At 39.8% G+C, this 143,592-nt stretch overlaps 8 protein-coding genes and 1 pseudogene across 13 annotated transcripts; 7 read left to right on the top strand and 2 right to left on the bottom strand.

Moving 5' to 3' along the window:
* Window positions 1-38,240: 38,240 nt before the first annotated feature.
* Window positions 38,241-40,333, bottom strand: fam43a (family with sequence similarity 43 member A). Of its 2 annotated transcripts, none has more exons than XM_042482165.2 (2): window positions 40,224-40,333; window positions 38,241-40,100 (listed from the first exon to the last, which is right to left on the bottom strand). In XM_042482165.2, coding segments are annotated over exons 1-2 (1,074 nt in total). In that variant the 5' UTR covers window positions 40,225-40,333; the 3' UTR covers window positions 38,241-39,027. The 2 variants fall into 2 exon arrangements, with proteins under 2 accessions (XP_042338099.1, XP_042338092.1); XM_042482158.2 differs by having other exon boundaries at window positions 40,272-40,290.
* A 1,528-nt stretch (window positions 40,334-41,861) lies between these two features.
* lsg1 (large 60S subunit nuclear export GTPase 1) lies at window positions 41,862-50,844 on the top strand. Its single transcript, XM_088077679.1, has 14 exons — window positions 41,862-41,996; window positions 43,177-43,303; window positions 44,401-44,521; window positions 44,611-44,697; window positions 44,883-44,969; window positions 45,465-45,525; window positions 45,869-46,045; window positions 47,140-47,508; window positions 47,598-47,699; window positions 48,220-48,354; window positions 48,863-48,995; window positions 49,133-49,212; window positions 49,708-49,881; window positions 50,186-50,844. The coding sequence occupies exons 1-14, from the start codon at window positions 41,901-41,903 to the stop codon at window positions 50,363-50,365; spliced, it is 1,929 nt and encodes a 642-aa protein (XP_087933805.1). The 5' UTR covers window positions 41,862-41,900; the 3' UTR covers window positions 50,366-50,844.
* Window positions 50,845-51,867: 1,023 nt separating this feature from the next.
* On the top strand, window positions 51,868-56,773 carry LOC121941112 (hydroxylysine kinase-like). Its single transcript, XM_042483833.2, has 5 exons — window positions 51,868-52,023; window positions 52,974-53,297; window positions 54,694-54,836; window positions 55,597-55,777; window positions 55,952-56,773. Exons 2-5 carry the CDS (start codon window positions 52,994-52,996, stop codon window positions 56,389-56,391), a joined length of 1,068 nt encoding a protein of 355 aa, XP_042339767.2. The 5' UTR covers window positions 51,868-52,023; window positions 52,974-52,993; the 3' UTR covers window positions 56,392-56,773.
* Window positions 56,774-60,056: 3,283 nt separating this feature from the next.
* LOC121941293 (hydroxylysine kinase pseudogene) lies at window positions 60,057-61,287 on the top strand (annotated as a pseudogene).
* LOC121938406 (hydroxylysine kinase-like) lies at window positions 60,884-73,306 on the top strand. Of its 2 annotated transcripts, none has more exons than XM_088077678.1 (5): window positions 60,884-61,008; window positions 69,035-69,343; window positions 70,497-70,639; window positions 71,716-71,896; window positions 72,036-73,306. In XM_088077678.1, exons 2-5 carry the CDS (start codon window positions 69,037-69,039, stop codon window positions 72,482-72,484), a joined length of 1,080 nt encoding a protein of 359 aa, XP_087933804.1. In that variant the 5' UTR covers window positions 60,884-61,008; window positions 69,035-69,036; the 3' UTR covers window positions 72,485-73,306. The 2 variants fall into 2 exon arrangements, with proteins under 2 accessions (XP_087933804.1, XP_087933803.1); XM_088077677.1 differs by lacking the exon at window positions 60,884-61,008 and adding an exon at window positions 67,689-68,731.
* A 1,506-nt stretch (window positions 73,307-74,812) lies between these two features.
* Window positions 74,813-78,840, top strand: LOC148189554 (hydroxylysine kinase-like). The gene is made up of 5 exons (XM_088077326.1): window positions 74,813-74,928; window positions 75,369-75,677; window positions 76,832-76,974; window positions 78,051-78,231; window positions 78,371-78,840. The coding sequence occupies exons 2-5, from the start codon at window positions 75,374-75,376 to the stop codon at window positions 78,838-78,840; spliced, it is 1,098 nt and encodes a 365-aa protein (XP_087933452.1). The 5' UTR covers window positions 74,813-74,928; window positions 75,369-75,373.
* A 1,185-nt stretch (window positions 78,841-80,025) lies between these two features.
* Window positions 80,026-90,222, bottom strand: LOC121962146 (hydroxylysine kinase-like). 2 transcript variants are annotated; one of them, XM_088077676.1, is made up of 5 exons: window positions 90,036-90,222; window positions 85,311-85,610; window positions 84,711-84,853; window positions 83,884-84,064; window positions 80,026-83,745 (listed from the first exon to the last, which is right to left on the bottom strand). In XM_088077676.1, exons 2-5 carry the CDS (start codon window positions 85,606-85,608, stop codon window positions 83,306-83,308), a joined length of 1,062 nt encoding a protein of 353 aa, XP_087933802.1. In that variant the 5' UTR covers window positions 85,609-85,610; window positions 90,036-90,222; the 3' UTR covers window positions 80,026-83,305. The 2 variants fall into 2 exon arrangements, with proteins under 2 accessions (XP_087933802.1, XP_087933801.1); XM_088077675.1 differs by having other exon boundaries at window positions 85,311-85,613; window positions 90,036-90,221.
* A 2,253-nt stretch (window positions 90,223-92,475) lies between these two features.
* On the top strand, window positions 92,476-100,855 carry tmem44 (transmembrane protein 44). 2 transcript variants are annotated; one of them, XM_088077674.1, is made up of 10 exons: window positions 92,476-92,837; window positions 92,922-93,048; window positions 93,130-93,220; window positions 93,465-93,622; window positions 94,139-94,225; window positions 94,327-94,497; window positions 95,403-95,540; window positions 95,876-95,944; window positions 96,034-96,171; window positions 100,573-100,855. In XM_088077674.1, the coding sequence occupies exons 1-10, from the start codon at window positions 92,659-92,661 to the stop codon at window positions 100,771-100,773; spliced, it is 1,359 nt and encodes a 452-aa protein (XP_087933800.1). In that variant the 5' UTR covers window positions 92,476-92,658; the 3' UTR covers window positions 100,774-100,855. The 2 variants fall into 2 exon arrangements, with proteins under 2 accessions (XP_087933800.1, XP_042339966.2); XM_042484032.2 differs by having other exon boundaries at window positions 92,478-92,837; window positions 95,403-95,567.
* Window positions 100,856-105,060: 4,205 nt separating this feature from the next.
* On the top strand, window positions 105,061-141,895 carry atp13a3 (ATPase 13A3). 2 transcript variants are annotated; one of them, XM_042516049.2, is made up of 34 exons: window positions 105,063-105,280; window positions 116,771-116,851; window positions 122,665-122,751; window positions 122,854-123,027; window positions 124,738-124,962; window positions 125,167-125,237; window positions 125,507-125,590; window positions 126,027-126,096; window positions 126,966-127,100; window positions 127,281-127,353; window positions 128,172-128,303; window positions 129,073-129,258; window positions 129,912-130,069; window positions 130,873-131,061; window positions 131,313-131,374; window positions 132,003-132,153; window positions 132,434-132,553; window positions 132,904-132,921; window positions 133,360-133,513; window positions 133,801-133,921; window positions 134,209-134,333; window positions 135,151-135,311; window positions 135,816-135,944; window positions 136,097-136,176; window positions 136,297-136,339; window positions 136,452-136,561; window positions 136,913-137,009; window positions 137,099-137,171; window positions 137,323-137,500; window positions 138,081-138,259; window positions 138,363-138,451; window positions 138,681-138,761; window positions 140,292-140,384; window positions 141,465-141,895. In XM_042516049.2, the coding sequence occupies exons 3-34, from the start codon at window positions 122,701-122,703 to the stop codon at window positions 141,660-141,662; spliced, it is 3,810 nt and encodes a 1,269-aa protein (XP_042371983.2). In that variant the 5' UTR covers window positions 105,063-105,280; window positions 116,771-116,851; window positions 122,665-122,700; the 3' UTR covers window positions 141,663-141,895. The 2 variants fall into 2 exon arrangements, with proteins under 2 accessions (XP_087933799.1, XP_042371983.2); XM_088077673.1 differs by lacking the exon at window positions 140,292-140,384 and having other exon boundaries at window positions 105,061-105,280.
* Window positions 141,896-143,592: the final 1,697 nt, after the last annotated feature.

Raw genomic sequence — 143,592 nt, 5'->3', positions numbered from 1 at the left:
CAGATAATTTCCGTTTTAATCATACTAGTTTATTTACAAGCTTTGAACAAATTGCATTTTGAGTTTATCTAATCTTTTTTCTGTACACTTATCTGTTTCGGCAGAATGATATTAAGTGATCACTGCATTATGTACTAAGGTGTACCTTGAGTCTCTGCTCTTTGGCTCTTGGCCAAACCTTTTCAAAATTTATTTTCACTGTCATAGATCATTCTTAGCATTAAACAATTTTTGTGTGTCGGTCTTTTCTTTTAGCATAAGGTTAGATTAGTTGAATCAGACTAACAATAATACAACTATGCCTATCTTATGTCTCTGTACCTGTTTTAATGTGAGATATTAGATGTTGAATCATGTCCATGTATGTCTGGCCAAATATTTTGAAGTATTTCAAAGAACATAATCTATACCAGATTTTTGTGCACATTACATTTGTGATGACTTTTATCTCCTCATGTTCATCTCAGGGTTTCATTTGGTTGTTACATATTTACACCTTGTCATTCACACCTTAAAGACACTTTTTCCTTCTTACTTTGAGAAGTTGGTCTGCGCTCTCCTCTTCAAAGGGAGTGCCAGCTGCGTCATGTACTATTAGAACATTTAATACTATTAAAACTTTGTCTGAGTTTAAATGTCACTGATAAGATAATTAAAGATCACCACACCCTTCACTTATAATTATGCTGCTTCACCAATTACTTTTACACACGCCAACAAATTATAAATGGAAAAAAGTGTGCTTGGATACACCCTGTATTTGACTGGCTGCCTTAATGTTGAAATAGTGGCCTTGGTTGACATGTGTGGATGTAAACATACCTGCCTACATCCATTTGTATTTAGTGATGTTTGGCAGCACACATTATGGTGGGGGGGGGGGGTACTACAGCTGAGGATATAAGCACAGAAACTTCCATCTGCCTCCTCTTGCTTCCTCTCACTAGTTATTTATCACTTGTCGTGATAACCCTCACAGTTTACTCACGGTGTATTTTTAGCCACAGACCATATGTACCGGTGATGATATGTGAAGGTTTTTTCTTCTCTCATTTTTATCCCAGGGTTTAGCACATACAGTGCACAGTCAAAACCTTTTTTTTTTTTTTTTAAATCTTCAATTTTTCTTGGGTTGACGTTTCTCTCCCATGGGCAACATAACAGACAATCATCTGCTGACTGTTCATCAACTCAGTGAGCTTTGGCTGTAGATGGATCTCTACTTGACATCATAAAGATATGGGTGATAAAACCTGCCTAGACAGAGATTATGAGGACTTAAAACTGTAGCTGCCTGTTCCACACACTATGCTGGAATATGAGCTCTCCAGTGAATGGCTCATCGGACAGAGCAGCGGAGCAGACACTCGTGTGAGTAGCTTTCATAATGTGACCCTTTTCTTACAGTCTGAAGCGCTCACGGTCACTGTATACTCCAAACAAACTCAACTGTTATGTGTTTTCAAAGGCTTTTGAACAGAGTGCTGCAAGCAGCCCTCTTTATTGAGCAACAACTACTCATTCCCCTGTCGCCCTGAGAGGTCTAGCTTACAGAGGACAGCAGCTGCAGTCAGCTTGGTTCTAGTTACCATGTACGGTGACCCACTTTCATTCATTCATCATGTGATGGCCCCATCCAAGAAAACATCTCAAAACATCTCCTCACGCACACAATCCACTTTCTTCACTGGACATCCATGTGCTCAGTATGTTCCAAGTATTATTAAATGAACAATAAACTGTTTATGTTTCGCTCTTATCACACAATCCTCTCAGAAAAATGCATGTTCATCCTATGTTATCAAACACCATGCTTTCTCATGCTTTCAGCATGTGATAGAGATGCCAAAGGCACCATTTCATGTTTCTTGGGCCCTGTTTACACCTGATATTAAAATGTATTTTGGGTGTTTAAGTCAGAAGTGGGCAGCACTAAACAGAAGTGTAAACAACCACCAACATGCATAGTGATCCGATCACTCAAACAACTTGCTAAGGTGGTGGTGGCAGTCCATACTCATTCCAAACTTGTCTCAAATATCTCTGCGCTGTCAGTGCTTTTGGTGTAAGTGCACAATGCCAAAAGGCACCTTTCAAATGCACATGAAATGCCAACGGATGGCATCAGGTGAGAACGCAGGCAGACAGAATTGGTTGGTGTGTTATTATACACCTCCTGACAGCAGGACAGCACCTGCCATGTCCCCCTGATACATGCATAGGCAGCGTCACTTGAGAACATGGCCAGACAGAACCTGCAAGTGTGCAGCAGAGCAGCAAGAAAAAGTGTGGACGTAAATAACTGTGCATGGGGCTGAATGAAATCTGCCACTGTAACACATGGTCAAACAGGTGCGGTTATGTTAAGGCTGCAAAACTTTTGTATGTGGTTAGGTTTATGTAACATGATGTAAATGCCTAGGTGAAGTCAGTATGTGACAGTGAGATGTAAGTTAAGTAACGTTCTGTGATGATAGCATTGGCTTGATGTTAAAACAGCACTGACTTTTGGTTTCACATGAGACACAAACAACGGTGTCCTGGGTGAAAGTCTGTGTTTGTTTGACCCATCCACCACTGATAATTGCGTGTGCTTGATGATCGAGGAATGACAGCAGACTGGAAAACACTGTCATAGTCGTCTGTGTCCTGATTCCTTCAGACTTTTGGGAAGACTGGACTATGTCTTTGTTTATGACTAATTTAAGTTGTCTTCATTGATTAGTCTGTCATTGTTTTAACTTTGTCAGCTTATAGTTGGGAATATTGTGTTTTCTTGGTGTTTGGGTTACTGTTTACTGTGTTTTTATCTTCCTGTGTTCCAGTGGTGCCTTTCCCCCACCTACACACCTGCCCTGCATCAGCCTCTTTAGACATCCCTGCTCTGAGTTTCTACCAGCCAATCAGCTCCCCATCTGATTCTCTGCCTCATCAACTTATTCCCCTCACCTGAGCCTCTCTGCCCTATTTCGCCACCTGCAGTTCATCTCCCTGTCAGACTAGTTTGTATTTAAGTCTTGGTTTTCATTTCCGTCTTTTTGGATCCTTGGAAAGAAAGATCTTTTTAATTCCCATTGCCTGCTGTCTTCTGCATTTGGGTCCACTGCTTTGCAGTATATAGCATGCATGCCTGCTAAATACAATGCCTTCATTTAGATGTTATTCTGGATTTTGTGGTACATTTGACTCAATGATTACAAAAAGGATATTTTGGTAACAAAAGCCAATAAAAATAAAAAGAATCCATGATGCTGAACTTAAATTTAGATTGATCAAATGTAAAGATTTTGTAGAAGTAGTAGTAGTAGTCGAAGATTACATCAGAGTTACTAGTGTTTTATATCTACAATCATTATTTTTTTAAAGGGATATTATATTTAAAATGCATTTTTAATCATTTACAAATATGAATTTTACATTATAATTATTAATTATTTTTAATCTTATTGTGAGTACTTTTATGTAGGCTTAATAAAAGATAAGGAATTATTTAGTCATTTTCTATTCTTTATTTATTTGACTTTGAACCAGGTTTGCTCATTATAAACACACAAGCTGATGGACACACATAACAAATCAGTTATAGACAGGTCTTCACTTCCACAGAGCAATGACACCCCATTGTGCAATTCTCATTATATGGCTCATCTTCACCTGTAAAAGACACTAGCTCTTTGTCAAGCCTGAGGATAAACAGTAGCAAAGCATCATTAAATCCCTCTTCCAACAATTAAAGCAAGTAAGAATATCATGTATTTCTTTGTGAAGATATGGGTCACTTCCTGTTTGTCACTTTGCTGCCAACTTTATCAAATTGTCACATTGTAATAGCTCATTATTCACTCGCTGCTGCCAGGAACTAGTTGAACCATTCAGCTGTTTGGAAATATGACTCAATATGTCACAATTTATCACTCACAATATGGTGAACTCAATTACTAAAAATCATTTGTACACTGATTTTGATATACAGATATAAAGTTATCCTACCTGTGTGTGTGAGTCTGTGGTCCCTTGATAATAAGTCATTGAGTGTTATTAACCAGCAAACCATGAACTGTGAAAACTTGTGTGAGGGCACTTTTTTACTTCATCTGGTTGAGGATTAAGACTTTTAACATTATGGTTTATGGTTTTCTTCATATTAAAGCTTTATATTTGTTTTTTTAAGGAAAAGGACAACCAACCTATTTGAAGAGCAATGACCCACCTAACATGTATAGGTACATAACAAATTAAAATGGATTATTTGAACTAAAACTGTTAATTGTACTGGTGTTAGTCTATACACATCAGATAATTAGTAACAATAACTGCAAAATAAGAAAACAGTGTCTTAACTTTTAGTCTTCAACTAGCCTATATAATTCAACTGTGTATATATATATATAGCATATTCATGAAATTCAGTTATATAGATAAGAACAATATTTACTTTATGAGTCAAAACCATTCAAAATGTAAACAAATCTTTGTTATATTTAGTGGTTTCAGGCCAGTATCAAAACTCTGGTGCAACTGCTCTGGTATGAATACAAATAATTAGAAATACTCATAAGGCTGCTTCTTCAAGACTTAAAACAGGAAGAGTGGCTCCGCTCGAGGCAAAGAGGAAACAAAGAGACCATGTCAACATCAAAAAGCAGCAAGAGGTCAACTAAAGGTCCAAGTCAGGGTAAAGGGTGGAGAAACATGGCATTACATGAACAAGCGTTAAGGATCAGAGGTTACAAAGTGCTAAAGGCTTGACCATCTCAGAAAAATGTGAGTGTTCAGAGTCAATAACTCTCTCTGAACTAAATGTGACGAGTGGTTTTATGAGAAGTGCAGTGCAAGACCGGATATGATGTGAGAAAATGTATTTCCTGTAGTTGTCAAACTGACATTACTATACATCCTAGAATAGACACAGCTCAGAAGTTATTACACATCGATTTTACTGGAAAATCATGTCTTCTAGTGGAGAGCACGCTGGAATTCACAGAAGGGACCTGCTTATCATCACGTGTCAGTGACTCAAGGATTTACACAGAAAAAGAAGTCACTGGGGCAGTCAAATCTTGAAAATTGGTTGTTTAAAAAACAAACAAAAAAATTCTGAAAGCGGAATATATAATGTAATCCAGTCTTGGTTTTGTTCTGAATCAAAACGTCACTATGTGCTGGTCAAACATTTCAGTAGGATTTGGACACTGATAACACACACAAAAAAAAAAAAATCATCAGGATTATACTGATCCCAGCATAGCAGTGAATTTAGAGTGTATTCAGGGCACAAAGTGCGATATAACTTAACTAACTAAATGGAAAAATTAATATAAATGTATTAATATTTTGCACGGAAATTATTGATCAGATACTGGGACAAAGTAGATAAAGTAGTCATCGGGCTACTAATTAAACATTTGAACAACTGGGCCCAGTCTACTATAAATTGTGTATCAGTCTGTTTTACTGCCATGCTGTCAGAAACTGTGTAATGAATGTGTTCTGAGGAGAGCAATGTTAACAATACAGCCTTCGCTGTCATTGTACTGAACCAAGTGTGTTGCTATGCAGCAAACACGCAGCACCCTGCAAGTTGGCTGGCACCGAATCAAGACGGTCACACTGATTATAGACTCCAAAAGTTTTCTTACAGTTAGCAGAAAGTCCTGGTAGCAAGCAGGAAGTGATCCCAGAAAACCTTTTTTTCAGTGGTGCCATAAATTCAAATTTGTATACATTCTCAGCAGCCAGAGCACAATAATAGTATTGTTCACTATGCACACGAGAAGCAATGTGGTATGACTGTCCCATCCTTCTCTGTAAGAGCAACACAAATGAGCAGGAATTTTATAATTTAAACCTCACACAAGTCATATTCTCTGTTTGTCTTATTGTCAACAAACCACGTGAAAAGTCAATTAATTACTATGTAGGCAAATCCTGATATAAGTTATTACAACACGTTCTCACTCCGCAGTCATAACATGGTGCCAAAATGTCAGGACCTTCAACCTATGACGTTTTAGGTACTCTTATGTGTCAGCTGTTCATGTTACAGGATGGGGTTACGGCAATGTCACAAATGGATGTGGTGGGATGACATCATGGTGGGATGACGCAGCCCGTTACTGTGATGCCAACAAGTGCACATGTGGTGGGATGACGCATGACGAAAATTATGTGAACACAACAGCGCAGACTGTCACAGTGGTTGGGATTAGGCACCAAAGTCATGAATGGTTAGGTTTAGGTTCAAAGAGGCACATTGTAAGGTGTAGAGAAACACAAAAAACATCCACGTGGGAAGGGAACTCTTGTACGAAAGTTGATTGTGTGTGGGGCCCATCAACCTCTCCACCTGAGCGCAGTTGCACTCCTTATATCACAAGGTTACTGGTAGCGTTATAACCTGATATTGACTGGTTTGTCTGGCTGCTTTGTCAAGTGATGCCACCTTTACGCTTTGCATGTGGAGGTGCCGCTGCCATCCCACTGTCCACCAGCGTATTATAACAACACCACCAGGTCTGTCCAACTGTGTTATGTGATGCATACATGCACATTATATGTGGACGCGAAAGGTGGCTTTTGGTGTAACACTTGAACGCCAATAGCAGTGACAAAACGCCACTATTTGATCAGTTTGGAATGTGGACGTGTTGCTTCTTCCTCTGTGCTGCAAACTTTCACAAAAATGGTTCAAAGCTTATCACTGAACCACACTGTTGCACAGGATGATATGTTCCTTCAGCACAATGAACATGCTTACTGTGTTTATATTTAAGCCAATCCCACACACACTGTCCTACTGCTGTAAATACACTTGTGAGTAATGAGAAGTAAGCTAAAAACTACATTGCCCAGGTTGATGGAGACTCAGGGGCTCATTTTCTCCCCCAGAGGCGCCTAAGCAGGTTAATCCGGCCGTGTTAACAAGAACAGGCTGTATAGATGATGGCAACAGTGGCAGATGTCTGGTGATAATATCAGAGCCAATCATCTGTATTCACATTCAGTACACCGTGTGCTCTCAGACAGCAGGTATAATTAACCACAACAAAATGACCTTCACAACACTACAGCATCTTTTTGTACAGTAAATATGTTGATATATCTACCACTGTAATGTTTCTTTTGTGAAATGTTCCACACCTTGAAGAAACCTTGAGTGAAGAAAAAATATTGAATTTAATTTGTATTTTGTAACATTTTTATTACTCTTGTGTAATGACAACGTAGCGTGGCATGCAAGCATTTGTCGCAGACTATGTTATGTATGTGACATTCATTGGCATTGACTGGGGTTAAACATTTAGAGGGCAAAAATATGTTTGTAGAACGTGTTAAAACCTATTGCTAAAGTAATACACCTTTATACTGTGATGTTGTGCTAACAACAACAAGCACTTCAGGTAAAAAACTGACTTTTTTTTTTTTGAAATCCGGATATATGTGAAATTAGCAAACTTGTTTGTTTCTGTTGCCATTATCAGTTTAATGTTTACAGATATATAGAATCACATGATGGTCTGTTATGTACTGTGTTGCTTTGTTCCCGTCGACTGGGCAACAACAAAGTGTATGTTAGTCACCGAGAAATATCTACCTAATAAAATCAATATCAGTTTAAGCGTACACGATATTTGAAATATTTGCACTGCTTTACCTTACACAGTGACTTCCTCGTTCTGCCGGGTAAAACTTCCACAGACTTCAAAACATTCCAACAAGAGATACAGAGTGACTCATTTCCGTCTTCCCCCCCAAAAAATTCCAAATGCAAAGAATTGTTTTTGTTTTTTTATTAGATTGGACAGAAGAAGAATTGGCACATGTAAGTTAACGTATTAGCAGGGGCAGCTACTGACACTAAATAAACAAGTACAGCAAGTTGATAACAGTATCAGCTCCTTTCCTTAAGTATGTGTTACAGAATTCATGTTTTAAAGGATCAGAAAAAAATCCAGACAGCTCTTTTTTTCCCTTTTTTTATTGTGAGTAAAGGCCATCCATTAAAGTGCACTCTAAAAACTCTCAGGTTCAAAAGAGGTCTTCAGGGGGCTTGACTGCTCTAAAGGTTTATTCCTGGAGTTGTGGGTTATACTAAGAGAAGTCAGGACTCCTGTGATTATCTTTGACTCTAAGTCCTCTACTTAAACCTTGCTGCTGATAAAAATACCAACTTTAAACTCCACACACGCTACCTAAAGACACAAAGCTACTTGACCACACACATATATTTCCTTGGAGTAAGAGGTTCTGGTAAACTTGTTTGTTACTGTGAATGCAGCCACTAATGACAGCAGCTAGAAAGATGTCTGAATGACACAGCCATGATGTAATCCGCCAGTGGCAAGGGCTGGTCAGGGCAACTGGAGGGTTGCCAGTTCTGTTCCTCAGAAAGTGGAGGACGGTGACGAAGAAACACTCCTCTGCCAGGGCGACACCTGCTGAGGTGTCCTTTTGACTCTGTGTGTGTGTGAATGTTAAACCGACTTACAAAGAAAAATAATGCCAGGTAAGTAAAATTTAAAGTAAAATAGGAAAATAAAGGGAAATATAGGAAAATTAGTGAAAAGATTATACAAAGACCTTCTTGTTAGTGCAACGAAAAAAGGTGCTGAGTTAGCTGTACAACAGCATCACAATGCTCTACATCCCGTTACATCAATGGCCCTTTGTGTTGAATTGGATCAAAAAGAAAGATCTGTTACTCTTTGGTTTTAAACAAAAGCTCTAGGGTTCACGACCAAGTTGTTTTCAGAGGCTGCGCTGATTTAAACACTTCAGGAGGACTTTTTCCGGCGTCACAGAGGACACAAGCCAGAGCCAGGAGGAGATGGGACTCAGGATCCTCTGCTTTCTTTATTGCTCTGGGCTACATCCTGAGGCCACACAGGCGGCGGCTGGAAATAGCCCAGACATGCAGGCCAAGTTGGAGCAGAGTGCTGTTGGTGTCGTCTCCTCCTCCTTCCCCAGCCGTGCCGCTAATCAGCAGAGACACAGGAGGATGCAGGACAAGAGCCAGACACAGATCAGGCGCTGCTGGGCGGGGAACTTGACAGGAGTGTGCATGTGTGTGTGGGTGTATCTTGGGTGTGCCTGCATGCTTACCTGTATGCAAATGGGTATGAGTAACTTTGAGCATGTCCATACATGTCAACAGCAGACAAGGGAGTGGCACAATTCAACTCTGATTTTCCCATCTTCCACATATCTTAGTCCAGTGGTGGAAAGAACCAAGTACATTAAATTATTAAGTACAATTAAATTAAGTACAATTTATGTCCAGTCTTTTATGGTGAGGACACCCATCATTTTAGAAGTACAACAAATTTAATTAGACCACTTCAGAACATTGGACACAGATTAATGTACTGAGTAACTGTTGTAGCTGTTTAACTTTACAAACTATAAAGTTTCACAAATGCTGTCAAGCTTGCCAGGCTCTTCCTCACCCGATGGTGAAGCTGTGAGATGCACTGAGTTCCCTCTCTTATTTCTATAATGTAACCTACTCTTCCTGTCTTCCTGTCTTAATCTGGTCTGCCTGCTTTATCCTTGTTGACCTTGCTGTTTTTAAGTCTTCCTTACTGGCTTTGAGTTATATGACAAAGAAAACTTAGGACCCACAAGGATTTGTTAAAATACTTGTTTATATGTATTTTATGACAATATTGGCTGTGAAAATGCATCATATAATGTTGTGCATCTCGCCCAGGAGAGTAATGTAAAGTCGACATTCACTTCTTTTAATGACAACGTAGCGTGGCATGCAAGCATTTGTCGCAGACTATGTTATGTATGTGACATTCATTGGCGGTGACTGGGGTTAAACATTTAGAGGGCAAAAATATGTTTGTAGAACGTGTTAAAACTTGTGGAAATCAACCTGCTCCGTAATTTAGGTTTGAAAGCCTGTTCTGGCTTATTGCTTCAATGTAATATATCAGTCACTACATAATCAGTATGTTAACTTTTGATACTTTAAGTGCAGTTAGCTGAGAAGTCTTCCGCACATCCTTTTACTTATAACAGAATATTTTTATTTTGTTGTTTTGTTTTTTTTAATTTCGGCAGAGGATCCGCAGGACTTATGAAGTCATCACCAAGTGATAAAACCTACTGAATTAACTGACGTAACCCACAAACACTGCAAACACTCACACTACGTACTTTTTTCCTGATGCTTACTAATTGGAATAATTGTTTAATTAGACCTGACTGTGAGTTTCCCCACCCATACATATATAACATTTTCATTTACAACCAAACTGTTTAATTGAAGTTTGAATCATGTTTTATCACCTGTAGTCACTCACCAAATGAATCAAAAAAGTTTAAAGCACTCACAGCCAATTACAGCGCAGAGCTCAACAGCCAAACCATGTAGTCTGACCTTTTTCCTGCAACCTCCTTTCTTTTCCTCACAATGAAATCTCAGGGTATTGAACATGTACTCTTCAGCGTTAATTTATAAGTGAGGCTATTTTTAGAAACTTCACCAGATGACTGCACTGTGTGCTCTGTATCTTCACTTGTGGTTTTTCCCCGAAGAGAAACACTCGCAGTGATATCAGGTTCCCATCCTGTGACAGTTCTATCAACACTTCCAGAGGACATAACATGCTTTTGTCTTAGCTCTCTGGTTTCTGATTTCAGGAGATATTTGTTAATGTTGAAGAATTTCTGGCAAACAGACTTTGTCATGCAAACAGTTTGACACTTTTATGACATGCAATTTCCAGACACACATCTACTTTTGAAGCCTTGTTGTACATGGTAGCACTCACAATGATTTATCTTTCATTTCACTTTTCAAACACTGTCATTGCATATAAAGGTGAATAATTTTAAAGGATTCCATTACTGAAATGAAAGAATTATAATGGAGCGGATATCAAAAACCTTGTTTTCAGGTTGATCTTGAGAAGTGAGAGCATAATCGTGGAGTGCTTTTTGTAATTCTTTATGAAATGGTTTACATATGCATACTGAGTAAGAGGTGCAACATACAATCTGCTAGTTAAACTGATGAGAATCTTAAAGGTATCCTGTGGAGTTTGTGACCTCAGTCAGATGGCAAAAAGAGAGTAATATTTTGTACCATGCATGCTGCTCAGAGTAATTGCAGTCCATGGTTGTTTCACCATCAGCACCAAGTATCTCTCCCTCTCTGCTCTTGTTCTGTGTAGTCGGTGTGTGACAGGCAGGAGGAGAGGAGATGCCACCCACAGTGGAAGTTCAATTGTATTGAGCTGCTATGGTTAAAGTGAAGCTCTTGCTCTCTGTACTGAAGTGCAAGTAAATAGTGGACTATAGTGTAACCAACATAGTACTCATGCCATTTAAAAGTTTTGTTGGGGATTTTTCTGTTGAATCTATTTTGGCAAAGTCTTAAGGCTGCCATTAATGCTTGATTACATTACCAATATGCAAAAGAGTTTGCTACGTCATCTAGCGGCTTTTAGCCATTTTTGGATCTAGTGCTAGCTGCTTTCAATGGAAAAGAAATGGCCACACTGCTTGAGCTTTGAACTTTGATGAGCTTTGACCTGCAAAGTTGCAGCAGCAAATAATGCCAAAGAAAATACATATGAGGGATACAGTTATTGTTGCCGCATTTATCCAGCCAATGTTGCATGATTTTGGCTATGAAAAATGCACTCTCCCTCATGAGTGCTGCTGTCTATCTGATAGTGGGCTGATAGACAGATGTGTGACATAAAAAAAATGGAAAATGCACGAAAAACACTCACTCGCCTACATTTGCTCATGTGTGATTGTAGCGGTTTCCACCAGTTTCCTGTATTTGTGCCAAGCGAACTTACAGCTGGTGGCAGCTTCATATTTATCGTCCCAAAATGCTGAACTGTTGAATTGATAAAGTGTTGAACTTTGAATGGAACTTTTTGTTGTTGTAACTTTTATTTGCTTATAAGAAAACTTTACAGGACACTTAAGATAAAAAAAAAAAGTTTTCACCAAGGTGACAAAATCTGTTTCCTGTGTTTTGAGTTTGATAGGACGACTGTGGATCAGTCTCACTTACTTTGTTCATGTTTCTTCATATCTCAGACAAGACACTCTAAATTTGATGGATTGTGGCATTTCAGCATTGTATTACTAATAAGCCCAAGCTTTCAGAGGGCACACTGCATCATCTGCTCATTTGTTTGTCTGCACGTCAGATATGATAACAGAACTGGAGCGTATAGCACAGAAGCACTCTTTGTAAATCACTGTGGATAAGACTGTCAGCCGAGTGATTAAAAGTAAACAGGGTGAGGCCAGTGTTCAGAGCTCCCTCACTACTTCCCTCCTGGCTGCTCTCCAGAATTCTCCAGTTTTTGCATTTGTGCAAATATTTTCAGAGGTGTTCCTTGTAATAATCCTGAAAATCAGTCAATAATGTCTTTGGAGCCATTGTCTGAGGTTGTTGATTCTAACAAGTCTGTGCAGCACAATATGCAAGTCGAAGTTCATGTTTTAAATTTCCGAAGAGCATGGCGCCACCTCTAGCTGACGCTGCAGCCCAGAGTGTGTGTGAGGTCAGCTGAGCCTTTTGGAGGTAGCTTGAGACATGCACTCAACACAGAGTCTGATGGGGCGTTGTTGTCCACACTGAGTGAGTGCAGTGAGGGTGTGAGAGATGACGAATGAACTCAGACAAAGAGTGACAAAGAAAAAGAGAGATGGCGGATGACAGAGCAGGGGAAGTTAAAACACATACACACACTCGCAAAACACACATGGTTGAAACCTCTGTCCTGTTTCCTGTTTACAGCGATGTGATGGCTATTTTTAGCCACTAAATGTATGAAGCAAGGCCTTCAACTTGAACAATAGAACACTGTGTTAAGAGAGCTCACATTAGACAGTCAAAAAGTTCTTGTGTTTGTCCTGATTGTTAGCTGAAGTGAATGAAAGTCAGATTTACTTTATTTATCCTCAAATTTCCCCCCTTGTCCAGTCACTGAAATTCAATTTATTTTAAGTTTAGATCGCCTGAATATAAGAATAGCTTACACTCTTTGAAACCTTAGCAAATTGACTTGATTTCTTAAAAAAAAAAAAAAAAAAACATTGCAGGAAGGGAAAATAAACAAAAATTAGCACGAAATTAGTAAAAAAAAAAAAAAAAGTACAAGAAAATTACCAAAATGTCAGTAAAATCTAAATCAAAGAAAAAAACCCCAAAGAATATAAAATAAAAATGTAAGCAAAAAAAATATTAATAAAGAAATTATCTGGGAAAAGTGCCTAATTTTTTTACTTAATTTTTTAACATAATTTTAAATATGTAATTATGATCATTATAAATATAGTTTTCCCCTCATTTTTCCCCCTAGACATTCTTCCCTACATTTATTTTTTTAAATAATGTCCTAAATCTACCAATTACTTGAAATCTGTGGAACATTTTTTATCAAGTTGCTCATTGTCTCTGTTCCCATGTTTAAAAAAAACAAATCTCATCAACTTGCTCAGGGTTCAAAAGATTAAATACTTGTGAAAAGCATCTGAAAGCAGCACAAGAAAAGGGATGTTGTTTCAGGTTTCAAAGGGTTTAATATGATCTGTTGATACCAACGGACGAAGTGGGTCCTCTTCTACAAAGTCTGCCAGGTTGTTTATACAGAAGCCCAGACCGGACAAACCAAACTCTGGCTCTGGAATGCCATTCACATCTTTCTTTTACGTGCTCGGCACACAGGAGGATTTTCTGAGCCTTCATGCAGGCTGAGATTCATAGTTTTATTGTCTCCATTTCATAAAAAGAGGGGCGGCAAATGTTGGAAAATTTCTCTATATTTGGCGGTGGGTCAAAGGTGACATGTGAAGTTGAAAAGTGCAGGTCAGTAAATCAAGGAAAACAATTTCAGTGCAGCGGTCTGCTTTGGCCCCACCGCCATCCGCCAAGACGCCTGTTTATCCATCATGCTTCCTCTATGCTGGACAGCTTTTGTGTGTGTGTCTGTGTGTGCGTGTTTGTCTGTGTGTGTGTGTGTGTGTGTGTGTGTGTGTGTGTGTGTGTGTGTGTGTGTGTGTGTGTGTCTGTGTGTGTGTGTGTCTGTTTGTCTGTGTGACTGTACGTGTTTATTTTATCCAAATCTTTGTGTTTGTGAACATGCTTTTCTGTCTCTGCTCCCCACACCCGAACTGGTACAGCTTTGTGAATGTGTCAGTGCAGATCCAGGAGACTGCAGTGTTTGAACATTTCTGCTGTGTAGAGAGAAGAACTAAGAGGACAAACAGCCAGGGATGACACACACACACACACACACACACACACACACACACACACACACACACACACACACACACACACACACACACACACACACATTAGGACTGAGTTGTACTTTTAAACACACCTGAGAAAGACCAGAACTGCTGCTATCAGCTACTAAAGGAATACAAAACCAGGCATACAAATACAAATACATAACTGTACAGCCGTAAAGATATTTACTGTCTTATTCAGTCATTTGTATGTTTCTATTTAAAGATATTCTCCTTTAAAATTCAATTTGGATGATGCAACATATGATTATTGTTTTTCTTACTATGTGGTCAGTTCCAATAGTCTTGCATTATTCACTATATTACAATAGATTCATACAGATGGCTATTTAATATAAACATGTATCGTTTATGTTTAGTTTGTTGTTTAGTTTGTAACATATTTATTTCTTTAGTTTATTTAACAGGGATAAGGGGCAGCCATAGACTGTCTAAGAGTTACCTCAATAGCTAGTTCCTGGGAAATCAATAAAAGTATTCTGGCATCATCATGTTGTAATTTAAACAGATAAAGAAAAAAAACTAACTAACGGCAATTTATTCTTTGTTGCATAACAAATTTGGGTCTATTGCTGATTTTGAGTAAATAGTACATGACAACTTTCACAAGTTAAAGAAATAATTTCCACCTGAAATTATCATTTGTATATCAATTTCTCATACTGTGTTACACTAAATTCTTGATGAAAGCTTTGTTTTTTCTCATGCCTCCAAGGTAAACAAAGAATCTGAAAACGGGAAAAAATAATCTTAATGAATGGGGGTCCACATTTAACAACTGCAAAACTACTGTTTAAAACATCTGTTCACAAACTATCCTACAACTAGTGCAGTGTAATTTAAGTCTAAATATTAAAATATTTTCACGTAAATAGTCTTAGGCATGGGCAAGTAGTGCACCTGAACAAGTGCATGCGCTTGAACTCTGTTTAATAAATGCATACACAGAGTTTGCCAGATGCACAACTCATATGCGGAAGTTTTAGAAATTGTAAGGTTTTGGTTTAAAAAAATGCATGTGTTTGGGAAGTACTGAGCATACAACTGGATAACTGAGACTTGGATTCTACTGCATTAGTTGTGTGAGAGTTTGTAAATCAATGTTTTAATATTATTTGCTGTTACTAAACACTGCCTCATTTGACTCCAATTTCCCTTGTTTTGGCGATTCTTTGTTTACCTACCCACACATTATCACTTCAACAAACAGCAAAATTCTGCATTTTACTGTAGTTACTGTAACTCTGCACCAGCCAGTTATCATACAGTGGAAGCTCTGGGTGGCTGTGTGGGGTTTTTTTCTAATGGAGGCTCCGACCTGATCAGATGTCATATGTATGATATCTGTACAATGTGTCCAACCTAATGTCTTCTGAGTGACAGGTTTTCCAGCTCCATCTAGCTTTCTCACATGGAGAGTTTGCATTCTGACAGCTTCATGTGAAAGCTCAAGTCACAGTAATTGCTAGAATTTTGGAAAGTCTGGGAGAATTTTTTAAAATCCATATATTAAATCCATATTATACAATATGGGATGTATATGTGTGTGCAAACATTGAGGGATATAAAATGAAAGTGATACTCCCCTTTCAGGCTAATAAAGATGTGGGATCCTGCTTCACAGTCATCCAAAACACAGCTGCTTAAAGAGATTACATACTTTAATATAGTAACTACAGGGATGTATTTACAATACAAATATTATACGAGCACTATAACCTTATACAGTAGTAGCTCTCTCAACCATAAATCCTAATGTAATAAAACTCACAGACAAGAAATATGCAGGTTGTTGCTTCTACTTAATAATGTTACAAAATGGAGAAAAATGATTGTATAAACTTGCACTCTGTTTCACCCCGACTGTCTGCTGCGTTCACTCCTTTTTGGAAACATTGCAGCAACCTCTTTGGGTTGATTTTTATGTAAAAAAAAAACAAAAAAACAACACAAATTGTTGTCAAATTGTTAAATTTACGTAAAATTTAGTTATTTTTACTTAAATTTGTGAAGTTGTTGCAACTTCAAAATGAGAAATTTAATGAAGTCAATCTTTCTATGTTTTACCATCTTCATTAAATCAAGTACACTGTGAAATACATCTGTATTCTGTGTGTGCATTCTACTTTCTACAATCATATTGTTATATTATTAAATGTAGTGGTATGGATTTTGTCTGTTTTTTTCATATTTTTCCTGGATTTTTTTTGGCTGTGTTTTCTGCTGCTGTGTTTGTGTGCTTTAAGAGGCGTGGCCTCCTGGTGCTGGAGCTCTGCATGCACACCTGCTGCTCATTTGACTCATCAACTGCAGCAGAAAAACCCTGGACTCACACCTCCGTGCTGTTAGATTGTTTCTGCTCCTGTCTGTCTGTTCTGCTCCCCATGGTGGTACTATCGGCTCTTCTCCAGTGTAGTTTTCAGTGAACAAACTGCCAGTATCATTCCCCGATGTTTTTGGTTTATGACAGTTTGCTTATTTTTCCATTTCCAGTGCTTCATTCTTCCAAGCTCCAGCGCCTCAGCCACATGCTGCCCAGCCTCTCACCACCTGTGCCTCCAACTACTCCAACTCCTGCCTGCTTTATCCACCTGTAAAACTCAGCAATGAACTCCTTTCCCTCCCTTTTTTCCCCTTTTCTAGTGGTCTTGCTCTTTGGTCCACTTTAAAACCACAGTAAACTGTTACATTAAACATGTTAAGAAAAGAGAACTCATAGTTCTCCTATCGTCATCACCGGAAAAATCCTCTTTAATGGTCAAATTAAGTCAGACTAATTTACAGAAGTTGCTTACACTTGGAAAGAGCAAGGTAATTTCACTTGTCATTTAAACTGCAACATCACAAAATTCAATAAAACTACCACAGTTTCAAACACTTAGATACAAAGTATACATAAATGAAGATTAAAAGTTCCTTTTTCAAGGCAAGCAGTTTCCAAGATCATTTTAGTGAAGATCAACTTGTCAGATTTAAAGTGTGGTAGCTCCGTCATTGTCGGCCTGAAAGACCTGGGTCTCCTGTTTATGGCAGTAACCACAGATCAGGGATGAGTCAGTGTGTGTCTTGTACCCCGTGTCAAACTCTGAGGTTTTTGATTGTGAGTGGAGTAACAGCCAGAGGAAACACCAGAGGGATCACCCTCACGCCCACATGATCTTTATTAAGCTCCACCAACCACAGCCCCCACCGCCTTGATCTTTTCCACACACAGCAGCCAAAAAGGCAGAAGCTAAGATACCCTGTGTCAGGTGTCTATTTTTAACCTCATGCTTGTGTATTGGGCAGAGTCAGCTTCGTGTGTTTCTTAGCACTGAGCTCTGGCTTTTGCAACACAAATGCTGTAAACCTGTTTCCCATCAAGCAGCAAAGATAAGACAGATTCTGTTATTCAGGGCAGACAGGCAGCCTCTGCACAACAACAACAATGAGCCCGGCTGAAGACACATGCTAAATAAACACACACATTCTCACACACATTCTTTCGCTCTCTCTCTGTAGACATGTGTGTATGTGAGCACGTGTTTTCTCTCCCACACAAACATAAACAAAGGGACACTCTTAGCAATGTGCATGCAGAGCTTCAGTTATTATTTTTAGACTGAAGCTGCTAATATCAAGTACTTTCACATTTGTCCACTCTGAAAAAACAAGAGCGTAGTTTTCGTTTCAACATTTTGAGGATTAACAAAATCTTTCCTGCATTCTGATTATTGTTTATGCATTTTCTGCATCAATTTATGGTGTAAAGGTCTTCTGCTATGTTTAATGTTTTTATTGGGGGGGACAAATGCACATTATAAATATTAAGACGAATGTGTTCCCTGCATACCACCTGCAATCTACACCTGTTCATGACAATGTGAGAGTAAGCTGCAAATCTACACCAGTGACTTTGATGCTGAATTTTCCACAGAATATTGTTTTTGTCAGAGTGTCAAATCATCTGAAATGACCTTTTACGCAACTTTGTTTAATAGTAATGCTACTGGACTAAATTATCAGGCAAACAGTTTAGGAATCTATGAAAATAAACAAAGTATAGAGAGGTAAAAGAGAAGTGATAATACATTTATACAGTCAAACACATGCCTGCAGACACACATAAGCATATTCACACATACTTGTACTTGCACACAGCACATATCTCTTTGCTGTTACATTCTTCAGACTCCACGGTGCTTATTAGTCGTGTGAAAAGTGACACAAAACCAGAGACAGCAGCCAAAACCTTCGTTCTCATGGGAGGACACCCTCGTAGCTGTGTTAGATCTTATCCCACCAGTTGTTGTTGTTGTCGTGTTGCTGCAGCTGTTTAATTGTCTTAATGGATTTGGAAGACTTGACTTAGGAAGGCTTTTCTGACCTACTTTCACCTCCTGTATTTTCTCATTTCATATGTCTGTGACTCTCATTGATCTGCCTCTCTCTTTCATGTCAGACTGAGGGAGAAAGGTGGAGACAACAGAATGTGAGGAATTTGGCAAGCGTATTAAGTCATGAATAATAATTAAGGACATTCCTTGAAAACCTAATCAAAGTCATGCCGTGTCTTTGTTTCAGCAGGTTAAATCTCAAGGGAGTCGCCCCGATAGCGTGTGTTCTAATGTGTCAACCAGCCGCAGATGTTCTCATTTGGAAAAGTCAAAACAGCGTAGCATCACTGTCGTGCAGCACACATTGAGAATTTATGGTACAATCTGTTGTCACTTGTTTGATGCTCTGCCACACTTTTCAGATAAATGCCAGTTTTTCTAATGTAGGTTTTCTTGCACAGTGTCTGTTTTTGCCTTCACATGTCAATTTGAAACTCACATGCTGGTGCATATTTTTTTTCCAATTGCCTTGTTAATTATAATTATCAGACACATCACTGGAGAGATGGTTTAAGAAGAAACAACAAAAATGATTTCCAATGCAATCCTCTTATCTCTGTATGTACAGATTATATAGGCAGAGGATTACTTCCGATGAACCCATTTTTTTCATTGATTTGATCTAAAGCCTCTTGTCCACCATCTTTCCTGTCTGTCTGTAACAAAAGCAATGAATATTTATCTGCAGCTTGCAAATCCAACACCTTAGAGAAGCTCAGGTGTTGCATGTCAAGAGTCTCATTTTAACTGAAGAGGCCTTTCACTTTTCTCCTGGTCTGCTTCACAGAGGTCAGAGGTCACCGCACAGGAACAGAACAGAGATACCAGAAGAAAATGTTTGCATTGTATGTTTAGGCAAACCACAAATTTGTTACATTGGCACGTTTCCGAAGTATAATATCTATGTTTGTAAAATGACAGATATAGGCTGACTTTGTCATGAGAAGGTGGAGAAGATGATGGATGTGCAAAAAAAACACTCTTGGGTGTTTTTAGTGGCACATTAGAACATTTTCAGCTGTGTTTGAGGCTTCAAGCTTTGTTTTCCACCAACTTGTCCCTACTTTACCAGCAGCTTTTGTGCCATGAAACATGTTTTTAGGTCAAAACATGATTTTTACTCACCATAACCAAGTGGTTTTTGTGCCTAAAGGTAACCATATCTTCATTGCATGATTGTTAAAAAACTTTAAGTTTCAACGTATCTGCTACATGAACAAACGTACACTGTATGCTGTTGAAAGGTACAATGTGGATATTTTTTCTGGCAATTGGATTAAGGATATATTGAACACAAATCAGAAGGTTGAAGATTTCTTCCAGCTACTGTATATCAAACTTGACAGGCTCAAAGACAACTGTATGTAAATACAGTACACTCACAAACGAGGACAAATGTATCCTAAAACTAGTGTAACTTTGTGCAAGTAAACTGAAAATGAATGTGTCATTGAAAACCAATAGTTTAATAGTAGTTATGTGGAGCAACTTTGACTCAAGTGTGGACAGAAGCCAACTGCAACAAAGCCAGCAAATGCAAACCTAAGAAATGACATTACATTTTTCCCTTTATGCCCCCAGTGTTGTGGGTACATGCAGCTGTTAAACTTTCTAGTAAAAGGTGAGGTCACAAAGATATTTGGGGATAATCTACATAACCAGTGCAATATTTCTAGAATGCAAGAGGCTGTGCTGTGTTTCAAAGGTTTTTCAATGTCTAAAGCACAACAAATTAAATTGTAGTCATCTGACTGCATTTTATTGAGGTGGCAGCAGGTATTACTGACACTATTTATTTAGCCAGATGCCATTGTGCCTGACTGTTAATCTGGATAACTAGCTCTTTAAATTTGCTGTCGGACTGGTGGAGCAATATAAAACACACAAACAGGCATACTTTGTTGGAGGCATTCTCTGTTTTCACAGCTTGTTGGGTCACACGTTTCCATGTTAACAAAGCCAATCAGGTCATGGCAGAGAAAGTGACGCATTTCACACAACGTTTATAGTTTTCCCATGTTGAAATCAAGCTTGAAGCCCACTTGCATCACACATTGACCTGCTGCTGCACTTTCAGGTTTGTCTTTGTGAATTTATATAAACTTCAGCCATCTTTCTGTCACTTACTGTTGCTAAGGGTGACAACATGTAGGAAGCTGCAGTGTAAAGTATATTAAGAAACCTCACAGCTTCACACATATACTGCACTACTTTGACTTTCCTATGAATCCTGGCAGTATGTATGGATATTTTTTTCAATGTTCAATATGTAGCAACCCATTTATTTTTGTTTTTTACATGAATCTGTGGCTCCAGTTTTTTATCGCCTGACTTAGATTTTCGTAAACCTTTGGAATAAATTGTTACAGCCATCTATCATTCGTGATAATGACAGCATATACATTCAGTGTTTCACGTCCTTCCTACAGTAAACTGTGTACTCACTTTCTGCCCGTGTGGATTTCTGTGATGTACAGTAAGTAAACAGAGACACACACAGAGGAAGAGATAAAGCCGTCTGATCCTTTAACTTGTATCTCTCTGTGGATCGCTCTCCAACTGTCTTTTGCTCCTCTCCCCCTCTCGTCTCAGCCTCTCTCTCCTCCCCCCTCTTTGAACTTTGAAACTTTTTTTTTCATCTTTCATCTCCCTTTCTCTCAAGCGATTGGAGGCATGCCAAAGTGTTCAGAGAGGCCAAATATGAGCGGCATTGCATTCCTGTCTGCTCTGCTGTGTCGAGGTGGACAGGTTAGACAGGCGGGTGGAGGCACGTGACTCCTCTGGTGACAGATGGGAACAAGACCCAGAGGAATCCACCTCTGGTCCCCATAACCTCCAACCCCAGCCTCACCTCATCACACTGGGAGGATTTCACTTTCTCAGGCTCTTAGTTTCTTATGCACCCTGTGCAAGTCATGTTGTAGTTTAATTTTAAGCCTTTAGATAGAAGAGAAATGACAAGAGATGAAGGAGAGAAAGATGCGATAAAGGTTCCATGGTTGGACTCAAACTAGGGATGCTGCAGTTCATGATTGCTATCTTATCCAAAATCCTGGTTTGTTTGCTAGCAAATCAGTTTTAGATATTCTTGCAAAGTCTTCTGTTTTTCCTTAGTTTTAGTGTTAGTATTAAGCTAGTGTTATTTTTTCTAAAATCAACATATAATTTAGAATCATCAGTCGGATACCCCTCAGTCAGATAAAATTCTTCAAGTCGAGGAGCAGCTATTTTTTTGGTCATTAAGTATGCTGTTTACTTCTGGGGATGTATCGGTCTCCAGATTTAGCTACAGAGTGAGCGCTCCCTGCTTTCACGCTGCTCTCCGGTACTAGGGTATTAGGGTGAGTCTGAATGAGATGGAGGTGGCTGCCCAGAGGAAGGTTTTGCTCGGTCAGGCTCTAAGATAACATTATCTTCTGTCTTCTTAGACGTGGTTAATTTACAGGTCAAAACAACTTGCAACTTCAATACAGTCTTCAATACAGGCTTTTGTTTTATATCTACTGTCAAAAAAATGCTGTTGCACATTTACGATCCCTCGCTGGCTTAGTTAGCGCACCTTAGGGTTAACTTCACTTGTTTACTACATTATGTGAACATAACCGCAACCTTAAACATTCTGCTCTTAAAGTCTATAAAAAAAGAAATAAAGAAATCTTTGGGTATTTGTATTAAACAGTCAAATCTGATTCAACTGACACAATCCTGAGTTGGGTACAGTCCTGCTTTCCTTGACCAAGTGCTTTGAGTTGCCTAAACATCGCCTTAAAAACATTAATCATGGCAAATTTACCTTAAAAACATTAATCATGGCAAACTTACCACAAGGCTAAATTTGAACATTTGCAATACATTGAGATATTTTGCAAAAACATTCAGCATGAACATTTTGCTACTGGATACAGGGTTGACAAACATCATAAATGGCTGTAAAAGTTTAGGTTTTTGGGTAATTGTGCTTTTGAATTGTAAGAAAGACAAAGGTAACACTTTATTTGGATAGCACAATAATCTGTAACATTTCAACAGTTTATTAGCCAAGATTCAGCAATTCAGCTATATTGCTTTTTCCTGCAGATGTTAAACAGATTATCTGTAGAGTATATGTGGCAGTTCTTTTCATCTATAGACAGAGCAAAGCAGTTGAACTGCTAAATCTCAACTAGTAAGCTGTTGAATTGTTACAAATAGTCTCTAGGTGGACTATCCAAAATAAAGTGTTACCAACAAGTAAAATCACCCAAAAACAGAGCATTGCAGTTCCACATTTGGTTTTAAAGGGTTAATGCAGGCTGTCAAAAAATTTAGTCTGTGCGAGATTCCTTTGACAAAGCAAAGCTCTGAAACACACACACACACACACACACACACACACACACACACACAGAAACACAAAGCTGTGTCCCTCTCACCCTAGGGTTGTGAACTACACACACACACACACGCACGCACACACACACACACACACACAGTGTACAATCCCATTTAATCACAAGAATCCCGACTGGGTGCATTCCTGTCGCACAGAGTAAGTACGATTTGCTTATTAGAGCAAACAATGGTATCTGTCAATTTCATTTTCATAAGCTGAAAGATTACAGCGATGTGCTTATCCTCTGTATCCAGTCCAGCGCACTGCAATTCCTCTACTTTCCCACGTCTGACGGGCACCATGTTGTATGTGATTGTCAGGTGGATTCAGATCCTGCTGATCCATTACGCAGCACTGGACTTTTTCATACAGTTTCCCCACACGTGCAGCGGAAACGCTCATGAGCCTATTATAACAGTTTAGTATAAAACCACAGAGGAGGGTTCTGGTCATTGTGTCAAGGCAATGACTGATTCTGACAGCGTCCCTCAGCTGGCCCTGTGTCTCCATGGTGCTAATATGCACATTAAATTGCAACACCTTCTCAGGTATTATTGCTATAGTATTACAGAGAAGCCTCTGTTCAGACCTGCTGACTCCCATTTTAATAAGCTGCTGCTCCTGAAAGTCTGCATTGCTGTGTCATTGACACTCTGCTGAGTCAGTCGTGAACCCGATGCCGACGTCTGAGAAACGATTAGTGACACCCAAATGTTCAGAAAAGTTCAGTGATTTAAGCTGTTCTACACACACTATGTAACTGCTTAAATATTGCGACATGATGCAAACATGGACCCACATATGCCCAAAATATCGTACAGTGACAGTCACAAATATTTATGCAATAAACATTTTAACACATTAGAATAGTGTTTTAAACTAAGATATTTAAAAAAAAGAAAAATGCATTCGTGAATACATACACACACAAAAATATTTCAGCAAATCTATACACAAATCGCATTCACAAATACATCGAATAATACAAATAAACACACAAATACATCCCAAATATATATACATTAATATATCCACACAAAGTACAATGCAGGTGTGTCTACTATTGTGTTAAGTGTGATAATGATGTTTCTCTTTTAGCTATGATTAACACCTCTATCAAAAATATTAAAATTGTGTTGCATTTTCAATTCTTTTGGTAGACACACATAGTTTTGCTCCTTTAACAGAGGAAACTGTTTGTCCAAATGAGGTTTTTCGTAATGCAATGCAACAATTACTGTTTGTTGAGGCCGCTGTGTTAACTCTACTGGTGTGCTGGTGTCTTGTGACAAATTCATTAAGCAGAGAGGGAGCATGACCATGTAAGCATTTAACAGTAAGCTCTGAGTTAGAATTAACATGGTCCCACTCAGAACTCGACACATTATGAAGCTTTCAGAGCTTAACATATTGAGTTTTTTCTTTCTCCTCATTTTTATTGTCTATTTTAACAGTGATACGATGGATTTTATAGTTTATCATGAGGCTTGTGACCAGGCACTGATGCAGTATGATAAGTGAGAGAATAATATGCATATAGAGCCCGGATGTGGTGAGTGGTAAATACTGTTGGATAAGTCTAAGTAGACACATGCACACTCATCAGCCAAAAACCCATCCATTATTTGCATGCAGAAGTACATTCATGAATATGAATGAACATAAGCCATATTCACGAGTGGACGTGTTGCTGCAGGGCTAGCTTACTGTTGCTTTGTTTTTGCGAAAATCCTGTACATGCACCTGCATTATATTTGCTTGCTTTTGTGTGCCTTCAAAGGTATGTGCATGTGCATGAAAACGATTTTGTGAGCTTGTTTGTGCAGCGTGTCACATTCTTTGTGTGCGCGTGTGTGTTTGCAGGTGGAGGAAAGAAGGGGCAACGTGCAGCAGGGGACTGGAGAATTAAATGAAGGAAACGGGAAGGAAATGACGAAGGCTTGCTCTACTGCCACTCTCCCTTTGTTGTCCTGTATGGAAACTCGGATAAACCCACACACACACACACACACACACACAGCCTGTTGTTGTTGTGACTGTGATGAAAACTCTGGTACACAGGATCTGAGACACAGGATGGTAAACACTGGACTTGGTGAACAGAAGGAGAGAGGCTGAGGGGAAAAAAGTCAAAGGTGAGGTAGACAGGCTATGAGAAAAAAAATATTTTAGGAGAAAAACATTTAAAACAGGAAAATCTGACTTGACTGCACAGGAAAAGTTAAATGGCACCTGTTTAATACTTATATAACACAATCTAACTTTGCATTCACAAGCAGAAAGTGAACAGAAAACAGCTGATAATATTTTTCCCTTTCATTCAGCACTCATTTTGTCAAAGTCAGCGTTCCATTTTTCAAACGGCTGTCGTTTGTTTTTGACAGTAAGCTCTTGAAAGAGATGTTTGTGAGTGGGAGCAGGTAAATCATGCACAAATAAAATGATTACTGCACATTTGTCTGCTGAGTGGCGACCAAATAAAGCTATTATGCACATTAACTTGAGAGCAAGGCAGCATAGGAAGCCAGTTCTTCCACACTGATCGCTGATAACCCACAGGGGCAACGAGTGGCGACAGAAACATGGATGTTGCCGCCACAGCATGACAGGGCTGGACCCTATTGTTTGTTTTAACCAACTTCAAGTGCCACATCAGCAGCATTAGCAGCTAAAATGTGAATCACAAAGAAGATACATTGATTTAAGGATATTTCTCTTTGACCTGAACATTCAGGAGCTCGGCGACAAACATGATTCATCTGCAGGAGCCCGACACAAAAACAAGAAAGGACCATCAGAGGAAGGTCAGAGGTCGCTGCAAGAATGTCATTGGCATGTCCGTTATCACAGTTTCACACAAATGCTCATAACTTAGTGTATGCGTGAGCGCACTTTTAAGGTTCTGAGTAAATCTGTGTCTCATCTTTCAGGTGAACAATGTTGTATTGATTTAGTTTGTCTGTTCTGTGTAAAATGGTCTGCAGAATGACTCTCATTCCTGTAACAGAGAAATACTAAATCCCCTCCTGAGCTTATGAGCATTTTATTTGTGATACAGAAATTACATCTTGTTTTAGTTTGTTTCCATTTCAGTGTATTGTATGTTTCGCTGCCTGTGCTCTAAAAACATACACTCACTTGTCCTCCGAATACAATTGACTGTGCAGGCATTTCTGAAGTCATCAAATTCCACCACTTTGTCAGTGATTTTTGCATATTTTTTGGTATGTTGTCAGCCAGCCTCAGTTTGTAACACAGCCAGACAGATCCTTAACTGGTGTTATGATGTGCAGCCGGTTGGCCCAACACATTCTTAGCCCAACTTGCTTTTCCTGATGTCCCCACTGGTGGTGGCATCCCAGAACGTCAACAGCAGACTCAGGAGGACACCTAAAGCGAAAAAGAAAACTGACAAAGCGGAGATATGTGACGACTTAGGATGAGATCATGTTGGCTGTACTGAAGCTCTTAGTCAGAATTTTGAAAAGTACTAAGGAATTACAATGTTAAAGGAATCTCTATAAACCCTATCAAGGAGAGATTGAAAAATATTTTTCATTGTTTTTTTTTTAACTACCCATTCTATGTTTTGGTGTTCATTTTGTTGGAATAACGTTGTCTCTTTGTTGATTCCTCCTAAATGGAAAACACAAAAGTGATATAACAGAGAGTGATCAAACAAATCATCATCACATTTTGTGGATCTACCATAAAGATATATCTGTTTGGGGGAAATATCGAGGGAATCATGCGAATCATGCGAATCATCGAGTGTATGCCGCAGATCCCGCTGGCATATGTGTCACTTTGTTTGGACAACTGCCATATGGAATAACAGGAAATGACACCTATTGGAAATATTTACAATTGCAGCGAAAGCAGCAATAACTTGTAATTGGCTACAAGCAGATTCAGCTAGGCCTACTGCAGATAACTGGCTTGAAATCATTAAAGATATTCATGAGATGGAAAGACTGACTTTCCTATAGACTGAGAAATAATTTTTATGTTGCAAGATGGACAAAATGGACAATATCTTTGTTGGAATAAGGAACGTATTTGTTGGTTGGCCCCGTCTATCCTCATCACTTGTAATTTACCTTCCTTTTGCTGCCTGCTTGGATTATTGTGGTGAATTATCCCTCTCCCTGTTACCCATGACATAGTGGGTCTGTTATCTGGACAGGATGAATGTTATTATGCTGGGCAATGTTCTTGTTTTCTGTTTTATTGCCCTAAAAAAGACCTAATAAAAATTAGTTAAAAAGAAAAAACATTCACTTGTTCACTATGAAGGATTGCTTTTATGCATCTTGGAGTCAGACCGCGCGCACGCGTGTGTGTGTGTGTGTGTGTGTGTGTGTGTGTGTGTGTGTGTGGTTTAGGACACATTTATGCTTTTAATCATCTGGGTGTAGCATCAGTCAAATACAGAACATTACATTCTATGATAATAGCATTTCATTTTGTGCCCACTGGCTATTTGGCACCAAAATAAAAAACCGAGACAGATAAACTAGAGGAATTTTGAATGAGCACACAGATATAAACTGACACAGAGATTTTCAATGATAACTGCTGAGTGAAACTTCTAATAAAGCAGCATGCTTAATCTCTAAATCATGATTGTTTTTATACAGTGAAATCTGTTCTCTGTGAATGGTTAATACAACCCAAAGTCTGCTCATTGCATGAAAACTTGCTGGTCTAAGCACACAGTGTAAGGTAGCTCTTTCACAGGAAAACTCCCCTGTTGAACAGGAAGTGATGTGTTTTATGTTCTTGGCAGCAGTGACAGCAGGATAAAATAGAGAGAAAAACTTGCGGTTGGCATGGAATGCAATAACAACTCTGACTGAACTCAAACACCATTAAAGAAATTGAAGAAGAAATATAAAATGTATGCTTAGCAGCAATAAAAAAAAAAAAGATCAAAGATAACACTAATATACTGTCACTTTAAGATTTGGCTTCAGGTAAGCCAGGCAACACAGCGGACATAGCAACAGCCGATGGCACTGTGCATTTCCTAGACGGTGTGTGGCTCATGAGACCTGATGACATGCTAATTCCATGGAGACAGCGTGATGGGGGGGTGAGATTACAGTCTGGCAGTGGAAGTCCAGCAAGGTTGCTCTGTTGTTTCTTGGAGCTCATGGCCTGTGTCTTAAGAGGCTTTTAGGGGCTTGGAAGAGATGAGCTGCCATCTGGCTAAATCCCAAATAGGCAGCCACACATGGCTGGGAAAATGTTGACACCGTTGATGTGGTGTGATGCAGTGCAGGGGTGCTTGTGACCGAAAACACGGCTTCTCTTACCTGAGAAAAGGTTGTGTAGGGATGATGCACAATGTTTTAAAAAATAAAGAATGTGAAGTTATTTTTATCTAAAACATTTTAAAATCTGAAATATGTCTATTTGTCATTTAAATTATATTTGTCTTTGAGAGAGATTAAGCCAATTTGCTCTGGTTTCAAATGGTTAAGTATCAATTGTAAATAAATATTGAGCAGGAGCAGGAGTCCACTTGAGATGTCACCATGTTGCATAGTCTGTTTCATGGACCTCGGCAGTGATTTGGTTTTGCAGCAGGGTTGTGGGTGTCCACAGTTTCACACACCACATCAGTGTCAAGTACAGTACGAACCTGCAGGGAGGGAACATGCTGGCACACAGCCGTCACCCTACCAGTCTGCTCAGATCTGTCAGTGGCCTACATGCTTTACCAACTGTTTACTTAGACTTCTGTTTCAGCTGCCAAAGTTACAGCTCTCCTCTGTTTAAAAATATTTATGTCTAAGCCACCACCGCACTGTCAGTCATTGTCCTGTCAGTCAGTCATGCAGAGTATCAGCTAATCAAGCCGACTCCTTCAGTGACTCAAGGAAAAATAATTTGATTGTCAACATCAGAGACTGCAGTGAAGTTGAGTTTAAACACTGTCAGCAAAGATTCAAACACACTTCTGTTGTTTAATTTTAGGGCGATGCTACAGAATGGCTCTTAGACAAAGCAACAACAGATAAACATTACTGGGATTTCTGCAAACAAAAGACCCAGTTTTGTTTACATTCCCCTCGAGGGGAGACGTGTGCTTTGGACTGTCTGCCTGCAGAGATGCACAGCACAGAATGCTGCTCTTCTTCTGAAGTTCAGCTTAAGGACTATCTTATGGAGGAAAAGAGGTCAAACATTACCTCAGTCATATGAGCTTGTGATGTGAAACTGAAGGCAAGCATCTAGAAAGTACACATTAGCAAGACACGGAAGAGGAATGCTCTTTGGCCAACAAAAAATGACTGTTGATAAGCTGCAAAGATGAATCTACAGAGAGATCTTCTTTCAAACACTCAAGGTAATAGTTTAAAGGTCCACTGTGTAGGATTTAGGGGGATATATTGTCAGAAATTGGATATAATGTAATAAGTACGTTTTCTTCTGTGTATAAATACTGAAAATAAGAATGTTTGTGTTTTCATTACCTTAGAGCTGAGCTGTTTGTATCTACATAGGAAGGTGGTCCTCCTCCAGGTGTGCACATAAGGACTCATATTTCTGTTACTGTTGAGTTTGAGTTACTGTTATACTGCCCAAAGAAGAGCACCAAGCTTGAAACACATCCAGAGTAGCTGTCAGTCCTAGCTTTAGTGCATCTTTGTGCCATTTGTGCTCATATTAAGTACCCTCAATTTTCTAAAATCAGTGTCTCCACACACTTATATGTAGTTATTTTTATTCTAGGCCAAGAACACTTTCACATTTCTCGTCAAATTATTGTTCAGTTGTTTGTTTGGGGTTTTTTTTCAAAATTTTAAAATATCTCGGAAAATTCAAATAAACAATTAATTTGCAGTACACAACACTGACGATAGACTATTAACCATGAATCCTTGTGCAGTTATGTTAGCTAGCAAACGCTAAATCACTGTTTGGCGAGGGTACATAACAGTGAGGCAAGCTAGTTACCTAACAGGTATGAGCTATAGCAACATATTGGGTAATTTATTTGTTCCTTCCCCCATCAAACTTTTAAACAATGCTGCTAAAGGCTACAGAAATTGCAAACTGCATTCTGTGTCTTAACAGCGAGGTGTTTGCAATATGTGTTATGTGCTTTGTTAGATTGTGTAAATCTGCCAGTAATATATACATATATATATATATATATATATATATATATATATATATATATATATAGTAACTGGCACTTTACAGGCTGCCCTACACATTACTGTAAGACCAGTTTAATATGCATCTCTGTTTTACACTTTATATGTAGTAGAGGGTCCCTGCTCCATCTCTCTTTGAGCAAAGGGGTCCTTGGCCCTGAAATACATTGAAGACTCTTGCACTAGACCAAAGTACTATGAGATGTGTGAATGGGTGGGTAAATTGTATCTTCTAAGTGCAAAGGTGACTGCACTCAGCCTACCAGGCCGTCTATTGATTAGGTCTGAGCTGGGCCGTTAGTGGGACATCTCTTCATGGATGTCAAGGGGTGACATGCTGGCAAAATGCTATGAATCGAACACTGGCGCAGATTTGCAAAGCTAACACAATGCACTGCACATTCATCTCAATGCAGTGGTCAGGATGTATCTGTCAGTGACAAGGTCTGTCTGTTATAGGTCATTTGGCTCAATGGAAAATTGGGATTTGATTAGTCTAATCAATGCCTCTAAGCTCTTGGAGTCTCTCAGTAAATATGCCACTGTGTTCCACACAGAGGACCTTCACTGATGCATAAAGTATTGACAAGTCTCAAAACACAAACACCCTCAGCACAAAGTGCAGCTTTCACAGCTCGGAAAGTAAAAGGTCATGTGTTGAGATAACAGCTGACCATAAAACCACCGCGAGCTGCAGAGGAGATAAACACAAATAAGACATTTTAACAGTAGTGTGAACCTTTGCACTGCTTGGTTAAGGTCCTCTCAGATTGTGGAGGTATTTTGTGTTTTTCTCCTCAGATCCAGCCCCGGTGCCTCAAGCCTTCCTGTTAGCAGACAAAAGCACCTACAAACACACATGCATACACACACAAGCACAAACAGAAACATGTGTATCCTATGGGACATGCCTAAGAACTGAGGTGTTGGACATTGCATCTGTTTCCTGTCTGTATTTGAAACAGGACAAATTGCACGTGGATTTCACCAAAGTTTCCTCAGATGTGGATGGATCAGAAAAGTAGGCCAAAGTGTCTATTGAACCTGTTCTCACTTTGCTCTTGCCACTGAACAATAAGAAGCAAAAGTTGTTTTGGGGACACGGATGTATCTCAAGTCTCCCCCTACACAAAACACACTGATGGGTATCTTGTTAAAAACACAAAAAGGCCCCACAAATCTCATTCTTAGCTCTGCGTTCTGCTCAGACAGTAAGTCTGTCCGAGGGTCACCCCGTGATTTTCTCTCTCCCCTCTGTTATTATTCCATTTCCTTGCCGTGAACGGAAAGACCGAAATAACCCTGCTGAAATCTATGGCTCTCCAGGGGCAAAGCTTTTGTGTCGGAGCAAGTGGAAAACAAGAGCAGTGGTGGCTGAATGGGACACTGGGAGATCTAGAGTTTCAAGGCCTCATGGGGCTCGGTCCATAGACACAGACATGGCTCATTACATGACCAGACTGTATGGAGACCAGCCGAGAAGTGTCTTGTGAGATGCCCAGCATGTATGATTCACGGGGGAAATTGTAGGTCGGACTCTTGTCTGAAGCTGAATGATGGCTGAGTGCACAGTGATGAAATATTCTGTAAGTACCTGTAACTGTGTATGAGGTGAACTGAGAGAGGAGAGGTTGAGATCCGAACTGAGGGAAACTAACACTGAGTCCCATAAAACCTTTTTATCTCATACATTTGTTATGCTTCTTGCTTTTAAGCCATGCTAGCTGTGTGGCTCTAAAGATGTTGCTTGGTCCACCACAATATATTGAATAAACACAATATAATAAAAAACAAACACAATACATTGAATAAACTGCCATGAAATGTTGTACAGACATTAATAGTGCCCAGAGGATGAATTTTATGATGTTGGTGATCACCTAACTTTTCATTTAGCACCACCGACAGTTCACAGTTTTCCCGTATCGTGTGAAATATCTCAATATCTTCAAAATGGATTGGCACAGCATTTTGAACACACATCAGTGATGCTTGTTGATCATGAAGAAAGCCAAATGAACTTTCGGTATTTTAAGGTTTGTCATCAGCATATATCTTCTCCTAAGCCAAACTTTACTTGCTAAATTCTATTTAATTTTGCGTCAATTGCATAACTTTACATAAAGTACGAAATGTGGGTTATTTTAAGGAAAAGTAACAGGGTTGTTTCTTTTCCTTAAAATAACCTACAAAACTAATTACATAAACCTAACTTCATTCAGTGATGACGTGATGATGACCGCTATCGTTTCTTTTCCAAAAATTAACCTACCTAACTTTACTTTCCTAAACCTTACTTACACACATTTAGATACAGTAAAGTGCATAACAAGATGATGCCATTTGCGGGGCGCTAATTTTTTAGATGTCACATAAACTGTTCTATGAGAATACATGGACCTCCACTTATCAGCACCTCACTACAACCTTTAGTGCTTTTCTTTATTATGCAACATTTCATACAGACGTTCATGGTGCCCCGAAGATGAATCCTTTTGACTATGGTGATGCCCTTACATTTGCTCCAGCACCACCATGATGTTGACATTTCTGGTTTTCTGTCAAATGTCTCAACAAATATCTGATGGATTGTCATGAAGTTAGGTCCACACATTCAGGTCCCACCTTTGGATGAATTGTAATAACTCTGCTTATCTCCTGACTTTTCATCTTGCAAAAATCATCAGGTAAAAAATGTATTTGTCCAAGACTCTGGTTTATGACAAAACATTTGCAAAATGAATCACATGTCCATCAGTCTTGTTACACATTATCTGTGAAACATCAGCACATTGGAACTATTGCTGTTATTATGGTTTGGCTCAAAGCATGGCTGTGTCTGTGTAGACCCTCACAGAGCTTCCAGCATAGCTGTAGACTCCTCGTCTACAAATTTATTTTTTCATCCAAGCTGTTCATTTTAGATTACATAACCAAACTTGCCAGCCACTGTTGCATAAAACTTGTGATATCAATCTGAATGTTTTACAGTCACAGTGGCTTTTAAAAAGATAAACTTTCTCAATAATTTATTACAGCATGTCTGTCTTTTCCCATCGGTGCCTCTGTTCTCCACTTCAGCCAGAGCAGCACCTTTGGGGATGAGCACATGAAATGTTTTGTGACATGTACCTAAACACAAAGTGGACTTGCATGCAAAGACACACACACACACACACACACACACGCACACACACACACACACACACACACACACACACACAAATCCTAGAGGACAGCTGTCAGATTCAACCTAATGAGAGCTGAGGCTGGCACATTAATAGTTTTTCTTCTCTGTTTCTGTCTCTCACTGTCTGTCTGTCTCACACTCATAGCGTCCTGGTAAAGTCACAGGCTGACACTGACACTGTCTGTCTGTGAAACAGGGGCTCAAAATATATCATCCATCTCCAAAGTTCACCGTGACTTTGCCTATAAAGTCAGCTCCAACTATAATTCTATGTTGTGTGTAAACCACCCTTAATTGTTATTTCTGCAGTGAACATCGTGTTAATCACACACCTTCATGCTGCAAATAGTAGTGTCGCATCCAGCTGCTTCTCAGCTGTCCCAAAGTGCTGATGAGTTGTCTACATACAGCATCTAATTATGATCTGAGGGCATGCTGGGACATGTTGCTCTCTGCTACTATTCCTAGAGATTTGTTTTTTAAGTTTCCACAGTCAAGAAAAGGTCACAATTCCTCTCTGTGCTCTGATTCAACCCCTCTGACATCTTAGTGCTGCTGTTGTAATGAGATCTGGGCACACTAACTAAGAGCTCTGGTGCTTTCCTCATGTATTATAGACGAACAGATTTTCTGGTGTGTGTCAAAATGAGGCTGTGTGTGTCTGCCTGGCACTGGTGATGGTCGGGTACAGCGATGGCCTGCAGCTGCGTTCCACCAGCAGATAATTAGGAAACTCTGCTCTTCAGTTTCTGTGTCAGAACAGGCAATGACCAACGCGTTCATTTATATCTGTGTTAGAGGATGGTTAAATGAAATTAAAATTGAAATAAGATCGATTTTCTCATTTAATTCTGATATGATTTGTCTTGATGAAGAGTTTCTATGTGTTCACGGGACATCACTGCAAAATTTTGAGGTACTTGTACTTTACTTGAGTATTTTTATTTTCTGCTTTATACTCCACTACACCTTAGAGGAAAATATTGTGCTATGACTCTACTACATTTATTTTAAAATGTTGGCTACTTCTTTGCAGATTTAGATTTTTAAAAAATATGTCATTAACTAATAAATTACTATTATACATTAAGTTACTCAGCAGTACATGTAGTAATTAAATTAACTCCATTCTTACCAGTTGCAACATTAAAGTGATGAATGCATTAATTTGCACATTATAGTCCAATAAAATAATATATATGATTCTAAAATGGGACATTCTACCTAATGAGTGATTTTACTTTTGGTACCTCCTTCCCCACCAGGTATACCTATATGTACAGCAGTAGAAAGTACATTTACTGAAGTACTATACAGTTTTAAAGTACTTGTGCTTCACTTGAGTATACTATTACTTCATTCACAAGGAAAATGATGTACTTACCAAGTATAAGTAGTTATTTTGCAGATTAAGTTTTTATTTAAAACAAAAATATTTCATTTGAAAATATTATGTGTTTCACCACTTATACAATATGAAGCAACTTGCTGCTGTCATAGCGTAGAGTGCTGCAGGGATGAGGTGTTTTTGTAGGCCAACACAGACATTCGTGTCGCCCTGGATTCCTCGTCAAAAAGCCAATGGGATTTTTCCATTGGCTTTTGGGTCACTTCAGAAAATAAGCCCTGTGGCGACAAAAGTTTATGATACTTCCTTGTTTTATTCAGCAAGATACATTTCACAAATGTACACCACTTTTAGGATTTTTGAAGCCTAAATGCAATCACCAAAGGTATAAAGCTTAAATTAGGCCATAAGCAAACTACACCCCGGCTGCATGAATTAATGTCACCACGATGGGGCTGTAAAGCCGTGTTTGGTGCAGTTCGGAGTGATGATGTTCTGTAGGTTCATTTAGTCTCTTGTTAGCAGCCACCTTTTTGAAGACATTTAAATGTTTCAAAATTAATGAATGTGGTGATTACTGACTTATTTTATGTCATAGAACGAAACATGAAAGTCTCGTAAGTTTATGTGAGCCACAGACTTCTTACCAAAAACCCATTCAAAAAAACCCACTGATTGATCTTATTGATCTGTATTTATTTTGATAGCTGATTATTTAAATGCCAAACAGATTTAAAGTGCCAATACTGACATCTTTCTTGTTTTTCTTGTCTCATGTGGTAGCTAACTGAAGATCTTTGGGTTTGCAGCTGTTGTGTGGAAAAACCAAACAATTTGAAGGCATTGTGATCCAAAATTTTATAGACACAATAATCAGGAGAATAATCAACAGATTATTTACTAAGAAAATAATCATTTGGTGTATTAAAACAGTAGTTTTGCTTCATTTTTCATTTATGATATAAGTCAAAACATGTATGTGTTATTACTTCTAAATTTTTAAAAGAATTTTTAAAAGATTTTTAAAAGAATAAACATTATTTTGTCCCTTCCTCAATAGCATGCTTAATATCTAAAATGAATAAATATGGGCAGGATTTAAAAAATAACTGCAACACACTTGGCTTCTGTGACTGCCAGACAACTTTCTTGTTGAATATGTCGCCTCTTTCCCTGTCCCACACATGCCTGATAGTAGACCAAGCAAACACCTGACTATTTGTTCAAGGGAAAAGTGAATGTGACACGTGAATGTGAAAAGATGTTTTATTCTCTCTTATCAGCTACCACCTCAGCTCTCTCGCTTGGCTGCTTGAAATGTGTTCTACAACCACTCTGTTGTCAACAAACACTTTCTATCATTTAATTGTGCGAGTGGGCTGGCTGCAATTTATGCTTTTACCCAGGTAACCTTGGAAAATTGCGAGACCACAATTGCTTTTGCAGAGGTGAGACACTCAAGACAGGCTGCATGAAAATGTAGGTCAGGGAGAAATATTGAACTATAAATGCATCGAGCAGCTGTTAAAGAGCTGGAACTGCCAACAAATGACCCCTTTCTCTCTATATACATTTATGTGGTAAGGGCGCTGGCTGTCTACTAATTACATTGCTGATGATGTCATGCTATCTTTGCAGCATGAGGGCGACTTCTGTGAGGCTGCAGCTGACGTAGACAGGGCATCAAACCACATGTGGAGGAGAAACTGTGTGGGTTTTGGCGTTATGTTGTTGCTATTTCAACTCACATGCACGATTTGACAATTACAGCAATGGTTTAGAGCGTGTGTGTGTGTGTGTGTGTGTGTGTGTGTGTGTGTGTGTGTGTGTGTGTGTGTGTGTGTGTGTGTGTCCTGAAAGCACATCAATTCATAATGAGCTGCTGTGAAGCTTTTTATAGTCCTCACCAACCACTGGCTGGTAACCTTCTGTCTCTGGATCTCATTCTAAATCCACGGTGGGAGTGTTTTTGTTTTCAGTGAATACCTCAGCATGGCCAATAGGATTGTGTCAGTCGGTGAAAGACTGTCTGTGCAGATAACAATCCCCATATCCACCTCCTCCGGGCAGATGGAAGCCTGCTTTCTCCCTCCTCATGTCTTATTCAGCCCTGTTAGTGTGCAGCGTCAGTGCCGGTGGTGTTATTGGGAACATGCCTGACAGTGGGGGAGCATCCCCTGCACACTGCAGGCTTTGGGGTGCGGCCCTGGACATCCAGGCACATAACACTGATGGCAACATCAATATGTGTGGTGGTTGAGACTTTTTAATGTGAATGACTGGCAAGACCTGTGTGGTGAGTTGAGGTGTGTGAAAAGGAAGAGACAGTGAGAGGTTTTCCACATTCAAAGCAGCAAGAAAAGTGAGTGTCACTGCTGCTAAGTCACATCTCTCGCTCACCACAGGTCACATGTGCTGCCATGACACTGCTGGCTTTGTCTCTTTGGTATCATATATTAAGCTGGCTTTTAACTGAAGGAAGTAACCTGGGCTTTTCAGTTCACTTCCACTGACCCTTTCAAACCCAAGAGCGACATCACTTTTCTTGAGCTGCTTTCACATGCTTTTCACAAGTATTTAAACCTTTTAACCCAAATACCTATGTAGCACAAATTGCAAGAAATTAGTAGATTTAGCGAATTATTTTTAAAAAGCTAGGTTAAAAAAAGAAAAAAAATCATCTTTCAAAATTCTTACATTTTTAAGCACTTTTTCTAGGTCATATTGGTTTGGGGTTTTTTTTAACTTTGTTTTTTCTTGCTTTTTTGTGGATAATTTCCTTCTTCCCATATTTTTGAAAGAAATCAAGCCAATTTGCTCAGGTTTCAAAGGGTAAATTAACTCTATTTTAGTGTACTAACATGTGACACTACTAATACAGCTGTTCTGATTCCAGTAAACAAATATGAGCAAAATGTTTTCCGCTGGCTCTGAATGTATGATTCTATACATACAACATTAAAAGTATGTAGATTTTCATGTTTTGTCCTTCAAGAGATTCTCTGCGGAGCCTCACTAAAGAAGAACTGACGTAACAGCAAATAAAAAAGTAGTCAGTATGTTGTTATGGGACCTCTGGAGCTTCAGCCGTCTTGTCATTAAAGGGCCCTTGTGATTTTCTAGCAGCCTGTGCTTGTGGTGACGTCCTCCTGTGTGGCCAGGCTTCCCTGAGGCCACTCAGAATGAATGGGCCTTCAGTGACTTAATTAAATAACTTTTACAGCCTGTTCTCTGAAAGTAACTTGGCGGAAAAAGGACAAACAAGCAACCAAGACAAATAAATGAAAAATATAACTACAACGTCACAGATTCAGCGATGACGCTGACCCAAACAGCTAAGACATGTCTATGTGCCAGCTCCACATGACTTTTGTTCAGCACTGAAAATCTGACCTTAATTTGAGCCTCTCAAGGTAAATCCCCACTTCCATTGAAGAGCACCAGAGGAGATCATGGCCTACTTGTTTCCCAACACAAATCTGCACATAACGACTTTATATGTTTTTTTTATTGATAATTCTATGAGGTTCACATAACAAACCACATTTCTCTTTTAAAAAATAACATATTTATACTTTAAACATCTTACTTTACATCTTAATACAAATACATAAAATGTGTTTTTTTTTCTTTTGCACAGCAAAGATATGACATTTATGTTTCAGACAACATACCAACAAACATTGTGTACATGTGGTCAGCGTAATACTCGAATGAATTCCACAACAGTGCAAAATAAAGTAGATGAACAGGCTGTTACAAAAAGCGCCCTGCCCTGGAAAATTAAGGATGCCTGTTCAGACCCACTGAACCACTTAAGGATAGAACAAAACGTGCTTTAAAACGGAATGTTTTTTTGGAGCATAATGAGCATATTTCAACAGAAAAATGCAATTTTCAAGGGAGAAAAATAGAAGAAAAAAGTCAGGTAAACAAGCTTGAGGATACAACAAATCCTCTTAAATAAAAGAGATGGAATTAGTGCCGTGCGTCCTAAGGCGCACAGGGATTTTGTCGGTTCAACCAGTCTTCTCTCAAACGGGCATGCACTTGTTTTTCCATTTCTCTGCCTTTACACAATCTTAAAATACCAATCAGTAGCCTGATTGTGGGTCCATGTGTGGTAACTGTCCCAGAACCTTCTTTTTTTCTGGATGCTCTCAGTTAGTCGCGGAGGCGCCAGGTTAGACTCTCCAACACAACAACAGAGGGGATGTTTTAGTGTGAAGACATCATGGCTCAACAAAACAGAGGCACCTAGAAATGCCTAAAATTATTCAGGCTATTTCCTGCTGCACCTTTACCTCCTCAAACCCGTTAGTGAGCGGAGGGGGCTCCTGGTTGCTCTCGATGGAGGATTCGCTCCCCGTGCTCTCTCCAGAGAGGAGTCTGGTGACTCTGAGGTCAGCTTTCAGTGTCTGCACGTCGTTTCCTATGCTCATCTCTCCCAAATCATTTATAATCTGAGTTAACTCCTGTTTACCGTTGGCAACACAATCATCGTCCGTGTCCAGAATGTCCTCACACTCAAAGTGCATCGCTTTCTCCTCCTCCTCCTCCCCGACCAGGTCCTCTGTGATGGAGCCCAGCTTAGGCGCGCTCCGGCTGCGCTCCACCGGGGGTTTGTAGTAACACTGTCCGTTCAGCAGCTTCCTGATGGGGACCAACGGGATGGTTTGCTCCCCTATGAGCTGCTGCTGCTGGTGCCTGGCATCGTCCCTCCGTTTTAGTCTCTTAAACTCAGCCAGGGCCGTGGCAGAGGTCTGATACAGCAGCAGCGCCATCGCCTTCGCCTTCTCCGGTTTGGACACCAGCACTGCGTGGCAGCGCAGCATCACGGCCTTGTGCTTCATCTCGTGCCTGTAAACCCAGGCGAAAATCTTGGGGAGCCTGGGATCCGCGACGCAGTAGGTTACCCGGTGCAGCAAGTACAAGTGTCCCGGCCTCCTGGCCTTGTCGTCCACATGCACCATCCGGATGCCCTGCGAGCTGATGGTCAGCCGCATTTTGGTGCCGTTTTTGCCCATTTCGCTTTTGCCCCAGATCTTGCTCACCGCCACGTCCGTGCAGCCGTCCCCTTTGGACTGGATGGTAGTGGCATTGCCCAGGTAGAGCACCGTGTACGTGGGGTCCTCGCTGGTGATCTTCACCTTTTTCCTCTTTGACTTAAACATGCTGCCCACCCTGTTGAGCGCGCTCTCGGGGCAGGACTTGGCGAAGGAGGTGAGCGCAGAGTAGTTGAGGCTCACCGCATAGCCCTTCTGCTTGGACTGCTTGTCTTCCTCAATCAGGTCGAACTTATTCTTCTTCCAAGGTAGCATTTTAATGCTGTTTCCAGTCAACAGCAACACTGGGAGAGAAAGAAAAAAAAACAAACTTTGTATTAGGCTACTACTATATCCAAGAGGTGTTTGTTTCCCTGTCAGGTCATTTATGAGCTACTCTATGAGAACTGAACGAAAAGACTCCGTACTTCATGTGTTTATCCTCTAAAGTGCTCTTGTCCATTTTGGTGTCTCACCTCCTTGTCTCATCGCAGCTCTGAACTCACACTGCTAGTTTCTGACTGGCTACGCGTATTATATACAGGGAGAAACCATCTGCGTGAGACTGTAGGGGGGGCTGAACCAAATCAGAATAAAACTGTGTTGGTTTGAACTGATTGTGTTCATTGATACAAAAACCCCGTCTGCTGTTTGCAAACAGCTGCTGCATGATCTTGTATGCAGTTTATATTCATAACTAAAAACATATCTGTCTTTCTTTGTAACATTTTTCAGAATAATAGGCCTGTCACCTTCCGTTTCACTTTATTTACTTTCTTTCTTTCTTTTTCATTATTATAGCTGTTAGTGGGTTTTTTTGTTGGTAAAAATGAAGATGGGGTGATTACACTTTTTGTACTTTTGCACTTTATCCGTTCTTTATTCATTTGATTGTGTATGGTTGATTGCCTCTATGTATGAAGATTTAATTTACGTTTACATTTGAAAATCATAAAAAATATGTAATGGGCTTGAAGTAATGATGTGTACAAAATATTTATAAGACGCTGAAAGAAACATTGCAATAAAGTATTCAAAAAATTCCTTTTGCAAGAAGTAACTGGGATTGTAAATACATATCTATTGGCTGTTACTATACAGAACATTTTAGCCAAATAAACATATTACAGTACCAAAATCTCTTTAAATTTCTATTGGATGAAAATAGTGATATGTAAGCGCTAGAAACACAATCGATGTTTTTTGGAGTTTTTGAAAATAAATACATAAATAACCTCCCCCTCGAGAGCTAATTAAACTCCTATATATTTTAGAACAATTTCTGTAATTGAATGTAACACACAAAGTGAACAGAAACAAACGCATTAATCATTTGTGAAATCGATAAATATGGATGTATTGTTATTATTATTAGTAGTAGTAGGCTAGAAGTAGTAGTATCAGTAGTAGTAGGAATGATAGTAGTACGAGTAGTACCAACTTTATCAATCAGCTCCTCATTTTGGTGAATGTGAAAATAGTGTAGTCACTGACAGTCATGGATGAAGGTCTATGAGAAGGATTGACTGCTGTTTTATGCTGCCATCTATTGGTTGACATAAGAAGTGCGTTTGTTATTCTTGTGTGTTTTTGTGATGATGGAAAATGATTTACTTATTACTTTGTGCAATTATAACATTTATTTTTTTTAATTTTTAAATCTACTTTAGTATTATATTTATGGGGACGGTGGGCTATATATTTTTGTTTTATTGTAAAACTAACGGCGGTTAGGCATGCGGAACGGATGTTGGCTTGTCCCATTTTCTCCTGGGCAACTTTTATAGCTGGACAATTAGTGGACTGTACCATAGCTACGACACTATAGCTGCTTACAATAAAGCAGAGTTCTGGTTTCTAGGGGTTAATTGTATGCAGATGCGTCATGGGAATTCGCATATATTTCAATAAAATATACCGAGGAATACCTCGAAGCAACTGATTCATTTGCACGTGAGCCTCGATTGGTTTTGCCTATTTCCGGTTCTTACGACAACAACGCAGTGCACATGGGACACCGCAGTTAGTGACAGATAGCGTTTTTAGCATCCTTGTGAAGTGTATTATACATTATATTATTATTAGTGACAACATTAGAAGTTATTATGGGTAAGAAAAAGGCGGGAGGATGCGGACTGGGCCGAGCTCTGATGAAGGAGAGACTCCAGGCAGGCCGAGGAAACAAGAGGGGCGACTCCTGGGTATGGCATGGCAATAAGTAGCTTTTATTGAACTTGTTTTCACTAATTGTACAGAATAGTTATTTCATTGTTCGTGAGATATTATAAAGTATAAGTCCATTGACGGCTGTGTTTGAAGTGTGTGGGGCGCGGGAGAGCTTTCAGCAGGTCTTAAAACTACGGTTTGTTGCTTGCGCCAAACTCCTTTGAGAAAATGACATTTTATCGCTGCTTTGGATATCGACAACGTGAAGTACTCACATCCATGCCTGTTCTTAACAAATATGTTCGTGTGGTAAATTCGGCATGTAGAGAAATTATTCAGAAGCATTATTTTGGCCATGTAATCACAATTTTTAGAATTGCTTCAAAGGCCTTGCTACTATTACCCATGTTTTTGTATGTAAGACAATAATGGACAAACAAACTGTCACGGGAACTATTTTCGGTAGTACTTATTGTAACCCTAGTGTGTGTGGTTTGTTCTTAAACCTTTGAAACTAGAGCAAATTGGCTTGATCATTTCAAAAACCATGCAAAAAGGCAACAAGCAACTTCACAATCAATTACCCCAGATTTGCAAGACATTAAAAAGTGTTAAAGAAAGTCCCTTTTTTAATATAATTTTCTAAAAAAGAAAAAAAAAATCTTTGATTTTCTCGCCTTCTCTCTTTGTCTCCTTTAAACTAATTTTCAAGTCACTTTCTTGTCACATTTTCCTAAGTTATTGCAATTTTTGTAACATTTCTTGCCAAGTTTCTCATTGCATTTCCCCATGATTTTGAAAGAATTTAAACCAAGTTGCTCAGTTTTCAAATGTTGGGCAGCAGTAGCTCTGTCCACAGGAACTTAGCCTGAGAACCAGAGGGTTCAAGTCCTTGTCTGGACCAATTATGGAACATGGACTGGTAGCTGGAGAGGTGCTAGTTTGCCTCCTGGGCACCTGTCTAGCCCCCTCGCTCTGACATCTCTCCATTTGATGCGTGTGTATAGGTCCTGTTTGTGCATATGTGTGTATTGGGACTTGCGTGACAAATTGACAACACTGAAAAGATTTAATTTCCCCCCCGGACTTTATAAAATATGTCTACTTCTTCTTCTTTAAATGCTTGTGAAAGATGTGTGCACAAATGAAAAGAAAACTGTCAAGTTTTCAAAGGGTTAATGCAGATCTTACTTGAGCCTTGTTTCCCCTTTGCAGCTCCACACCAGTGAGCTGAATGATGGCTATGACTGGGGACGGCTGAACCTGCAGTCAGTGACAGAACAAAGCTCCATGGATGACTTTTTGGCCACTGCCGAACTGGCAGGAACAGAATTTGTCGCAGGTACGAAATACCTCATCTAATCAGTCAATCAATCAATCAATCAATCAATGGTGTTCTTGGGCTGAATGCTGTATGTGTATGTTGTGGCCAAAGATTGTCAGTAATTTCTACTTACTAAGCATGGCAAAGTGAACTTATGGTCCATACAACATCATATCAAACAGAATGCAAATAAAGTAGCTAATTGTTGACCAGCTTCACAGTGGTCGCCGCACAGCAAATGTTTTGGTTGTACTTGTTGGTACTGTGCGCCGTGTCTGTGCTCTCTGCTCTGAGGTATAAAATGAACTCACTGACTGTTCCTAATAGTTGCATCATTGAGCACATGGACAGGATGGGTCACAGTGTTCCTCAACCTCACTGCTTAGAGGATCACAGATAAATTGTTTCTGTGTTCTGGAGGAAGCTGAGATTTGAGCAGCGTTAAGGGTGCTCAAACATATTTCACTTTCACTTTTCTTTGTTCATGGAAACGGATAGTTCAAAATCAAACCACAGGATATTTGCCACATTACATTCCATGATTTAATGGAGTCAGGGAGATAAATCTTATTAAACCAATTCCTTTCTCAAAAATAAATCAACAGATGAAAATAGATGGTCCGTCCGCCAGTTACTTAGCAGTCAATACTTACAGAAAAATGAGAGAGAAAGAAAAGAAATCAAAAGCTATACACAGCATCGCCATCAATCAAAAAAACATCTGGCAACCTCATATTGTCTAATTATTTTCTCCTGATACATGTTTTTGAACTAAAAGATCTTAAAACTAACCTTTAAGTTATTCTCCAAAGAATTGCAGTTTGACACCACACACTGAAATACACATTAGTTTTTGTAGTTTGTGTAGTTTGTGCATACTGATGCTTAAAATTAAATTTTTGTTCATGATCCTTGTACTCTTAACTAAAAACAAACAGTTTTTGTATGTTTTCTGGTAATCCTGAACATAACTAACAAAGTGTGTAATTCAACCAGATCTTTACGTTTCAGTAATCCTGACTTGATATTTTGTCCTAAATGTGACTGTGTTATCCACTGCACCTCTATCCTTGGATTCCACTGTTGTCTGAGTGCTTCTTGCTTTTTTTTCTCAGAGAAACTCAACATCAGGTTTGTGCCAGCGGAAGCTAGAGCAGGCTTACTAACAGCTGAGGAGAAAACCAGGCTGAAGAAGCTGCATGAAGACAACAAGCATTTCCTCAGAATCCCTCGGCGGTAAGCAGAGTGGATTTTAATATGACACAATTCCTGTTCTGTATGTTTTGCATTTCATAATGTTCTGATATCTCTTTCCCAATTTTAAGCCCTCACTGGGATGAAAGCACAAGCCCAGATGCTCTTCAGCAAGCGGAGAAAGACAGCTTCTTGCTCTGGAGACGAGAGCTTGCACAGTGTGTAATGTTCTGTAAACTCAGTCACCTTTGCTCTTACAAGGATTGTTTTCTTATAAGCAGCAGTGCGATTGTTGCATGTTTACTGTTTAAGAAGTTATGTAAAAAGTCAAGAACATCATTTGTGATCTCTCAGTGGAGGATTCTCAATGTCAGCAATATAACTGCAAGTGTTACCTCTGAAGGCTAGAAGAGGAACAGAAGTTGATTCTCACCCCGTTTGAGAGAAACCTGGAGTTTTGGAGACAACTGTGGAGAGTGATCGAGAGGAGGTAAAAAACAAAAGTCAGGGTTCCTACCGTTTAAATGTTTTGGAAAAGCTTTGAATATACATTTTTGACTATTGTTAATTGTTTTTTCATAAAAATCTCAAACACTTTTAACAATATGCAAAATATGTTCCATGTGATTTTAATTTTAAATCTAGTGCTACAGTGACTGTGCGGCTCTTTTAGAGGCAGGAATGTCCAATGAATGAGTAACGTTTGCAAGCACTGGCAGTTTGCTAATCCACAACTGTCTGGGAAATGTGTGTCTAATAACTTTTGGCTTTCAAATGCCAAATATTCAAATTCAATATATGTTTGATAAATTCATGGAAAAGGGGGTAACATATGGAAATGTTTTTTTTTTTTTAAATCATTGGTGAAAATTTGTGGGGACACTGAAAAGTGGCATACAGCTGTCAGATTAGGCCTGTGTTTGATAAGGAATGCATTCTCTGTATGTATTTCTTACAGCAAAACTGTTTTCCTGTTTTTCTGTAGTGACGTCGTCGTTCAAATTGTAGATGCCAGAAATCCTCTGCTGTTTAGATGTCCTGACCTGGTAAGTGCACGAGACAGTTGCTTGGGAGGAAAGTGAACTTGCTAGTGGATGTAACTAAACTATGACTACACCGTTCAGTTTTTTTGTTAGTCACACCCTCTATTAGGGTACACATAGATATTCTAAATGCTTGTTTTCTGTCACCTTTATACTGTTTGTTGTCTTGTAGAATTTAGATTTATTTTATGTTGTTATCTTTAATTTTGAGAGTTTTTTTCCCTCAGAGATGTGATCCAACGTTTGTTCTCATCACGTTCATTTTAAATATGTAAAGAAATTAGAGATATACATATTGTACAATGTTGTACAAAACATTTTGCACTTCTCCTTTGTGTGCTGACAGGAGGCGTATGTAAAGGAAGTGTCAGAGCATAAGGTGAACATGCTGCTGGTGAATAAGGCAGACCTGCTGTCCAGAGAGCAGAGGCGAGCCTGGGCCAGACACTTCCAGAAAGAGGGGCTGAGGGCAGTTTTCTGGTCGGCCCTGGCTGAGAGCGACAGACTGGACGCGGAAGAAAAGGTGAGAAGATCGAGGCCTGAGAAGCTGTACTCTGAATATAATGCATTTGTAAATACATTTATTCCAGTTTAACTTTTTAATATTACCACAAGGGCGTTTTCAGTCAGACTCCTTTCTTCAGTGTGTATTATGGCAATATTTGATTGTTGATCACAACCAGCATAACCAGTAAAACAAGTAGATTCCAGCAGGGGGCGCTGCAACCTCTCAAAGCAAAGAATCTCATAGTATAAAGTTCTGAACACATGAAATAACAAAGAAACAAAACAAATATATTCACTTCATCAGAGAACAAGCAGTTGTCTTTTCATTCGTCCCTCTGGGGTTGAGGATATCAAGGAAATGTATCCATTATGCCACAGAGAGGCAGAATCTTTCTCCAAAGGGAGGTGAAATGGATTTTGTTGATACCCTCATCCACTACAGGATGGATGAGGAGATTTCATTTGCTTTTTTTATGAAATGAATGTATTTGTGTACAGATTACCCTCTTGTCATCCGTTTGCTGTACTGGCTCTGCTGGTTGTGGTTGCCTTTAAATAACCCCATCTGTTTTTTGTTGTTTGTTACATAACCAGAATACACGCCGAAGAAAGGCATCATGCATGAAACAGCCATGTGGCGATTTTAAAAGGAACATATTTAACTGAAGTTCTGTTCTAGTCTTTACATTTTTGGTTATCTACATTAAGGATCCACGACCCGTTGTCTTCTTTTCTCTTTCTTTTTCCTATTTATTTTCAGTTTTATTGTTATTATATTATTATTAATAATAATAATATATTATTATTATTTTATATTTTTTCAGGAAACAAGCCATAACATTACAAGACTGGTTTGTGAAAAAAAGTGATTAAAAATAAAATAAATAAATGACAAAAAGGCACTGCACATACATAAGAGACACCATATAGTGAAGTGTAATAATAGTTATTGTGTACATCGATCCGCTTCATAACCAATGTCCCCAATTCAGACATTTTTGTAGATGTCTGTAGATCCACATTTTCTCAGGGAGTGGATGCTGCCAGCTTTTAATTTCAGATTTTATTGGAGAAATGCTTGTGAATAATGTTGCTTGTCTCTTCTCACAGGGGATGCAGGTGGAGGATCCAGAGTGTGATGAGAGTGACCCCGAAGAGGAAGAACAGCCAAACAATGAAGACTTGACCCAAGAAGGGGCAGCTGGAGAGATGGAAAAGAAGATGATGGAAGAGGAGGAAGAGGATGAGGAGGGAGAAGAGAGTGGTACAGAGGAAGAGCAACGGGAAAAGATAAGTGTAGAAGAGGAGGACTGGTTCACCTGCTCAGAAGATGAAGCAGAGGAAGAGGCTCTAGGTTCATCCAGTAAATCCTCCTTCCACAACTCCAGCCGTCTGCTGCATAAAGATGAGCTGCTGGACATGTTTAAGTCTGTCCACAGCGGGCCCAGGTGTAAAGACGGACAACTGACAGTTGGACTGGTGAGTGAAAAGTAAACACTTACACTTTACATGTGCCTTATCTATTGTTGTAAAGCATTTACAATTTTTATCGTGCATAAATTCAACAGGTCGGGTATCCTAATGTGGGAAAGAGTTCCACCATCAACACTATCTTCAGAAACAAGAAGGTGTCTGTTTCAGCCACTCCTGGACACACGAAGCACTTTCAGGTACACGACTACTCTTTAAACCTCTCACTATGAAGCCAGTCGAAACAGCTCCGTACATGTTTCTAGGATTGTAGGACATTTCTGGGATTGCAGGACGTTTCTTGGATTTTAGGATGTTTCTCTGGTTTTAGGATGTTTCTCAGATTTTAGGATATTTCTAGGGTTTTAGGGAATGTTTTGAATTTTAGGGCATTTCTAGGATTTTAGGACAGTAGGGGCTTAGATAGGACCTCTGATGGGGGGTGTAGGGGATCCTCCATTGGCACTTGTTATGACAGACAAGCTCTAGTTTGATGCTGTGTATTCACTCTAGTACCTTATGAATATTATCATTTTAAAAATATATATTAAAAAAAACCTTTCGGTTTCAATTGCTTTATTGTCATTGTAAATTAGAAAATAGCAAAGGGGGCTGATTTGACTGTAAGTTGAATATCAATGAATTAGAGCAATTTTCTCGATCAGAAAGACAACCTAAAGTGTGATTGTTTTTGTTGCCTTTTCCTGACGTGCATCACAGACTCTGTATGTGGAGCCAGGCCTGTGCCTCTGTGACTGCCCTGGTCTGGTCATGCCTTCCTTTGTATCCACCAAAGCTGAGATGATCTGCTCCGGGATCCTGCCCATTGACCAGATGAGAGATCACGTACCTGCAGTCTCCCTTATATCCTTTGTATGTGTATATTCCTGAAGCAGCTTTTATTTATTAGCAGGGTTCCTGCAGTTCCTTAAGAAGTTTTGCAAGCCATTGATTTAATCCATTTAAATTTATACCTTAATTAGTATTAAAATGTTTTAAATCAATCTTTAAAAACTCAAAAAAATGTTTGGGACTTATAAAGTACAATTATATGAATCCTTTTTTTCTGACAAAGCATTTAAAAATTCAAAATAATTAGTAACATTTATCTCTATAAATCTCTAATATCTGTTGATGTTAATGCCTCTCACATTAACATCAGATGGATCAGGGTAGCAGAACCAAGAAAAATCATAAATAAAATTACAATATATACATGTACATAAAAAGTACATGCATATATAAATACAAAACATATAGTACAAACCTGCATTCACAGGCTGAGATTCTCGCGGAGCTTGCAGAAGCTGATCCTCAACTTGGAGAATTTCTTGGCTGCTGATCGTAGTTAGGTCCTTAACAGATTGGTCACGTATGTCAGCTGATCCCTCGGCATGTGTTAGAGGGCACGTATGGTGTCAACATCATCCGACCACGAGAAGATGAAGACCCCGACAGGCCCCCCACTTCTGAGGAGCTGCTTATGGCTTATGGATGTGAGACTTCTGACATTTTTTGTGTTTCTATAGAGAATAAATGAAAATTAGGCTTAATAACATTCCTGTCACTATGCAGGTCTGTATGAAGCTGTGATTGTGATCCAGCTACCTTACTGTGTTTCCCTTTGTTTCAGACATGAGGGGCTTTATGACATCACATGGCCAGCCTGACGAGTCCAGATCAGCCCGGTACATCCTGAAAGATTATGTCTGTGTAAGTGCCAGACCTGAGTCAGAACTCAAAAACTAGTTGCTAGTCCATTTTGTTGTTTGTTTTGCCTACTTGCGTCTTAGGCAAGGATTGATAGGGCACCAAGAACCATCCATTGAGTACCAAAATGTGTAAACTGCCTGTTTAAAGTCTACAGGCAACAACTTTTTAAGTACTTTTAACTTTTAATGTAATGATGAATCAAATTAAGTTATTTTAATCTATTGATTGCCACTGGTCTGTTAAGTTTACCTGCAGTGTCAGCCACAATAATTTTGGGGTCATTTCTTCTTAAGTTGCTAAAAGCCTTCCTCCCATGCTTTTCTCAGATTTCAGAGGGTTAAAAGGATATCGGTTACCTTTGGCCCTTTAGCTACATAATGAAGTAGCTGTTCTATGCAATTATTATGTATCATTTACTAAAGATAAGTTAATATATGTGCATCCTGAATAGAGCATCCTCTTTCTAACACTCCTAAAAATGTTGACTCCTTACAGGGAAAGCTTCTGTACTGCCATCCTCCTCCACACATTCACGCTGACGACTTCCAGCCGCAGCACAGCAAGTTCCTGAAAAGAGACGCAGACTGCTGCGACCTCTCCACAACAACACACAAACAACAGAAAATCAAGAGAATTGAAAATGTGGTCGACAAGAACTTCTTCCATCAGGTACAATACACGTACTATTTAGATTCAAAAAACAGTTAAAAACCTTATTCAGACAGGCATTAGAGCATACAGTCTTTTAATCCTGTGCTTTACCCACTTTCACTTTATCTTGGATTTATTTTGACTTATTTGCTTTTGCGTGTGTCTTTGTGAAGCACTTTTTGACTGGTGTCTGTGAAAGGTGCTATATAAATAAAATTTGCTTCGCTTGCTTGCCAGATAAATGCCCAAATCGTATTATAGGTATACGTCTGCAGCAGATGGCTCTTTACTGTGATTTTAAATGTGTGATCTCTGTCTTCAGGAGAATGTGCGGGCGCTCACCAAGGGGGTTCAGTCTTTCATGGGCTACAAGCCAGGCAGCGGACCTGTTGGCCCAGGAAAAGCTGGATCAGAGACAGTGGTGGGGAAACCCTGGAAAAAACATGGCAACAGGAACAAGAAAGAGAAAGTACGCCGTCTTACCAAGCATCTGGATGCCTGATGATGATCTGAAATCAACGCACGTTTAATTTCAGGTGATTTCAGCAGGAGTAGAAGAACCCTGGACTACAGCTCATCCGTGATTCCAAAGGAATTAATGCTGAGTAGTGTCTGTAGATGGATGAAAGCCCCTAAATCCTGTGTGAATGGAAAGGTCAGGCTATCTCGATATTAATAAATGAGGTGCATAATCTGTCATCTACAGCTCTGGTTAGAAAATCATATTGGTGCAAAGCATTCCATCAACTGGATCACCAGTTGTACACCAGATCCAAACATGTTTGGAAATGGACCTAACATCCACAGGGTTTGAATTTTATATGACATTGAACAGGACAGTTTGTATTTTAAGGAATTTTAAAGACACATCATCTGAATAAACAATTAATTACTGTATGTTTGATAATGACTTTAACCGTACATACACGTGATTAATGTAACTAAGATGGAATATAAAAACAATTGAATATTTTCATGTTAGTTGATCACTTCTTCACTTGATTTCTGTGAGGTTGTCATTAGTTAATGCTACACAGTGCAGCTGTGGAAACAAAAATGTTATTTGTATTTATAAATGTTTGGAAAATTCAAATCACATATTTAAAAAGTTACTAATCTAAGTGGGCCTTTGTATTAATATAGTGGTTCAACTTTTTGGATTCGAAATTAGAATTACTAAGTCATGTCAGGTGTCATGGAGATTAAAAAAACTGACTGACTTTATACAGTAATTCAGAATTTTTTGAGTGAAAATGTTTAACTTGACAAACTCATGTAGGGAACAGTAGCTTCTATATGAAACAAGATAAACATGTACACATACAGTTTGTGTATATATAACGTAACATAGGCTAACATATTCATTGTATGACAAATATAGTAGGAACACAACATTAAAGTATTTTAGGGGGTTAAATCAGTATAAATTTAAAGAATTTGAAACACCAGTAATGTAATCTATATGACCTAATCATGTAATAGAAACATAATATATAATATTATACAAAATATTATAATATAAAATATAATGCAATACAATAACCTGTTTAAAATTGTAATATGTGTATCTTGGTAATATATTGCTAAAATACCACACGCGCTAGTAGGACTTTTATTTTGAAATTTGCGACAATCAATTAATGACAATCTCAGTTTCTTTAGACTCTTCCTTGACAATAGCCTTCGAGTAAGATTTACAAATAAAGACGTCTGCAAAGTAGTAACGCGTTATTTTTAATCTGATGACGATTTGCTATTCGAGACACTAATTTTCTTCTCATCCATCCCCCATCGAAAATAGTAACCGGAAATTGTCGTTTTTCAGACTAAACTGGTGCTGGGCATAAAAAGATTGCGGTGCGCTGTGAAAAGAGCTGACTAATTACAAGGTGACCTCACCTATAAATACGTGCTATAACTATTTTAAAAAATTATTGCTCAAACCAACATTCTTCAGCTTTAAACACGATAGGTGTTTATTTCGAAAAACTCCACCGGATGTAGATTCTGTCAGTATGTGCAGCATTGATGTATTTTAAGGAGGTAATGTGCAGGAGCGGCGGAGCACAGCGAGAGGGTAAACTGTTAAACGGAGCCAATTACAAGCAAGGAACAGACCACGTAACCCGTTATATTCACCTGGCTTTTCCACAGTTTGAGGTAAGGTATTGACATGTGGATAATGTATATTATTATTTTCAGTTACGGCTGTTTCCGTATAGCCAGCATACCCTCTCATGCAGTGTAATGGATATGGTTACCACGCTATTATTGACGTGGATCAACTCATGATACTGGAAACTAACGTTAATAATGTTCAGCCAGACTCGATATACGTTATTTCATAGTTAATATTGTTTTAATGCTCACTCTCACTTGATATATAAGACACCGTGAGCATTGACGTGTGTGTAGTCAGTGGTGCAGTTTATGGTGACTTTCTTTTATTATGTTTAATACGCGCGATTTCCACTAATACTGTCAGCGGGTAAAAAGATGAGTAATGACAGCATGTACACAGAGCGAGAAAATGCTGTACGTGTAAGGAAATGACAGTCAAGAAATGTGAAAAAACATGGAGCCCAGATTTTATAGGACGTTGGGTGGCGCAGCCAAGTTTCCCATGTCAGATTCAGTAAATAGTGAACAATTTTTATAACGTATCATAACATAAGGACAAATGGCCATCACGGGTTACTGATTCCAAGATTTCTCCTTTATTTGCCTTTTCCCCTGATCATCTAAAGTCAAAGTCATCTAAACAAACTCAAAAAGACGTTTTTAATTTAAAAGAGCAAAAAACAAACAAAACAAAACTGCAAATCCTACAACTGGAGAATCTGAACTTTGCAAATATGTCATTTTTGTTTGATAAATTACATAAACATCATGGAATATTAACATTGTGAATTAATAGACTGCTGATCAAGTCTCCATCGCGATCACACGAGAATAGTTATAAAATACAAATTTGAAGGCATGTAACTTGTAATGAACCATTTTGCAATTTCATACAAAATCAATTATTTAAAATGTTTATAAATTTACTTGTGATGCTTTTGTTACGCACATTTCTGCAAGTAAAATCTTTTTTTTTTTTTTTCTGATAGCCTGTTTTCACTCAGGAATAATGTCAATGAAACATGCCCAGCCCAACTTCAGCCAGCCTCAGGTGATTGAGATGGTGAAAAGACTCTTCAATCTGACGGCATCAGAAATCCGCTCTCTGCCGAGCTACGATGACCAGAACTTCTATGTGGCGCCCATCGAGGGCGGCGAGTACGTCCTGAAGATAATGAACTCGGAAGACAGTGAGAACGTCGCCCTGATTGAGATGCAGACGTATGCTATGTCCGTCCTCCATGAAAACGGACTTCCTGCCCAAACAGCCCTGCCCACCACCTCAGGACAGCTCATGAGCCTGGAAGAAATAGGTATGAGAGCAGTCACACAGGTCAGACCTGATGAATAATGTCACCTAAAATGCTGTAACCTCTTACTGTAGCACCTGCCACTCAATCATTTAAGGTTCTCACAGAGGTTTGTTAGGTTAGTCTTTATGATTATGCTATAAATTACCTGTGTGTGTGTGTGTGTGTGTGTGTGTGTGTGTGTGTGTGTGTCTGTGAGTGTGTGTGCACATGCTAGTGATTGAAATTGGCCCTGGGGTAGTTGCTGTTTCATGTTGTGCTTTGCACTTGATCAGCAGGGGAGATAAGATAAGGTTTAAAAAGATTGCCCCCAGAGGGGAAATTTAGGTGTTGCAGCAGCACAAAGACAGAAATAAGTACAGCTATAACAAGAGATCGATGGGGTCCGGCATATTCAGAAAAGGAGTACCTTGCTTACTCACAAGCCTTCGCCCGAGCGACACTGTATTGTCCACCATGGGGAACAAGAGGGTCAGCTCGATGTGACTCAAGTCGCTGAGAAGAGGTTTCTGATTGTTCTGAGCTTCTGCACCAAACAGCAGTTCCAAATATCCGGCTTACTTGGAGTCTCAGGGGGATGTCCATGAAAGGGTACTGACGGTGGACCCTATAGTTCTTCTGCAAGACTTCAATGCTCAATGAAACCAGGAGGGGCGTGATTGGAAGGAATGCCAACCTGGTCTGAGCCCGAATAGTTTTATGATATTGGACTTCTGTTCTAGTCATGGATTGGGTATGACAAACACCATGTTGGAGCATATAGGGGTTCATGTGTCTGCTTGGTACCAGAACACCCTGGGCTGAAGATTGATTAACTTTGTGGTCGTATCATCTGATCTGCAGCCGTATGTCTTGGACAGGAAGAGAAGGAGCAGAGAGGAGCAGAGCATGCGGAGAGAGCTCGGAGTAGAGCCGCTGCAAAAGGGGCCATTTGAGGTGGCTCAGGTATTGGATCAGGATACCTCCTGTGGGCGCCTCCTGTTAGAGATTTTTTGGCATGTTATACAGATAGGAGACCCCAGGGAAGACCCAGAAAACGCTGGAGGAATTATATATCTCATCATGCCTGGAAACACCTCGGGTTACCCCAGGAGGAGCTGGAAAGTGTTGCTGGGGAGAAGATACTTTGAGTGCTTTGCTCAGCTTGCTTACCCCACAACCCGACTCCGGCAAAGTGGATGAAATGGATGGCTGGATGGATGGATGGATGGATAAAAATAATAATAATAATAATAATAATAATAATAATAATAATAATAAGCATACACAGTTAGAAAGTACACACTCACACTCACACACCCAAGTAACGATAAGTGTGTCCCTGAGCAAAGGTCATGCTTTATGAGCGCCAATCTGAGGGGAATGGCCATAACACTAATCATGTCTTCACCTTTGACAGATTGTGGCTATGGCTGTCAGAAGTACCTGGTGCGGCTGTTGACTTATTTACCTGGAACCACCATTTCCAAGGTCCCTTTAACACCTCAGTTACTGTTTGAAATTGGCAAGACAGCAGCCAGAATGGATAAAGTTCTGCATCAGGTACAATAGTAACATCCATGTTAAACTTTTAGATCATTTACTTTGTTTTGTAATAACATGAAAGCTGATTTCCTGAATTGTTGTGACATCAAAAGGCTGTTTCTCATCTCAAGACAAAACTAAGATTGTTGTACAAATTTGTCTGACAATACTGGTGTTGTTTTGAACTGGATTTCTTAAGTAATTAATTAACTACTATTATTACTTCAGTGTCATCCCATGTTTGCTTCATTTTAGAATCCAATTCTGATAATATCTGTAATAAAGGACTAACACTTCACTGCCCATTAACCAAACATGAAGCTGGACTTCTGGAACTGCTAAGCTTTGCTAAGCGATGAATGATGACTTGGGTCCTGACACAGAACAGACATTTGGCCATCGTACAATGTAAGGCAGTCAGTGAGCATCTATCACTTTCATTTTTTGCTGTATGTCAAGCACTGTTGGCACTAGTCAGTCCTTGTAGACTTTATTTTGAAGTCAGCCTACCGCTGCATGCTGGCGTGGAGAGTTATATCCACTCACTCAGTCACAAAATGAAACATGCTCATTGGCCATTGACTGTGGTCTTTTTTGGTGTGTTCAAGTGAAACTTTTTGGTCGAGACACAGGTAGCATGAGGCATGCAACAGTCTCCTTCGTCGCCACTAATTCTTTGATGTTGATTTTGTGTGTCTGGGCCTTAAACTTCTTTTTACTTCTGTCCTGTACGTTTTCTTCTGCCTTCCACTTACTGATGCTATTTTTGTTCTCCCAGTGGGAGCATCCTCATCTTGGTGTGCTGCAGAGAGAGAATTTCAGATGGAGCCTGTCAAGTATTCCCCTCCTGGATGCATACATTCATTTATTTGATGGAGATCCTCTTCAGGAGGTTGTGAAGTCTGTCATTCATCAGTATAAGACCTCTGTGGTCCCTAAATGCTCCAGTTTCCGCGAGTGTGAGTAGGATATTTACTTTTAGACATTAAAGAAGGAGCTGATAAGCTCACCTTGCTTGACTCAGCTCACTGCAATTTGTTTACTGTCAGCAGAGACTGGATATGTAACTGAATACATGATTGATAATGTATTTTGGTTCACTTAAACAACACTGTCTTTCTTCCTTTTCTAAGGCATTAACCATGGTGACTTCAATGACCTCAATGTGCTTGTGCAGCCTGAGGGTGACGGCCACAAGATTTCTGGCATCCTTGACTTTGGGGACATGAACAGTGGCTACTACATCTATGAGCTAGCCATCACTATCATGTACATGATGATAGAGCACCCCAAACCGATTGAGGTGGGTGGACCTGTCCTCGCAGGCTGGGAAAGTGTCCTTCCCCTCAACAAGGCAGAGAAAGATTGTCTCTATGTCCTGGTGCTGTCCCGCTTCTGCCAGTCGTTGGTTTTAGCTCGTCACTCTGTGACCTTGCATCCAGAAAATGAAGAGTATCTGATGACTACATCCAGGAAGGGCGTCCATATTCTCCAGCAAATCTGGGAGCTCGGACAGGAGCAGGTGGAGAAGGTGTGGTTTCAGAGTGCCGCTAAATTTGGTGACAAGAAGTGAGAAATACATAGCCCTACACACCTTCAGTGCACAATAGGATGATTCCACTGAGCTATTTGTCTCAATCATGTGCAATTTTAAGCTCACCAGTTAAAAGCAATAGATTTTTTTTTTTGTAGCGTAAGTATCACATTTACTCTTGTGATTCAGACATATTGTTGTGGAAATAAAACAGTGTGTCTGGATCAGAGATGGGTAAGGTAGCAAATGTAAAAGGAGCAATACTAACAATAGATCATGTACTTTAAAGCAAAATGTCTAGGAGAAAAAATGCATTTAGAAAGCATTAAGGGGACATGTTTAATAAGTGCCTAAAGTCATGAGGGTTTACACACTCCAGAGGATGTGTACCTTGATGTTCCTCTGTGTCATAACGGGCCACTTGGTTTTGGATTACTAAAAGCACATCAACCTAATTGTCTTAAGCCATGCATAACACTTACAAAAACACATTTTGGTGCTGACGATTTACTGTAGAGTTGACTGTATTTACTATGTTTATTGTCAGATGTTTTGTATGAGTTTCTGAATTCTCTATAACGTATTGTGTGCTCAAAAGTCCTCAAAAAATAGGTTCCATGGCAGTCACATTAACATTTCCTTCTTTTCACAATATGGCATCATATTACAGTGGGGAATCTACATCAACTTTCAGAATGTGTTTTATACTTTAACTGGGTCCAAATGTTAACAGTTAGATACTTTTATACTGCTCCAATGATTTCAATAAATAAAAGAACAACTCCTCAAGGAGTCCTTTATATTTTTCACATGTACATATATAGATATAGATATGGATATACTTAGTTTGTCTTAAAATGTGTATGAGTAGGGTGGTGAGAATCATTTGTAGTACAACTGCATTTATAGTGTTTTGTTTTTTTTTTTTAACTCAAAGGCGTGTCTTACAAATAGAAAAGGGATTAAACAATAGAAGTAGAGCGACAGTACACACTAAAAATACATAAGAGGTAGAAGGTCAATTAAAAGGATAACTGTCATATATTGGCATATTTTTGACAAGGTTTTCAACTTATATCCATGAGAGTCATAGCTCATCTAATCCCTGCCAAGAAAATAGAACATACAGTATTAAAGTAATGCAATATCTAAAACTGTAGGTATTAGTCACCCACAGTCATGACTACTTGCAGGAAATTTTTCAGTACACTGATGTGTTGTATGTTAATATCGTAGGCCAATGTCAAAACATGAGGCACCATTTGTTGTCGGTAACATATTGATAACTGCTGCATATCACTGCTGTCTTACTATTCTTAAATTTACTGTTCTGTAAGTGTAATGCATGTATAACTCTTCTCTTACTTACTGTCACATTTTCACCTTTATCTCTTCTTCAACTGACCGATGGACACCTCAGCAGTTATCCAATAGATAATAAACCTGTATATTCTTTGACCTGCTTGTAAAACATCTTTTGAGTAACTACACTTGTAAAACAGGAAAATTGTCAGTGTACTTAATACCTAACTCACTTACAAGAAGTGCTTATTTCAAAAAGAGCATTCAAGTACAATGAAAGACAATTAACTGCGGTCCTCAAAAAGCTGATAGTCAGATACTAAAGCTAGTTTTTAGTTTGGCTTGTTGCATATTCAACTAATAAGGTATTTAAAATGAGAAAACTGTTAGTTGTTAAAAAGGTTCTGCATGTTCCCTGCTCTTAAACATTTTGTCCGAGTTAGCTGAAAAATAATTTAATGGTTTACAAAATATTTTCCCTAGGTATTCATGGCCACGTTGTGTTGTTAACTATTGTTTTAGGTCATGAATCACCTAGTACACTTTTACTTTTTTTTACTAGTTCACTGCGACTCTGCTGCCCGTGTCAGACTCATTTGGAAACATTAAAAATTACACTCTCTTAGCATGCATTATAGACTTGAAGTGAAGGGGCCTCAACTAAGAGTATTTGTGTATCTGATCAAATGAAAGCCAAATGGGGGTACCCGTCTCTATTTAAATTCTTAGACTTGTGATGAAGATGTATTCCCCAATCAGAGCAGTTCTTTTTTTCTTTTTTCTTTTTTTTTAACTATTTAACTTGGCTGGTACAAGCTGATCCAGGGAGCAACTGTTCCAGACAGCAAGAGCTTAAATTTTGTTAAAACATGGTGGGACATACATGAACAGGGGAGGTTGGGAGTCCTCTGCCAGGAAATGTGTAGCATCAAACACTGAATTCATGGATTCTGTTTAATTTTTATGCACCAATTATGCCTCTTTTTTACATTCATTTGTGGTCTAAATGTCTTTGATTTTGTCAAAGTAGAAGTCCCCTATTACTTCCATGTTTTCCGATCAAGGTGGCAAATGCACATGCTCTAAAAACTAAGGGGGACGTGTCCCTGTATCCCCTCTAGAAATACATCTATGGTCAACAGGATAAAATTCAGCAGTATAGTATAGGGTGCCATTTGCAAAGTAACAGATGCTGAAAATAACAACAAAATTCCGACATATAGAAATTGCTGTTGCACAGTGTTGGATTTTTTGTCTGTGATCCCATATATAACAACTTGTTTGGCCAATAACAAATACCGATTTCGATATTCCCCCCACCTTATTTTAGTGATCATCAAATCTCCTCTGTAATAGGAATCAAATCATTTACATACTCTTGTTGCGATGGCCCACCACCAGATGGAGACATAATACAATGCTTTTCAGCGTGTGTAATATTCATTCATTCTGCAAAATGAAAAAAACAACCCGAAATTTAGGGTAAATGTTTTGTACATGTTCAGTTTGTCGTTTTAAAAAAAGGTGTTTCATATTGGCAGAAATCAGCAAGTTGGCCAGTGCCAATATTTCAATTTCAATATTTCAATATGTGCCAATACTGATGACATGGAAAAGTTATTGTGCATCCCTAATTTAGATGAAACTTACAAAGGTGGTGTAATTTTTTTCATGTCCAAAAAAAATTTACAGCAATGTTTTTTTTTTACTTTGTCATATTTACTTTACTTGCAAAAATATTTATTTAATATAATACCAATGTTAAATATAAATATGAAATCTAAATACCAGCGTTAAATGTTAAATCTAAATATTTAGTCAACATTTTAGATATAATATTAAATGTTTATTTCATATATTCTAAATATTCATTCGGCGGAAGTACCAAAGTAAAAGCTCGATAAAGCGTTGGCAACCGCCGAAGAAGCCAACGAAGAAGACTGTATGAGTGCGCGCGCTCTGCTGTCTGTCTGGGTTGTTTTCATGGTAGCACACAGACTAGCTAGGTGGTAGTATCAGTCTGTTGCTGATTAAAGTGCTGTTTTGGTTGCAATTTAGAGTTTCAGCGATATATCTCCAGCGACAGGGTCCACCAGAGAGCCACCACAGCACTCGGTAAGTTTGTTATGTAACTCACGTAGCATGTTTTCAATGTAAGCGTGTAAAGCTACCGGTAACGTTAGCCCCGGTTACCACCAGTAACTGTTAACCAGGTGACTAAAGCTAGCGGTCAAAATACTTCGAAAAAAGCGGATTTGACTGTTTTTGCGGTAAAGTGTAGCGACTGCTGGGCATCATTTAACGCACATAAGGAAATGTGTTGCTATCTTGTAACGCAATCCTTCTGAATTCATGTCAATAGGGCTTCAGCATCAATTGATTAATTATTTTCTGAAGGCCAGATGGACAGCTTTGATAGCCGGATGTGGCTAACAGGTCATCAGTTGAGCATCACTGGTATAGGCCAGTGGTTCCTCACCTTTTTCATGAGGGGGCCCCTTTTTTATCATTGGGTAAAATGAAGACAGGGTTTGGCATTAGCACCAGCTAAATGCTGGCAAAATATGCAAGTTGCTGCTAGATTTGCTACACTCATCAGCCAAAAATATAATGGTTATCATTTGAGTGGCTGGTAGATTTTTGAATCCACTAACCATGGTGAACAAAAAAGTTAATTTCTAACCCTGCTGAAGACCCCCAGACCAAGTAAGATATTTTATGTTTATTTCATAATATATTTAATGCATAACAATAACCGTACAGAACAATTTATAAACTCCTGGATTAATTTATATAGTGACAGCAATAACTGAATGACGTTTGTGTAAAAGGAGTGATTTGGGAGAATTTCAAGCAGATTTTTCAGTGTTCACAACAGGTGCAGGAACACTTTCTACAATTTTCTGTCTATTGAAATGTTTTGGGGGTTTTTTAACAGTGCTACATACTTAATTGGCCCTTTTGACAAGTTCAGTGTTTTCTTTTTCTACCTCATGCTGCACTGTTTGATTATTTTATCTGTGTACCTTTATCATGCAGGGCAACGTTGTTTGGATATTTACTTTTAGACATGTCGATAATAAAGCTGAAAAGTACAAATTTTATTCTAGACTTCGATTCTCTGAATAAATGAATAATAATGCATTTTGCTTTATATAAACATTTTCTTTCTTCCTTTTCTAAGGCATTAACCATGGTGACTTCAGTGACCTCAATGTGCTTGTGCAGCCTGAGGGTGACGGCCACAAGATTTCTGGTATCCTCGACTTTGGGAAGATGAGCTGTAGCTACTACATCTATGAGCTAGCCATCACTATCATGTACATGATGACGGAGCACCCCAAACCGATTGAGGTGGGTGGACCTGTCCTCGCAGGCTGGGAAAGTGTCCTTCCCCTCAACGAGGCAGAGAAAGATTGTCTCTATGTCCTGGTGCTGTCCCGCTTCTGCCAATCTTTGGTTTTTGCTCGCTACAATGTGACTTTGCATCCAGAAAATAAAGAGTATCTGATGACTACATCCAGGAAGGGCGTCCACACTCTCCGTCAGCTCTGGGAGCTCGGAAAGAAGCAGGTGGAGAAGGTGTGGTTTCAGAGTGCTGCTCAATTCGGTGACGAGGAGAGAAATACGTAGCTGTACACACCTCCAATGCACAACAGGTTGATTCCAGTGAACCTTTTGTCCAAATTAATTGGAATTTTAAGCCCACCAATAAAAAACAAAAGATTATGTTTTCACAATAAACAAACAACATTTTACTCTTGAGATTCAGACATACTGTTGTAGGAATAACAAGTAAGGTAGCAAATCTAAAAGGTAGCAATATTAATTATTGATCAAGTAGTGTAAAAGCAAAAAAATCATCAAAATAAACAGGGAAGCATTCAGGGGAAATTGTTTTATAGTATCATCAGTCACCTCATCAATCACTACACCACTGGTTACAGTCCATAACCTGCTCTGTAATGGATCCAATGCCTTGACCAGCCAATTTCATTAGATTTGCCAAGACTGAGGACAAATGTAATGCTTCGGTCACATGTCAACTAAATTGCAATAATGTCCTGCTATTTGGATTGGTGTGCATTCATTATGTTTCTTTGGCAAATCTACCTCAACTTACAGAATGTGTGTTTCATACTGTCACTGTATCCAGATTTTAACAATTTAATACTTTTATACTGCTCCAATAATCTTAATAAACATAAGAACAACTCAGAAAAGACTCACTCTGAAACGGGTGGGGTTTGGACCCAAATGCAGTACACCGGCACTCAAAAACAGTTGGTAATAACTTTTATTTTTACCAACACAAACAAGGTAAGAAGCAGAAGGAATGAGTTTTGAGTAAAGTTTATTCTTTGAGCGGAGAGCCCTCACAGTCTCTGGGTGTAACGGGTGTATTGAGGACCCAGATGCAGTACAGTACACTTCACTGGCAGTTGGTAATAACCTTTATTAATACCAACATGAATGGTAAACAGGATACAGACTGAGAGTTCGTTCTTCGGGCTGTGAGCCCAAGCAATGTCTCTGGGAATCACACGAAGCGAAGACACGAAGCTTGTACCCACTGTGGCTGGTGACGAGGAAACCCCGTAGCTCCGCGAACCGACAACACGTGTGTGAGCGTTGTCGGGGATCGAGCGGAGGAGTGGTCGAGGGCAGGCAGGGGTTCGGTTACCGGGAAGTCCGTCCACGGAAACAACAGCACCAGCAGGGATCAGGCAGGAGAATCGTCGAAGCAGAGCAGAGAGGTCTTTACCAGGGAATCCGTCAGATTTCCGGAATGCCGAAACTGAGCACGTGGTCGGGGACAGAAGGCAGGTAGGTTCACGAGGAGTCAGGCAAGGAGAGCAGGTCGGGGACAGGCAGAGTCGGCAACGGATGAACTGTTTGGAGAGTGCTGGAAAGACATGCATGCTGCAGAGGACGATCTGGCAATGTGTGTGTGGGCTGGAGTGTCTTAAATACCGGGTTGATTGCTGATGAGCTGCAGCTGTGGGGAGAGCCGGCTGCAGCAGTGGGTGGGGCTTGCAGGTAGAGCAGGTCAGAGGAAGGTGAGTGGAAATCTACTGGCAGTGAGGGGGAGGAGGATGCAGGAACCATGACAGAACCCCCCCCTCAAGGGACGTTCCATGACGTCCCAAACCAAGGACACCGAAACCAGGCGGGCGGAGGGGGCCAGGAGGAGGGCTAGAACTCCTCAGACCCCATGGAAGCAACGTCGCCATCAGCGTCGTCGTCGTCGTCATCCGAGGACGGAATAACCCTCATCGGCGAATCGGGACCCCTCGTGCAGGACCCCAAACCAGATGGACCGGGAACTGGAGAAGGAGGAGGAGAAGAGACAGAAGACCCACCTCCAGGAGCGGCACGGGAGGGCTGATCAGGATGGTGACGGTGGAAGTCCTCAATCAGCTGGTCGTCCAGGATCTGCCGAGCCGGAACCCAGGACCGCTCCTCTGGGCCGTATCCCTCCCAGTCCACCAGGTATTGCAGACCACGTCCCCGGCGACGAGAGCGAAGAAGGTGCCGAACGGTGTACGCCGGGGCACCATCGATGAGGCGAGGAGGAGAAGGAGGCCGGGCGGCGGGCTGCAGAGGGATCTCCCTGACAGGCTTGAGCTTGGAGACGTGGAAGGTTGGATGAATGCGCATGGAGCGGGGCAGCTTGAGACGGACGGCGACCTCGTTCACCACCTTCTCGACCGGGAAGGGACCAACAAACTTGGGAGCCAGCTTCCGGGACTCCACCCTCAGGGGAAGATCTTTGGTGGAGAGCCACACTTTTTGTCCCACCTGGTATGGAGGGGCCTGGGAGCGGCGGCGGTTGGCTGCGGAGGACTCCTCGGAGGCTCCAGTCCCACCACCCTCGTCCCCAGAGAGAGAACCGCCCTCCTCCGAGGCCGAGTCCACATCAGAATCACCAGAACCAGATGCGCCAGAAGCAGGAGGAGATCGAGGGACGGAGTAGGGACCTCCACGTGCCGAGGTGATGTTGGAGGGCTGGTCAGGATGCTGGCGATGAAACTCCTCCACGAGTCGTGCATCTAGGATCTGACGAGCCGGAACCCACGACCGCTCCTCTGGCCCGTACCCCTCCCAGTCCACGAGATACTGCAGACCCCTCCCACGACGAGAGCAGAGCAGGCGGTGTACCGTGTAAGCAGGCGCCCCATCGATGATGCGAGAATGAGGAGGCGGCTGGGAGGCTGCAGGGGACTCTCCCTGAACGGCTTGATCCTGGAGACGTGGAAGGTGGGATGAATCCGCATAGTGCGGGGCAGCTTGAGCCGAACCGCCACCGGGTTGACAACCTTCTCGATGGGGAACGGGCCGACAAACTTGGGAGCCAACTTCCTCGATTCCACCCTCAGAGGAAGGTCCCGGGTAGACAACCAAACATTCTGTCCCACCTGGTAGGGAGGAGCTCGGGAGCGGCGACGATTAGCTGCAGTGGAATATCGCTCCGCAGCCCGCAGGAGTGCAGATCTGGCTTGTGTCCAGGTCCGGCAGCAGCGGCGGATGAAAGCCTCCACAGAAGGGTAGGCAGTTTCTCTTTCCTGGGCAGGAAACAGGGGGGCTGGAAGCCGTAAGCGCACTGGAACGGGGAAAGTCCAGTGGCAGAGCTGATGAGGGTGTTGTGTGCGTATTCCACCCACAGCAGTTGCAAGGCCCAGGAGGCAGGGTGCTTGGAGACCATGCAGCGGAGCGCCGTCTCCATCTCCTGGTTCATCCTCTCTGACTGGCCGTTGGACTGTGGATGAAAACCAGAGGACAGGCTGGTGGAGGCTCCCAGGAGGCGGCAGAAATGTCTCCAAAATGCAGAGGTAAACTGGGGACCTCGATTGGAGACCACATCAGAAGGGCGGCCGTGGAGCCGGAACACGTGCTCCAGAAGCAGCCCAGCGGTCTCCTTGGCAGAAGGGAGCTTGGGCAGGGGCATGAAATGAGCCATTTTGCTGAAGCGGTCCACCATCGTCAGGATGGTGGTGTTGCCTTCTGACAGTGGCAGACCAGTGACGAAGTCCAGAGAGATGTGGGACCAAGGACGATGAGGCACAGGTAGAGGTTGCAGGTGGCCGGCAGGAGCCCGTCGTGGAGCCTTGTTTTGATTACAGACGTGACAGGCATTAACAGTCTCTGGTGTCCTCATCCAAGGTGGCCCACCAGAACCGCCGTTGCAGGGCTTCCTTGGTCCGTGCAATACCAGGATGGCAGGTGAGTCGGGAGTCGTGGGCCCACTGCAGAACCTCAGACCTCAACCCCTGAGGGACGAATAGGCGGTCCTGGGGACAAGAACTGGGCCCCGGCTGGTCCTCCAATGCCGTTTTGACTCGCTCTTCAACCTCCCAGGTGAGGGCGGCCAAGAGACAGGAAGCGGGGAGGATGCTGTCCGGGCTGGAGGGGTCTTCCTCCCCAACCAGAAACTGTTGGGACAGGGCGTTGGGTTTGACATTGCGGGAACCAGGTCGATATGAGAGAGTGAAGGTGAATCTGGCGAAGAACAAAGCCCACCGGGCTTGGCGAGAGTTCAGTCTTTTGGCTGAGCGGATGTACTCAAGGTTCTTGTGGTCCGTCCAGACGAGGAAGGGAACCTTGGTTCCCTCCAGCCAATGTCGCCACTCTTCGAATGCCAACTTTACTGCCAATAGTTCCCGGCTGCCAATGTCGTAATTCCTCTCTGCTGGAGACAGACGTCGGGAGAAGAAGGCGCAGGGGTGTAGTTTCTGGTCCTCCGCAGAGCGTTGGGAGAGAACGGCCCCCACCCCCACATCAGAAGCGTCCACCTCTACCACAAACTGTCTCTCAGGGTCCGGAATCAGGAGAATGGGAGCCGAGCTGAAACGCCCCTTAAGGTGCTGGAACGCCTCCTCGGCGGCCGATGATGTACCCCAGGAAGGAGACAGAGGAGGCGTGGAACTCGCATCTCTCGGCCTTGACAAACAGGGAATTCTCTAACAAGCGTTGCAGAACTGTCTGGACGTGATGTATGTGTTCTTGCTTGGAGCGGGAAAAGATCAGAATGTCGTCCAGGTAAACGAACACATACTTGTTAAGCATGTCTCTGAACACGTCATTAATGAGGGCCTGGAAAACAGCCGGGGCATTGGTCAGCCCGAAGGGTATCACCAGGTACTCATAATGTCCAGTGGGAGTGTTAAAAGCCGTCTTCCATTCATCCCCCTCTCGGATCCGAACCAGATGATAAGCGTTGCGGAGGTCCAGCTTAGTGTAGATGGTGGACCCCTGGAGCAGTTTGAAGGCGGAGGTGATGAGGGGGAGAGGAAAGCAGTTCTTTACCATGATGTCGTTCAGACCCCTGTAGTCGATGCAAGGCCTCAGGGAGCCATCCTTCTTGCCAACGAAGAAGAACCCCGCCCCAGCGGGAGACGAGGAGGGTCGGATGATCCTGGAGGCCAAGGCATCGCCGATGTAGGTCTCCCATCGCCTCTCTTTCAGGTGCAGACAGGGAGTATAGGCGACCCTTGGGAGGAGCAGAACCGGGCAGGAGGTCGATGGCGCAGTCATATGACCGATGAGGGGGCAGAGAAGTGGCCCTTGTCTTGTTGAACACTTCCCAGAAATCGTGGTAATCTGGAGGCACCATGGAGAGGTCTGGGGTGGAGCAGGGGTTGGCAGGCGGCGTGGGTGTGACCGTCTGTCGGTCACACCCACACCGTGGGTTTTGTTTGTTTGTGTTTGTTTTATATGGGAGGCAAAGGATAAATCCTGGTCAAATAAAACTCAGAGGTTCCTTACAGTTGTGCTAGAGGCCAAGGTAATGCCATCTAGAGAAATTACATTGTTGGAAAAGGAGCTTCTGAGGTGTTTTGGGCCAAGAACAATAACTTCAGTTTTGTCTGAATTCAACATCAGGAAATTACGGCTCATCCAGGCTTTTACATCCTTAAGACATGTTTAAAGTCTAGATAGCTGATCAGTTTCATCTGGTTTCATAGATAGATATAATTGTGTATCATCAGCATAACAATAGAAATTTAAAGAATGTTTTCTAATGATGTTGCCTAGAGGAAGCATATATAAAGTGAAAAGGATTGGTCCAAGCACCGAACCTTGTGGCACTCCAAAGCAGATCTTTGTATGTGCGGATGATTGATCATTGACGTGAACAAATTGGGAACGATCTGATAAGTATGACTTTAACCAGGCTAGTGACGTTCCTTTAAGGCCAATTGAGGTTTCAAGTCTGTGCAGTAAGATTTGATGGTCAATAGTGTCAAATGCAGCACTGAGATCTAATAGGATTAAAACAGAGACCAGACCTGTGTCAGAAGCAATAAATAAGTCGTTATTAATTTTTACTAGTGCTGTCTCTGTGCTATGATGAACTCTGAAGCCTGACTGAAAGTCCTCGAATAAACTGTTGTCTTGGAGAAAGTCACAGAGCTGATGAGCAACCACTCTCTCAAGGATTTTAGAAAAAAAGGGGAGATTAGATATCGGTCTATAGTTAGCTAAAATCTCAGGATCGAGAGTGGGCTTCTTTAGAAGAGGTTTAATGACAGCTACTTTAAAAGACTGAGGTACATAGCCTGTTAATAAAGACGCGTTGATTATATCTAATAAAAAGTTGTCTAACAAAGGCAAAACTTCCTTAAGGAGCTTAGTTGGGATGGGGTCTAGCAGGCATGTTGATGGCTTAGATGCAGAAACCAAAGTATAGAGTTAATGAAGGTCAATGGGGGAGAAATGGTCCAGATAAATTTCAGGCCTTGATGCCATATCCAGGCTATCTGAGTCCGGGGTCAGGTCAGTTGAAATTGCTGTTGGGCACGTTACATAGAGAACTTTAATATACATTTTAATGATGATTGCACCACATATGCTTTTGGCTAGAAAGTCATTAAAACTGTTAGAGTACATGAAAAATAAACAACTTTTTTTTTCCTTTTTACGAAGGAAATGCAGCCTTCATTCGTGCATTGCCTTTAATATTTGTTTTATTATGAGAACATCACAATTAAAATCAGCTTTGTTGACCAAGTGAGTGCACATACATATATTTCTGCTCTGTTTTTTTTGCTCTCAATGTATAAACTCTGCAACAGACATTAGTAGACATAGACAAATGGCTATAATAGACAATGGACATTTATCTATAAAATGTGGAGCATTGTGTTGCCATGGAACCAAATTTTTACGGACTTTTGAGCATTCAACACCGTAGAGCATGAATTCACACACTTTATTATTATTTAATATTTTAAAATTGTTATTATTATATTATTTAAATTTATTATTATTTCTACATTATATAATCTGCACCAAAAAGTGTTTATATAAGTGTAATGCAGGAATAAAGACAACTAGTTTGGTGTACTTTCATAAACAGCTGGTGTCAAACATAAACCAATAATCCAATGTCCAACCAGGAGGCCTGTTTTCATTTAGATGAGCACCGACGTCCACTGGAGTGTGTAAACTCTCAGGACTTTAGGCATTTATTAAATAAATGCTGTCTCAGTTAGATATTTTGCATTTTATAGGACATAATTCACAATTGCCATTGCTGTCTCTTACCCATCTTTGATTCAGACACACTGTATTATCCCTGCCATATTTTTTCTGAATCTTAAAAGTAAAATGTGTTATATTTTTACTGTAAAAACATACTTTATTGTTTTGAGAATGTGATCTTGAAATTACTCTTTATTTGGACAAAAGGTTTGGTGAAATCATCCTATTGTTATTGTGCACTAAAGCAGGAATGGCAACATAGTTCTCACTTCTTGTTTCCAAATTGAGCAGCACTCTGAAACCACACCTTCTCCAATCTTAACACTTCTGTCAAACTCCCTGCCTCAGGCCAAAGGAGTGAAACTGCCTATCAATACCTGACGTGGCGTGTCGACCAATAAAAAAAATCCTTAAAGACTACTCTCGACTGTCCTCATTCGTCAAGGAGCGAGGACATTTAAAAAAAAAAAAAGACACTTGGGATCCGGACAGTGAGAGGCTAGACTGTAGGCTACAAGTGGACGATAACCGTAAGCGAGGGACAGACCACTGAACTTTCATTCGTTGTCCTGGTGTCTTTTCTCAGCATAAGGTAGGTTTACTGACATGTAAATGTAGTTTATTATTTCAAGTTATTGCTGTTAATCCATATTGCTGGCATACCATTTTATGCAGTGTGTTGCAGATTGTTGAATACTAATGCATCACCACACTGTTATTGATGTGGCTCAACTAATTTAGTTAATCAACTGTTGATTTAGTCTCCACCACTTTCACAAAATTCAACAAGTTTCAGCCAAAAATCTGAATTTCAATCAGAATAAATTTAAATGGGTTATGAGCTTTTCTTTTTGTACATTTCTGCAAGCAATGTTCTTTTCTGTGTTGTCTTCAGCAATGATGTCCATGAAAAATGCCAAGCCCAACTTCAGTCAATCTCAAGTGGTTGAGATGGTGAAAAGGCTCTTTGGGCTGACACCATCAGAAATCTGCCCTCTGCCCAGCTATGATGACCAGAACTTCTATTTGGCACCCATCGAGGGTGGCGAGTACGTCCTTAAGATAATGAACTCAGAAGACAGTAAGAGCCCCTCCCTGACTGAGGTGCAGATGTACGCTATGTCCTTCCTTCAAAGGAATGGACTTTGTGCCCAAACAGCCCGGCCCACTGCCTCAGGCCAGCTCATGAGCCTGGAAGAAACAGGTGAGACCAGTCACACAAGTCAGACCTAAAAAAAAAAATGTTGCCCAACACTGTGAAAGAGAAAAGTTCTCTAATTTGGCTGAAAAGAAAGATAAGTTAACATCATACGCCATAATATGAAAATTGGATCCATATAGGCTAGAGCGTCTTGTACTACGTGTCACCGCAAATTATTTCTGCTTCAGTTGATGTCCAAATGTTTTATAGCAATTTCTCTTTCACCATTCACTCATAAATTACTTGTAAAATATGCAGGGTGCATTGCAAATACATTTTTTGATGTATCAGAGGTACCTTACCAAACAGTGTAGAATGTATGTAAATGTATTTGCTCAGTTAAAGTAGCTGGAGACTTGGAGGAGCAGGATTTACTCTCCAGTACACAAATATGAGGATACAATTTGTCCCCTTTTGTAAAAGCCAAATAATGATAACAACATTCAGTACAGCATCACACATATTTGTGTCTTTAATTGTGTACTGTATCCAAGGAAACAATTGCTGGTGCATAAAAAGAATTAAGTAATGACATTGTAATCATATTAATAATGTTCAGACACAAAAGTGCCGCTTTTTGATTTTCATTTGATGCATTTCTTTTGCACTCCTGTACAGTACTGTGATGATATTCACTGATTTTTGAGGGGTAAATTTATGTTTTCCTTAAACACCTGTGACCCAAGCGTTTAGGGTATTCTCAGGGATTTATCACATTTGACAGTAACAATTCTGATTGTTAAACAAGTAATATTGTGGGGTTTTGACACTCAGGTATTCAGGTTGGCATCCCATGATTGGCCAGCTATGTTTACGCATTTCTTGGTTTGGAAATGAGGGCTTGTGATCAAAGAAGTATTATCCAAAGAGTCCAGGAGAGGGCTCTATTTGTGCTAATAGAACTAGGGTTACAAAAATCTTTATTTTTAGATTTGGGAGAGAGTTGTAGATACTAAGTAATATTTTGAGACTGTCGTAGACCATAGGGATAACATGAATTCATTTTTAAAAAATGGGTGTAATTCTCCTTTGATATTCACACTCTAGTAATGATAAATGTGCCCCTGAGCAAGGCCTCAACCTACAGTTCATACTCTATAAACGCTAAGATTGAGGGGAATGGCTGTTACGCTAATCTTATCTTCACCTTTTACAGATTGTGGCTATGGCTTTCAGAAGTACCTGGTGCGGCTGCTGACTTATTTGCCTGGAAACACCATTTCCAAGGTCCCTTTAACACCAAAGTTACTGTATGAAACTGGCAAGACAGCAGCCAGGATGGACAAAATCCTGCAAGAGGTATAATGATAACACCCCAGTGAAACTTAAATCTTTGACTTTGTTTTTTAACACCATGAATTCTGAATCAAATGTCTTAAAGGTCCAATGTATTTGTGGTTTTGGTAAATAGATGTGATTCTTCTACATATAATCCGGTGTTATTTCCCTCATGTTGTGGCTTTCAAGCCAGTCATAACACCTTCTTGCACTCTTTCTTCTTTCTTCCACTTCCCAATGGCTGGATCCCAAGTCCTTAACTTTTTATTTTCTTGCTTCTCAATCCTCGCCTCGACCGGAAGTCGGTCTTGATGCGTCATCTTGAAGGAGGTACCAAAGCACTTATTTGTCCCAAGGATCGAGAATCGAGGAGGGACCTCTGAGGAGCGTCGACACTCGAGAGCAGTCTTTATGGAGGTCTTTATCAGCCGACACACCCGTCACTTATTGATTGACAGTTTCAAACCAGAGTGACGACAAATCAAAGACTATGCTCTAGTTTATCACGCCTGAGTTTGATATTTAATTAATCTCGGTTTCTCAGTTTCACGGTTTCTTGACACTTGAGCTCATTGAAAGATACCTGCGTTCATCGTTGACGGAAACATCAGGTCTTGCTGTAATCAGTGCAGAACTCTTTCAGAAGCCGTCATATATTCATATGATGACGTTATTAACAACCTGGCAGCAGCTAATGCAGACGTGTTTCTCTGCAGAGCAGGTGCTGAAAAATGCCTGTTCTACAGTTCTGCTGTAGTGGAACATACATGCAGAGTTTGCAAAGCTTTGTGACGTTTCCTCTGTACTATGTGAGCATCACAGTACACCCAAACAACCAGCAGCGGCCCAATCAGCTGATCAGCTGCTGCCATCATCAGAAACGGGCGTTGCTTCACATGAGGCTTCAAAGGAGATGTCATCTCATGTCTCTTAAAACTGTCTGTGCCCGTTTCCTCTCTCCTCTCGTGGTTTCCTTGCATCTCTCTATGCATCATTGGTGGGCGGGGCTTAGACTCAAGGAAAAGACGAGAGTGAGGGAAGCATGGATGCAATTTAAGGACTTGGGATCCAGCCAATATCATTATTGTTTTTGCCAGATGGATCACCCTCATCTTGGCATGCTGCAGAGAGAGACGTTCATATGGAGTCTGTCAAATATCCCCCTCCTGGAAGCATACATCCATGTATTAGATGGAGATCCTCTTCAGGAGGTTGTGAAGTCTGTCATTCATGAGTACAAGACCTCTGTGGTCCCTAAACGCTCCAATTTCCGAGAGTGTGAGTATGATATTTACTTTTAGACATGTCGATAATAAAGCTGATAAGTACAAATTTGATTCTAGACTTCTCTTCTCTGAATAAATGAGTAATAATGCATTTTGCTTTATATAAACATTTTCTTTCTTCCTTTTCTAAGGCATTAACCATGGTGACTTCAGTGACCTCAATGTGCTTGTGCAGCCTGAGGGTGACGGCCACAAGATTTCTGGTATCCTCGACTTTGGGGACATGAGCAGTGGCTACTACATCTATGAGCTAGCCATCACTATCATGTACATGATGACGGAGCACCCCAAACCGATTGAGGTGGGTGGACCTGTCCTCGCAGGCTGGGAAAGTGTCCTTCCCCTCAACGAGGCAGAGAAAGATTGTCTCTATGTCCTGGTGCTGTCCCGCTTCTGCCAATCTTTGGTTTTTGCTCGCTACAATGTGACTTTGCATCCAGAAAATAAAGAGTATCTGATGACTACATCCAGGAAGGGCGTCCACACTCTCCGTCAGCTCTGGGAGCTCGGAAAGAAGCAGGTGGAGAAGGTGTGGTTTCAGAGTGCTGCTCAATTCGGTGACGAGGAGAGAAATACGTAGCTGTACACACCTCCAATGCACAACAGGTTGATTCCAGTGAACCTTTTGTCCAAATTAATTGGAATTTTAAGCCCACCAATAAAAAACAAAAGATTATGTTTTCACAATAAACAAACAACATTTTACTCTTGAGATTCAGACATACTGTAGTAGGAATAACAAGTAAGGTAGCAAATCTAAAAGGTAGCAATATTAATTATTGATCAAGTAGTGTAAAAGCAAAAAAATCATCAAAATAAACAGGGAAGCATTCAGGGGAAATTGTTTTATAGAACCATCAGTCACCTCATCAACTATCACTACACCACTGGTTACAGTCCTTAACCTGCTCTGTAATGGATCTAATGCCTTGACCGGCCAATTTCATTCATTCAGATTTGCCAAGATTGAAGACAAATGTAATGCTTCGGTCACATGTCAACTAAATTGCAATAATGTCCTGCTATTTGGATTGGTGTGCATTCATTATGTTTCTTTGGCAAATCTACCTCAACTTACAGAATGTGTGTTTCATACTTTAACTGGATCCAGATTTTAACAATTTAATACTTTTATACTGCTCCAATAATCTTAATAAACATAAGAACAACTCAGAAAAGACTCATTCTTTCAAATGCATATACTTAAAAATGTGTGTTAATTGTGTATGAGTTGTGTGGTAAGAAATATTTGTAGTTGTTTGAACTTTGGTCTATTTCTTCCAAACAGAAAATTGGTTTAAATGTTAGACGTTGGCTCCAGAGGTTACACACTAGAAATACATTCAAGATAGGCCGTCAAACAATTGATCTTACTGCAGCGAAAATCCCCTCCTGCTCAAAACGTGTCCCAATGATCACCATGATTAATGACACTTCAGTAAAACTCTCAGCCTTAGGCCAAAGGATTTCTGTGAGAGGACAGACTGTACAAGTGAGAGGTAACCATAAGCAAGGGACAGACCAACAAAGCACGTTCCCCAATTACCACTCAAATCATGATTTGGTTTAATGTTTTCATTCTCATGTGCAAAAATCCTCCACGCAGTACGGTTCCTTATCTAAAACAGATGACTGCTATGTCTGCGGTGAAGAAGTAGACGTATTGTCCCTCATCTATTCAGGCTGCCAGTCTAAATTTTATATGAGCCTGAAGCAACAGGACACATTTCTTATCAATGTCAAGGCTGTCAGACATACTGAATACAAGTGAAGATTCATGACTATGACTACTATGGTTTGTACTGCAAAAAAAAAAGCTCTTTGAACTGTTACATCAGTTTATCGTTACACTTTTTAAATTGCTGTTGGGCATGTTACATAGAGAACTTTAGTATACATTTTAATGATAATTGCACCACATATGCTTTTGGCTAGAAAGTCATTAAAACAGAGTACATGAAAAATAAACAACTTTTTTTTCCTTTTTACGAAGGAAATGCAGCCTTCATTCGTGCATTGCCTTTAATATTTGCTTCTTATGAGAACATCACAATTAAAATCAGCTTTGTTGGCCAAGTGAGTGCACATACATATATTTCTGCTCTTTTTTTGCTCTCAATGTATAAACTCTGCAACAGACATTAGTAGACATAGACAAATGGCTATAATAGACAATGGACATTTATCTATAAAATGTGGAGCATTGTGTTGCCATGGAACCACTTTTTTACGGACTTTTGCGTATTCAACACCGTAGAGCATGAATTCACACACTTTATTATTATTTAATATTTTAAAATTGTTATTATTATATTATTTAAATTTATTATTATTTCTACATTATATAATCTGCACCAAAAAGTGTTTATATAAGTGTAATGCAGGAATAAAGACAACTAGTTTGGTGTACTTTCATAAACAGCTGGTGTCAAACATAAACCAATAATCCAATGTCCAACCAGGAGGCCTGTTTTCATTTAGATGAGCACCGACGTCCACTGGAGTGTGTAAACTCTCAGGACTTTAGGCATTTATTAAATAAATGCTGTCTCAGTTAGATATTTTGCATTTTATAGGACATAATTCACAATTGCCATTGCTGTCTCTTACCCATCTTTGATTCAGACACACTGTATTATTCCTGCCATGAATCTTAAAAGTAAAATGTGTTATATTTTTACTGTAAAAACATACTTTATTGTTTTGAGAATGTGATCTTGAAATTACTCTTTATTTGGACAAAAGGTTTGGTGAAATCATCCTATTGTTATTGTGCACTAAAGCAGGAATGGCAACATAGTTCTCACTTCTTGTTTCCAAATTGAGCAGCACTCTGAAACCACACCTTCTCCAATCTTAACACTTCTGTCAAACTCCCTGCCTCAGGCCAAAGGAGTGAACTTGGGATCCAGACAGTGAGAGGCTAGACTGTAGGCTACAAGTGGACGATAACCAGAAGCGAGGGATAGACCACAGAACTTGTTGCCTTTCATTCGTTGTCCTGGTGTTTTTTCTCAGCATAAGGTAGGTTTACTGACATGTAAATGTAGTTTATTATTATGTAAGTTATTGCTGTTAATCCATATTGCTGGCATACCATTTTATGCAGTGTGTTGCAGATTGTTGAATACTAATGCATCACCACACTGTTATTGATGTGGCTCAACTCATAATACAGGAACATTAATAATGTTACTGGATAGTTATTCATACTCATTTGGCCTGTGTCACAGTTTTATATATCATATCATTATATATTTATATTTTATATTTCACAAAAAAGTAGCCAAGTCATGTAATACTTACATTGTTAATCAACTGTTGATTTAGTCTCCACCACTTTCACAAAATTCAACAAGTTTCAGCCAAAAATCTGAATTTCAATCAGAATAAATTTAAATGGGTTATGAGCTTTTCTTTTTGTACATTTCTGCAAGCAATGTTCTTTTCTGTGTTGTTTTCAGCAATAATGTCCATGAAAAATGCCAAGCCCAACTTCAGTCAATCTCAAGTGGTTGAGATGGTGAAAAGGCTCTTTGGGCTGACACCATCAGAAATCTGCCCTCTGCCCAGCTATGATGACCAGAACTTCTATTTGGCACCCATCGAGGGTGGCGAGTACGTCCTTAAGATATTGAACTCAGAAGCCAGTAAGACCCCCTCCCTGACTGAGGTGCAGATGTACGCTATGTCCTTCCTTCAAAGGAATGGACTTTCTGCCCAAACAGCCCGGCCCACTGCCTCAGGCCAGCTCATGAGCCTGGAAGAAACAGGTGAGACCAGTCACACAAGTCAGACCTAAAAAAAAAATGTTGCCCAACACTGTGAAAGAGAAAAGTTCTCTAATTTGGCTGAAAAGAAAGATAAGTTAACATCATACGCCATAATATGAAAATTGGATCCATATAGGCTAGAGCGTCTTGTACTACGTGTCACCGCAAATTATTTCTGCTTCAGTTGATGTCCAAATGTTTTATAGCAATTTCTCTTTCACCATTCACTCATAAATTACTTGTAAAATATGCAGGGTGCATTGCAAATACATTTTTTGATGTATCAGAGGTACCTTACCAAACAGTGTAGAATGTATGTAAATGTATTTGCTCAGTTAAAGTAGCTGGAGACTTGGAGGAGAAGGATTTACTCTCCAGTACACAAATATGAGGATACAATTTGTCCCCTTTTGTAAAAGCCAAATAATGATAACAACATTCAGTACAGCATCACACATATTTGTGTCTTTAATTGTGTACTGTATCCAAGGAAATAATTGCTGGTGCATAAAAAGAATTAAGTAATGACATTGTAATCATATTAATAATGTTCAGAGACAAAAGTGCCGCTTTGTGATTTTCATTTGATGCATTTCTTTTGCACTCCTGTACAGTACTGTGATGATATTCACTGATTTTTGAGGGGTAAATTTATGTTTTCCTTAAACACCTGTGACCCAAGCGTTTAGGGTATTCTCAGGGATTTATCACATTTGACAGTAACAATTCTGATTGTTAAACAAGTAATATTGTGGGGTTTTGACACTCAGGTATTCAGGTTGGCATCCCATGATTGGCCAGCTATGTTTACGCATTTCTTGGTTTGGAAATGAGGGCTTGTGATCAAAGAGGTATTACCCAAAGAGTCCAGGAGAGGGCTCTATTTGTGCTAATAGAACTAGGGTTACAAAAATCTTTATTTTTAGATTTGGGAGAGAGTTGTAGATACTAAGTAATATTTTGAGACTGTCGTTGACCATAGGGATAACATGAATTCATTTTTAAAAAATGGGTGTAATTCTCCTTTGATATTCACACACTCTAGTAATGATAAATGTGCCCCTGAGCAAGGCCTCAACCTACAGTTCATACTCTATAAACGCTAAGATTGAGGGGAATGGCTGTTACGCTAATCTTATCTTCACCTTTTACAGATTGTGGCTATGGCTTTCAGAAGTACCTGGTGCGGCTGCTGACTTATTTGCCTGGAAACACCATTTCCAAGGTCCCTTTAACACCAAAGTTACTGTATGAAACTGGCAAGACAGCAGCCAGGATGGACAAAATCCTGCAAGAGGTATAATGATAACACCCCAGTGAAACTTAAATCTTTGACTTTGTTTTTTAACACCATGAATTCTGAATCAAATGTCTTAAAGGTCCAATGTATTTGTGGTTTTGGTAAATAGATGTGATTCTTCTACATATAATCCGGTGTTATTTCCCTCATGTTGTGGCTTTCAAGCCAGTCGTAACACCTTCTTGCACTCTTTCTTCTTTCTTCCACTTCCCAATGGCCGGATCCCAAGTCCTTAACTTTTTATTTTCTTGCTTCTCAATCCTCGCTTCGACCGGAAGTCGGTCTTGATGCGCCATCTTGAAGGAGGTACCAAAGCACTTATTTGTCCCAAGGATCGAGAATCGAGGAGGGACCTCTGAGGAGCATCGACACTCGAGAGCAGTCTTTATGGAGGTCTTTATCAGCCGACACACCCGTCACTTATTGATTAACAGTTTCAAACCGAAGTGACGACAAATCAAAGACTATGCTCCAGTTTATCATGCCTGAGTTTGATATTTAATTAATCTCGGTTTCTCGGTTTCACGGTTTCTTGACACTTGAGCTCATTGAAAGATACCTGTGTTCATCGTTGACGGAAACATCAGGTCTTGCTGTAATCAGTGCAGAACTCTTTCAGAAACCGTCATATATTCATATGATGACGTCATTAGCAACCTGGCAGCAGCTAATGCAGACGTGTTTCTGTGCAGAGCAGGTGCTGAAAAATGCCTGTTCTACAGTTCTGCTGTAGTGGAACATACATGCAGAGTTTGCAAAGCTTTGTGACGTTTCCTGTGTTCTATGTGAGCATCACAGTACACCCAAACAACCAGCAGCGGCCCAATCAGCTGATCAGCTGCTGCCATCATCAGAAACGGGCGTTGCTTCACGTGAGGCTTCAAATGAAAGGTCATCTCATGTCTCTGAAAACCGTCTGTGCTTGTTTCCTCTCTCCTTTCCTGGTGTCCTTGCATCTCTCTATGCATCCTTGGTGGGCGGGGCTTAGACTCAAGGAAAAGACGTGAGTGAGGGAAGCATGGATGCAATTTAAGGACTTGGGATCCAGCCAATATCATTATTGTTTTTGCCAGATGGAGCACCCTCATCTTGGCATGCTGCAGAGAGAGACGTTCATATGGAGTCTGTCAAATATCCCCCTCCTGGAAGCATACATCCATGTATTAGATGGAGATCCTCTTCAGGAGGTTGTGAAGTCTGTCATTCATGAGTACAAGGCCTCTGTGGTCCCTAAACGCTCCAATTTCCGAAAGTGTGAGTATGATATTTACTTTTAGACATGTCGATAATAAAGCTGATAAGTACAAATTTTATTCTAGACTTCTCTTCTCTGAATAAATGAGTAATGATGCATTTTGGTTTATATAAACATTTTCTTTCTTCCTTTTCTAAGGCATTAACCATGGTGACTTCAGTGACCTCAATGTGCTTGTGCAGCCTGAGGGTGACGGCCACAAGATTTCTGGCATCCTCGACTTTGGGAACATGAGCAGTGGCTACTACATCTATGAGCTAGCCATCACTATCATGTACATGATGACGGAGCACCCCAAACCGATTGAGGTGGGTGGACCTGTCCTCGCAGGCTGGGAAAGTGTCCTTCCCCTCAACGAGGCAGAGAAAGATTGTCTCTATGTCCTGGTGCTGTCCCGCTTCTGCCAATCTTTGGTTTTTGCTCGCTACAATGTGACTTTGCATCCAGAAAATAAAGAGTATCTGATGACTACATCCAGGAAGGGCGTCCACACTCTCCGTCAGCTCTGGGAGCTCGGAAAGAAGCAGGTGGAGAAGGTGTGGTTTCAGAGTGCTGCTCAATTCGGAGAAATACGTAGCTGTACACACCTCCAATGCACAACAGGTTGATTCCAGTGAACCTTTTGTCCAAATTAATTGGAATTTTAAGCCCACCAATAAAAAACAAAAGATTATGTTTGCACAGTAAACAAACAACATTTTACTCTTGAGATTCAGACATACTGTAGTAGGAATAACAAGTAAGGTAGCAAATGTAAAAGGTAGCAATATTAATTATTGATCAAGTAGTGTAAAAGCAAAAAAATCATCAAAATAAACAGAGAAGCATTCAGGGGAAATTGTTTTATAGTATCATCAGTCACCTCATCAACTATCACTACACCACTGGTTACAGTCCATAACCGCCAAAAAAACAGGGACAGATTGTGGGCCCCATGTACATGTTTTTCTTTGTGTCTGTGGTTGGCAAGTTTCCCATCGCATTAGGGATTTTGTGCCTTGACAAAGAAATACTTAAGTCTAAAAGGTTTAATTATGGGATTCATGGGTACTGTGTATCAAACTGCCCTTTCTAATGTTTGTCATGGTATTGAGACATGAGGGAGGAGACGACCTGGGATACTGTGCAATGCAATAGACTACAGAGTCTCCTCTGTAATGGATCTAATGCCTTGACCAGCCAATTGTAATGCTTCGGTCACATGTCAACTAAATTGCAATAATGTCCTGCTATTTGGATTGGTGTGCATTCATTATGTTTCTTTGGCAAATCTACCTCAATTTACAGAATGTGTGTTTCATACTGTAACTGGATCCAGATTTTAACAATTTAATACTTTTATACTGCACCAATAATCTTAATAAACAAAAGAACAACTCAGAAAATACTGCAACCATAAGCAATTATATTGTAACAATCATGTAATCTTATGTTCAAACATAATGTTAACCATAGAAATAAATTGGCTTCAATCTTTTTTTTCTTTCATTTATATTGTTTACTTTATGTATGTTTATGAAAGGTGCCCATAAATAAAATATATTATTATTATTATTATCATTATTATTATTATTATTATCATTATCATTATCATTATCATTATCATTATCATTATCATTATTATTATTGTTATTATTATTATCATTGTTATAAGTGAAACCTCGCCATCCCTTGTTTACTAATTTAAACTAGATCAGTAGCATTATAAGCAGCTGACTTGATCATTTGTGAACTTAAACTGGTAAGTGGCTTTAATAATGCTGCGTGCCTAGCTTCTTTTTTTCTTTGCATGAATATCCTTATGAGCACTGACTGTCAAACCAACAGATTCAGCTTGCAGTGCATTGCCTGCACCAAGAAATGCAGCAGTGATGCAAATACCTCTTGCAGTATGAAGAAGCAGCACACTTTTGTTTTCTCTGTTCAGTCTTCGCAAGGACAAAAGACCGAATGATGCACTTTCCCTTAGGAGAAAAACAAAAGACAATAGCACTTATTGCTGTAAATGTAGAGTGAGAATATTATCCGTTTTGAGAGGTTGAGATTTTAAATGATATACAACTCTCACACCTGTCTGATGAATTTAAAGCTACACAAAGCAGGTGGTTATGTGCAATGGACATGGCATCACCTGCCTCTCAGACATTTAAGTTGTTTTTGGATGGGGTCTGTGTATTCTCAGGCAAAGGCTCTTTCAGTCGTTAGTTTAAACCACTCAAATTATGATTTGGTTTAATGTTTTCATTCTCCTGTGCAAAAATCCCCCACACAGTACGGTTCCTTATCTAAAACAGATGACTGCTATGTCTGCGGTGAAGGAGTAGACATATTGTCCCTCATCTATTCAGGCTGCCAGTCTAAATTTTATATGAGCCTGAAGCAACAGGACACATTTCTTATCAATGTCAAGGCTGTCAGACATACTGAATACAAGTGAAGATTCATGACTATGACTACTATGGTTTGTACTGCAAAAAAAAAAAAAAAGCTCCTTGAACTGTTACATCAGTTTATCGTTACACTTTTTAAATTACTTTTAGGCATGTTACATAGAGAACTTTAATATACATTTTGATGATAATTGCAACACCTATGCTTTTGGCTAGAAAGTCATTAAAACAGAGTACATGAAAAATAAACAACTCTTCTTTTTACTAAGGAAATGCAGCCTTCATTGTTCATTGCCTTTAATATTTGCTTCTCATGAGAACATCACAATTAAAATCAGCTTTTTTGGGCAAATGAGTACACATATATATATCTCTGCTCTGTTTTTATGCTCTCAATGTATATACTTTGCAACAGACATATTAGTGGACATAGACAGATGGATATAATAGATAATGGACATTTATCTATAAAATGTGGAGCATTGTGTTGCCATGAAACCAATTTTTAAGGACCTTTGAGCGTTCTACACAGTAGGCATGAATTCACACACCTGGTAAACATAGTATACTACATAGTTATTTCTGCATTAAATAATCTGCACCAAAAAGTGTTTATATACAGTTGTATGAAAAAGTTTGGGCACCCCTCTGAGGCTGCATAATAATTTACTTTATCTTCACAGGAAATGATCAAAGTGGCATGCCATTCATTTCCTAATCAAAGCTGAGTACTGGGGTGTTTTTGAGACAAAAACTTTAAGTGTGGTGATATTCAATTGTATGTAATTAAATCAGAGGTTAGAAATAGGCTGTGCAAAAATTTGGGCACCCTTGTCATTTCACTGATTTGAATACCTGTAACTACTTATTGGAATACAAAATTGGTCTGCTGAGCTCATTCAGCATTGAACTCCACACACAGGTGTATCCAATCATGAGAAAAGGTATTTAAGGTGGCCAATTTCATGGTGTTCTTCTCTTTGACTCTCCTCTGAAGAGTGGCGACATGGGGGCTTCAAAACAACTCTCGAATGACCTGAAAACAAAGATTACTGAGCATTATGATTTAGGGGAAGGCTACAAAAAGCTATCTCAGAGATTTCAGCTGTCAGTTTCCAATGTGAGGAACATAGTGAGGAAATGGAAGGCTACAGGCACAGTTCTTGTTAAGGCCAGAAGTGGCAGGCCACGAAAAATATCAGAGAGGCAAAGGCGAAGGATGGTGAGAATGGTCAAAAACAACCCACAGACCACCTCCAAAGACCTTCAAGATCATCTTGCATCAGATGGTGTGGATGTGCATCGTTCAACAATTCAGCGCACTTTGCACAAGGAAAAGCTGTACGGGAGAGTGATGCGGAAGAAGCCTTTTCTGAGCACACGCCACAAACGGAGTCGCTTGAGGTATGCAGAAGCACATTTGGACAAGCCAGCTTCATTTTGGAATAAGGTGCTGTGGAGTGATGAAACAAGGATTGAGTTATTTGGGCATAACAAGCGCCGTTATGGATGCCGGCAGAAGAACACAGCATTCCAAGAAAAACACTTGTTACCCACAGTAAAATTTGGTGGAGGTTCCATCATGCTGTGGGGCTGTGTGGCGAGTGCTGGTCCTGGGAATCTTGTTTAAGTTGAGGGTCGCATGGATTCCACTCAATACCAGCAAATTCTTGAGAATAATGTTCAAGAATCCGTCACAAAGTTACGCCGGGGCTGGATATTTCAACAAGACAACGACCCAAAACACTGCTCAAAATTGTCTCAGGCATTCATGCAGAGGAACAAATACAATGTTCTGGAATGGCCATCCCAGTCCCCAGACTTGAATATCATTGAAAATCTATGGGATGATTTGAAGCGGGCTGTCCATGCCCGGAAACCATCAAACCTGACTGAACTAGAGATGTTTTGTAAGGAAGAATGGTCCAAAATACCTTCATCTAGAATCCAGACACTTATTACAGGCTATAGGAAGCATCCGGTGGCTGTTATTTTTTCAAAAGGGGGCTCAACTAAATATTGATGGGATTTTTCTGTTGGGGTGCCCAAATTTATGCACGTGTCTAATTTTGTTTTGATTCATATTGCACATTTACTGTTAATCCAATAAACCTCATTTCACCACTGAAATATTACTGTGTCCATCAGTTATTTGATAGATCAAAATGAAGTTGCTGATACAAACACCCAATGATTTATAAATGAAAATGATGGAAATTGTCAGGGGTGCCCAAACTTTTTCATACAACTGTAAGTGTAAATCATGACTAAAGACAACTAGTTTGATGTACTTTTAGTAAACAGTTGGTATATATATACCAATAATGCCATGTTCAATCAAGAGGCTTATTATCATTTAGATGAGCATCGACATCCACTGGAGTGTGTAAACTCTCAGGACTTTAGGCATTTATTAAATAAATGCTGTCTCAGTTAGATATTTTGCATTTTATAGGACATAATTCACAATAACCATTGCTGTCTCTTACCCATCTTTGAGTCAGACACACTGTATTATTCCTGCCATATTTTTTCTGAATCTTAAAAGTAAAATGTGTTATATTTTTACTGTACACATATACTTTATTGTTTTGAGAAAGTGATACTGAAATTACTCTATTTGTAGAAAAGGCTTGGTGGAATCACCCTATTGTGCACTAATGTGGGAATGGCAACATAGTTCTCACTTCTTTTTTCCAAATTGAGCAGCACTCTGAAACCACACCTTCTCTACCTGCTCCTGTCCGAGCTTCCAGAGCTGACGGAGAGTGTGGACGCCCTTCCTGGATGTAGTCATCAGATACTCTTTATTTTCCGGATTCAAGGTCACAGAGTGACGAGCTAAAACCAACGACTGGCAGAAGCGGGACAGCACCAGGACATAGAGACAATCTTTCTCTGCCTCGTTGAGGGGAAGGACACTTTCCCAGCCTGCGAGGACAGGTCCACCCACCTCTATGGGTTTGGGGTGCTCCGTCATCATGTACATGATAGTGATGGCTAGCTCATAGATGTAGTAGCCACTGTTCATGTCCCCAAAGTCAAGGATGCCAGAAATCTTGTGGCCGTCACCCTCAGGCTGCACAAGCACATTGAGGTCACTGAAGTCACCATGGTTAATGCCTTAGAAAAGGAAGAAAGAAAATGTTTATATAAACCAAAATGCATTATACTAATTTATTAGGAGAAGAGAAGTCTAGAATAAAATTTGTACTTATCAGCTTTGTTATCGACATGTCTAAAAGTAAATATCCAACTTACACTCTCGGAAATTGGAGCGTTTAGGGACCACAGAGGTCTTGTACTCATGAATGACAGACTTCACAACCTCCTGAAGAGGATCTCCATCTAATACATGGATGTATGCTTCCAGGAGGGGGATATTTGACAGACTCCATATGAACGTCTCTCTCTGCAGCATGTCAAGATGAGGGTGCTCCATCTGGCAAAACAATAGTAATATTGGAAAGTGAAAGAAAGAAGGACAAGTACAAAATAAAATTGAAGGAAGATAAGAAAACATAAGTCTCTCAGCAAAGCTTAGCAGCTCCAGAAATCTAGCTTCATGTTTAATTAGCAGTGAAGGGTTAGTCTTTTATTACATACATGAGTTAGATTCTAAAACACTACCAACATGGGTGACAATGAAGTAGCATAACAATGTGGACAGTGTATTTTTGACTTGATTCAAAACACCAATATTGTCAGACAAAGGAGCATTGTGTTCGTTTTAGGGGGATTTAGGGACATCTAATGTTGAGAATTACAAATTGCAACCTCCAGTCAACTCCAGGGCTACTGTAGAAACATGGCGGTGCAACATGGTGGACCCTGTGGAAGAGGACCCGCTCCATATGAAGATGTAAACAGTCTATTCTAAGGTTACAGAAACACAACAATTCTCATTTAAAAAACACATACTTAGAATATTATATTCCTTATTGCCAGTATATCCCTCTGACTCCTACACACTGAACCTTCAAGACAATTGTTTTCACAACAATTCTGGAATTAACAACAATTCATGACGTAACAAAACAAAGTAAAAGATTTAAGTTTCACTGGGGGGGGGGGGGTTATTATTATACCTCTTGCAGGATTTTGTCCATCCTGGCTGCTGTCTTGCCAGTTTCATACAGTAACTTTGGTGTTAAAGGGACCTTAGAAATGGTGGTTCCGGGTAAATAAGTCAGCAGCCGCACCAGGTACTTCTGAAAGCCATAGCCACAATCTGTCAAAGGTAAAGACATGAACTTTTTAAGCATGAAATGTAAGCTGAGGCCTTGCTCAGGGGCACTTTTATCGTTACTAAAGTGTGTGAATATCAAAGGGGAACTACACCCATTTTTAAAAGCCATTCATGCTATTTCCATTGTCTAAGACAGTCCAAAAAATATTTTAAATATTGTATATATTGTATACTTGTAAATATGCACATCTGTCAGAGAAAAAAGGTCATACCAGAAGGTTTGAGAAGTTTCATAATATTAACCTTTAATATGAAGCTAATGTATAGAGGTGTTTCTGCTCCTCCATCCAAGCCTTCAGCTGCTTCAACCATACACATTTACATACATTCTGGATTGTTTGGTTAATGTCTTTCCTTTAGCCAAATTAGAGGGCATTTCTCTTTTACAGTGTTAAGTGACATTATTCATCAGGTCTGACCTGTGTGACTGGTCTCATACCTATTTCTTCCAGGCTCATGAGCTGTCCTGAGGTGGTGGGCAGGGCTGTTTGGGCAGGTAGTCCGTTTTTCTGAAGGACGGACATAGCATACGTCTGCATCTCAATCAGGGTAGGGTTCTTACTGTCTACTGAGTTCATAATTTTCAGGACATACTCGCCGCCCTCGATGGGCGCCACATAGAGATTCTGATCCTCGTAGCTCGGCAGAGAGCGAATTTCTGATGTCGTCAGATTGAAGAGCCTCTTCATCATCTCAACCACCTGAGGCTGGCTGAAGTGGGGCTGTTTCTCTGACATTACTGCTGAATGAAAACAACATAACAGGCTATCACAAAGGATTCAGCTTGAAATTAATTACAAACAAAAGCATCATAGTTGTAACTGGGCATCATTTAGCTTTATAAAGAGCATTTCATACGCCATACAGATGTGTCTAACTCTAGAGTCTAAACATCTACCAGGTTATGACCTTGCAGTATCTTAACCTTCAGTTATCCTGGAGTCTTCTCTCATGCCTGCATGCTGGCAGTAAAGGACTCTAAGGCCTCTAAAATTAACATACATACACATAACATAACCAAGGATGAATCATATTTTCATAAAGTTATTATACATGATGTCCAGTAGTGTAATGAAACAAAGTAATAATACTTTGTTTCATTACTTAAGTATTTTTTGGGAGGCGGCTGAGAGACCGGTTGCAGAGGACTCTCCCGGACCGGTTTGACCCTGGAGACGTGGAACGTGGGGTGGATCCGCATGGTGCGAGGCAACTTCAACCGAACCGCCACTGGGTTGACGACCTTCTCGATGGGGAACAGACCGATGAACTTGGGAGCCAGCTTTCGGGAATCCACCTTCAGCGGGAGATCTTTAGTGGACAGCCAGACCTTCTGACCCACCTGGTAGGAGGGAGCCTGGGAGCGGCGACGGTTAGCCGTCGAGGTGTATCAACCAGCAGCCCGTAGGAGCATAGATCTGGCCCGTGCCCAGGTTTGGCGGCAGCGACGGATGTAAACCTCCACCGAAGGGTAGGCCGTCTCCTTCTCTTGAGTAGGAAACAAAGGAGGCTGGAAGCCATACGCGCACTGGAAGGGGGAGAGTCCAGTGGCGGAACTCATGAGGGTGTTATGAGCAAATTCTACCCACAGGAGCTGCGAAGACCAGGAGGCAGGTTGGTTAGAGGCCATACATCGCAGTGCGGTCTCCATTTCTTGGTTCATGCGTTCGGATTGGCCGTTGGACTGAGGGTGATACCCTGAAGACAGGCTGGTGGACGTTCCCAGGAGTCGACAGAACTCTCTCCAGAACGCAGAGGTAAACTGGGGTCCCCGATCGGAGACCACATCAGAGGGGAAGCCGTGCAGTCGGACCACATGCTCCAGCAGCAACCCAGCGGTCTCTTTGGCGGAGGGAAGCTTGGGTAGAGGCACAAAATGTGCCATCTTGCTGAATCGGTCTACCACTGTCAGGATAGTGGTGTTGCCTCCTGACAGTGGCAGACCGGTAACAAAGTCCAGAGAGATGTGGGACCAGGGACGATGAGGCACAGGTAGTGGGTGTAAGAGGCCGGCAGGAGCCTGGCGAGCAGTCTTGCTTTGATTACATACGGGACAGGCATTAACAAAGTCTTTAGTGTCTTCAGCCAGGGTGGCCCACCAGAACCGTCGTTGCAGAACCTCCTTAGTACGAGTGATCCCAGGATGGCAGGTTAGACGAGAAGAGTGGGCCCATTGCAGAACCTCCGACCTAAACTCTTGGGGAACGAACAGACGGTTCTGTGGGCAAGAGCTGGGACCCGGCTGTACCTCCAATGCCGACATTATGCGTTCCTCAATCTCCCAGGTGAGGGCGGCTAAGAGACGGGAAGCTGGAAGAATGCTGTCAGGATTAGGCGAATCTTCTTCTTTCTCCAAAAACTGGCGGGACAAAGCGTCTGGTTTTACGTTTCGTGAGCCAGGTCGATATGAGAGGGTGAAGGCGAAGCGAGCAAAGAACAGAGCCCAACGGGCCTGGCGGGAATTAAGTCTTTTGGTGGAGCGAATGTACTCAAGGTTCTTGTGGTCGGTCCAGACGAGGAAGGGAACCTTGGTGCCCTCCAACCAATGACGCCATTCTTCCAACACCAGCTTGACCGCCAGTAACTCACGATTGCCAATGTCGTAGTTACGCTCAGCAGGAGACAGTCGCCGGGAGAGGAATGCGCATGGGTGTAGCTTTCCATCCCCAGCCGAGCGCTGGGAGAGTACAGCCCCTACTCCCACATCCGAGGCGTCGACTTCCACCACGAATTGTCTTTTGGGGTTGGGAATGAGAAGGATGGGGGCGGAGCTGAAGCGTCTCTTGAGGTGTTGGAAGGTGTCTTCAGCGGCCGGAGTCCAGCGGAACAGAACCTTGGACGAGGTGAGGGCAGTGAGAGGGGCCGCCACTGTACTGTACCCTCGAATAAACCGTCTGTAGAAGTTTGCGAACCCCAGGAAACGTTGTAGCTGCTTGCGGGAATCCGGCACGGGCCATGAGGTCACGGCGGAGACCTTAGCAGGGTCCATTTCCATACGGTTGTAACCGATGATGTATCCTAGGAAGGAAACAGAAGAAGCGTGGAATTCACATTTCTCCGCCTTAACAAATAGGGAGTTCTTGAGGAGGAGCTGCAGGACCGTCTGGACGTGATGGATGTGTTCTTGTTTGGACTGGGAGAAAATCAGAATGTCGTCCAAATAAACAAACACATATTTGTTGAGTAAGTCTCTGAGCACGTCATTGATGAGGGCCCGGAAGATGGCTGGGGCATTGGTGAGCCCGAAAGGCATCACTAAATACTCGTAATGTCTAGTGGGGGTGTTAAAGGCCGTTTTCCACTCGTTCCCTTCTCGGATACAGACCAGATGGTAAGCGTTGCAAAGGTCTAGCTTGGTGAAGATGGTGGCCCCTTGTAACAGTTCAAATGCTGATGCGATGAGGGGGAGAGGGTAACGGTTCTTGACTGTGATGTCGTTCAGCCCCCTATAGTCAATGCAGGGTCGTAGAGAGCCATCCTTTTTCCCCACGAAGAAGAATCCGGCACCGGCAGGAGACAAGGAGGGGCGGATTATACCGCTAGCCAAGGATTCATTTATGTAGGTCTCCATGGCCTCCCTCTCGGGTGCAGAAAGGGAGTAGAGGCGACCCTTAGGAGGCGCAGAACCGGGAAGGAGGTCAATGGCACAGTCATAGGACCGGTGAGGAGGCAGAGAAGTGGCCCTTGACTTGTTAAGGGCCACTTCTCAGATGGGGGTGGTCTGATGAGTAACGTCGCATTGGGCCGCCGAATTCCAGTCACTTTGCCGGGCTCAGGTTCTGAAGTCAATGGCGAAATCTGCAACGGTCCGATTTCCCTGTTGCTGGCTCAGGAGTCCTCCGGTGGCATCGGGACCCAAAGGAACGGGCCCGAAAACCTTTCGTAGCTCCTCTGCAAAGGCTTGGAATGAAGCACAGGCCGGTGTGCCTCTCTCCCACTCTGCCATTCCCCACAGGCGTGCTCGGCCCGTGAGGTGATTAATAGCAAAGGCGACTCTGGCTTCCTCGGTGGCGAACGTGTGAGGCTGCAGAGCAAACAGGATTGAGCAGTTTGTTAAGAACAGGTTGCAACCCTCTGGGTCTCCTGCATACCGTTCTGGCGCCCCTACACGGGGTTCGGGAGCGGAGCTGGGGGATGGCACTGGATTGGGAGCCGGCTGAGCGGGACTTGGAGCTGGAGCGGCGTGCTGTGTTAATGTGGTTGCCATCTGTTGAACCTGATTAGCCAACAGGGTTAGCGCTCGTTCCAGCGCCGAGGCAGACTGACGAGCCTCCGCCGCGTTGGAGGAGAGCTGAGCCTCGTGTTGCTGAAGCATTCCCTCGACGCGGGCTAGGCGGGTCTGAAGAGTGTTGGAGTCTGCTGGGTCCATGTCTGGCCAGATTGTACTGAAACGGGTGTGTGTTGAACCAAGATGCAGTACAACAAAACTCAGCGGTAGTTGGTAATAACTTTTATTAATACCAACACACACGAAGAACAGCCCACTGATAATCAGTTCGTTCTTCAGGCTGTGAGCCCAAACAATGTCTCTGGGTTTCCCACGAAGAGAAGACACGAAGCTTGAACCTACTGTGGCACTGATTGTGATGAGCTGCAGCTGTGGGGAGAGCAGGCTGCAGCAGTGGGCATGACTAGCAGGTAGAGCGGAGCAGAGGGAGGGTGAATGGAAAACTACTGGCAGCCTGGAATGAGGAAAGGCAGGAGCATGACAAGGACTGACGAATGAAAGAATGGGAGGGAAGGAATAACTGGATTTGTTCTTTAAATCCTTTACATTGTAAAAAAAAGTGTTCTTCTAAGATGCATCTAAAAGTACATTCTAGGCTCCCTTTTTAAGGTGGTGTATGTTATGAAGAAATCAGCCTCATAATCCACAGAATTCTGACAGTTTGCTTTTTTATTACAGCATTTACTTCCTTTCAACACTTACATTACATTGTAAGTGTATTATTACGTACATTACGTACATTGAATATCAGGAAATTACTTTTGATATTATCATTAATTACAGTAAATATCAGAAACTTAAAAAAAATTACTCAAGTAATATTCTAGGCAAATTTTAACTTTTACCATAGTCATTTTCTGGTAAGAAATCTGTACTTTTACTTTTATAATAAAAAATATATATATATATATATTATTCTCATGTCAGTAAACCTACCTTACGCTGTGTGAAAACGCCAGGGCAATGATGTCTCTCACTTTGGGTTACCTCTCTCTTGTACAGTCAGTGCTCTTATTGAAAACCTTTGAGGTGGAGTCTACTATTCAAGACAAAACTCAAAACCCAAAAAAACACATGCGCTCCTTCAGACGTCCCGCCCCCCAAACACATGGACGCGCATTTCCTAAAGTAACCACGGTAATAAAAGGTAAGCCAGCTGATTTTGATACGCAGTGTATTGATATACATTGATTGTAATTGCCTGGTCCTGATCCCACAAGGGGTCGCCGAAGCTTCCTGTGGGGGTCTCAAGGCCCTCTAAATTTTAAATATCTAAGCATTTGCTTAATTCCTATGGAGAAAAAAACTAAATTAAATTGATTTTTTTAATATTATTTTTGATACATACACTTTAACGAAACCTCAAAGGAAAAGAGTTCGATGAAGACCTGAACACAAGCTGTATTCACAGAGCCTTCACTCTCTGCTGAACAGTCTCCTCCTGCATCAGAAAAGTTATCAGTTGAAAGTATCAAACAGCTCAAGGAACAATGGCCAAGCAACAATGTGGGAAAAAAAACCACTGATTTGGTTTTAAAGTAACGCCTACAAAGTATGAATGATTTAACACAAAAAAAAAGACAAAATCATTCCCAAACTTTGGAAGCAGATTACTGACATGCCAGAAAAAATCTAAATTTTGTTATGACAATACAAGTTTCTTGTTATAACAAGATATGTTCGTGTTTTGACAAGGAAATGTACTTAATCTTACAAGATATTTTCATGTTCTAACAAGGAACTTATTCTCACAAAATTCACAACAGGCTACAGACATTGTATCAAGATTTCCTATAAAATACCAGGAAAACTCATTCTCATGTATAATATTCAGAGGAAATATTTTTGCTCAAAATCCAATCTCAAATCCATCCATCCAAATCGCTCGTTTTAACCAAACTTCCTGCAGCTATTGTGTTCACTCTTTACGTTGTTTAGTAGGTTTTCTGTACTGTTTTATATGCATCGAATATATTCAACAATATATATATATAACAGTCAGAATATAACAGTCCATTTTAACTGTCTGCAAAGTTTAAAACACAAGGAAAAAACACCAAAGATAAATCGAGGAAAACCTGCAAAATTCAGAGTAATCGTATCAAGGAAACGCTTCTTCTACAAACTGCAATATACATCGTTGAACACTGAAAAACTCTAGACTTCCAGATCATTTTTCACCATTTATGGGCCACAGAGACTGCCTGCACTCATGCCACCTGGTAAACACAAGGTGGGTGTTGCGCTCGTCTCCACTCGGTGCCATCTTTCGGGCGCGCGGAGGTAGGCTGCGTCTGAGGTTGCCAAGCAGCCAGAACGAGCACCTCTTACCTGAGTTCAGAGCTTATCTTCTTCCGGGTGTTTCTTACCTATGTATCGTGCCTTAAATGTATTCTGTGGTAGAGATGTAAAACTCACATTGTACTTGCATTAAAACTGTCAACTTCTCCATATTTACCAGAGACTGTTACTTAACGAAAATCTGACGAAAGTTTGATCGGTTGTTTTCACTCATTCTCTGCAGCGCTCCAAAATTGAGCGTTGAATCCAGTAAATATCCACCCGACGTTTTTTATTCATTTATTTTTTACTTTCTTTATTGAATACAAGACCAATACAAAAATGCATACAGATACACACACAGGACAAAACAAACAACAAAATACAAAAATAACTAAATTAAAAACATAATAAAAACGAAAGGACAAAAACTCAAAAGCAAAGAAACAAAAGAAATCACATTCACATTTCATAATGCCAATTTCATCATATTATACTTAATAATATTATATACTTAATAATAATTACTTAATAACTTAAATGTCTTTATAGCCCATTTTCTTTACCTTATCATACATAGTGATACATAGTGCTATATTGATGTTAGTCTGTAACAAAGTGCATGGAAGTTGCTTTAGTGTCTGATCTTTTTTTTTCTCATGAATTCGCTTTAAAATTTTCCAAAATTTCGAAAGGGTTGCGTGAAATACAAGTTGTTATTTTCAATGTTAGTTAGCCTATAGTATAACATTATGTCAAATGTAATTATTTCAACATTTATCTTAAGTTTATGTTTTTATTAAGTTGGCAGCATAGATCAAAACATTCTGGTATAAACATATTGAAAAATAAGTGATAATTACTTTCTTTTTCAAGCCCACAAAAAAGGGAAAAAAACACATGTATCCTATAATCAATATTCAGCTTAAATCCTTCCAACACAAGCTTTACTGGGTACATTCCGTAAAAAATCATGAAGGATACTTCCCGAAGCTAGTTCATTTAAACTGTTCATCACAAATTGTCCATGCCTTTCCCCAGGAGTATCAAATTAGGACAGTTGGTGGTTGTGATTGGTTGTTCGTCGTCACATGATATGCCGTGTGCACTCTAGTTGTGTCTGGTAGTTTTCCTTTTTACGATGTGCGTAAACCTCACGCAAACCTCGTCAGGTTGACACAACTCGACGCAGCAGTCACTCAGTCCTCGTGGGCCAACGGCTGCACGGGTGCTTCACTGATTATTTTTTTTCCGAAATGTAAACATATTTCCAGTCAATATGCGGGGACCTACATTGGCCCTGGAGGGTCAAACTACAGGAAACACATTTCTCTTCGGTTTGGTTGAATTTTGCGTCCATTCAGTCACCACCTGTTTCTCTCATGACGCAAACAAACTCTGCGTCCCCATCGGTCTCTGCTTTCTGTCTGCGCTGTTTTTACTGCTGTCATGCTTTCTGTACGTACTTTTGCATTCGAGTATTTGTCACAGTAATTAAATCAAAAGTTTTTTTAATGATTGCATCTGTGCCATCTCTGCAAGGCTCGTGTATCAGAGGTGCACATTGCGGAGAGAAAATCCGGGAGAAGCCTCCACTTTTCTCTACAGCCTCCTCGGTAACATCTGCAGCACAGTTGGAGCCATTCTGTCTAGTCAGCTGCATATTCAGGTAATACAATCATGTTGTGTGTGTGTGTGTTTTTTAATCTTTTGCATATAATCATAACTTATATCTGCTCTTCCCCTGTAGGTTTTGATGGGGGCTTTTGCTGCCACTATTGATGCTGTCAGTTTTATGTCTTGCTGCTGCCATGTGCTCCTGTGCTGGAACTCAAAGGCAGGTGAGTTTAGAGAAATGCCATATCTAAATCATAATTCAAACCTTATTCACTGTCTGAGAATGTGGCCAAACAAAGAGGAGAAAGGTGGCACATATGTTTTTTGTATCAGCACCCAAAGGGCTGAACCTTTTAGGCAAAACAGACTTATCAGAGACGCTCTACAGATAACCAAACAAATGAATAGAACATGTGTTGCAGCTGTTTTCTATTGCAAAAATCCTCTGTTGTGTTTGTTCTCCCTCAGAAAAGAGATTTAGGATGAAAAGGGGGCGGAGGAGACAGCACCTCCTTGCAGTGTGTGTACTCATGGTGGTTGCAGGGGGTTTTCTTAAGTCCAGGGTGGCTCACCACCCCCCAGACAGGCCTCTCAGTGAGCGGAGACTGCTGCACACCACCCTCCAAGTAAGCACACAACACCACTGTGGCTATGTATAGTCCTTTAATTATATGACTTAGTGAAGCTCCATGGAGAAATACATTTACATTTATGTGAAATGTACTGAGATAATCTGCCAGTGTGTTGAATTTGAATATCTACATCTACACTTCACTTAAACTAATGTGGCGCTCTGTAGTTTTAGATACTAAGTAGACTGCATCTTCAATTTCTGCATTTTGGGTGGATGTTCATGTTCCGTTAAAGTCCTCAACAAGAAAAAAACACTGGCTGAGACTGTTGAGATTCATGGTAATGGTAAAAAGGAGAGAAAACAATCAAAATACAAATAATACACAAATAATTTACTGTTATAATGCTTGTAATATGTTAGTATACCAACATACAGTATGAAATTATGACAATGGAATTAGTAGTATTACTAGTACTAATACTACTTTCACATATATTAACCATTACATTACTTTGAAAGCATATAAGTGTTGTATCTGCCATAACAACTAAAAATGTACTTCTAACAGGGCAACACTGAAATTCTGGGTTACATACTCGGCCTGCTGTCGTTTGTCATCACCTGCACCTCCAGGTTCCCAACACTCTGCAGAGCAGTAAGTGCCAAAAAGTGCATGAGTGTTTTTGTGTCAGAGCCACTAACAGTTGTTAGTATTAAAACTATTTTAAGGGAATCAAACCTAATATCTCCCCTTAGTGCAGAGGACATATGTTGACCCGGGCCTACATGATCTCTGGACTGCTGTGCTCGCTGTCTGGTGCCCTCTATGCTGCTGCCATACTCCTCTACGACACTCAGTTTGAGTTTCTTTTGAGAGTCTTGCCGTGGCTGCTGTCAGCGATATGCTGTGCCACCCTGGACCTTCTTGTATCCTTATATATAGTGCAGCGGGACTGCATCACTCACTCTGTCAGATGCGGGGCTACAATTCGTGACAAAGCTGTTAACCACATTCACCACAGAACCGGAGATGGTCCCTGGTGGTATGTGTAGCACAATATTGACATCTCAGTGTTTGATCTGTGGTAAATAACACAAAGTACAATTTGATATAAATTATATCATATGGATGGATAGATGGCAGGCAGGCAATATGGGAAATTCTTGGGTATCAATGGAAATTGTGTAAAAAAAAGTCTCAACATAAATGTTGCATAGATATTTATTCTGCTAATATTACCATACTTCTAGGAATAGCTTCAACTTTTTGCAGTTTTGGATACTGACAACGATTTGAACAGTGATCTCAGACTGAAGTCTGTCAATAAAGTTATGAAGTGCACTTCTCATAGTATACCACTGGGTGGCAACAACATGTTGACAGCGTGTGTTGCAGGTATCAATAAATGGACGCGAGGTGTCAAATTGCTTTGAAATTATAAATACTGTTCATTATAAATTTAAATTAAACTTATGGTTGCCCACTAAAATAATAAAAAAAATTGCTTTTATAGTGCACCAGATGCATGTTGCTGCAATAAAATGATTAAAGTGAGACCTTATCTTAATAGATGTAACATATTTTGACAAAGCAATGTATGTTATTATTATAGTCAGCATATAATTTTGATATATATATATATAGATAGATAGATATAGATATATAAAGATATATAGATATAAAATAAATTATATAATATCATGGGGACTCTGGTTATTCCCGGACCTACTATAAATGTACTACACTCCTACACTTCACTACTGGAATGTATGTGAATTGTACTTATTTTCAATTAGGTTATATGTGCTGACCTTTAACCCAACCTCTCCAGATTCTTGTCATCCGTTGGTGCAAGAGAGGAAGCAGACGACAGCTTACCAGATTTTCTCCAGACTCAGAGAGCCTTTTAGGTAGCTCAGGCATCCCCACTGAGGATAATGATGTCATGAAGAGACAGAGAAAACAGCAGGTTAAATCAAGTTCAGCGCAAACAAAAGTACATTTTCATATAGTATTTTCCTGACTCATATTTTAGGTCCTATTTTTTTACCCAGGAACACACAGAAATCTTGATGAGATTTCCTGAGTAAATCAAGATCTAATTGTTTTAACATTGACAACATAGGAACTTTACATACTGTGCCGCTTCACTTATTAAATCATCTTGATTTGTGAGCTTAAATCTGCATAAAAGTAAGAGACGTTATACAGGCATTCCTCCACAAGATGTGAGTCCTTGTAAAGTGAATGCCTTTTCAACAATGTCTTGTTTTAGCATTGCAATTTTCAACCTTTTCTTCAAAGATAAAAAATGTCCAGATGATGACAGAGATGGGCAGTTATATGGACATCAGTGTTCAACCTGCAAGGAAAGTAAGTGATGCATCTGTGGTGACACAGGTAGCATTTTTTTCTTCACCTCAATCAGTGGGGATTCTTGCAGTGGAAGTTTTGTTTTACAGATGTGCCTTAAGGAGGTGATGTCCAAGGAGGACATGGCGGACCTGCCCCTCAACAAGACAATGCGAGTGATCCGAGTCAGCAGTTTCTGCTCCTCAGATATGTCCGATGACTCTTCAGTGGTCAGCTCTGATCTAGAGGTGGGTTGGAGCTTTGTTTAGCTGTGTTGGTGAGCACAAGGGCATTTTCTTGCAAACTTAAGTAAACTAACCAGTCAGATCAGCAAACTCTTTGAGACGTAGTGCAAAAGAAACACATTGTAAACTGAAATTTAAATGCAACTACAAACCTAATTAAAGAGCTAGGGAATAGAAAATTAGAACAAGCTAAAATTTACTTAGACAGGTATAACATACAAAAGTAATAGCAGTGTAAGAAATTATAGATGTTTAACTTGATGAAAGGCAGCAGTGAAGAGAAAATAAGTGATAAAATTAAATAATATTTTAACTTAATTTGATTTTAGTCAGCGTTGTCCTGTTAAAATTGTGCAAGAAAAGTCTTAAATTAGCATATATTGTAATTTACTGCATGTTTTGTAGATATTTATTCTGCAATGATTACCATATTTCAGAAATAGCTTTGCCTTTTTGCAGTTGTGCATCCAGAAAACATTTTGAGCAGTGATCTCAGACACAAATTTGTTAATATTTTAAGTTATGAAGTGTGCTTCTCACAGTGTGCCACTAGGTGGTAACAGCAAAATATGAATGTCTGTAACAGAGGGTTTGACTTCTGTTAACTTGTGTTTTATCACCTCATGTGAACTTTTTGGATTACTTGGAGCTTTTGATTTATTGCCTTTTTATATGGGCTTATGTAACAGGTTTTCCCAGCACAACACAGCACAGAAGTTTGAGAGGTGAAAGGCAAGACATTGTTATTGACCTCCTTAAAGGGTTGATATGGCAGTGTCTGTTCTTCTGCCCATCAAGATAAAGTATATCTAGAGCTTTATACCTCCTGTCTCTGTCAGAATAGGTTAGCAGGGTGTCTGCAGGTCCTGACAAAGTCTTAAAATGTTTTAAATTCAATTTTATAAAACACCAGGCCTTAAAGGGTATTATGCTAGTTTTACATTTGAATTTGTGTGGTTTTGATTGACACAAATATTTTGTCTAATGTCATTTGTCCATCTTTAAAATTCTGTTTGTCAAAATGTAGATTAACCTTACTCACTCTAATAACTGTATTCCAACATAAAACCTACTTCTGTTCAGGACTACATATGCACTGTTTATCTTTGTACTTACCTGCTATGCTTGACTAAGAAAATGATGATTTGACCAAAAATCAGTCTTAAATTTGGTGTAAAATAACCTTGAAAAGGTCCTAAAAAAGCATTTAATTTGAGTTTCTGATACCTGTAGACACTCTGATTAGATTAAATGCATCAAAAATTTGTCTAAGAAGTTATAATGAGCAAATGAAAAAACAGCTTTCAGAGGAAGTCATAAGAAGAAGTAAAGGACTGTGCTAGTGCTTTTCACATGTGATTAAGGGGGAAGTTAGTCAGGCTGCAGTCAGAGGTTCTTGTAAGAAGACAACAGCTAGCATACACTTTTAGGATGATGAGTCAAACTCAAGAGTGACCATTGTGTGTGCATGTGGGTTTGTGGTATAAGCGCATAGAGTGAATATTTGTGAGCAGCACGGTTTGCATTTTAACTGGTAATCCAAGTAAAGTGAAACGTGGCTTCATTCTGCAGTGTGCAGTTGTGCCCAGAATTAAATATCGGCTACACTGCAAAAAACAAGTCTAGTTTTAGAGGAAAGTTCACATTTCTATAATTCCCCGTCTTTGAAAAGGCACAGTTTGCAGGCCCAGTGAAATTACAAGCTTCTTCCCTCTGAAGTTCTTGCAGCCACAAGAGAAACTCCCTCACTGCTCTGCTGTGGAGCGCCAAGCTATAGAGGATGTCATTTAATAAAAAACAAAAGGCAAATGGTGTGAGCGCAAACAATTGCAGCTTGATGCCTTTCACCAAACAGGAAAAAGCAAATGACGTGAATGCCCCTAGCACAGTTAGTGGGCTAGAGAAGGATGAGGGCTTTAACAAAGTGTTTTAAGTGTACTATGTGTGGTACAACTTTATTTGGCTGTGTGAAAATTCCCCTTCAACTTAAGGTCCAATATTATTAAACAGTCAGATTCCCATGTGTCTTTTTTACTATAGAGCAGGTAAGTTTGCTGTATGAATACAATGAAGGTGGCAGAACTCTAAATCCACAGAAAAAAGCACTTAGTCCATATTCAGAAACAGTGCCTTTAAACAAGCTGTCAAGACTTCTGAAAAGTTGTAATGTCACAACTATTCTATTTAAAGGTAGAAAGTGCCACTATTACGGTCATTTCCCGCCTGCACTGATGGTGCAGAGACGCCAAGAGCTTAGATGTAGAAGGCCTGGAAATACTGCCCAATCTGAGCAGACTGGGCTTTTACAAAAGTGGGGGCTTAAAGAGACGCGCTGACACGAAACGTTTGAGATATAGGGTGATTACAGGTATATTCAGGAAGTTAATATGAGGAAAATTAAGTATTTTTTTAACATTAAAGCATGTAAACATGTTCTAGTAAAAACCCAAATACAAGTATTAACCTGAAAATAAGCAGAATAATGGACTTTTAATCTAATCTAAACTCTCATTGTAGGTGGAGGACTGTTTTTCCTGAATGCTACAAAAACTTCCAAATATTCAGTGTTTTAGGGGCAGCTCAGATTAGTCCATGAAACCAAATCTGTTCAGCTCTTGCTGCTCTAACTGCTAATCTTTGCTGATCTGAACTGAACAAATCTCCAGTCTGAGGTCTTTATAAACACAGTGACCTCAATAATCAGTTTGCATATCAACAACAGAAGGAAAACAATCATGCTTGATTGGTTTTTGCATGTTGTACTGTCTTGTCCGGTCTTCTCTATATTCCCGTCTTCATCTACCCCCATGTATGTATCGCATTGCTTTTAAGTGTAATGCCTTTTACTCTTGCTAATTTTTTGCACTCACTATTTTTGATATATTTATTGTTCTGCCCTTTGCAGTTGCTAATTTAAAAAAAACAAAAAACAAAAATGAAACTAGGACAGCAGCGGGTAAATTCATAGAGTAGTCCCATCCCCTCTGGCACCTTTTCCACTCGCTGGTTAGAATTAACAGAAGGTGTTTGCTTTGTGATTGAATGGAAAGAAGGTTTCCACTGTGTCTACTGTTTAATCTCTAATACACAGAACGCTAGAGGGGTTAAAGACGGCCCATTTGAAACTGTCACTTTTTATCTGGTTGCAAAACTTTTCCACTACATTCAACCCGGCAGTTACCCAACCGTAAAATGTTTCAAGGCAAGCTGAGGGCAAAAAGGACAAGATCATAGCGCTACAACAATTTTAGTTGCATTTACATACAATGTGAATGAAAATTTAGTCTGCTTTTCATGTCAACACCATAATTGCTGATCATGATAAAACCACACAGCGTTTTAGAGTGTGCACAGAGCAGACAAAGTTCACTGCAGGCAGCAGCTTGAATTATTGTGCCGTGTGTTTCTTGCACATTTCTGCTGAGTGCCGGTTCTTTGCTTGGAATTGTTTTAGATTTGTCTTGTGGCCCAATTGTTCTCCTGTAAAGGATCTTTGATTAAAGACCAGCAATGGGCTGGGTCTGTCTGCTTAGGAAGTACTGCAAAATGGTTGCCTTGTCTATAGGGGGCCAGTGTTACCCTCTGCTATTTTGGGCGATGTTTATAGTCTCTTGTGTAATACCTCTTTCAGGACTCAGCCCTGTGTGTGAGCAGGTCTAAGCCTTTTGCACTCTTCACATTTGGCTGATTCTCTCAAACAACTTGAATGATAAAAAAGTATATCATTTCAGGGTCACTAGCAAATAACCAGAGTTAAATGGGATAAGGGTCACGGTCTCAGAAAAAGTGATAACAAATATTCTTGTGCTCCAGAAATGATTGCTTGATGCAGGTTATTTGTAGCCTGGATGCCATTGAGAGGTTGTGAGTAAACTGCAACCACTATCAGATGTCTTTCAATTGAGCAAAACACCCCAAAACATACTCCTCATTAGGCCTTAAAGGGTAATTTCAATTATTTTGAATCTGGACCCTATTTTCCATTTTTTTGTGTCTAAATGACTGATGGGAACAACAACTCTTGAAATTGGTCCAGTAGTGATAGTGAGTGATAGAGTCCAGTGTTGTGACTGCAGCAAAACTGCCTGCAGTGTAACGTTAATGGGCAATTCATGAATTTACTTCCACTAAAAGTGCTTATTGTTGCCACTGACGGGTCGGTCCAGATTGTTATTATAAATGTCATACAGCATTATAGAAAGGATCCATACATAGATAAAAACAAAATCATGGGAAGATATGGTCCAGATAGAAAAATACAGACTTTACTCTTTCATGTCTTCTTTATAGCTCAGTGATTGTGCTACGGTGATGGTTAATAAGCTTTAAAAGTCCTGGTATGGTGACGCATTGTAAAATATCACATAATCCATGATTATATCTTCACCTGTCCATATTTTCCAGTGGGATTTTGCAGAGGCAAATGCAAGGTGGAGAGACCCAACAGCAAAACAACAGGAGGGGGATGAGCTTCCACCTCAAGAGTGGCCAACAAACCCCAAACCCATTAACATCTGCACCTGTGCCATGATCAGACTTCCAGATAAAACTCTGTCAAGTACCAAAGAGGCTGAGAGCCTCTCCTCTGCAAGCTTGGCAAAATGACAAAGAAATACCATTATCAATTAGTAATTTATTACACGTCTGGTGTATTATTTTGAGGGAAAATAAAAAGTGTTAACACTGACCTGTCATCTGTCTTGTTTACAGTTTAGCTTTCACATCACATCAACATGCCAGTGTTAAAATAGTAAAATAATGGTGAAATAATGCTGGATGCTGCATTCTAGTTGCATTGTGTGCAGCCTTGTCTCTAACTTGTCCGTCAGTGCACAGACAACTACAACTATTGTCAAAACTCCTGACTGCATCCATAAAGCCCTCTGAGATCTGTTAGGAAGGTTTACAGAAAAGACAACCCCTAATAAAACAATATTGTGACCCTGCTGCCTTGCAGGGTTATCAGGTCATATCCTGTATTTTGCTGGTCAACCAGGGTTATCGGGGCTGGACTGGGAAAAACCCCGGTGGACCAGATAAGCGCCAGACTAGACGGCCAGGGCTCCTCTGTCCTCTCCATCATCCTTTGGACCTCTGTCCATCTGCCTGTTGTGGGGCGTCAGTCGATGCTAGAGCAACAGAACAGGGCATTTTTAACTGAAGGGACTTCCTAAAACCTGATAACGGAACAATACACAGATTAGAGCAAATTAATGGAGCACATTTTACTCCTCCCTGTAACATTTCCTCAAGTCTGAGACAAATGGCTGGGAAACAACTAATAAAGTGTAACAAAGCAATCGCTGATAGCGGTAGAAATTAATGTGACTCAACACCCTGTTTGTCATGTAAACATGACATGATAGGTCAGGCTGGGAGATGATTCGGTAATATTGTTTATTGAATACCACCAATATCCTGTTGAGAGATTGTTTTTACGCTACAGTTCTGTCAGTTTCTGATTAAAATTAATTATTAAATCAATGATTTTGAGCAAGCAATTTTTTGCACATATGAAGAATTAATTCTCATTTATTGTGTAACACTTAAAAAATTAGGCATGAGGATGCTCTGGTGTTTCAGTTATCTCACTCTGTGTGGGAGCAGGCGAAGGGTGTGCTTTTGTATCTGCAGAGCTCCAGACCAAGACCTTTTAGTTGTAATATGTAACCATGGAGGACAAGTACGATTTGCAGATATTATTATTGTATGAAGTGAAAAGCTGTTAGTTTGTTTCCTGCTCACAGCCAATGTATCCTCATGTTTAACAGCACCGTTGTAATGGTTTAACTTTCTGCTAACTAAAGCATCAAGCAAAAACACAACGCCCAAGACGAGCTGGGTGCTTAAGGATAAAAGTACTGGTTCAGCTTTAATTACAGCAATACTTAACTTTAACAGAAGCCTGCTTCATTTTCCTTATTATAAAAGAAGTTTATTTGACTATATGGTAACAGAACATTTTAAAACTTTATAATAATAGTGCCTTAGCTTCAATTTAACTGCAATTTATTTGACTTTATGGTACTGTACTTGATTTAACTTTTTTATAACAGTAATTTAAATGTATTGTAATATTTTGATTAACTTAATTATAGCACTTAGCACTTGTTTAACTTATTATTTCAGAGGGTTATTTAATTTAATTGGAACAATAATTTAACTTTATTTTAACAGCACTTTATTAAACTTTATTACAGTACTCTAAATTTATTATAACTGTAATGTAATAACTTGTTGTAACTGAAGTTGATTTAGTATTTTAGTAGATATATGCCTAAAATATTACGAAATGATTTAAAGGCCATATCATCCAGTACTAATATAGATGCTTCTGTAACTGTTTTGTCTTTAATGTGGAATGTGATTAATCGACCCACAATGAAAAGCCATGCTGTGCTTGCTGCTGCGAAGGCCAGTCTCATGTTGCTGATGAATAGAAATATATCCCATGTGTAGTGCAGTGAAGAGGCCTGAAATCTGAGATGGTGAATAAGATCAGTCATTAAACACATAGTGGCTTTTCAGCTGGAGATTATATTTCAAAATACCTTCCCTTTACTTTACTTTTCATTTTTGTAATAGATTTATGTTTGGTTGTTCCGCATGTGAGAACTCAAACCGTTAACCATCTTAGAAATAAACCTAAACCCAAATTTGCTGTTAAAGCTGTATTTCTATATAGACCCTATGAACTAAAACAACATGATGTGTTTGTACTTTGTTAATGATATCTGATGTCATGGTGAATGCTGAGCCAGCATTGCTCCATTTACTGGGCCTCATCTCTGAACCCTTCTGAGACTGGGCCGTAGCAAAACAAACCATGTCCCGCATAAAAAGGTGGAATTCTGTTTGCAGAAGTGATGAAGAGCATGGATTAGCACATCTGAAGCAGCAGTGGGGAACGGGCCTTTCTGTTTTTCTTGGCCCGTGCGTCAGTGATCACTCCACTGCAGAGGACATGCAAGACGCTGGATGATTTAAGCCTGCAGGACATTTTGTTCACCTTGCAGAGGGGGAGGGGGAAAAATGTTCAGGAGTAACACAAAATCCTGAATAGTTGCAAAGTGAAACAGAATGTTGATTAATGAATACCTAATTGTTAATGAATAACTGAGTAAGGGTTATGTGATAATGAGTTGCTTAGCAACTTTGTAACAGAGGTGACTCAGTTTTCTTTGGAAGAATTCTCTAAAGTCTAAAGAAATAACCATAATGATTTTTAACTTGAGCTGTTGAATTTCTTACAGAAAATCTGCATAACAAAGTAGGGACATGGCAATTAAAACCTATAAATACAAGGAGCTTTTGCTTGCATTATGTAAAATATAGTGTTGAGGTGCAATACTAGAGAGTTCATTTTTGAGTAACTAGCACTAGGATGTTCTTAGATGTTTCTGTATTTACTCAATAACCATGACTTAACGTGTCTGTTGGACCCCAGAGCTAAAACTTTATGTTTGGCTCTGTGCTTTGCTTAAGATCCATAAAAACTGCTCAACCTAGAGGCATATAGGTGTAAATTAATTGGGTTAAGGTCATTTGATCAAACACAACTTTTGCTCTTTGCTAATGTCCAGTGGTATACACTATATGAGCACAATAATAACAAAAATAACAAAGGTCTCAAAGGAATAGTTTGGACTTTTTTAAGTGGGGTTGTGTGATATATTTATCCATAGTCACTGTATTACATGCAGGAGATTGCGGCTGTCATGCCCCCACTTTGGAGAAACAGGGATTCCAACATAGAAGCTCAGGAATCTACTGCTGTGGATGGGTCAGCAACAAAACATAGGCTATTTTAGCCAGCTAAAATAAGTCCCAACTAAAAACAAGACAAAATCTAAAATAACTTATGAATATGGCATTTTTCAAATATAATATAATTGTATGACATACAGCATTTTGATTCTTACCTTGGCTTAAGCATGGCATCACACACACACACACACACACACACACACACACACACACACACACACACACACACATTATCTCACATTTCTAGAAAATTAACATTCAATCAACTTAGCTAGAAATATGACATGAATCTGTATTATTATTTTTACTCTATAATGCACATGAGAGAAACTTTCTACATGCACAGTGGTATTTAGAGAAAGATCCATGGCTAAGTTGAATCGAAAAAACATAAGAACAATTGGTAAATTCTATGTAATATCTTGAGGTATATTTCCTAAGCTTGTTATACAGTATTTATCACATATTTTCCATGCTTTTCCTCCACAATATATAATTAAATAAATAAGACCAAAAAATCTAGATTAAAGGACAACAACAGAACTTACTGTATTTCTAATGATCATGATCATCAACATTAACAGGTCAAATCATATTTACTTCAGGGTGATGTGTTTTGTGTTCTTTTGTTATGTAGGGTTTTTTTTTTTTTTTTACAGTTTGCGACTATCTCTAATGTATTTTTATTTAATAATTTATTTTTAATTCTAATTTATTTTATTTGATTGACAAACCGAACATATATAAAACATCAGATAACACAGGTTATTAGAATATCTATCTATCTATGTATCTCTCTCTCTCTCTATATATATGAGAAAGTCGAGTGAAACTGCAGTCTACAAATGATACAGACAAATAAACAGATGAGAACATAAATAGGTAAATAAATAAATAACCAAACAAAACAAAATATATTAAAAAAAAGTGGCATAATTTTCCAAAAGTTGACACTTTTATCATTATTGATTAAGCTTAATTACTAAAGGGGAGCTTTCAGTCGCAGAAGGAAAGATAGATACTAAAATAACAAAATTAATTAAATATTCACGAGCACTATTGTCTGGTGATGTGCGCGCTCTCCACCTTGCGAATCTCCTCCCGTGATGTCACTTCCTGCCATCAGACAGCCAGTTCAGTCCAGTTCGCCGCTGCTGCTGTAGTACTCAGTCTGTCCCACTGAGCTGTCAACGCACAGCAATCTTACACTCTGCCTCTGTTGCGACAACATTTTTCTATTCAACCTAGTCCATTTTTCTCTTCAACGACGTTTTCCTTCAGATAACATCGACTTTAGTCTCACAATGACTCGAAGGTGATCTTCAGAGTGTCCAGGTGGTTCTGGGTGAGTGTGTTTCTCTCAAGTATGTTTCCCTGTATCGCTGTCATCATCACCCATGTGTCAGTTGCTACCTAGCTGCGCTAAAGCTAACGGTGGCTAGCTGATGCGTGTCCGGGAAAAAACGACCAGGGTTGGTTTTTTTTTGGAAACGCCGATTCGCTCTCACATTGACTGAAACTTAAAGTAAGATGAACAGTGGAAGACACACGGACGGTAGTATTAAGCTAGTCATTAAGAGGCGGGCTAACAATGGAGCCAGGCTAACGTTAGCCGGTTAGCAGCGATGTCTTCACGTCTACCCGATGAAGCACTTCCCTGGCCGCCCGGGGCTTGTAGCTATGATTCATTGACAGTAATTCGGCATTTATCGCTATTAAAGGTTATTAAGGATGTCGCTGTCATTATTGTGTGAAAGATAAATACAGACTAAACAACTGAAAACCTATATCCCGTTACAGTGTAGATTAATGACAGTTACACATGACAGCTGTGACAGCAAGATTGTTTCTAAATTGGCTCAAGAGCGAGTTTTCTTTCGTTGGGATTGGTTGCTACCGATTATTTTAGTCACTTTAGATGTAATAAAGGCGGTTATTTTATTAAAATAAATTATATATGTATATATATGTTAATATATATATGTATATATATATTAACTGTTTGGCTGACACACCTCCTTTCTATAAGCTTCGCCATATTCCTCCTAACACCGGTCACTTTGGTCGAGTGGCAGTCCAGGATGTGCTGTACAGGTCAGTGTACTCTTTGGTCTTTTAAGTTTTCCTGTCAAAAACAGATATGAAAAAACAAAACAAATTTTATTCAAGAAAAAGAACATTTCTGCCCCCCCCCCAAACAAAAATGAACCGAATGAATTTTGATTTTATTTTTTAAAATAACTATTGCATTTTGTTTTTGTTTTCATTTCTGTTTCTGAAAGGAAAATTCAAAGACCAAAATGTACACTGAAGTGTACACAAGTCAATATAGTCATCTTGTTCTATTCGATTATAGTCTGGAGAATCTGTACAACCATTCAAAACAGCTGCCAGAGCTTAAGTGAGTGTAGTTATTATACCTTATACAAATTAATGCATAGGCTATAATAACATTGTCATTGTTTGATTGTTTTACAATACTATAGTTCTAGTGTGTAAAATAAAAAGTAAAGGTATTGCAGAAATGGAATACAATATATTAAGTATGTTCTTCTTATGTTCTTCATCTTAAGTGCAAAAGCACCTGATAAAAGAGATGCTGTGTTTCCCTTACCTTAGAATGAGCTGTTTATATCTACATAGAGAGCAGGTCCTCGTTGAATTGATAAATCAAACACGGATTCCAGGTAGGACCGTTCACATTTTTGTGTCAGCTCCCTTCTAGCAGCTCTAGTTACACTGATTGGTTACATGAAACTGCTTCATTCAGTGTTTTGATCAGTTTAAATTACTGGGTCCATTTGATTTGGAGAAGAAGAGACCCCTCCTCTAATTTGGCTCTCGGTAAAAATCTCCTGATCAATGAACACTGAAGGAATTCAAGCCAGGAGAAGTTTTAGCTGGTTGCAGTCTGCAATTCACTGCCAGATGACACCAAATCACCCTAAATATAACACACTTCACCTTTAAACCACAGTTGATGTTATTAGCTGTTTTGACTAGGGATGCACAATAATAACAGCACATCATCAGTATCGGTAGATATTGGCTTTAAATGAAATATTGAATTGGCCAAAATGCTGATTTTTTTTTTGACACAGTGCACATGTACAAAATGTCAAACCCAAATTGAAGTATTTTTCTTATTTTGCACAATGAATTAATATATGCACTGAAAAGCATTTTATTTGATATCTTTATCTTCTGGTGTAAGCTCCTTTAGAAGTTTCTAGGCCTCTTAGAGGATTCCCTCACACTTGGACTTCTTCACACCAATACTGAATTTTTGAGGGTCTTATAGATGTGCTGTATTTCAGTTTGCTTTTTTCCTTACGATGTGTCTTACGTACCTCAGTGCACCCTCAAGTTTCTTTTTTTGTGTTTTGCTGTTAATTGTTGCTTTACAAAGACTTTGTCACATATTTGTTTGGCATATCACTTTGTCTACATGATGTAGATTTCACCAGTTACAGGATTCCCACAGTCATGAAAAAACTGAAAATGTCATGTAATTTCACAAACACATTATCCAGGCCTAAAAAAGTAATAGAATTAGTAAAAATCATTGAAAGTTTTGGAAAAGTCGTGGAATTTAGTTATGTGTGTAATACAATTGCTACAGTAGTTTTCCATGGATAGTGTCCATGTAATGTAATATAATTGTAAGATTATTTTTTTGTAGCTGTTGACGTAATGTTGCTGTGTGTTGCATTTTTTTAACCATCATGTACGTTTCTTTATTTTATCTCCGCATTCCATCTCTCCCTTCATGTATCCCAGCCAGCTGAAATTAGTTTTAAGAAGAGTTTGAATTTGATTGTTTGAAAAACGTCAGCAAGTGGGGCAAAATGAGAAAAGTAATGTCTTTGAAAAGTTCTGGAAAAAGTTTTGAAATTCTGTCCATGAAAATAAGTGGAAACCCTGCAGATAATTGACTAACCAGCAGTCAGGCCTTCTAGACACAGACATATTTAATCTAATCATTGTTTAAATTAAGTGTCCTGATTGAGTTCATGTTTATTTGTATAGCATGGGTACCAATCATAAAGTGCAGCTCAGGACTAATGTATTCATTGTTTACTCACTTTTCTTTTTATATATTAACAGAGACAACTCTGTGCTGCTACAGTGATGCTTAGGACGTCATTAGTTTGTGTGGCTTTAAAGAGAATGTGACCTTTGAGTTGAGAGGAATGATATTCATACATATAGTGCTTTGTTGTTCCTATGAAGAAAAGCTTTGGGTGAGCTGGAACCACTGTCTGAATAAAATAATATAAAATACCTCTTAATTAATTCAGTATCTCTATGATACATTCTTGATCTTCATCACTTGCAGGTGGAAAATAAGACCCTACTTTGAAAACATGATTCAGTAACATTTGTGATACACTCGATGCGTGCATGCACAGCAGTCAGAGAGTTGCCCCACTGTCGAGTCAACTAGTCTTCACATTTCACAATTTGTCTATTAGCAGACCATCCAGTGATTTAAATTTTGTTTAATTTTGTTTTAGTGGTTGTGTTTTTTTTTTTTTTTTTTTTTAAGTCTATAGTGAGAGATTAGCCAAGCTGCGCCAGGTAGCGTAGGCATACTGCCCTCATTAATCTAATCTAAGGTACAAACCAACAGAGATCCGAGCGCAGAAATCATCAATCATCAATCATCGCCAATCACAATGTAGGAATTATTGTTTATGAAAATGGCTGCTGAAAACAAACGTCACTTACATATCTCGCCTGAATATATTCTCAGGTTAGAGGCCACGACATTGAGAGGTGTAATACGGCCTAGGAGAGAAACTTCTCTGAGCTGGAAATAAAAATCGCAGATGTACCAGGACCAGTATAACCAATTGGTTCCATTTGGCAGCCTAAAAAGTTGGAAAAACGCAATCTGGACAACAGATCCACAATGTTGCAGTGGACAATCGAACTCCAGCTGAGGTTTGAATATTTGACTTATACATGCTGGCCTGTAGCCTGCATTTATACATAATATATGCCTGTATAATATGTAAAATTAATAATATTCTAATGTTCAAATATAAGCTTAAAACTGACCCAGGCTGAGGAGCATGTACCCACACACATCAGGTCTGCTTCCTTTTCAGGCATGATAGGTGGCAGAGGAGACACAGATGCACTCCTTGTGTCAGATCCAGACAATGGTAAAACTTTTATTTCCCAGGCGACTAGTATTTAAACAATTGCACTCTTGCAGGGTTTGTTTTTTCAAATGATGTTTTAATGATAAGTGATATAAACATGTTTTGGCTTATCAGTGTTTTAAAACACTAACTGCTAGGGTCAAATCTCACATCCCTTCTGATGAATGCTGAACTTTGCGCGGAAATGACCGTACGCCCAGTTTTCTGTGGCACGTTCATTTTGTAAATGATGGCCAGTGTCTACAATTATGCTTTCGTTTTGATGAAGGACAAGCTTAGAAATTTGGACTGACCAGTGTTTCCTATAGGATTTTTTTCAGCAGCGGGGGCAGGCTCTCCGGGGAGCCGTGGCGGCGTAAACAAATGACGCTTTTTAAAGGCTGAATGTAAAAATAAAAAATAATAACAAAAATTCAACAATAAAATAATAAAAACAATAAATAACAATTTCTTGATGGGGCTGTAATCAGTGGCAAAGTTTGCACCCAGGCTCAGAACAATGGATTTTTCTTGGTTTTTTGTAGAACAGCTCTAAGGCTCTGTTGTATGGAAATTCCCCAAGAGGTGGCCCGTTGATGCTCAGCAGCATACATGCTGCAAGGTGATCCCCCTGCAGCCTGTTTCTCAAGTCAGTCTTCACCTACAAATAGAAACAATAATTTTTTTTTGTCTGTTACTTGTCTTATACGATTACATAAAACATCAACGTTAGATAATTTACACTCACGTCACATTTGATGTGACGTGAGTGTAAATTGTATCAACAGTGTATCAACATAATTTTTTACCTAACCATCATAATTTGAGTCAGTAAAAAGGCTAATGATACCTGACTAGCGCCATCCTCATCAGGTGTCTTTCTCTTCTTTGAAAAATATTTGAACAAGCTCATCTGAAAATGCAGTCAGCAGTTACATCATGGAGTGTATATCGCTTAATGCTATCAGTTATAGTTTACTCACGTTAGGGACACTGAGTTGAGTTGGCACCGGGCCCAATTAACTTAAGCTACGTAACCTTAGCTGGCCATCAATATTTTGCGAATGTTTATTTAACTAATAAAATCTATTCTAAGTTTTCTTAAGCTAATAAGTCTACCTTTTCTCCGGTAAGTTGCACGCTATTTTCAAGCCGACACTCCTCTGACTCTCTGACCTGATGCCTGGATGCCAGTAGCTAATTAACGTCGGCACCAGTTAGTTCTGTTGGGGGGTGGGAGGGGGCGGTGGTATCTACCCCAAAGAGTAGATGCGGAGCAAGATAGTTATCTGCCTCAGCACTCTCGACACCCAACGCAGTGCAGGACTGTGCTGTGATGCGGCGGTGGTGTATTTGCAATTTAAAAAAAAAAAAAAAACGTCATTTGAAGGAGCGGTGGGTAGGATTTAGGAGTGGCGGCCCGCCACTCCTAAATGAGTGTAGAGGAAACACTGCTGACTTGTTACTGTTTCATCAGAATAACATGAGTATCATTGAGGGGCGTAACTAGTTTAGTTCATATTATACATCTGGATTCCTAGAATCGGGGAATCAAACTTGCCCTTTTCACCTTTCAACTTTCCTCTGGCTTGTGAGACAGGTTGAGGTTTTGTCCAGACTGAAGATTTGGAAGCAGTTTAGTCTCAGTTTAAGAAGTGAGGCGCCAAGATTCCACTGGCTTTTGAGCCAGTGCTTCAAGACTTTCACAGGTGAGCTTTAAGACAGCAACCTGTGATGGAAGGCCTGCCAGTGTTGATTCAGAGTGGAGATGAGAAATATCCTGACATGGTAAAAGTCCTGTCAGCAGCCCACTGCTGTTTGGTGTGGGAGCCCCACAGTGGTGTGATAGAGATACAGATCTTTCTAGTGCCGGTCTAGTGGTTTGCCGCCAACAAGACCAGGGGCTCGCATCAGTGGAACTGAGATGAAACACTTCAAATAAAATAGAAACCACTGTGAAATTTAACACACTAACACAAACTTGAGAATAGAGTTGTGCAATTAGATGAATACAGAGGGCATTGCAGATGGGCTGAATTTATCATTGAATTCCAAAATTCGAAATTTCCTTGCTGATTTGAGTCACTGTCCCTAAAAATTTTAGTTTTTTTTTTATTGCCTTATAAATCTGCTTGCAGTCTGCAGCCCTCAGACAAGAATGTCTTGACTGCATCCCTAAACACGAATACTGTTGGTTGTCAGGTGCTATGGGGATATGTATAGAGGACCATCATTCTTAGTTTGTGCGGTGTCCCACACTGTTCTAGCTCCAGGTCACAGCTCACACTTATCAGCACTGAGCTGTTCAGCAAATATGTGACAGAGAGTTTAGGATTCCACCTTTAAATGCAACTCCTGATTTTGATGATCATGAAACAGCTCTAGAAATTTGATGATATTAAAGCAACCATTTTTGAATCTCTTTTACACACCTGGTAAAACTGGTAAAAAAAAAAAAAAAAAAGAGAGATAACAACACCACACTTGACAGCACTTAACCAGCTGGCATTATAATAGTGACGCACCCACACACTTGTTGCATCCTGAGCCCCACAGTGGTTTATTTTGTGGTTGCAGAACTGTATGAGAGGCAGTGTGAAAAAAACAAAAAAACACCTGCTGAAAATCTGACTCCTTGCTCTGTGGATATATGAAACTCTGATGCTGTAAAATATGATAAAGTACTTTTTTGATTTGAAAATTACTTGAAGTGCTAGTTTCACTCATTTTATGTGGTGGGACGAGAACATAATCTGTCTCAGAAGCATATTTGATTGAGGCAGTGAGGACAATGTTTAAAATGTATCTATTTTATATGTTTGTATGATTGTAATGAACTTAATCAGATTTACGTTTTTCATATTGGTTTGCAGTAATAAAGAGCTGACTCTTTCAACTTAATTTTGCTAAGTAAACCTTGAAAAACTCAATAATCTGTTACATACATAAAGAAAAACTATTTCTCACCCAGGGCCATTATTAGGAACCTGACCTGTTCTTCCAAAACCAAGGTTTCATAATGTCACAGTTTCATACAAGAATTGTAGAGGCTTTTGTATCTATGATGTCCTCATTCCTGCACTGTTAGCCTATGAAAACAAATTTGGCAGAGAGGCGTGCCACTAACCTCAAACACGGTGAGGAGTTGTAAAAATGGGTTTCCAGCCTTATATCAGCAAAAGAAGCACCTTAAATGAGCCATGTGGGAGTCTTTTGAATATCTACAAAATGCACAGGGAGTTGTTGTAGAATATAGATATCCAATTTGCAAAACGTGTTGTTGAAATGTAAATGTAAAGGGTTCCAACACGGGAATATGTTCCAGCATCTTCATGGTAATCATTCAGCCCTTTATGCTCAAGTCAAAGTAAAAAAAAAAAAAATAATAATATTAATGTTATTTTGATATTTACTTCTATAATAATACCTCAATCACGATTTGTGAAAACTGTGAAACTGTGACATTGCCTCTGACAATAATTGTGACATTAGAATCTCATATTGTGTCATCCCTAGATTATGTACCAATAAACCAATCAATCAAGTGAAAAACGTGTTTTAATCTCTTGCACAGTGGAATCAGTGGTTTTTCATAGGCTGTCAAGCAGTGCAGCTGTTAATCCAAGAGCATGTGGTCTGACTTAAAACTCTTAACACTTTTGATCTGGAGGATTATTGTTTTTTCCCAGCTCTTTCCCTCCATTTTTTTCCACAAGAGTGGAGCTCACTTACAGACTCCTTATAGTCTCTTTTTTTGTTCTCGTCCTCTCCCTGATCTCATCCATGTTAACTCCCCTTTCCCTCGTCATCGATCGTAGTAGCCTGTAACATCAGCAATTCTTCTCGCTTGGCTGTAACCTAAAGTTTGTGTATGTGGTCTGAAAACACACCCAGCCTGTATCTATGATGCATTTTGAGCTCAGTGCTCTGGGTTATTTGTAAGAGGTGTGGATGTTTGCTGCATATATTGGTGAGTTTGTTCAGGTATTTTACATTTTGTTACGCTTGATCTTAATCTGATGTTTTAAAATGCAAAAAACTCCCTACAGTTACAAGCAATTGTGTGTCTGCTTTTTGCTTTTTCGCCCCACTGCTTTGCAAAACTGGAAGTTATTTTGTGCTTGCTGCCTCACTACGTCAGCTTGGGATGCATGAAATTAAAATAGATGTTATTTGTATTGATTATTTTCTCATTTGGCAAGTTGTTAACGGGATTGTTAGATTAATTATGTTATCAGTGGCGCTGGAGTCTGAGGAAGAGCTTTTGGCTGTTCAGACAGCAGAGGAAGGGCACCTGGTCATAGATTTTTAGTAAGGCCAGTGGTCACAGTGATAAAAGCTTGATTGGCCCATGACGGGGAACAAAGCTTGACTATAATACCCTGTGAGTAGGAGAGGAAGTGATAAAGAAAGCACATTGAGTGCAGAGTATGATGGCAACAAAACACTTTTTCCTCCAAATGCTTCCATGAATTATAGACTTCTGTCATTAGGTCATGGCTCATTGTTCACTTTTTCCTTTCTGTCTGTGTATTGAAGAACAGGACAGAAAGGGAAAGGAGAGTATTTCCAGCTATCCTGGAATTATTTATTTGTATACTTTTGTGTTGCTTAGTTTAAGCTCTTGTGAAATTTATGTTAAGTGTCTGAGCTGCTGCAAAAGGCTCAGACTCACAAGGGATCTTATCTTTGGGCAGATTATATTTAGCAAATGACGATACCGAGACACTTGATTCATCCTCATTGTGCAAGTACCTGACTTGAAGCATTATTTTAGGTTTATTCTGCTGTTAACAAACTGATACATGACGATGAGCTTTTTAAGATTAAATGAGATGGGCTGAAGGCATAATGTGACATTTTGTATCTGCAATCTTTGACTATATGATAATCTCTTAATCATTTTTCAAGCAAAACTGCTCAATATTGTCTTGGCAATGGAGGCCTTTGCTGCTTTTCTTTATCTTATACTTAATATATTGAAGTACGGATTAATTGATGGTGAATTTATGGACTAATTCCAGACACTATGTTTTTGTTGTTGTTTATTTTATTATTGTTATGTATTCCCCCTTTTGTGCAAGTCATTTAGCCCTTCATTACACTATCTTTTAATGAGCACACATTTATGAGTGAAAAAACAAATCTTTTAAATGAAAACATTTTTAAGTAACTATTTAAAGGTCTTTTTAATATATATGCCATAATTGCCTCTTTTTATTGTTATGAGAACAACACATTTCTCCATCAACAACTGCATTTATTCAAATTTCTTGCCAAAAAGTACAATTTTACAAGATCACATGAAAAATATTATGAGAACAGTATAATTTGCCCAGGCCCAATACTCAATTGAAAGAAGAGAGCTTGAACACCTTATAATCTAGCTTTATGCAACGCCCGTCAGCAAGGTAGTTCCAGCCACCGGCAGCCGGTGGCTATCGTTAACTAGCTGCCCTCCTGCCAATGGCAACTTAGATTTGTTGCTGAAAATTAAGCATTATTTGGGAAACAATAGAGTGTGTCCTCTGATGCGTTGATAGTGAATTTACTGTGTCCTTTCATTCTGATGGTGTCCAGGCGAATCTCTCTTTTCTTCTCAAACATGTATTATATTGTCCCCAGGATGACTGGACTCCATTAGTCTTAAGCCCTGCTTTTTAGCCTGCACAAAATTGAGGGGACACAATGGAAAAACATAGGCCCATGGCAATTAACAAGGCAAATATTGGCCAATATTGATGTTCAGCTGATAAATCGGTGCATCCCTATAGATAAAACAAGAAATTTAGAAATGACAACTTAAATTTTTCAGATATATTGATGGATATTGTTTAATTAATCAAAGAAAAGGTTTGTTAGTTGTTGCTCTAAGTCAGCAGTTGCATAAACATTAGCCTTTTGCTAACAAATTAAAAACAGTGAATGAATTGTAGAGTCAGAGAGCCCACAGTACAGTCACATAAATTCGTAATTTATTGTGTCTATAGATAAACACCTCATAATACATGTTCCTTATCATAGCACCAGATCTGTTTTTGGACTCGAATAGCTGTTTATGTTTTTACCTCAGCTGTGGTTTTGATACCTTCAGTGGATCTCACACAGGATCTCCACCTTTCCAGGAACACAGATGATTGTCATGTTTAATCTTGTAGTCTGAAAAAAGATCAACAGCTGCCTCAAGTGTTTTTTTCCCATGCCAGCGTTGCTTATTAATACAATAGCAGACTAATCAAATGAGAGACAACAATGTGGCTTTAGGCAGGGCTGGAGGAATCTATAAATATCTCTGAAGTCATGCTGACTCTTAGAGGCCCTATAAAGGTCCTCTAGAGATTCCAGTAAAAAACAGAGGTTTCTCGTGTCATCCTCATCTTTATTATATCATGGCACTGGTACAGAACAGGAACAGAGTGGATGGGAGTCAGGAGGAATCACCTGACAGTTCCTCCATATATACTGCACCAAATTTCAGCATGAGGGCTTGATCATTTGCTCAAAGCATTGCTTGACATGTTGACACCTACAGTTCTGTGGTTCTCTACCCTCTGTGGGAAACAATTACTGGGAATTAAGCATTAAATGACCAAGGTCAAAGCCAAGCCCCCTGGAACAGCACCAGGCTGTGAAGCTACTGACATAGAGGCCAAACTGTGGCATTAGAGACGTCCGTCACGTGATGCCACGCGGCTCAAAAAGACTTTTTCCCATGGACTTACATTGTAAAAGACTTCTTTTTTTCCACATTATGACTCGTTTATCTATCAGGATTTGAGCCATTCTTTTAGATAACATTTCAAAAGTGGAAGATCTGGATAATTTCTAGGTAGGCAAGATATTAGATTTGTGCCAATATGCAGATATTTTCTGACTCATTTAGTCCCAGTGCCGAAGCCGATAACATTATATGCACGTGTTTTTCCACCTAATTGCAGAGAATATTATGTCTCTACCATTGTGAAATAAACATATTACACCTACTCTGATCATGATGGGTGGCATATGCAGACATAAAACAAAATGCTATTTAAAATGTACTCATTCATTGGGCAAAACAATAAAACTATTGTTTTACTTGTAACCCAGATTACATGTAAAACATGCCATATTTGTTCTTATGTGGCAAATTTTAAAGAAACCTGTAAAACTCATCCCACTTTAACAGGTTTAGATGATACTCTGCCTGTATTCCTTGACATTCTGTCCTAAAATCTGTATCGGTATACAATATTTGTACTCCCCTTTGGGTTATTTCACGATGGCAGCAGTTTTTTGTTGGACTTGTTTACTGAAGACTTAAGGCAGTTCACCCATTCCCTTTCAATGTCTTAGCTTTTGATGTAATTCAGTTTTTGCTTTTGGGGCAACTAAATGAAATCATTGTCAGTTGCTGAGTCTAATCTTGAAAAGAAGGTCCTATCCTGAACATGCTAAGTGCATACAAGTTCATAAATGAATATATGCACAGTAAAACCTTTGCATGTGTTTTTACATGGCCTGGTAAATATTTCTTGCTGCTTGATACACATTAACCATGATTGTTTTCCCCTTTGGATGATATGTTACTGTTTAGTGAAGGTCTCTCTCCCCAGTTTATCAAATTCAAATAAGTGGAAAGACGTAATTTTTAAAAGGCTGTGTTTTTAATGTGCATTGTTTTTCTGTTTTGTTTGTTCCCGTAGGGTTCCAGGTTGGTGTGGTGCGAGAGCAAGCTAACTGCGGGGAGGAGGACCGCCTGGGGCATCGCGTCCCTGGCTCTCAAGGTAGGAGCACAGTAACTGACTAGAAACCTTTGTCTGTTTAATTCTACTAGCAGAAAAGTTGAAGCCCAGAATTTTCTCAAAAGTCTTAAGCTCTACTTTTGGCTTTTTCTGAGCTTTAGTAGGTTACGTGTCTTTTGACCAACATTGTATTGACCTGCTAGTGATGCTGCAAAGTTGCCGGTAATGCTCTATTGTAAAAATGTTCTGCTACTGATTGATGCTGAATTAACTCATGATGACACTAACTCTGCGATGCCTAACCATCCACAAGATGTGCCATGTTGAAAAAAATATTATCACCGGTGGCCACCATTTCCTTATCATCTGTGCATGTACCTTGCGCAAGACGACATCCTGTTTTGTTTACAGCCTCAGTGAATGAAAGGAAAAAGGGAAAAATCTTTTCAGAAAAAAAAATAATAGCATATTTTTCACAATGTTGAACTAATACATTTTTACAGTAGTTTTTCTACATTTCTTTGTATTGGATTACACTGTTAAATTTTCTTTTTGGATTTTGAAAAAGTATTTAATTATTAATACATATCAAAAAATGTTAAGTTGAATATAAATGGTGCATTTGATTCTTTAAAAAAATATTGACAGCCTGATTTGTTTAATTGTGTTGCTTCCCCTTTTTGTCTCTCAGAGTTGAGACGTATCTCATTTTAGTGGTTGATTACTCAGGCTTTTCTCCACAGAGGGTTATAGCTTTCTTTAGGGCAGTGACCTTTTTCAGATACATTTCAACATACATGAGTTTAACCAGAATTAAATAACCATATCAAATCAAACTGGACTTTAATTTGTCCAAAAACACAAATTTTATTGTGAGACCCACTAAGTTTCCCTGGGGAGCCACTCATATGACCACCTGTGCGTCCAGGGGTCTCACTATATTGACATCCTACTGTATTTTGTAGTTTTGTTGTCTTTAGTAGCATGATCACCATTTTTAGCCGCATCATCAAATTCATACAAATTCCACCTTAACAGACAACATACACCCAGACTGTAATTCCCCAGGGGCTGATGGCACTGCAAATATAATGACTAACTATGTGAAATAACTGGTAGCTCCTAGAACATAACATTGATGCTTTATTTATGGTACGGGACTTTCTCTGGATTGTTTTGTTCTAAATCCTGTCATTTATTTTTGTTCTGATGTACACTACAGTTGGATATTATATATATATTTTTTTGGAATTTCTGTTTATGAGTACACATTGAATCTGTTTTGTGACAGTTTCCCATCCCTGCTCTTGCACAAGTTCACCTAAATGAAAGTACAACTTAACTTGTCTCCAACCTGAGTTAACGAGTAACATATTGGAAGTTAAGCCATAAACAGGCTCTGTTTGTCTCAGCCGCCTTGTTTCAACTCTTGTCTGTTTGAAGCCTATAATTATTGGACCCTGTGTGTTTCCTGAGGTTACAACCCTCTGTTATTTGAAAAGATGATTCAACATAACAGACTACGTAACAGTCTTACAGTAACCATATGAGCTTGATAAAAAAATCTTTTTTTGGTGCCATTCTACTTGGTGGGTTATCTGTGCGTCACCATGCCAGGATAGCAATCTTGTGAAAGAGTGTAAGCATGATGCACTTGTGTCGGCATTTCCAGTCATAGCACAGACTGGGGAGGGATTGTTCTTGTTGCACTGCACCCACTGCCTAGCGCCGGCCAGGGGGCTGCTATTGTAAAATACTAGGAAGGGCTTGGTCCTAAGCAAAATATCCCGCTGTATGCCAGAGAAAAAGTCTACCCGGGTGCAGCTGGCAGATAAAATCAGAGTGCGGGGGGTAGTGACACAGGATCAGTGGGTGTTTAGGGTGGTGGGGGCAGTAGCAGTGGTGGCACTATGGGCATCGTGCCCCAACACACCATGCAAGCACTACTCAGCAATAGCTGGGGTCAGAGTGCTCTCTCTCTGTGTTTTGTTTCTGTTTGTGCGTTTAATCTTTCACACTAAAGGCAGTCACTGCACAGAGGAGGGCCTGTGTTTTTCAGTGGAGAATGCAGCCATGCTTTCCTTTACAGTTACATTAGGGACAGGGTGGCTCACTGACATATTTTTTTGTCCAGTTTTGTATCCAAAGTTGAACTAAAGTCAATTCCAAAAGGCTGTTATGCTAACCTGTAAAAGGCAAGAAGATAGAAATCATTAGGAAATTTGGATTTGTAATGTGGGTGGCCTGAGTGGCATTTTGAGGGTGTGAGGGAATTTGAGACTAAGCCTGGACCTCCAAAGCAAGTATGAGAGTATGCAATAGGATGTGACATTATTGTTTACATTTTCCTCAGATTCAGTTGAGTTGTAGCAGCTTGTAGTTGAATGAAAGACTATTATTGAATGATTTTGTGATGTTTAATGTCTGACAGCTGTGCACATTATAAAAACTAATGTTTTTAGTCTGGCTTTTATGTTGTGTCTTACTTTTTTATGTTTTTTTTTTTTTTTACGGTTGTATGGTTTTTACTTATTCTGTTTTTTAAGATCTTTGAATTGCATTCTATTTGTTTGAAAGGTGCTATATACATAAATCTGATCTGATTGTTATCACAAGTAAATTTATTTAGACTATTTTATTACAATTTAAACTTTAAAAAAAATCTATGAGCAGCAACTGCAGCAAGTTTATTCTTGTTGAACAGGTGTTTTGATAAATGACTCAGTATTTTTTACTCACAAAGGTTTTATTGCCCTTAAAGTGATACCAAAACCATGAATTCCGCTCTGTTAAACTCACTCCCTTTTTTCAGCCACATGCAAATGAAATGCTGGCACCAAAATCCCTGTATGGGATGTCACCACTTTGCCTAGAAGCCCTAATGGAAACCATAGAGTACCAGATTGACTTATAGATTACCAACTTCTGACTTGAAGCCAGTAGTCTAATTAACCTCTTTTTCATACAACTTGCGCAGTTTGACTGCACATACATTCACTGTTTCTGTTTGTAACTCAACAAAGTGCATGAGCAGTAAAATGACAAAGCATCCTCCTGAAGCTTGGCTCTGCTTTTAGCCCCAATAGACAGATTGTCTTCAGCCTAACTAGTATTTCCAAAGACCTGTTCATTTTTTGACCCAGATGCCCCTCTCTGTCATTTCAATGCATGCAATTCACAGACACACTTGCACAAAGTGACAGTGTGCCCTCCGTGGCAGCTGGCTGGTCCTCTGGGACAACTGAGAGGAGGAAATAGGGTCAAGCTTGATATTGGGTAACACATATATGATGATGCAGTTGGTCTGTGTGTGGGTGTGCTGACACTCTTAAGAGATAATCTCAGGTGTTCTGAGGTTGAGCAGCTGAAGTGCTGTGCATTCTTGGAGTTTCAGCTTGTCTCATTTGCTCCAGTGAAGTACTGACATCTGTTAGCTTTCCTGCACTTTGTATCTGCATACAGAGATATCTTCCTTATAGTTCTGTCCCTGCAGACAGTTGAAGAGTTCACATTGGGTTAAATTGCTTTTACCAGGGTTAAGAAAAACATCCCTTCTCACTGTGTTTCTCATTGAAGTCCATGTGCATTTAAACATTTCATGTAGGCAATAATTTATTTCAAAAATCCTCAGACATGTTCTATCCATCATAGAAACCTCTTTTTGTTATTCACATTAATATAAGCAAAACCGAAAAAGCTTTATATCTCATGCCCAAGCTCTTGAGAGTGATTGGTGATGAGTGATGTCCAGTTTCTGATAATGGTTGTATATCTAATGTCCAATATTCACCAGCCAAAGACTGTTGTAAAGTCATATTTCAGATATTTAGTAAATGCTCTTGGCTCCGTTGCGGACCAATAGTTGCATCATAGGGATGGCTCATTCTGTTTTACAAGAGATTCTCTGAGATATTACTAGACGTTTCAGTTTAACGTTTCAGTTGTTGAGCTGACTTTGTCCCCATTTCTGGTTGTTATTGTTTACTCTAAAACACTGCCTGTTATATGTGGTAAATACTGTATGCTGCTCAGAAATAACTCTAAATGGATACAGAAAATCTACTCTGGGGCACTGGGTGGCTCAACTGGTAGAGTATGCTCTCCATATTCAGATTCTATGTGTCCTTGTCTTAGCGGCCTTAGGTTCGAGTCCGACTGGTGGCCCATTACATGTCAACCCCACCATGTCTCATCCCCATTTTCTGTCATCTCTCAAGCTGTGCTATCAAATAAAGACCATAAAAGCCCCCAAAATAACTTAAAAAATAAATCTACTCTAAAATATTGTTGTCTTAAGTTGTCAAATACATTGATTATAAAATTGTAAGGCACCTTTTCAGAACATCTGTATCTTTGCTGCTGTCACAGCCTGGCTCTTTAGGTCACAAAGAAGTGGGGGACACATTATTTCAAAGATTAGATTAAGTAATTTATTAAACGAAAGAACAAAAGGCATTAGGTGTTTGGATAAGCTAGAGGGAACTGCCACATACCCCGAGGAGTGCTTGCAGGGAGAGAGTGAGTATGAGACAGAGAGAGAGAGAGAGAGAGAGAGAGAGAGAGAAAGAAAGTGTGAGTAAAGTTTAGTCAAAGCTGTCAGGTCGCTGTGCTGTTCACATTACACAACCTGCTGTCTCATAATCTGGAGGTTTAAAGTCCTTGTGGTTTTTCACATTACAAAGCTGACCATCAACAGGTGGTCATGCACTACAAGATCTTTCACCAGGAGGAATCCCTGATAAGCATGTGATTTGATGTGCAGATCGTGCGGGTCGTGCATGTGCTTATTAGTAATTATCAAAGTCAAAATGTGCCAAAGCATCGTTTCAAAATATTAGGTTTATAACACAGAAAAACTGCATGCAATAGTCCACCTTCCACCATCTCTTCTCCTCGGTTGGTCTCTCTCTCTCTCTCTCTCTTTCTCTCTCTCTCTCTCTCTCTCTCTCTCTCTCTCTCTCTCTCAAATTCAACTCAGCTTTATTGGCATGAATGTTTGGCGACAAAGTCCCGGACAGGTCCAGATATTTAGCATGCTAGATAACTGGGGAGTGTCTTTCTCAGCTCGTGCCTTTGAACAGTCAAACATTGCACTGGAGCACAGATTTGCTGATCTGATCTGGGCTTTTGTCGGGGAACTCCTAAAACTTTTGGTTTTAGAAGAATTGGGGATTAAGTTGTGTAGTCTGAACTCAGCACAATGTAGTTTAGACATTACAGGCTAGGAACATTGGGTCCAGGTGTTACCCAACGGCACTGTTGACTGACCTGGCAATCAAACAGTGTGGTGAATTACACGAAGACTGCTGAAAAGGCAACACCAGGGGCAACCACAGCTCTTGTAAATACATTGAATGTAACATCAATTAGTCCATGAACCTTAAGGATCACACATATCACACAAAATTAACCCTATTTAAGAATGTTATTAAAGTATAAAGTTAATTGAAATATATTCAAAATATGTCTCTTGAGACCAAAATGTGAATGAGATCTAGGTTTTTTTTTCCTGTTCAGGCAAGTCAAGTCAATTTTATGTATAAAGCCCATAATCTCAAATCACAATTTGCCTAAGAGGCCTCTACAGCACATCCGTCTGTTCTTAGACCCTTACATTAGGCTACTTTGCATTATTACATAATGGAGGAAGCTAACAAAAAATGTTATCAGTGTGTTGATGAGAAATACTCTGTGTTTTCCACACAATACTCTTACATCACATCACTAGAAGGCATCTTACGACACCTCCTGATGTGTCTGACTCTCTGGTGTCGATTCACTTTAGATTTGCTGTTTTGGAGCTGAAATGTTTTTCTACATGATTCATCATGACATTTGGTCCTATGTGTTTGTAGTGACTAAGGAAGGGGCTTGGCAAACTGTTCTGCAGCATGGAGAAGGAAGACTTGAAGGTCCTCAACAAAGGGGAAGAGGAGGAGATGGTATTGTTCTTTTTCATTTTCACTGCCAATATGGGAAATTGGAGTTGTAGTTTTAGATTTATCTAAACTGACTGTATCCACGTTTTTCCTTCCACCCTTTAGGAGCTGCAGGGCTACCGTCTGTGTCGTTGGCGGCTGGCCCTGGTGGGCCTCGGCGTGCTGTGTACAGGGGGCTTCCTCCTCCTGCTGCTCTACTGGATGCCAGAGTGGTGCGTTAAATCCACCTGCACCCGTACCACAGCCCGTGATGCCAAAGTGGTATTGCTGCGCTCCACGGTAGGTAGCAAGATGTAGAAGCATAATTGTGTTGTGCCAATAGACGATGATCTGGGGACCATTTGTTGAGCGACCATTTGTTGAGCGATCGTCAACAGCCGATGTCTTTGCCAATGTAAAGATGATATTTGGTTTGTGTTCCCATAAAATGTTAAAATATTCTTCTTCTTCTTCTTCTTCTTCTTCTTATTCTTATTCTTATTCTTATTCTTATTCTTATTCTTCTTCTTCTTCTTCTTCTTCTTCTTCTTATTATTATTATTGTTATTGTTATTATTATTCGTAGTAGTAGTAGTAGTAGTAGTAGTAGTAGTAGTGTTGAAATAATGTTAAATTTAATTTGATTAAAAGCGACCCTTACACACAACACACACACACAGACACACAAACACATTCAGACCAACTGGCTTTGGTTCATTACCAGACTCTTACTAAACATGGTTACTAGAGCTGTCAGCATTACAATGTTCATCGCAATGCGATTTAGGTCTGTACATAATGCTTTTTTTTTCTTTTTTATCCCATCTATCACTGGATGATATTTCTGTCTTTAAGAGGCTATGCAGTGATGACACTGGAGTCATATGAAACTAGACCTGAGGTATCCATTGGTACCAGTCGTGACATGCTATGCTATAGTTTGGTGATGAAAAACAGCATGGCCATTTACAGGGGTCCCTTGCCTTCTGACCTCAAGCTATTCGAATGTAAATGGGTTTTGTTTGGGTACCCATGAGTCTCCCCTTTACAGACATGCACACTTTATGTTATTGCCATGTAGTTTTTTGGTGATTTTTGATTCCTAATCAAGACAATCTACTAAGAATTGTTTCACCTTGTTAATATGGACTTCATAACTGTTTTGTAATGCAAAATAATGGAATTGAAAACGTGATTAAAAAATGTGATCATTTGAGATTAACAATTAAAATTTTGCGATTAATCGCTATTTTAAAAAAAATAGTTGTTTGACAGCCCTTATAATTACATTTTTATGTTACTGTTTTACCCTCAGTTTGTTGTTTAATAGCAACATCAATATGTTTCTTTTTGTAGCTTTTAGTTGTGAGAAAATACAACTGATGTTTTGAAGTAACGCAGTAAATACATTGAACGGTATTAATTCCCACAGACAGTCACACCAGCAGGAATGCACAGATAATTTGCCATTTGTCCATCAGCGTGTTCATAGCATTTGTGTGTGTGTCTCTGCTTGCGTGCATGTGTGTGTGTGCATTCCTTTCTGTGGCAGTCTCGTGCTCGTGTACATGTGTTTGAATTCTTCCATGACCATCTATGTATGAATCCTTTTGTTCAGCTGTGGGTTTTGATTGAATCTCATTAGGGTTAAAGCATTAGGAGCAACCTTCAAGTGTAAACGTTTTGCCACTGTGTACTTATTAAAGAAGCTTGTTCAGAAATAGGAATTTGGTTTAGGGTTAGAGAAAGGATTAGCTAGAGTAAGGCAGGGTCTGAAAATAACACCTGCCAACAGCAAATGCATTTCAGTACTTTACAGTGGACATGTAAGGGCCACAAGCTGTAAATATATTGCCATTAAGGTTTTTTAGACAGGCTTTTTAACAGAAATGTACTAAAGACAGCAAAATAAATGTTAAATTTGTCCATAATGGTGGGTGACTATGAGTTAATATCCATTACTTTGTGTGTGTGGGTTTTTTGTTTGTTTTGTTTGTTTTTTTTGACTAGGACGAGTTCCGGCGCTGGTTCCTGGCCAGAGTGCGAGTGATGCTGGCCCCGGGGAGCAACCCCTTCCACAGCCTGGAGACCCAGACCACCTCCCCCTCCTCCCCTTCCTCTCCCTCCTTTCCCTTCTCCTCCTCTTCTCTGGCCAACGGACATACCCCCCACCCCACCGATGGCAGCCCCGCTCAGGAGCTCATCAGAAGATATGCCGACTACCAGCCCACACAGGTAAGCAACAACCCCTAATATACTGTACTTACACAGTGCAATTTCCCCCACTGATCCAATTAATCAAATTGATGTTATTGAAATTGTATGTTGCACTTTACCTTTCAGTTTACTTTGTTTTTGCCTTTAAGTATGTGGACAGCAATACAATAATGCTGACGTGTGTCCCCTCTCTCTGCCCCTCCCCTGTTCTGTTTGTCACAGATTCGCTATTTTACCTTCCATAGCACAAAGTATTATTGGAATGACGAAGTGCAGAACTTTGAAGTTTTAACGTAAGCATTCTTTGATTGTTTCTTTGGGCTATTTTTATAGGAAGCTAAATTGGTTAAAGGTTTATCTTGAAGTATATATGCAATGAACGCAACAGTAATTATAACTCAATATTTACAGCCCTATTTCATAACTCAAAGAGCTTTAAAATGAAAAGGGAAAAACAAACATTACAACACAGTTGTAAATGTTAGACTTGTGTTGTTAGCACAGTAATGTGTACTAAAAGTGTTGACTTTGTCCCCTGCTTTGGTCAATATCTCCTCTACAGCGGCCTGGAGGATCTTCAGGTCAGCTGCTCCACCCTCCACTCGGAGCACAGCGCAGGCCTGACCAGGAACCAGCAGGAGTACAGGTAACATCTTGCCTGTCTGGAGGATATGTTGCACAACTTTAGACAGCCAGACAGAAGGAGGGTATTTGGGCCTGTTTAATGACTTATTACTAGGTTTATAAGCCCTGTACCCCAACATTTTTTTCATTTTTTGTTTTGTGAGGTCAGTTTTCAGTGGGGATTCCTCACATGTAGTCAGGGGAAGTCAGTGCAGACCTGTTAAAAATATGATTTATACTGTACAGCCCCAATAATTTTTCTCAGAGTAGAAAGTAATCGGTGAAATCATCTGCTGATATTGTTTAAAATGAAAACCTACATACCCTTAACCTTAAGTATTACAATGTTTTGCTCTGCTCTATACTATGTGTATGTGTGTGTGTGAATGTGTGTTTTTATATGTGAAGTTCTGGTTCACAACATTTGGCTCATGAATGCCTCTTTCACCTCTTGTCAGGAGACTGTTCTTCGGTGTGAATGAAATTGCAGTGAAAGTGCCTTCTGTTTTCAAGCTGCTTATCAAAGAGGTAGGGCCCAGTTTGCTGTAACACTGTCAGCTTTTTCTTTCACTCAGAATTTGAATTGTCCTCAAATAAAAGACATCTTTTCAACTTGTTCATTACAAATTACATGCATACTGTAAAGTTTTGTATCAGTTCAGCTCATTCAAACGTGAAGTCAAACCTTTGCAAACTAATGTAAGTTTTATTCTTCCCCAGCTGTTAGATAAAGAGACCTTTGCAGATATGCACATAATTGTAAAGGAAATTATGTCCTTACTGAATCTCTTCAAAAATAGTGTATGTACACTATGCATGTGTTTTACTTGTAAATACCACACTAATGCCCCCTGCAGACCAACACAGGGATGTGTATACAAAGAGAAGAAACAACGACACTTCGGTTTAGCCTTTGTAACCTTAACTGTAATTCATCCATCTCATTTAATTTAAAAAGTAACTATTTACATGTCACGATCATAAGTAGTGGAATTACAGTTGCAGTGGTTACAACTCAAAGAACTTAGTTAACATTACTTAACAGGTATGTTTATAAAGTCTAACACTGCCTCAGTGGTATCTTTTTATTTAACACTTATTTGTACTGTATAATTTAATCCTTTAAGACCTTAAACCTTGCTCAGGTATGTATATAAAATATAACATCAACATATTTCAGGATACATAAGTAAGTATACATCTTGTTAATAGGAATCATGTAGACATATGGAAACTTGATGAATTGTGTTAATCAAAATGTCCTTTTATTGTCCTGGTATCATTGTGGTTATGTCTCCAAGTAGACATCTTTTTTTGTAAATTCATGAAGTAGTGTCTTAATAATCACACCTTTGCCTTTGCCACACTAATCTGTGTCTGTTCGTCTCCTCCTGCAGGTCCTCAACCCTTTCTACATCTTCCAGCTCTTCAGTGTGATCCTGTGGAGTGCCGATGAGTATTACTATTATGCTGTGGCCATTCTTTTCATGTCGGTCATATCCATAGCTACCTCTCTGTACACCATCAAAAAGGTGAGATCCACAAAAAGCTGAAACTTTTTTCAAACCAGATTTATCTGACCTCATGGCTATGGCAAGACCTGGTGTGTGCGTATGGTTTTTGTTTAGCACCCTCACAGTCACACAGGTGGCCATGAGATTCAAGAGGCTGTCTAAAGTTTCTCATCTGTTTCCTTTGTTCCTTTTTTCCAGCAATACGTCATGCTTCACGATATGGTGGCAGCTCACAGTATTGTCCGTGTGTCTGTATGCCGAGCCAACAATGGTTTGTCAATTTTGTTTGTTTTTGTCTTTTTTTTTTTGTTGTTTCTCTCCTTTCCCTGGATAACCTTTGCATAGTCATTTGAATAGTGTGCAGCATGTATTATTCTAACCAGTGTCCTGATTTTCTGAAGAGTGCTTTCCAAACCAAACCTGACAGAAGAAATTTTTCTGCTTCTGTGCTTGGCCAGATTCAATAACACAGTCGCTCTGCTTTGGCTGTCCTCCAGATGGCTGCTAGGGTGGGACAGTGCAGACTTAGAGAGAGACTGTGCGTATGTTAGACAGTGGGCATAGCCTTTGTAAACATTTAGAAGCACTCTTTTACAGTTCAGCATGCTTTTGTCTGTCTGAATACCTTTTAAATTAGGCAATAGTGTCTGTAGAGGTGCTGCAGAAGCAGTCTGTCATGTGTCTTATGAGCTGTAGCCAATTAGAATTAATTCAATGAATTGGCCAAAATATCAAATTAAACTGTCTCTCTGAATTTGTTAGAAACATTGTCATGAAAGTTACTACACATCTTATATTTTTGTTTATACATCCATTTACTGCACTGGCCTTGCTTGTGATGCCTCAGCACTTTTCCTGCAGCCTAGAGAGGCATGAGTAATGAGAGATGTGCTGAACAAGACTCTGGGGCTCTGACACACAAAATATCTCGTTTCTCACCCTCTGATCCACCATCTGCTACTCTCAGCTCATTTACACACTTTTCACATATCTCCACACTCTTCTATCTTCTGTTTTGTCACCCACACTGCACCTGTTCATATTTGATTCACACATTTAACTTCTCATTGCACCCCTCTTCCCTCCCAGATATCGACGAAATCTTGTCAACTGATCTGGTGCCCGGTGATGTGATGGTCATCCCGAGCAATGGGACCATCATGCCATGTGACGCTGTGCTGGTCAGCGGCACCTGTATCGTCAATGAAAGCATGCTCACAGGTTAGAAGGGCATCTGACGATTTAAATCCTGGGACAAAAGAATGTCTGTTGGAATATTTGTACATAAACTTAAAGGTACAGTATGCAGGGGAATATTAATTGCATTTATCTGTAGGGACTCTGCACTCTACCTGTCTTTTCTTATTTTATTCTTATTTTGCTGTGTTCAGGATTTCCTGGGCATGGTGTGCAGGTGGGACTTTACAAACAGTTAGCATCTGGGTACCAGGTTGTAAGCAGCATGCATTCAAGAGGAAACTGCAAAATTAATGGACACAGTGCTGAAAAATGGCAAATACATTGAGGTGAAAATGCCAAGTGGGCTGTTTCCAAAACAAGATTTAATCTTTCGCTGGTTAGCGTGTTTACAGACAGTAACCAACAAATCCTCTAATGCTGGTCCCGAGTCGTTGTTTATGTCAGTCAAATTACATTTGGCTCTTCAATAAGAAAATTCAACTATTTGTGTTTTTTTTTCATACAGAGTTTGGGATTTTGAATAGTGTTTCAGCTGGACAATAACGGGGACAGTGATGTTATTTAAAATGATCTGACTAACAAAAAAAAGAAAATTTAGAGGACTGCTCAACTTGTGTAGTCTCAGTCGACTCAGGCCTCTCCGACTGATGGTATGAATCTTTGAATCTAAATTCCTAGATACTGTACCTTTAAAAAAAAAAAACCACAGGAGAATGCAAACGTCAAAATACTCTTTCTGTAAATCTCCTCCAGCAGCCCGTCCTGATATGATCCTATCACTCCCCATCAGGTGAGAGCGTTCCTGTAACAAAGACCAACCTCCCCAACCCGTTGCCTGGGGAGAGGGGGGAGGAGGAGGCTGACAGTGCCTACAACACTGAGGAGCATAAGAGACACACACTCTTCTGTGGCACCCAAGTCATCCAGACCCGCTTCTACACAGGCGAACTGGTCAAAGCTGTGGTGGTCCGCACAGGTAGGGGGGTGTGTGTGTGTGTGTGTGTGTGTGTGTGTGTGTGTGTGTGTGTGTGTGTGTGTGTGTGTGTGTGTGTGTGTGTGTGTGTGTGTGTGTGTGTGTGTGTGTGTGTGTGTGTGTGTGTGTGTGTGTGTGTGTGTGTGTGTGTGTGTGTGTGTGTGGCATAGAAGTGTCAGTGTTTGGGACTTTTTATTTGGTGTAGAAAGTTTGGTACTAAAACAGATATTCACATGTGATTTTTATATGGTTGAGTTTTACTGAGAACCATAAGTCCCTGTATGGGAATCACGCCTGTCATATTTCTACATATATGCTGAACCCATGCATTGGGACTTAAGTCTCCTGCTTTACATGTTACATCAGTACAGTGAAATGTACTTAATGAAGTTGACTGAGATACAAGGGTTTTTTTCAGACCAACAATAAAAAGACAGTTAACAAAAGACAGACATCACAGTATCAGCTACTGCTCATTAATAAGCAACACAGCATTTCAGCGTCAGAAATATCCCTTTCATTCAGGGAGCCATTTTATTTCGTGCTCTGCAGTTCAATCCTTGTTTCATCACAGTTCAGAGACCTGAGCCCTTGTTTGAAAGGAGTTCAATATCAAATATTTGATCAAAAACTTCTCATAACAACTTCTTCACCAGGTTTCAGCACAGCCAAAGGCCAGCTGGTGCGCTCCATCCTTTATCCAAAACCCACCGACTTCAAGCTGTACCGTGATGCCTACCTCTTCCTGCTGTGTCTGGTGGCTGTGGCTGGAATTGGCTTTGTCTACTCCATCGTCCTCAGCGTCATGAATGAGGTAATCAAGGAGGTGACGAGCAGATTAAACAAGCACCAATGCATTGATTTTGAACGACATGGGTTCAGTTTTGCACATTTAAATAGAGGAAAAGCATAGTAACTTGATTATTTCAGAAGCTTCAGTAAAGTTTACAACTTCTTTTTAGTTTTGCTGCTTTAACGTCCCTTGATATTTGCTGCAGTGAGTGACATTACTGTGCACGTGGAAACGTTTTAAATGACTGAAATCAGCCTCTCTAATCATTAAAGTAAATCACTCAAACATCAATACAAAAGGCAATATAATCCGACCGGGCCTGACAGAGAGGGTGGGAAATGCCTATGTAGGCACAGGTCTCTAAATTGGATGAAATTATCAAATCGAGGAGGTGGCAGGTGGCAGGTGGATGGTTTATGCATACACACTGATTCTGATGTCGTCAGAGCTGATCACTGTTACTCACGGACTTTGAGGATGACAATAGATGTCTGACTCACTGTGTGGTGCAGAACGTGAGCAGTTTGAGATATTAGTGTCACGGTCTCTGTGATGCTTGCTTTATGATTGCAAGGTTGTTGTGGGGTACGTTGGTTCAGAGGATCGGTTAGTTCAAGTTCTTGCTTTAGATTTGTTCTTAAAATTAACAATCAGACACAAACATGCCTCCATATTGTTCAGTTCAAAAGTGGCTCTTGACAACTTGACAACAACAAATGAGTGATAGTGAGTGACCAGTACTAGGACCGCAGATTTATAGCTGGAAGGGTGGCAATCAAATTAAAGTAAAGTTTTTCTTACTTTTTCCTCTCTGCTTGCCACAGGTGCCAGCAAAGACCATCATTATTGAGTCTCTGGACATCATCACCATCACTGTTCCACCGGCGCTGCCAGCTGCCATGACGGCTGGCATTGTGTACGCCCAGCGCCGCCTCAAACACCTTGGCATTTTCTGTATCAGCCCACAGAGGATCAATATCTGCGGTCAAATCAATCTGGTCTGCTTTGACAAGGTGAGAACTGGCGGTTGTATGACTGTTGTTTTTGCTCTTCCAAATAGTCACACTGACCTCACGTATCGCTGAAATACTGTTTAAAGACTCCATTGTCTGTAGGCTTACAATAAAATACCTGAAAATAAAGGCACAAGTATACAGCACAATCATCTGAACAGCAGTTGGACTAGAATACTTTGAATAACTGAGTTTGAATCAAATTAAATTAAATTTCTCCAAGTTAAATTATGCTTTCTCTCTGCTTATAGACTGGAACTCTGACAGAAGATGGATTAGACCTGTGGGGAGTCCAGAGGGTTGAGAATGGCAGGTAAGCTGGTCTACACTCTTATTATCACACACAGAGATACGACTGTTTCAGTGCATTTTTGGCTGCATCCTAAATCTCAAGGCTGATTACCTGGTGGAAAGGATTTGAAATGTACTGCTATATCTTCTTATAAAGGTCTCATTTCCCTCATTTCAAATTTAAGTAAATGCTGATGATGAACTAGAATGATTGTGTTGTGATTGTGTCAATCTGTTATAGTGAAATTATGTAGATGCCAAAAGAGATCGACTTAATCTTAAACCAAATGGTGTACTCTTATGATTTGTTTTAATCTGTGGGGCTGCACAGTAATGCAACTTTTGGTTAGATATTATAATGTGCAGTAATATCAAGTGATGATTATTTATGTCCCTAAATTTAAAATTCTATGCATTTCTCTGTAGTAAGAAGGCATAATGGTAAGGCATAATTCTGCACTATTACTATACTCTTTTTTTCTATGCATGTCATTGGGATCCATTGCTTATGGAAGCAGTTTTATTCTCACAGAGATTTTTTTCACATCATGAAAATAAAAATGTCCATTTGTCTTACTTGTATCTTCCTGTTTATATACCAGAGTAAAACTTTTCTCCTTGTCTGCTTCCCGTTTCTTCTGCCTCTCCAGTTTCCACCTGTCAGAGGAAAACGCATACAAAGAAAATCTTGTCAAGTCCCAGTTTGTGGCTTGTATGGCCACCTGCCACTCTCTCACCAAAATAGATGGCCAGCTGTCTGGAGACCCGCTGGACCTAAAAATGTTTGAAGCTACAGGCTGGGTGAGTTGTTCTACAACTATTCAAAAGCATAATGTTGGTCAGGGAGGCACAGTGATAGTGTGATTAGTCAGAACGCCCTTAAAAAGGTATATGGGGACAGAAAGCCTTTGGAATCCATTGTATGTGCAGGCTACCAGTGTGTGACAGAACGAGAAAGAAGAAGAAGATCCATAATTAATAAATTAATCCATATGTTTACACATTCTTCTTGATATCTCTCACTGTTGTTGCATCTACATTTTTATGAACCTTTTTTTTCTTCAAACCTTAATCTGACCAGATCTTAGAAGAGGCCACTGAGGAGGAAACATCTCTGCACAACCGTATCATGCCCACTGTGGTTCGACCCCCAAAACAGCTGTTGCCCCCCGAAACTGCTGCATCAACAGAGCAGGACATGGTACGAACAGCAAGCCAGTTCACAAAAAAATAACCACAGATCCTCAAAGTCTTAAACATGTCTAAAAAAGATTATCTTATCACTAGTAACATCAAATATTTAAACTGAAATATATACAGATTTATCACTCTGATGTTCTTTTTTAAAAAATTGAGCTGGAATGTGGACTTGGACATTGTATTATTGGTTCTCTGGCTTTTTTATCATGCAGTCTTTAGTATAGTGGTTTAATTTAAAACCAGCATATTCTTGCACTTCAACGTAGACACTACCACCAAAGCATAAAAACAGCGAGTTATACTGTGAATGACTGGCTGACTAATCCCTCTCTGCTCTTTTTCTCATTTCAGGAACTATATGAGATTTCTGTAAGTTCCCTGCTTCCTTTTTGGTACTGTACTTATCAAATTCATTGTTTCTCACCAAATAAAAAGTTATGGTCAGTTTTTAAAAAAAAAAAAAAATATATATATATATATATATATATATATATATATATATATATATATATATGTCCTCAAAAACACATATATATATATATATATATATATATATATATATATATATTTTCAATCTTTATTAACTTGTCAGTGTCTCATTTGATTTGTTTATTATTTAATTAAAAGAAAGGATCTTATCAGTGTAGGTGTAATGATTTTGTCAACCAACATTTGTCAACCACATTCTAGTAATAGTCCTTTATGTAATTAGACATTGATTAGCATTATCTATGATTGAAATTTTTTGAGTTTTTTTTCTCCTTGACATTTGTTTTTTCATGTGTCTGCGTGGGTGTGCTTGTGCAGTCAGCGTATGAAATAGGTATCGTGCGCCAGTTTCCCTTCTCCTCAGCACTCCAGAGGATGTGTGTGGTGGCTCGTCTGCTCGGGGAGAAACGTATGGATGCCTACACGAAGGGAGCACCAGAGGTGGTGGCAAGCCTCTGCAAGAAAGATACAGGTAAAGTGTCTAGTTACTATTAATGCTGTAGTGACAATCAGCACTGAAAAGTATAATAAGGGTGCACGGTGGCTGTTATGGAGTGTTATTGGCTGATAAGTAAGATAAATAGATTATTGGTATTGTTCCAATAACTGAATTTTAGCCAGTAATTACATCTGGCTAGAGAATAGGGAACCATTAAAACCACAGTCCTGAGTGGTGCCTCTGCTCTACCACATCTTTACTTGCTGTCTGTCACACTCTAACTTTCCTCATTACTTCATTGTCTCTCTTTGTGTTTGCAGTGCCAGAAAACTTTGCAGAGGTTTTGGAGGGCTACACCAAGCAGGGTTTCAGGGTCATAGCTCTGGCTCATCGCAGACTTGAATCCAAAATGACTTGGCACAAAGTCCAGAACATCAACAGGTACCATTCTCAATAATGATGATATTGTTACTTTTGACATTAGTTTTAAATGTATCCAGCGAACCTCTAGCTGAGAATTGCTGCTGCTTTTAGCGTACTACTTCAGACTGATGACATAACACTGTCAATGCTGAATTCCTTCAGTCTATGACATGAATATGAAAGTTAAATGAAGGGGCTCTATTGTACTCAGAATGTTAATAATGTTTGCATGTTGCCCTTGTATTCTACACATTTTGGTTTTTGGCACTTAAGCACATATGAGTACATATTTTCCTTTGAACTAGGGATCACATAGAGGCAAACATGGAGTTCCTAGGTCTGATCATCATGCAGAACAAGCTTAAGGCAGAAACCCCAGGAGTGCTGCAGGACCTCCGCCGAGCCAACATCCGCACTGTTATGGTTACTGGTGAGACTGTGTACACATTCACACACACATACACACACACACGCCTTAGCTAAACCACTCCTACTAAATTTGTCACTGACATCGTTTTTCAAAATTGTACATGTTTATAAATTTAACTGTGTTTTGTGTTTCATTTTAACTGGAAGTTATGCCTGCTCTTCGTGGTGTGACAGTTTATTGCTTATTGTTTATTGCTGTAACAATGTTGATGCTGCCCTCTTGGCCAGGTTGCTCTTGGAAAAGAGAATTTAAATCTCAGTGAGGCTTTTTTCTGGTTAAATAAAGGATATATACTAACAACATCAATATAGTCACTAAAGATAACACACAATCTTCATGTCTCTTTCTGCCTGTGGTTGATTAAAGCTCTTGTATTGCTTCACTGGCAGCATAATGAGTTTGGTAATCCGTGTATTGGAAACCAAAAGATTTATTCCCTCTTGTATTTACTCAGCTGTACCTGTAATCTCAATTTTGTAGGCTGCTCAATGTAACTGGCACAAACTAATTCAGATATCTGCCAGAGGATTCTTTTACTTCTTGCATAGCTTTCAGCTCATCATCTGTTTTATGGAGGTTGCTATACAGGTCTTAAATGTTGAAACAATCTTTGAGTGATCTATTCACCCACTTCAAAACCAGGCTTCATCCTCTTTCTCCATAAACCCTTTATATATATACATATATATATATATATATAGGGTTCCAGCAAAACAGGCTGCTGTTTCCGTTCAGCATCTGCTCCATACTAAAATAAATATTAATATTTCTGGTCGAAAATGTAAAACAAGAAATGTATTCTTTATTCACATTCCAGGTGACAACATGCTGACAGCTATCTCTGTGGCCCGAGACTGTGGAATGATCCCCCCCAAAGACACAGTCATCATTGCTGATGCCCTCCCTCCCTTTGATGGACAAGCTGCCAAGATCACCTGGAGATACGCTGACAGGCCGAACAAGACATCTCGCCTGGAGGTGAGGCGATGGGGTTATTGCTAACATGTGGGGCTTTTTTATTAGCACTTTTGGCCACACACAGTCAAACTGTGCCATATAGATGTGCGAATCTAAACGCGCCAACTCGTGCCAGGTCGCACCCGAGATGGACCGTCTACAGAGTCGGGTCAAAGCTTGCCAGAACGCCTTTCAGCGGGTTGCGGTAGTGTCAGATCGGCTTTTTCATCATTAAGTCGGATGAGGGAAGCAAGTTTGAAACAACATGGTTTAAACCACAGCAAATACTTTTCTCATATATAAATGTATTTATATGAATGCATAGCCTATAGTATATGTAGTATATGCATAGTCTACACAACTAAATGCATTTGTGTACATAGTGCAATCCACTATAACAGCTGAATAATAAAATTTGATCTTTGCAAATCATAGCATTTCAACTTTAAATAGTTAAATTAAGCAACCCTCTTTTGGTGTCGTATAATGTTTCGTCTCTAACCCAAACACTTGTTGCATTAACAGGAAGTAAACATCAGTCTGGAGGACGTGTGTCATGTAGATGAGCCCGAAACACAAGAGCTGTATCACTTTGCTATGAACGGAAAGTCATTTGCTGTCATCACCGAGCATTTCCCTGACATGCTCCAAAAGGTACGAGGTCTTTTAAATAGAGTGGACATCGCTCCACTGGTTTACTGTCACTTTAATAAAAATGTTAAAGTTGCTCTTATTGTTCTTTTGGTAAATGTATCTCCATGACACCTAATGTATCTGTGGGTATGCCCCTGTCTTCTTTCTTGCAGTTGGTGCTACATGGCACAGTGTTTGCCAGAATGGCCCCGGACCAGAAAACCCAGCTCATTGAGGCACTGCAGGGCGTAGAGTGAGTATTAACGTTGAACACGTAATGTGACCATAAAAAAATATTAAATTAAGTATTACATTCACAATATATGCTACAAAATGGAGCACATAATCACTGTTCTTTATTATTTGCTCAAAGCTACTTTGTGGGGATGTGTGGAGATGGCGCAAACGATTGTGGGGTATGTACAGCTGCTTTTAAGAGCAACTATTAATGTGACAGTAACATGTTGGCATGGGCTTCAATTGACTGTTATCTGGACAAATTTAATATTTTGCACTTTCCCCACTTAGGCTCTGAAGAGGGCTCATGGTGGCATCTCTCTGTCAGAGCTCGAGGCCTCAGTAGCATCTCCCTTCACCTCAAGGACCCCCAACATCTCCTGTGTCCCCAGCCTCATCAGGTTTGTTTCATTTGAGTGCCTCACATTAAATAAATACATGTCAGAGGAAATATGAAACGTTAAAGTGATAAATGAACATCTCAGCACAAAAGCACTGGGATGGACAATGTTTTTTTCATTACTATTTTGTAGTGGTGGTAATGAAGCATAAACCCTTGATTTAGTGATTGAAGAGAAGCTTTTGACTTAGCAGTTCATTTTCTGACTTATTTGAAGTTCTTGAGCTTATAAATGGGTTCAGTTTTCACACTTGAACAATAAAACCATCCAGTTTTTTTTATACACATGGATGAAACTGTTGGGTTTTTCTAGCAAAGTGACATAACAGTTCTTTATATATTACATTTCCAGAGAGGGGCGTGCTGCTCTCATCACCTCCTTTTGTGTGTTCAAGTTCATGGCCCTCTACAGCATCATCCAGTACATCAGTGTCACTTTACTCTACTCTGTACGTACTGTAATGCTGCTTTCATAATCAATAGTAGCTGATAAATCAATAAAAAATACAGTTTCTGAACTGTTGCTTTGGTTTCTTAGATCCTCAGTAACCTTGGAGACTTCCAGTTCCTCTTCATTGATATTGCCATCATCCTTCTCATTGTCTTTACCAGTAAGTAAAAGAAAATTAACAAAGATAAGGTGATGTGTTTTTTATCATGGTTATGTATCTGGCTTTTATTTTTCTATCTTTGCTTCCTGCCTCTTCTGCTCACCGACAATGTCTGTTTTCTGCCCATCCTTTTCTCCCTGCTCTTCTTCAGTGAGTCTGAACCCAGCTTGGAAAGAACTAGTGTCACGTCGTCCCCCATCAGGTCTGATCTCAGGGCCTCTGCTGTTCTCTGTGCTGACCCAGATCCTCATCTGCTTGGGCTTCCAGACCATCACATTCCTTTGGGTCCGACAGCAGCCCTGGTACTCAGTCTGGACGCCACTTACAGAGTGAGTACCCGCTGTAATTTTCTGTGTAACTCCAGCAGGTTTAATCCTGGGCAGGATCACGTGTTTGGTTGTATGTGTTAGTCTGTCTGTCTGTCTAATCTCACAAACTTCAGCATCAGTCAGCGCTGAATTTTGTGGGCACATTTCTGAATGTTTGCTCAAGCACCTCCTCTGTTTGTGGTGATTCAGAATTGTTGATAAACTGTTTTATTGACTGTTTTATACCGTCATTGACAGCTGACTCCTCGCTCCTCTTAATATGCCAGGAGAGGCCTCAAGTCCTCAACACAATCATATAGGAAAAGCATAGAGTGAAAGGTATTTCCAGCGATCGGCTAGGCTACAAATGGGAAACTTTACCTAACCTGTTGTGGGACACATTTTGGCCTTTGTCTTGGCATCCATAGAAAAGTTTGGTCTTATTTCAGACCAGAGCCTCAGCAGGTTGAATTCATTCCTGATGATCCACTAAAGTTAGGAATGATATTAAAAATCAAATCTTTACCACCATCCTGACTGTAAGGGATACAATGTATTTCAGTGTTGAACCAAACTCTCCTTTCACTTATCTCTCTCTCAGTGCCTGCAACCAGTCATCACATATTAATGTGTCTGACCACAATGACACAGAAGTAGACGACCACAACATCCAAAACTACGAGAACACCAGCCTCTTTTATGTCTCCTGCTTCCAGTATCTCATTGTTGCCATTGTTTTCTCAAAGGGCAAACCCTTCAGGCAGCCTAGCTACAAGAATTGTAAGAAACTTGTTTACTAATAAATCTGTCCTAAAACAGTTACAAAGTTACTTCAATGTGTTTTATATCTGTAAGTTTTTGTGTTTGGTTGTGTTCTTCACAGGGCCTTTTGTGCTTTCTGCCTTGAGTTTGTATTTTTTCCTGCTGTTCATCATGTTCCACCCTATCAAAGACATTGATGAGTTTCTCGAGGTAAGAAGACACCACTCACACAAGAAACATACCACTTTACTCAGCTCTGGCATAGGCTGTAGCTTGTTTTATTATGTCTTTCAAAATTTTGACATAATATTATGTGCTAGAGCTAGTATGCCTTTCCTTATTTCCTGTCATATATATTGTTATGATTTCAGATGGTCATATTGAACATGGCTATATTTTTAAGGGATTGGATTATCTTTCTCTGCCTCTCTGCGTACAGATTGTTTGTGTCCCGTTTGAGTGGAGGCTAAAACTCTTTCTCATCATCTTTGTCAATTCTGCTGTGTCTGTTTTGGTGGAGGTAAGACACACATTTATACACATTGTAGCAGTAGATGTTTTTCTCATGTTCAGTTTTTTGTTTTTTCATGCGGTGTGCTCATCTTTGTCTCATTTAGCTGGACAGCAGGATCAATCTTGCGTTGTGAGAAGAATTTATGTTGTAAAGTGAAAATGTTCTTTTCTTTAAAGAGATGATGGTGTCTGTAACAGTTAACTCTTAACTTATATGACTGTTTTTTTGATGAAATGTTTACATTATTTGGGCTTTTGAATATCATCAGAGCAGCATATGCTTGTGATGTTGGATAGCTGGATGCTCTTAAAGAAAAAAAATGACTGCTGTACCACTGCATGACAATGAGTAGTTTATGCTGGCTTGCCAAACTCAGTGGAGCAGTATTACCATGCATCTGCCTTCCTTTTTAGATGACTGCCCTTGCGTACATGCACTTCTTAGCGAATGCTCTAGATTATGCTATTTCTTAAAGTTCCAGTGCAAATTTCTTTAACGATTTCAACTGAATTAAAAAAAAAAAACAATCTGCCAAAAATTATTTTTGCACATAATCAAAATTTTCAGCAATGTTTTCAGTGTCTTGAGACAATAATATCCATGTACTCTCTCTTTTACTAATCTGTTTTATTTGATTTTAACAACACACGTAACGATTAATGCACAACTTGATGGAAGAAAAAACTTTCCATGATTGATTACTTAACTGTATACTATGCAGGATTGTCCTTACAACACAATATATATTCTCGCACAAAAGTTATTCCTCTCGCTCATCACAAATGACCCACTAGCAGTGTGTGGCAGTGTATTTATCTGCATGAAAACTGCCCTCTGCCTGTATCTTATATTATTTTGGTTTGTTCAGGACCATTCTGGGTGTCAGCTTTGGACAATGGTTTGTATTCTCCAGCCAAATAGCAGTGCAAGGCTGAGACTTTATAAAAACGTAGTGTCTCTATCCTCTGCTCTGTGGATCCGAGCTGCAAAGCTGTGTGCAGATCGGAGCCGAAAAGTCAAGTAGACAGGTTGAAGCATACGCTTCAGCTGAACTCACACAAAATCCAAAAATGCAACACCTTCTGCAGAGTTGTGAGGAGGTATGGGAGTGTTTTTTGTGCTTTAGAACAAAACTGCCTTGAAACAATAGAAAAATAACATTATTTCTTTAATTCACTGCTTTGTCCGCTGCTTTCTCTCTTTAGTCATGCTCTCGCTCACTTGACCACCGCTGCTCTCTCAGTCTCGTTAAGCCGAGGAGGAGAAGCCAAGTTTTAATGTTGCACTTACAAACAGCAAACGACAAATCCTGCATAGTATGCCTTTAATTTAATTTTAACAACACATGTAATCATTTACAAACAACTTGATGAAAGAAAAAAGTTACCACGCTTTATTACTTAAAGCTTGGATTCTCTGTGGCTCTGGAAAAATAATCGAAGATCTCTGTGCAAAAAAAAAAACAATGCAGAGGCTATGTGAAATCAAATTAGCCTCTCTGTAACCCTTTCCCCTGCCCACTGCGCTATTCCATAGACCTTCATCCTTGACATCGTCTTATGGAAGCTTGTGTTCAGCCGAGACAAACAGGGCAGCTTTGGCATCACTCCTGTCGCCCCGACACCACAGGTTGGGAAAATCTGACACATTCTTCTTTAGCCCTTTCATTTTCCTCTTGTGTGGTGTTTCCTCTCTCTGTCGCCACTTTCTCTAATGTTACAGACACCTTTCCATTGTAACTTCTAACCAAGACATGCATGTGCGAGACTTCAGTCTCATTCTGACCTGTCCTCTCCTTCTCGTGTCCCTCTGATGGGCCTTCTGTCCACAGCTTGATAACAATAGCAGTTTTATTCCAGACCACTTTACTTCTATTCTCTGGCTCCATTTTGAGATAAGCTTCATAGCTGTTCTTAAAGACATTCTTGCTGAAGCTGAAAGCTATTTTCACATTTAGAGCTACTGGTGGTTAATGGTAAGCACATTTTAATTTAGTTAAGTAGGTTTGTCACTTGGAAGTGATTGGCTTATTTCGAAGTTTGATTATCAAGTGAAGGAGTAATGCTCTCACCTCCTTTAGAAACCACCATAGAACCACCTTGCTAAAGGTAATGAAAACCTTAATCAATGTAATGCCCTGCCAAGCTCTGTTTGCTGCACCCTTAGTTTCCCTATTAGTCCTAGATTGCTATGTTAGTCACTGCTGTCAGTGGCTCCTTTCCAGTACAATATAATGAAAAATCAAAGCAGGCTGGCCTTAAATTTCTTTTTTCAATATAAGATTAAGAAAAAAAATGACTCATTTACTTTTTGTTTTAGTCTGTAATCTGTGGAATCCTTGGTTTGATCTTTAACTCCATGAGCTTGTTTTTAGGGAGTGGGCTCAGTCTTAAAGCTGCCCCTGCCAACTCCTTCAAACGATTATCATGCTGAGTTTTGTTTTGAACAACTTGCATGCATGAACTCTTGTTGCAGTTGATCAGTATAAAGATGTGTGCCTGTGTTTCACACAAATGGCTCTTCTCCAGTGTCACATTTTGCATGCCACAGTTATGTCAGCATGCCTCTGTCAGATTTGCGTTGGTCAGTGAAAGCATTTAAGAAGAAAATGTGACACAAGTTCATGAAACCTTTCATCCCTCACTTTCCCCCTTTGTCTGGTCTTTTTATTTTTTTATTTGTTTATTTTTGGGGTTTTGGTATTTTCAGGGGTTCATTGACCTGCGGGCGTACAAGTGTCTGTCCCGGCTGTGCTGCCCAAGCAAGACGACACCCAAGGCTCGCTATATGCATCTGGCCCAGGAGCTAAGTGTCGACCCTGACTGGCCTCCAAAGCCAACCACCACCACTGAGGCTAAGACCCGCCCAGAAAATGGCTCAACCTATCAAATCATGACCAACTCCTAGCACCCCCCACAGCCTCTCACAGTGTCTAAATCTGTACCTTTTAAACAGGACGCGTGCATATGATGCGTTCATTGAACAAACATTCGACCCATACAGATAGAACTGTCACAGGATAATTGCTTGTCGTTACGTTTCGCAGAGACTTGCATCAATACTGTAGTTCCAGAGTAGTTGCTGCAAAAACCTTAGGATAACATATGAGAACCAAATAAAGTGAAGTTTCAGTTCTCTCAGCACTCTCACTATCTCTGGCTCAACCACTCGTGCGCTCAGAGGGCTCACTTGAAGAAAAAAACTTTTGTTATGAAAAAAATTTAACATTAAATTTAATTCTCATTCTTTATTGTAATGTCTATTCCCCAAAGCCGAGCAGCATATAACCCAGGCTGGGAGGAGAGGGTGATAAGCCAGATCAAATATAAGCGTTGACCTCCTCAGATTTAAAGTCAGTGCAGTTTTAATCCTTTCACTTTGTCTATGTGAAAGGGGTATAAAAGAGAGCCCGCTCTACTTCAGAGCTAGTTTCTGACAGACGTGCTCTCAGAAATGAAATCTTCAAATTTCATTCAAAACCACAGTACTAGATGTCAATTTCAGATGAAGTAAAATAGCCTAATATTACATCTGAGCCTTTCAGAATGATCACTAAAAGAAAAAAGTACAATATAGGATGAAAATGCTGCTAGCCTAGAAGAGGGGTTGTACCCACTCTTAATTCAATGATGAGTAAGATAGAGTCTGGACGAGACTGAGATGAGATTATACTCAACAACTCTGTAAAAGCTGATCATACAGTTTTTAAAAGCATCAAGTCATATTCCTGCAGTCACCGCCTCACTTTTCAGACAGTAACTCGTTTCACAGGTCTAACCTGATAGCTACTATGTAGTGGTCTGATACCGCTAATTTATATATATTTATATGCAGAGAGAGTCATTTTAACGAGTTAGCAGTACCATCTGGTAAGAATTTATTAGAGAGCATAGAGTCATAACCAAAAAGAAAAGCTTTAAATTTTACCTTGGGCCCCTGGGGATGAATGAAATTACTAATTTGATGCCGGTATTCATATAGTGTTTCAAGCATACTGTGAGTTGTAGAAGACTGGGAGGCAATCAACTTGTTCACAGCAGACAGAAGTTCATGTTCACATTTGCAAGAAAACACAAAAATAAGTTAATTGGCTGTAAAGAGCCGATGATACAGGTCTGAACAGGTAATGGGGCATTTCCATATTTTGTAAGATTTAGAAACGGTGCATAAGCCTGAAAATACTCACATTTTTTCAGAGCTGACAGAATTAAAATATTTGTAAGGCTGCTGTCATCAACTATAATGTGGCATAGCATCTCTGAAAATCTTATTGTCCCCACGCAGAACAATGAGGGAGAGAGATGCGCTTATCTGCTCGTAGCCACAGGCTGGGACCTGTGGCAGGATCTCCGTTTTGTTTGTCAGAGTTTACTTTAAGGGTTTTTAATAAAGATCTTATGTAGAAAAATGTTAAAAAAAAAAAAAAAAACTGAAAAAAAGACAAAATCCTAAAAACAAATTTCATCTCAGCCTTTTAGGCATGCAAGTGGATCCATTTGTCTGTTGGTCCAGACTGAAATATCTCTACAACTATTGGATGTATTGCCATTAAACTTAGCACAGACATCCAGGGACCCCTAGAGAATGAATTCGAAAGATTTGTTTTTCTGATTTTCATGTTGGTCCACGAACTGTTCAACAACACTTCATATCAGGATACCTCTAAACCAATGACAGAAATCTCATCAGTCTCAGCTGTACTTTGATATTAATCCTAACACGTTACGCTTACATGGTAAGTGTTAACATACGATGCTAACAAGTCTGACAGGGAAGAACATGGCCTTTTCTCTGGCGCTCTTACTTCTCTCGTACAGCCAAACATTTACCCCTTTAG

Source organism: Plectropomus leopardus, chromosome 5 (assembly GCF_026936395.1).
Source record: "Plectropomus leopardus strain MGB_pleo_1.0 chromosome 5, ASM2693639v1, whole genome shotgun sequence".
NCBI lineage: Eukaryota > Metazoa > Chordata > Actinopteri > Perciformes > Serranidae > Plectropomus > Plectropomus leopardus.
This window is presented reverse-complemented; position numbering and strand designations above follow the sequence as displayed.

Bases quoted from the DNA above. Each gene is read 5' to 3' on its own strand.
- LOC121962146 (XM_088077676.1), bottom strand. From the start codon at position 85,608: ATGTCAGAGAAACAGCCCCACTTCAGCCAGCCTCAGGTGGTTGAGATG. The intron at 84,854-85,310 runs GTATGAGACCAG...TACCTTTGACAG, and splicing joins CATGAGCCTGGAAGAAATAG to ATTGTGGCTATGGCTTTCAG. The intron at 83,746-83,883 runs GTAAGTTGGATA...TCCTTTTCTAAG, and splicing joins ACGCTCCAATTTCCGAGAGT to GCATTAACCATGGTGACTTC.
- LOC121941112 (XM_042483833.2), top strand. From the start codon at position 52,994: ATGTCAATGAAACATGCCCAGCCCAACTTCAGCCAGCCTCAGGTGATT. The intron at 53,298-54,693 runs GTATGAGAGCAG...CACCTTTGACAG, and splicing joins CATGAGCCTGGAAGAAATAG to ATTGTGGCTATGGCTGTCAG. The intron at 54,837-55,596 runs GTACAATAGTAA...TTGTTCTCCCAG, and splicing joins TGGATAAAGTTCTGCATCAG to TGGGAGCATCCTCATCTTGG.
- tmem44 (XM_042484032.2), top strand. From the start codon at position 92,659: ATGCGGGGACCTACATTGGCCCTGGAGGGTCAAACTACAGGAAACACA. The intron at 95,568-95,875 runs GTACATTTTCAT...TTTTCTTCAAAG, and splicing joins CAAGTTCAGCGCAAACAAAA to ATAAAAAATGTCCAGATGAT. The intron at 96,172-100,572 runs GTGGGTTGGAGC...CATATTTTCCAG, and splicing joins TGGTCAGCTCTGATCTAGAG to TGGGATTTTGCAGAGGCAAA.
- LOC148189554 (XM_088077326.1), top strand. From the start codon at position 75,374: ATGTCCATGAAAAATGCCAAGCCCAACTTCAGTCAATCTCAAGTGGTT. The intron at 75,678-76,831 runs GTGAGACCAGTC...CACCTTTTACAG, and splicing joins CATGAGCCTGGAAGAAACAG to ATTGTGGCTATGGCTTTCAG. The intron at 78,232-78,370 runs GTGAGTATGATA...TCCTTTTCTAAG, and splicing joins ACGCTCCAATTTCCGAAAGT to GCATTAACCATGGTGACTTC.
- lsg1 (XM_088077679.1), top strand. From the start codon at position 41,901: ATGGGTAAGAAAAAGGCGGGAGGATGCGGACTGGGCCGAGCTCTGATG. The intron at 45,526-45,868 runs GTAAGTGCACGA...GTGTGCTGACAG, and splicing joins TGTTTAGATGTCCTGACCTG to GAGGCGTATGTAAAGGAAGT. The intron at 49,882-50,185 runs GTACAATACACG...CTCTGTCTTCAG, and splicing joins ACAAGAACTTCTTCCATCAG to GAGAATGTGCGGGCGCTCAC.
- atp13a3 (XM_042516049.2), top strand. From the start codon at position 122,701: ATGGAGAAGGAAGACTTGAAGGTCCTCAACAAAGGGGAAGAGGAGGAG. The intron at 129,259-129,911 runs GTAGGGGGGTGT...CTTCTTCACCAG, and splicing joins AGCTGTGGTGGTCCGCACAG to GTTTCAGCACAGCCAAAGGC. The intron at 133,922-134,208 runs GTACCATTCTCA...CCTTTGAACTAG, and splicing joins AAAGTCCAGAACATCAACAG to GGATCACATAGAGGCAAACA.
- LOC121938406 (XM_088077678.1), top strand. From the start codon at position 69,037: ATGATGTCCATGAAAAATGCCAAGCCCAACTTCAGTCAATCTCAAGTG. The intron at 70,640-71,715 runs GTATAATGATAA...TGTTTTTGCCAG, and splicing joins TGGACAAAATCCTGCAAGAG to ATGGATCACCCTCATCTTGG. The intron at 71,897-72,035 runs GTGAGTATGATA...TCCTTTTCTAAG, and splicing joins ACGCTCCAATTTCCGAGAGT to GCATTAACCATGGTGACTTC.